The sequence below is a fragment of the Aptenodytes patagonicus genome, chromosome 3 (assembly GCF_965638725.1).
Source record: "Aptenodytes patagonicus chromosome 3, bAptPat1.pri.cur, whole genome shotgun sequence".
Classification (NCBI taxonomy): domain Eukaryota; kingdom Metazoa; phylum Chordata; class Aves; order Sphenisciformes; family Spheniscidae; genus Aptenodytes; species Aptenodytes patagonicus.
Genome location: NC_134951.1, coordinates 84,059,107 through 84,203,285, shown reverse-complemented (window position 1 = coordinate 84,203,285; position 144,179 = coordinate 84,059,107). Strand labels below are relative to the sequence as shown.

Sequence of the window (144,179 nt, the reverse complement as noted above, 5' to 3'; positions counted from 1 at the left end):
GGTCTCTCTTAAGAAGCTCAGCTGTAAAAATAATTCTCATCACACATTACAAAGTTTGCTGTGGTGTCAAATACAGCAGACATGTGGTGAAGTATACTCCTGGACAGGACCAAGTAGTTGTTAAGCACGCTAAGAAACTGTTCTCTCATTCAAACAGAGGCCACCAAAATGGTTTTTGAATAAGAACTCACTGGGTTTTCTTCACCCTTTCATCTTGTCAGGAAATCTCTGTGAACTTCCCTCCTCTCCATTTGCTTTCCTTCCCCTTTCTCTGCTGTCATTTACCAGCCGGGCTATTTTCTTCAAAGTACCCTCTAAATGTCACGACCACCAAACAACCACAGCAAATAATGGAAATGCCCTAGTAACCCTTCTCAAAGCACTTATATACCAATGCTGAATAATTTGACCTGCTCTCATTCTTGGGAGCATATTTCATGGTAGTGGCAGAGGAAAGAGAACGGTTTTAAGATTTTGTTCCTTTTTCTCTTGGTTCTCTTTTGATGTAAGACAGCGCTACAAACACGAACTAGAAAAACCCTACACTTCAAACCAGACGCCCCTCAGAAGGAGTGTGCCAGCTAACAGAGAATGAGGAACATTCCCATTTCGAGTGCTGTTGCACGTGCTTCACTATGTCCCCCTGAGTATAAGAAAATTACTTAAAAGTCCTCAGGGACCTCTAAAACAAATAATCCATAACAAGAAAGGACTTGCGTGTAGCGAAGGTGTGCACGTTTGTCTTTGAACACAGTGTTTCACCTGGGAGACATAGTTTGTAATAGAGGATTTCAGGCAGAAATCCAACTCTTTCTTCGGTTTTAAAAAAACAGGAGTTTTTCAAAGAGCCATGAGAACTGTTCTTTTGCTGATTTTTTCCCAATGTATCAAAAGACACTTGCTCTAAAGGCCCACACTAATAGGCATTTAACCATGTTAAAATATGTTAAGATACCCGACTTGACTAATCTTGGGATTTCTGTATAATTTCTTTCAGTGTTGGTTAAAGTTCTCATCTCCCCAACAGTTTATTTCTCTCTGTCTCTTTGATCATGGACAAATATGAATTTCACAGTATTTTGTATTCAAGATGTGCCTGAAGCAATATCCTCAAACCAGCTCCCACCCAAGATCAGAAAACAAATATTTAAATCAGCTTTGAAGATGATCTTATTGCAGTCCCAACAAGACCTCTGGATCTAATCTAGATCAGGGCTTTGGTCGCTGCCCCCTTTCTCTTTTACAGGGACAGAACAATACTGAATGTGTTGTCTTTCTCACAGTAGTCTTCCCTCCTTCCCTTCAGGCCTTTCACTGTACCTAATTTTCCTTACCCTAAACAAGCAACACTGACCTTATCTGCTGTCACCAGAGAGACACTTCAAACCTAACCGAGTTACTCACTCTGGCTTACAGGTCAGGAGTGAACAGAAGGGTTCAGTTAAGCTCTGAGAGGTGTGGGTTTAGCGATACACTTATCTGTTCACATGTAAGCTTCTTCTGAACTGCTTCGCATCTACGGTAAACGAAACAGTGGCACTGACAGTGCAACCAAACCCAAGTCTAGGTGCTTCCCTGGACATGGCTGGAGTACACAAGCGAAGGAAATTCAAAAGAAAGAAACAAGAAAAATCCCCTCCACAAATTAGGCTACCTATGCAATTAAGTAACGAAGAGAAAAGTTGTTTCTGGATCCCAGCTGTGAAACTTGAGGACTGACATAACCCTCCTGCCTGCAGACCTCTTTCCAGGTCTGCACTGGAAACTTGTCTCAGACCAGCTACAGCAGCCAGGAGTTGGAGAATATTCCTTCTCTTACCACTATCATTTTGCCAGGAAAAGCCCTTGTTTAGGTACAACTAAACCAGCAGAAATGTTCATCACTAATTCTGCTCAGAAAACGAGCAGGATCGATACCAGACAGAGGACGTGACGGCTGGTAGCTGGAGCGCTTGCCAACACGGTTCAGGGAGTAACTACACCAAGATCTCCTCTGAAGCACAGACAAAGCCTTGTTCTACTCGCTGTGCAGTCGCAGGAGTTCTCATCTGCCTCCCTGACACCACGTGGCAGCAAGTTCCTCTGGTTAATTAGAAGCAGCGTAAGCAGGAGATGTTTGTACACCCAGTCAGCCCCCTCTGTGTCTTACACAACTACTAAGGAGACAAGTTGGTCTTGTGGTTGATGGCATTGGCCCGTCTTGCCAGAAATGTGTTGCTGCAATACTCACGCTACTCGTATGCTGTAGCCCTTTGTCTCTCGTCTGTCAAGTTTGTGGCAAGGACAATCTGGGCATGTGTGGTGCCCAGTATGACATGACTGCCCTATCAGCTGTGGTTTCTGAACCCTTACACAAGCAGTTGCTAATGATAAGAGATCCTTTGTCCTCAGTGTATAAAAATAAGCAAACAGTTAAAAGTTTTAAATGCTCAGCTCTGGCTTTGCTGAAACAATGGCAAAATGGTCAGTGGAGTTCAAAGGAAGGAGGCCCAAGCCCTTCAGCTGTGCCCTCACCCACCTACCAACCCTGTCTCCTCCATTTCATTGCAGCCTCTTTGGCTGTGTGGAGCTCCTCCTTCAACCATTAATACTGAAGGTCATAATTTCCTAAGCTGCCCTGTTGGCTTCGCGGTGGGATTTACAAGCCTGCTCCTTCTGGTGATCTGATTTCCATGTGTATGAGATGAGGTGAGAGCATGGCCATTTCAAAGCCTCGGAAATGGACCTCGAGCGCTGGGATGCTGAAGGAGGGCAGAGGAATCAGCATGAGAATGTTATCCTAACACCTTGGCAAGAATGGGAGCCCTCACACAAATGTTTATTCAGAGGCAGAGGGATGGCCTAGCTGGGCAGCATTTTATTTTTTGCTCCTAGGAGTGTGAAAGGAGGACACGTAAAGAAATTTACAACTTGTAACTCCTCTCCTGAGACCTAAAAGCTGCTACAAAGTTGTGGAAAAACAAAAGGCTTTTAAGATGAGAGAGGGAATTTGTTGCCCACAGTGAGCTTAAACCTGCAGCTTGTTCTTCTGTGTTCAGACAAAAATTCAGACAAAAAGTTGATGTCAGTAGGAGATGTATCAGAAAAGAGCAATGGGATTTTACCCAGGCTGTGGCTTTCAAAATCAAACAGGATCCTTCTTGTTTGTGACTGACAACCCTCAGCAGCCTGACACAGTATGGCCGCAGAGCTGTGCAAGGGGTGAGATATCTAACAGGATATCAGCAAATCTGGTCAAGTAATGAAAGTTACCATCTGCCTAGCAAAAGCTGTGAGTACTTATCTGGTGCTCTTGAAAGAGCACATGGCATATTAATTAGCGTCAGACACTAATGAAAGGCTAGCCCAGTGATTACTGCTGAACCAAAGCAGTGTCTGCTCCTGTGGCTGCTCAGCGCGAGGTGCAGGAGAATGCAAAGAAGGGTCTTGTGTTCAGGTCCAGCCTGACATGGTCTCAGCTGTACACTGGGGACCTGCTTTCAGCTTCCAATAGTCCTCTCTCTCTTGTCTTCCCTCTATGACCAGAGCAGGGCACATGGCTTTTCACATTGACATATCACACCTTTCTCCTGGATGAGTAACATATGGGATATTTCTAAACATTTTGTCCAACTTCAGGGGAGTTTTGCAAAAAAGCAAGCCTCTTCGGTCCCCACAACATCCCTTAGGAGACCATCCTATAAGTATATTTGACGTATGTAGAATGACAGCCAAATCTAATCGGAACAAACTGTATCTAGACAGGCATATTTCATACCCAGAAAGCCCATTAGATTTTTCTGAACTGAACACTTGTGTGTCCTAAACGTCCTCAGCCATGGAACTTCAGCCCATTCCTCTGTACTGAGCAGGGCTTTCACTTTGGAAAGATGATAAATTGCTATGCCCTGGTGGAGATTAAAAGCAGGTAAACAGACAGCATGGCCTTGACCTATTTCTCATACATTTCACACAGGTGAGTTCACCCAGTTTCTAAAGTTTACCTAGCTGTCAATGATAAGCAGCTTACATTAGTTTCCTGATTTAACCACCAGCCTCTGGCTACCTTGTGTTACAGGGTCACGCTTCTCTACTCAGATCAGTGAGTCCATCCCACGAGCGTCTGACCAAAGCTGGACCAGCTGAGGAGGAACTGAAGTAACAGGCCTAGCACAGCAGCTTGATCTTATTGCCCAGCCTTTTCGGACAACTGAATGAGATGAACACATCTGTACCTCAGAAGGTGGTGGCACATACTTCTAACTTGTGTTAATGTGACTAGGACTAACATGAGCAAGGCCACTTTTATGGAGCAATGTGTTGGCAAGTGACAATATATTATTATATTTAGTTTTCAAAATAAAAGCAGCCCACTTTGTTAAGTCTACAGGCATGAGTGTCCGTGTTCAGATGTCACAGCAGACTATTTTCTAATCAATGTAGCATATCTCTTCACTTCATGAAGAAAACCAGCTTGGTAAGTCAAAAAGCTTTTTGGTAAGGCATTTGTGTCCCATAGATGGTAACACTTACAGACTTCCTTATTCGGAAGAGCAACAGGTCCCAGAGAGAGATTTCCAGTGAACTGGCAGAGCTCCGTGGCTCTGCAGCAAGTCCTCTCTCCCTCTCCTCCAGAATAAGACTGCAGGAAGACAATCTGGTTTCATCCTAACACTCTCTCTCTGAGCTGCCCATTTTTAATAGTCAAAGGAAAACCGGCACTTCCCAAGGGCAGATTCGGGTCTCAAGTGAACTGAATAACCCTCTGGAAGAGACTGTCTTTCCTCTATCTTGAGCAGAAGCGAAGGGAACAATAAGGCTAACTGGGCTAACACTCACCTCGGGTAACCAAGCCACCAAAAATCAGGCTTCTAGCTCGTCTCAGCACTTCAGGCTCCCTTTCCAGTCAGAGACAAAACAGGCACCTGCGGGAGACAATTTTCCCACCTATTTTAGGAGGGGCTGAACTGCCCTCTGAAAATACCTGTTGTGTCCTGACTGGCAAGCGAAGGAAGACAGACTATCAGTTTGGATCTGCAGCAGCCCAGCTTTCAGACAGCTACTGCTGGGTGAGCGCCCTTAGGCACCATAGGTTAGATGCCTCCAGTTAGTTGACACGAATCTGGGCCAAATACCTTTGTCAGCTTCAGAGAGGAGTTTCGCGTTTTCAGTATCGAAACCCTTCTAAAAAGAATCAGAAAAAAATAGCAGAAGATATTAGATCATATTGCAGGCTATTTATTGGACACTTATATTTTAAAATTGAATCATCTTCAGCTATGTGACGGCAAAACAAGAGTAATCAGAAACAGCTGCAATGATTTTAGTCGAAGGACTAAACCTTCCAGCCTGGGCTAAGATCTTGCATACACGCTGGTCACTCTGGCTAGTGCTATACTCACCAGCATCTTGGAAGATCAGATGATAAACTTGCACATCCACATGGAATTTTCCGCAACAGCCACAGGCAAAACTTGTTTCAGTGATCCAACCTCAAACTTCCTATCAAGGCATTTCAATTCCCGTATTACTGAAGACAGAGCACAGCTGGCTACTACTTTTGGGGGCAGTAAAACTGCATGGAAAATTCAGGTTGTAGATTTAAAATACTCAAATAATTATAATTAGAAGCCCCAAGACCCTCTGAGTTCCATGCCTGACTAGCAAGAATCACGTGCAAACAACTGATAGTGAACCTAAGCAGCATTATACATTCTTTGCAATGTTATAAAGAAGCATTCCTGATTTCTTTATAAATTATCAAGCTCAGCCCGTATCTGAAGATAATGTCAGGCAACCTGAACTGATAGTCTGACCTGGTGCAGCAAATCCCACTTTGTTTTGATTTCAGCCTCTTTTTTTCCACCACCAATAGTTAATGTTTGATGTGCACTGGGATAATTATCACTGCATCTGTTTTCTCTATTACAGGCTGCATTTTTAGCCATATAATAACTTACAATTGGATGGAGGATTCTCAGAGTGTGTTTACCAAAGAAGTGTATTGAGAGGCATCTGTTTCATTTAGTCTGGAATGAAAAAAAAAAAAAGTCAAAATTGAATACTTACCCTGGAGCAATGCTGAAATTATGCCACATACTAAAGTCTAGGCTACTGCTCTATTACATCAATATTTAATGTCTCCTTGTTAAATCTACTAACCTTTCCTGTGCCAGACATGCCCAGATTTCATGAACATCCTTGACAATGCTAGGAAGCAACTGATGCTAACCAAGAATAGAATGCAGCAAAATTTAATTCCCAGAGTAAAACCAGCTTGTATTTTGCACTGTTATAATAAGCAAACTCTAATTAAGTGTACTAAGCAAAGCCCTGGCTTGCAAAAGCTCTGCACAGACTGCAAAAGCTCTGAAGGGCAGGAGATGCTTTATTTGACAGCTTCTGCTAAAGAAAATAAAAATAAATACTTATACGGAACGTTCACATAACCCCTTGCTCATTTCAGAGTCTGTGGTTTGCAGATCATTGCAGACGAACTAAAATTGCAATACTTGGCTAAGTGAATTCCCACATATCTGTCTCAAAGTCTTGTTGTTCTTTGAAGACGGAGGAAGTTTCATGTATTAAAACCATCTTTAAAATCTTTATAAGATAGTGTGACAAGGTACTTTGTGCTTGTAGGGGGATGGAAAACCAAAGATCTGTAATTTTTTCCAGCTTTTCTTATGTTACTAGTAAAACACCCTTGTAGATGGAGATACTCTCCTCTCACCCATCTACTCTCCTCTCACCTCTCATCTCCCTCCCAGTTCCTGGCAGAGTAGCTAGTAGAGTAGGACCTTGGGCTGCAGAGCAGAGACATCCACTGTTTGAGAGATGACACTCTACAGGTCTTGGGCATGTCTCAGCTGTGCTCCACGCTACACCATTTAGCGTGCTTGTAGAGCTGTAGAGGTCCCCAGATCCAAAACCCGAAGGATCAGGTGGACTAAGTTAAAAACATCTCTTCCACTGGGGACACTCAGCCCTTACATACACGCATATGTCTTGTTGCACTTCTTTGATACTGTGATAAACTACTTCTTTCCATAGTGGCCGATGAACTACTTCTTTCCATAGTTGCCTCCCAGAAGCAAACTACCAAACAGGTTTCTGACTGCTCACATTTAATTGTCCAACCCAGAGGTTGCTTTGCATGGGTTCTGCATTTCCATTAAAGCTCTGGGATGGATGGTGACTTCCAACAGGATCTGGAATGAACTATCTATCTATCTATCTATCTATCTATCTATCTATCTATCTATCTATCTATCGACCCAGAGCTACCAGTGTTAACTGGTGTTAATAAGACACTGCATAATATTTCAATATTTAGAAAACCCAACAGCATGAGGTGAGATTTAAATAAAAGCATATGTTTCAAAGTCATAAAAATGACCATCAAAGATTAACTTCTCGTTACTCTCTCAGCTGGCTGCTGTCAGTGCAAAGAACTAAGCAATTCCATTTTTTAATGCCATGTAAATTATACCGCTGTGTTGTGATACATCAATTAAGTTCTTTGAATAAATTAATCAGAAAATTCTGTAAGGATGCCTCTTTCCTTTCTAAAGGGAAAAAATAATAAACCCAAACACAAACCCAGGCTTTGTCTTTATCTGGTGGTTTGTTTTCCTCTGGAGTTAATTCATGGGTTGAAATCTCCATGCATATATTTTCACACATGTAAATAAGGAATGAAAAGCTTCACATTCTGTGTGAAAGGCCTCAAAACACTTCTCATAATTTAACTTAATAGATGTTAGCAACATGCCAACTAAATAAAGTGCCTTACACACATTTAGATGAAGCATCAGTTTTGCAGCTGACTGACTACTGCTCCATTATTTCTACTAATTACATTTTTATCTGCCTTAAGGAGCAGTTTTACTATTGATTCAACTAGAAACAGCTTGCACAAAGCCAAAAATAAAGCAGCATTATGAAGTCAGACTTTTACATGCAAATACAGGACCCAGTTAGCAGGGTATAAAGCAGCAGAGTCATGCAACTTCACTAAGTTACATGCACCACCTCACCACACAACTAAAATTGTTCCATCTCAGGTTTTAACATGAAAGCAGACAAGTTGGTTAAAGTCAGATGAACTTACAAATAATATGGTACATGTGAACGTCCTCTGGCTAGTGTAAACACATCAGTGCTACACAAAAGAACAAGAGTCAGATTCCCAAATGCTGAGTACCATCAAAGCTCTCATCATGGCATGAAGAGCTTGGGTCCTTTGTAAGGGAGTAACGCTGTGTTTTGAACAGAACCTGATTTCTCAAAAACTAATAGACTCTTCTCTCTGCTTTAGTACACACGGAATGAGCTGAGATCAAATCTTGGTTATGCCTGAGTTTTGCTGCAGCATGACCTATGTTAAAACAGTACAAGAGTCAACACCGTTCCCACCTAATCCTTGATTGCTACATCAGACTTAAATCCTGATTTTTAATTTAAATCCTGAATTATATTTAGTTAAATTAAATCATGATTTTTAATGCTTACAGCTTCTCAGGAGTGGCTCTGGCTATCTGAGGAAATGAGCGCAGTGCTCATCTGTTGCACAGAACTCTCAGATGCTGGTTTTGCTCAGCCATCTCCAGGTATAATGTGCTTTCATTAACCAATAAAAGGGGCATCCTGCCCCTTCTCTCCCCTAAGCAACCACACAAAACAAAAAAAAAAAAAAGAAAAAGAAAAAAGGAAGCATCATCAAATGTCATGGATCCAAATCTCACCTGGCATGGGCCAAAACACTGATGCTGAAAGTTGCACTGATTTATGCAAACAAAGAGCTTAGATGCTGAACTGCTGCAATGGCATGCCCATTCTCAAAATTGGTCCCTGTAATGTTCTCCAAAACTCAAAGCCCACAAGGGAACATCACAGCCAGGTCAGGCAGCAAAAGTCGAGGTCTTGCTGGTAACAAGACAGTGGGAGGCTACCTTATAATGTGTTTTTCTTCCCTTCTTTTTTTTTTTTTTTATAATTAATTTATGTGTTTAGGGATTTTGACATCTAGCACGTGAAAGGCATGTATGTGATTACTGTATGCAAAAGGAGAAAGGGTATCTATTTTATATAGGTGGTGAAAGCATATGTATGCATGTGTGAGTAAATGTCCATACATGTTAAATATTTTCAAGGGAACACAGGAGTTTTTCTTTTGGAATAATGAACAGAGTGCTAGTTGATGGGGGGGGGTGGAAAAGTCCCCCCATCCCCTTGCAAAACCAAGCATCGCCTGTAGTGCATTCTGGCAAATAATAAGCATTAATGCCCTTAAACAATGTGTGCTTGAAGAAAAAGGATGGATGGATTGAGGGAGGGGAGGTTTGTAAATATTGCCCACAAATCATTCAGTACTTCTTTCACAGTGCAGTGTTAAAGCCAGACTAAATTAGCAGTCCACTTCCCCCGCTCTCCTTCCCACTCAAGTCATGTCTGTTTACCCTCAGTAATGACAAAACGTAGACAACTGTCTGCTAGGACTGTGGTGACATTGGCACACACATACCAGACAAGCAGAATGTTGTGGGAAACAGAGATTGAAGCATCTTGATATACGAGAAACAATTATCATGGGAATTGTTGTTTCTCAATGCAACAGCTATAATAAATAGTTGCCATATGCTAAGCACAGATGCCTCCTTGAAAAGCAGCCCTGTGATGGCACAGCCCATGTTCTCCAGAGTCTGGGGCTTTGATGAAATGATTGGCTTTTTGCAAGCAGAACTGCTGCCCCAAGGAAAGGTATCTCAGGCCACTGAAGAACTTAGAGGGGAAAAAAAGGCTCAGTAACAGCTTTGTGTTTTGCTGGTGGGTTTTGCAGGGGAATCTGAAGCCGATCGCTTCAATCAGGTGAGAGAAGCTGGGATGCCGCTTGGTAACATGGATTTCACCTCTGCTTGCTTCTCAAAAACCAGATAAATGGAGAGGCACCGGAAAGCTTTTTGGGGAAGAAGTACTAGTTGCCTGCTTTACGCACATATCAGAACTGCAAGAGGATTTGTTGTACTGCAGGGGTCTCGGGCTTTGTTTGACTTCGGGACTTAGGGGTGGAATGCTTCATACACATACACGCACACACACGCGCACATACGCACATATGCATGTATCTTCACCCATATATCACAAGATTGTTCTGTCAATCTAGGCAGGAATAAGTTATTTTTGTAGCAGAGGAAGATAAAGAAGCAAACGAAGACCATGAGGTTCTTCCACCTATTTCACTAACACATCACAGGAGCCTTGTGCTGTGCAACACAGAAAGCAAAACAAAACAAAAAACTAACAGGCCAAAATAAACCAGGCAGACCAATTTACACAGTTTCCTGCTGAGGCTGGCAGGACTGATGCTATTTTATCAGCACTTTTGTTTTTGCATCTGCCTAGATCCCAAGTTCTTTTAAAGCCCTATCTTCCGTGCATTCACAAAACCCTACAGGCACATCTCCAGCCTTTCCCCCTGCACAATGCAAAGGCTAGACTGTGAAAGTTAAGTGCCTAAAAAGGCAGAGAGAGCCCGGACCATTAAATGTCCGAAGGCACCTAACTACCAGATTTCAGTGAGAGAAGGGTAGATTCTTCTGAAAAAAAAAAGGTAAAAAAAAAAATTATAATCTGTATCATTAGGCATCAAAAACATTAAAAAAAATCTGCCTCTGTATTCTTCAAGGTTTTACAGCACTCAGCAGTCTCAACCCTTGCACTATGCTACAAGCAACTATTAATATTTTCTACTTCCTCGCTTGTACTAACATGAGATTACAGTCTCAGTCTGGGCATCTAGGTGTTATTGTAACAGAAACATCTGTTTAACACTCAGGGCTTCACTGTCAGCACACACGAGAACTGACACTCCAGCAGGCTCTGCTAAGCGAGAAAACTGGATGAAAATCTAAACCTGTCAACGATCTGTGTGTGTGTGTCACTTTAAGAACATGGCAGGGCATATATTTGGAAAGCCAGCTGTAAACCCCTTAGATAGGCTTTGGAAAAAGCCAACCCATCATGCACAGCAGATGCTGGCTTCATAAATGTCACAGAAGGCAATGATGTAACCTGCTGTACTCTTTGGCTGACATAATTTATGTGTGCTATCATACAGAATGCTAATAGCTTTTAAAATACATTTTTTAAAAGTGTTAACCAAATTAATAAAACATGTTACAAAAATCTTGGCTAGTTTTTCATTTCTCATATGATTAACATATGACAGTGATTAACAACTAAGAGAAATTTCCAACAACTTTTCAAATTTTTCATTCATACAGTCCCTTTTAATCAGAAACTTTCTTTTATCTGAATTCAGTCGAATGCTTTGTTAAGAACTGTAACATCAACAATACCAGGAACTTCCTTATTATTATCCTATTTATGCCAAGGATTCTGATTGCTACCCCCTACTCCCATCCCAAATTTAAAGGAAAATGGAAAACTGTTAAGGAAAATTAAACCCTGCCGAGTGGTTGCTATGCATTTTGAATAGCCCTTTTGTGCATGTATTATACATACATACATACTACACGAACCTTTTATTGGCTAAATTTGTATCTAGTGTATGTTTATTAAACAGCCCCCCCAAAAAAAGCCACAGTTAAGAGGCTGCCTGTTTTCAGCTCTTGCTGCATTTGCAGCAACACTTACAAGATAGCTGAATAAAGGACAAATGCTCAAGCGTTAAAGATTCTTTTTTTAGCATATGAAGACTTTACAGCTTCACACTTGGAGTTCTCAGAAGTTCCCCTGTTTCCAGGATCTTTTCGGGCTCTCACTGAAACCTTTGAAACTAATTTTTTTAAAGCTGACCTATTCGTCACTAAAAAAAAAACCAACAGGATTTTTCTCCCCAGCCTTGCTATTAGCTATTATTTATCTTTAATAAAGATACTGTACAACGATGGCAACATCAATATACAAGCTATTTTAACTCTGTGAATTCCACAGCACCGTTTTATCTGAGGGACCTATAGACCCAGACCCCACTGCTGCACCTGGCTGCTGACAGAGCAGCCTTTTCAGTCTCTCAGAGCTGAAGAGAAGGAATGAAAGTCAATACCGGCACCAGAGTCTGCTTTAATTTAGACCTAGGATTGCAGGCTTTTTGCAGTCCTTACTTAAACCTTCTCCTCACAGCATTTGTACTGAAATCAAGGGAAGCACCATCTGGAGTAAGGACCCCTTTGGATTCAGCCCGTAGGTAACGCCGTGCGAAACAAACTCGTTGCTGAAATGAAGCTGCCCTTGGCGAGAGTGGCACAAGGAAGCAGTTTAGCCTACCAAGTGCTACCCAACAGTTTAGGTCAATACGTGCAGGAGAGAACTGAAACCATGTGAGGAAGACAGAGAAGTGAAGTCCCGTTACTCCGAACTGGAATTTAGCTGCAATGCGCAAGTTGGCACTTGACAGCTGTGAAAAGTACCAGGAGACATTCAATAAGAAGAAAGAGTCAGGACCCTGGCTTTACAGTTTATTTGAAGGGGAAGTTCAGGCACAACAGTGTCTATGACGGACCTGAACTGTGTTCGCAGAGGGCAGGAAGCTTTCCTCCTCTTTTAGTCCATGCTCATTAAGGAGGGCAATTTCCTTCTGCTTCCTCTGGATGAGAAGGTTTGTTCTGGAGATACTTGCAAGTGAAAAATCTGACACTCAGATGAAGGGAAGGGTTAGAAAACCAGTAGCTGATGGAGTTAATGACAAGAGGTATATGCTCCTGAATGTTAAATCATGGTGTGTCTAAGAGGAGCGACACAAAACACTCTACAGAATAGATCAAGTTGAACAGAATGGCATTAATATCCTGAGTTACACATTTTGCCAACCCCTTCTACCAGGAACCCTGCCCTAGCCTCCCTGTATAGATCCTCCCAGCTGAACACACTGCTGAACTATCAATACATCCGAGTATGCTTCGGGAGCTAAGTTAAAGCTTTTAGAAAAAATGCAGCTCCAAATGATTTCCTCATTTCTTCTTACAAGCTAAGGTTGAAGCGCTTTTACAAGCACTGTTATGATGCACTGCCCACAAGGAGTTCTCCAGGAATCCCATGAGCTTGGGCTCTAAACGTAAGACAGTGTCTCCACCATTCCTCAACACCAGCAATGACAGACATACTTGGAGAACACCCTGCTCCACGTGTCCTCTGAGCTGCAGCAGCAGTGAGGCAAGAGAGCCATCACACCCATGTCTCACCAGCCTTTGGCTGCCATGGAAGGAACAAGTATATGTGGCACCAACATGTCCCGCTATGGTCTGAATGCCACCACAATGGAAATACTGAGGGACTGAAGGGCCAAAAAAAGACAAGTGCAAAATTGCTAGGGATGTTACTCTTCACTGTTGCCATAGTGCTTCTCTACAGCCAAATAATTTGGACATTTATTTCCTCATCTGTGAGCACCTCAGACAATTTATTTCCGGTGTTGCATCTGTATTTTCTTGTGGCAGATAAGCTCTTAAATATTGTTGCACGCCTTATTGGCAGCAGTTGTCTTACAGCACTGCTCTGAATGGGGGTTACCACAGCCATCCACAAGCAACACCTCCCACTCGTGTCACTCACTCGGCTTGCAGGGCCCGAAAAGAGGACAGTGGTTGTTTCTGACTCTCCCTTTCTTTCACCTCTGCTGCCCCAATGACTAATTTCTGATGGACAGTGCAGCCTCCGGGGAGCATGGCTCCGTCTGCTGGGCCCAGCGGCTATTGTTAGCTCTGCTTTCTGACAAGTCTAATTCAGGACAGACTCTTAAGCTTGCGTCTGGAGTGTCAAGAGTTCCTGTAGAGGGATCTTCATCTAATCTCCTCTGGGATAGTCTTAAGTGTCTTGTTTTCCCTTTTCCTCCTGCTTGGGCTTTGTCCCTTTTGGTTTGCATGGCAGATGAATTCTCAAGTTGACAGCAGTTACTGAGAATCTGGAGGTAACTCTTTCACAGGAAGAAATTCCTCCTATTTTCCTCAGCACTACTTTGCATAAAGTGAGTAGTTGCCTTGGCTAATGACCTTAACTGCTCTGCTCAAAGACAGATATGGTGTCTGTGTTTGACTGTCAAGTTTTCCAAGGCATAAAAAAAAAAAGGCAAGAATAACCAATGGTTTCAAGCAAGCAGTGCATGTTTTAAATAGGACAAAACTTCACATTTGAAGAGCTATGTCCCTGTTCCTCTGCAGTAGGCTGGGAATGGACACAGGAACTTTGTACCTCACTACATTTTCAAAGGAGATAAGCCGTTAGAAAAAGTGGCCTTCACATCGGATTCCTAAATGCACACAGAAGCAGGTAAGAAAGTGCCCAAAGCATCAAGGATTCACAGCTGCAATGTAGTCACTAGGAGCTGATGGAATATTACCACACAGAGGTAAGAGCCTGATATTCAACAGCCATTTTAAGCCAAGTTTATTGAAAAAAGAAGGTTTGTTCAATAATTTTCTGCATGTTTGCCTATCTTCATGTATGCTCAGCTCTCTTAATGGCCTTTGAGTTATAGCCCGTTTCCACCAAGTTTGATGGAGGTTGAAATTCTACTCCAAGATATTAAATTCCTGCAAGTCTCATGAAAATGGACACCTGGGTTGAAGAAGGTAGTTCTGTTTGTGCCCTTATCGAGGAAAAGTCTTCAGCAGAAGCAAAAGCTTACTAGGTGCCAGGAATCCCTGTGGGAGACATTATGAATGTCTCAGTCATGGGGAAAACCCTTGACTAGAGCCAACACTTTATTAAACACCAGGGTATACAAGCACAAAGCAGAAATGCCGCAGAGATCATGCTCCTCCAGTTCCTCTGCCCTTGCCATGGAACTTCTCATCTTAAATTTGTAACAAATTTTCTTAGGTGGATGATTCTCAGGTTTCCTTGTCTTGGTCACTATGGGCCATTTAAAACATCGGAATCAAAGGAGAAATACAAAGTATTATACAGGCAGTCAATCCACCTTATTTATAGATTATTTAGTCTGTTACCGCTTGTTTGTCTGCTACTTCCACTTACCATCTAAATGCAGGTAATCAAAGAAAGATGAGTGGGAGAACTGTGCTAACGGTGTTCTGCACGGACAATTACTTTCTGAGGGTAATATTTATTTCATTTATGGCACTACCAAGTACTACTGGCCAGGGCTGATGGGGGCATTTGCAACCACATGAAATTTAGCCAAATACATTTTTTTGCTAAGGATGAAATGCTTCCCAGAAACATATCCATTTCAGCAATTTTCTGGTCCAGATCCCTCTAGTCACTTCTCATTACAGAGAGACTGGAGAATGAACTGAAAGGTTTGAGTTTTCAAGGCTATATATATGAAAACCCAGTAACAAAGGAGTTAACCATCTGATTCTGAAGGGCAGCCAGAAAAATATTAGTAATATCAGAAATTTATGTGAGTTGAATAACACAAAGCATTGAATGAAAGCAATTTGTTCTGAGAGGAACCCATCTTTGCATTATTTTGCTGTTGTATCTTACCCAGCTGTTGAATTCTGCTCTTTTGCTTAAATATCACACCCTCTGCTTGGTTAAGGAAAGTCAGGGATAGCGTAAAGAATACCTATCTTCCTCCTCTTATTTCTGTTCAAGTGCTTGCTGAAGTGGAGATAACAGCACTTTGCCTCTTAATCAATGACTCTGGGTAGTTAAGTGGTATCATCTGAAGGGGAAAATTTTGAGTTAGGTTGGATTTCTCTGTATGAATCAGCAGACTTTTGACTATCTCTATGGTTTGTCTGTTGTTACAGAACTTTTCTATGTGGTTTAGCAGTTTGATGACAAATTACAACTGTCAATCTGGTTAGCTTTTCCAAGATGGTCACCAAATGAACACTTAATGCCACAATATCAGTTTTTGTTATGCATATGCTCATTCTGCTTGTGTTTACATGATGGTGAACTTTGCCGCTGCCTCCAATACATGCATCTTTTATTGCAGATTTGAAATATTAGCATCACATCAATGAAAGTAAGCAGTAAAGAGAGGAGGAGTGAACATCTCCGAAACAGCACAGAAAACACACACACTTCACACAATTTCAGAAGACCAAGATCTAACCTAAAGCCACATCTGAGAATGCATTTGCAAATACTCTTCTGAAAGCTGCCTATATCTGCAACCAGATTCTGTTTCAGGATGTTGCCAAATGCTTGAACAAAAACAAAGCATCACAGACTCAGGATTATGAGAACTATGAATAACCATGGCCAAAAATAGGTCTTTTGGGATGTCATTGGGTCAATGGAGTAAGGCAACAATGGCTGAGAAGGCAGAAACTTCTAGGAAAACAAAGAAACAGGATCCAAGGAGTACAAATGTGTCCTGCAGCAGAAAAAAGGCCAAAACTTAAAAAACTCAGCCCCCCAAACAACTCCCCCCAAATACTTGAAAAGACAAAGGATTAGTAACCGCCTGTAAAAAGTAATACACCACGTGCTGATGTGCAAGGAAGGAATATTGCAAAGAACCAGAAACCTTGCCATTTTCAATAGAGAAACTGTGGCTGCAAGAGTTCATTAATTACTGGTGGTGTTGCTATTTGTACTTTAAAGCAAAGGCAGCCGAAACAACAGCGCTGAAGAATACCAGATGGATAATCCAAATTCCAAATAATTTCTATAATAATTATAGAAATAATATAACAAAAATTATAGAATTATCTATAATAATTTCTGCAGGAAAAAAAACTTTGTATACCAAGTGATCTTTGCATTTATGATGAAGCGTCTTTGTTAATCCAGATATGATAGCAACTTTTATCTCAAAGCAATAGTGGTTCTACCAAAAAAGAAAAAATATAAACCAATAAATAATATTTCAACTGAGAAACAAAACCTTTGGAGCCCGAAAGACCAGGTTTGAAGGAGACACTAGGTATGTGTCAGCCAGGGTGACAAAGGGAAACAGATCACGTATCCAGACAACTTGTTGATGGATATGCTTGCCAAAGATAATTTAGTGCTGAACACAGAGCTGAAAGCAACCAAGTAAAAATCAATAGGCATCCAAGTGGTGCTGTGTAGGGCAGTTTTACAGAGGACAGCAGACATCAAAGTATGTGGTGAGAGTGAGCTGTGGCCTTTTCAGCCCTCAGAACTGAATTAAGTCAAACGCACATGGCTTCTTCATACAATGCTAACAGGATAGAAGGAAGACTTAAGCCCATCAGCAAGAACAGAGCAACGGATAAACCTCTTTGACTAAGACTTAGTTTATTTAGTCAGATGGGGGAAAAAACGATCCACCAAAGCCCCCATCACTATCCCGTCTGTCTGTGTTATTAACAAAGACTTGTCCAAAGGCTGAGTGGTGTTAACAAGGCATCTCTGCTCATTTGAACTATACGAAGGTGCAGAAAGTCATAAAGTTAATACATTGTTAAACATTTACCAGACGACGACAACAAAAGGTGGCGAGAAATCCAAGAGGATCCGCTACCGGCATTTATTTCAAGGATACAACTGCAGGCCATGAAATCCAAATAAGAGACATATTTTTCTCTTGTCCCATCAGCAAGTCAAACCTCATCAAATTCCTGCTTAAAAGATGGTGGGTGCGTGTGTGTAAATCACAAAGGTAAAGCACATCACATCTCTATTCAACCGTGATCCTCTCTTTCTTCCCAACTAGAGACCACCACAAGAAAACAGAACTTCTCAAAGTACCATTAAAAAAGGAAGATGTGTTTTATACTGGATGCTCAAATGATGGGTAAAACCCAGCAGTAATATAGATCTTGGCTAACGCATGATAAAGTCAGAAAACAGACACAAAGCATCACTCACTGACAGTAATATAATAGCATGCTCCCCCGGGACTGACACATGCTGAGTGCTGATTGGCCTGCATGTCTTTTTGGGATGCAATGCTGTTAGTGCTTTTTTTCAGACAAAGGAAAACTGGGAGCCCTAGAACTCATGCAAAGAAAACGCCATTATCAATATAACTTTTTAGTGTTTGGACAACCCTGGGAGCTTTCATCAGGCTTCTTTCAGAAATTACAAGAATTCTCATGCCAACTGTTTGTCCCTAAAAGTGCAACAACTGATGCCATTATCAACCCTTCTCTGCCAAAAGGGATGAAATCGACTCCAGCCAGCTTCCCCCACGCAAAGACTGCTTATTCCAGCATGAACTGCATGCAAACTATTAAGCAGGAATTTGGAGATGATTCCTGCAATGTGAACCCACTCTGCTGGATCCAACAAGTTATGGCTGGACAACTGATGCCAAAGGGAATTTGGACATTCAGTGGATGCCTGAATCATCATCACCCAAAACTGTCTTGAAGCTTATGAATTACAGATGTGTAATGTCCATTCCTGCCAAACTGATGAATGCTTATGCATTAGTAATGGATTCAAATGCACAAAGATATGCGAGTTCCAAGCCATACCAACTAAGTGACTGATGGTGGAAAGGAACAGAGTTTGCAAGATCACTCCAGTGAAGATTCGGCAGAGAAAGATGAAAAAGAGAATAATCATGTTATCTGAAATGCCATGTTCAAGAAGTGTAGTGTTATACAAGACCTGTGAAATAAATATCTGACGTGCTTCCACAGGGGGAAAATGTGTTTACTGATGGTGTATTTAAACTCATCAGTTCCCTACTTGTGTTCAGCGTCTCTTTTTTACCCACAAACTATGTAGTCGGATAAAGTGAGGATCATCATCAAAAACATGCTTAGCAGCACTGAACTACGCCACTGAGAAAGTTATCACATCCAAACAAAGTCTAGAGGTAGAAACACCTGCAAGGAGCTTCATGAGAATTTTGACCACAGGAACCATCAGCAAGAGGAACGCCTGACCTTGGCTCACCAGCTGTTGCCTGGACAAGACACTCACTTGTACTTTGTAGATCTCCTCAAGTGACTTCTTTTGGCAGACGATCCAGCTGCTAAAAATGGGCAAACTGTCCTTACTAAATGGGAAAACAGACTTCAATGGAGACAATAAGCTAGTGCTAACAGAAAAAAAAGTGTTCCTGCTGTCTCTCTGCCCTGGCTGCTCAATTCCTTCCTTGGTGGTACTATGTGCTATCTACTGACACAAGGATTTGTGTAGTCATGCAGTGAACTAGACTGGGGAAAATGGATCCGGCTACCCAGGTCCCCTCCACCCTCCACCCCAAACTCTGAAGTAATCTGAAAAGGTTATTTCCAGCTGAATCTGCTCCAGTTTACCATTAGGCTGCAAAAAGAAAAGCATGGTAAAAGGAAGACAATAGTACAAGGGCGAGAACAAGCAGCCAGAAGCAGAGGAAGTGTGGAACTACTGCTTTTATCAACACAGACAACTTATGCCGGCTTAAAGTATTTGTCTGGCTACAACCCTGGGATCTTCCAAATAGCATCTCATTTTAGCTTATATATTACCACTCCATAATCCTGTCATCACTGCCTGAAGCTGGTCAAAACACTGCAAGTGAAGAGTTTTTTTGAAAAGAGAGCTTCTTTTTCAAAAACTAAACTCAAGCCTTTCTTCAGGTGTGAAAAGGACTGAATACCTGAAGACTACTCCTGCACATTTAGATCCAACATGATCCCTCACCCCAAAATATGTCTTGCCTCATTGCCCTTGACAAGCACTACTTCCCAATTACCAAGCACCAAAAGTCTAAATCAGAGAACATCCTATCGGGAAGACGACTGAAGAGACTGAGAAGGAAAACCCAGAATAAACTTGCGAAAGCCAAAACTAAGTCGATCACGCGTATTCAGAGACCATTTCACCCTCATGGCTGGTGAACGTAGCTTCAGCACTCCTCTCCCAAGCTATGGAAGCGATAACCATTACCCATTCCCCTCTTCTCTTGCATGCCACGCACAGTTTGTTGTCCAGGTCTGATAGTGTGCAAAATCTGTGCAGGTCTCTCACCGCCAGTGGGAAAAGCAAGCAGTCTTCACACAGCTCTAGATCACTCATTTCTGCCCACCAACGGTGTCAGCAGCAAGTGCCAGCTTGAAAGCTTTAGGCCAGGATTTTAAAATAAATGTTTTTCTGTCCATCAGCCCCTATCCCCAGGATGCTTCGATTTTTTACACTGCTATGAAAAAAAACTTCAAACATTTATCTTACCCTTTTCATTTTGTTCATTTTGGCTCAACTTCTTAGTTTCAATTCACTTGTTATTAAAATGAATTGACTTTTGATACTAAAATATTTTAAACACATTATACTAAATAATTTTAAAACTTACCAAAATCTGCCATATTTTATCACCATTTAATACACATTTTAATAGCACATTTTTATGTATTTTAATATAAAAAGCATAAAGAAACTGACATGACTGAAATAAGAATTTCAACCTTACTGAAATAAAAATATTCAATCAATCCGAAGGAATAAAAAGTGGCATGTCTCTTCTATGACCAATACAAACACTTTTGCCTTCCACACTGATTCTGAAAATAAGCATCCATAACATTCATTTCCCGTGTGCTTCCCACCCCTAAAGACACTGACTGTGGAGCAGCTGCGGCGGGTACCCCAGACCTGTGTTTGCTGACTCAGTGGTACGGCTGCTGCTGCTGATCCTTCAGACAAAGCACGCAGCCTGCAGCGCTCTCCCTGAGCTGCAGCTCACTAGTAACGATTTTACTTGTACTTTGTTGTGAAATTGATTGTTGGGCCAAAACTTTTACATTCAGCGCCAGTCCTCTGGCATCTGCATACTCATTTACTTCACCTGAATCCAAAGTTTCTTTGAGATCAGGGATTTTTTACATGTGAAGCAAACTCAGGCCCGTTCAGATGACGATGTTAACCACTTCAGTGTTCAGGTGATGAAAGAGGTCTCACGTCAATCTAATGACTCAAACCCACCTTCGCTGTAAAAGCCTCCTATCTCAGGCAGCCTATAAGACTGTCGGAAAAACTCCTGGAGCTCCGAAAGTCATTCTCTCTCCCTCATACCCCCTTCCAGGCACTTGCATCAGCGCTGAAAATAATACCAGAAACAACAAGAAATTCCTACTCGAGGGAGGGACCGCGCGTCCGGGAGGGAGGCAGGTAAGGCAGTTCCCTCCTTCTCCCCAGCAGATCCTCCCCTCAACGGGAGCACACACGAAAGGTTTTATGAAAGTGACATATGTCTAATTGGCTGAAAGGTAATATTCAAAGGCCCGCCGCTCCTCTCTGAGCTCAGGGACTGCAGCTGGCAGAGTGTTAAATCAGTTAACAGTTGGGCCCATTACTGCGCTGCACCACTGCTGCTGCTGCTGCTGTTACCAGGGCTGCTGCCCAGTTTGGCTCATTGAGCTCCACAGTCAATGGAGAAGGCATCTCTATTGTGCACCTCAAAGCATGCTCACAGCCCCTGAAAGAGAAACAGGCCCCAAACTACTGGGGCAGATCGTATGACAGGATTACTTGCTTGTTGTTCCTCTTTCTTTCTTTTTTTCTTCTTTAAAGGACTTCTATTGGACTACAGGAAGGAATTACGTGAGGGGGAGACCGTATTACACAGTGACAGCTGGAAAACTGGGGATTGCAGACTAGTAACAGAGCTGGGTTCCTTCTGTGCCGGCTGGACACCTACCTAAGGCATCTTTTAATTAATTTGTGTGGAGAGTGATCTCCAGAACCCAGGCAGTGCAGAGCAAATCCTTGCGCAACTGATGTTAGTGGCAGCCTGCCCCTCGCACTGCAGCGAGGACAGGATTTTTTCACAAAAGCGCACACAACGGCCCCGCTTTGCAAACCTTAGAGCACAGCAGTGTAAGCAAGTATTTACTGTCCTTACAGGATACAACCATCCAGATTCAGGAAATGCGTTAAAGCTGTGATTTAGCAGAGCTCTGAATGCCTAACACTCCAGCCACAGCAGAGATCAGGTTCTTGGCTGGTAAAAATCAGTATTTCTCTAATAGCGTCAATAGACACCGGCCGGCTGAGGAACTTCCCTAGCAGCCCAACTAGTTCCGAAACCTCTGTCTGAGCAACGTCAAACAGGTAATTTATATCCACCCCTCCGCTTTTTGCAAGCCAAGGCTATGTGTACACATCTCAGAAGCCTGTATATGTGCCTGCAATAAAACATCTACAGTTTGCCTTCCAGTGCTGAAGACAGGCACAGCACCAGGGACCTCCACCACCACTTGAGATGAGGACAGTAACTGTTACATAGCTACCCATGAAGGTAGCAAGGGCATCGTTATCTGGAATTTCAACATGACCCTTGGCTGCTACACTCTCCTAGAAATGCGCGGGTATTACAGATTTCTGGTAAAGTACCTGCATATGCCTCATCTCACCTTGTTAGTAGCATCTCAAAGCTTTGAAACTCTTTGATTTACCACTCTCACTGTTCAAATACCACTCAGTAAAGCCACACTGTAATCTCTCTTCTCAGCCACATGTAGAAATCAGTGCAACTATTTAATCTGAGTCTAAAAACTGCACAAAACATGCAGTCCTATCCTGCGTAAAAATAGCACTTTCAGTTGGGAACTGCAAATCCTGCTGGAGGCTGGGCAGATGGTGGCTCATGCTACCAGTTTTCCTTCACGTTTTTTGATTGAGGGAAAACCAAGTTGTCAAATCTTAAAGCAAAGTGTTAAATTCTGCATTGTTTTGATTCAAAATGCATAGTAGTCCAGGCCTGTAAAGCCAGCAAAACCTCTATGACATTCTTGGAGGGGAGAAAAGATTGGTCCAATTTTCATCTACGTACTGGCACATTTTCACCATCCTGGCAAAAACAAGGACACCAAAGTGGATATAAAAGCAGAATGGCAACAAATGAGTTGCCACAAGAGAGGGTATACATTTAGAGTGCTCAGGCTCCGTTGTGGTAATTGTGATAAACTGCAGATACATGCTTTTATCATTACCACAATAAAGGCAAGGTAAGAGATCCGGCTTGCCACTCGACAAAGGCACAGCGCCCTACCTCACACACGCCACAGAATAAGACCCAACACTCAGGCACTCACCGCAAAGCAGATGAGGCAATGTAAATCCCCACCCTCACTGGCCTTGTGGTAATTTGTTCATGTACTTGTCCCTGGGGTGAATAAAACCAGCCTGTTATGCCAGAACATCCTGAAATAGCAACATATGCTAAAGTTGTACGTTGTTATTAACACCTAAAGATTATGTCAGTATGTATCATATCTTATCCAGCTCTACCACACACGTCATGTAGTCTCTGAGCACACAGCGTTATTGTACTATTCAGTAATTTAATTAAAACAATAATTGATGTATAGGGTGAAAAATAAATAACCCTTTTTCTGAAAGGCTTACAATTTAGCCTTATGAAAAGATGGTATAGATATCTGACAGGATGCATTAAAAAATGGGAAGAGGGTTTTTGTGCTAGGAACAGAAGAAAAGAGGATTTCAGAAACATGAGAAGCAAGGGGAGCTGGCAGAAAGGCCAGCCAGAGTACAACTGACTGGCCAGGCTACAGGTACGATTGACAGAGGACTGTGGTAGGAGACAGAAAGGATAAGCTGGAGGAGAAAAAGGCTAAAAAGTTTGCTTTTGCTACATAAGGACTGCAAAGGGACAACATATCTGAGAAAAGATTTTGGGAAAACAGGAAAGAGGCAAGGCTGGACAGAAGGGAAGGGAGAGAAATGGGAGGCCGATGGGAGGGTCTTTGGCGCCGAGGCTGGGGCTCAGAGATCATGTAAGTGACTGCTGTCATCCAGGGACCAAAAACCCCAGGGTCAGCAGGGAAAACACCGAGGAATACTGACACAGAAAACGAGAGACCAAGACATTTCACAACTTCAGAGCATTTAACACTACCGAGCATCCAGACTTTCCACATCCTAAAGGCCGTCACTTTTTACCCTAGCTATCGTGGTCAGCTTCACCAACAAAGTTCATGTATCAGTCGCTGCTCTGTTCCCTTCACATCTAAGATGGAAAGAACTACAGGACACAGTCTACTCGGCCCTCATGTCTGGTATGCAGCTCCTGTTGGCACCATGGCTGCGTTGGGGCTCTTGGTGTGTAACGAAGGGCAATATGGTCTAGTGATCTCAGCAGGCGAGGGCTGGGAGGTGGGCATGCCGCGCTTCTCGTGCCAGCTCTCACACTTCGCTTCTCCCTCTTTAAAATGGGAATACCACCTGCCAGCCCCACAGGCTTGTCACGAGGATTGATTAACGTTTGTAGACGTTTTTAAGAGGGGGGAAAGCTCACCAGACAGAGCTGCAAAAAGGCTGCGTGCGGGCAAACTGTTTTATTATCACTGCTACGGCTTAACATCGCTTTCACTCCACAAACTGAGGCCTACACCGTAAAGGAATGGTTACATTTGGATTCAGTTATGTCTGAAAGATTTGTGGCTGTCAGGCACAACTACAACACATGGCAATTACAGAACAAGTGGCTCTGAACCACGGGAAAAGTTGCCCATCTCTTGCCTTTTGCTTGGCTCCAAAAATCCCTCTGTAGCCTTGCACGTCCTCAGGGCTATAGGTGTTTCTGTGCGATGCCAGTCACAGTCTCATCACACAAACTTTCTAACCATCACTAGACGTGCTCCCTCGACCCTGGGCTCCCATCGGAAAGCGTGCCTGCCCCTACGTCCGAGCCTGTAATGCCAGCAGTTTATCGCCGGCACGTTAGCTCTGCTGCAGCCTTTTACATTTGCCCTAAAACTTGTAACTTGAATTTTGACTGCGCTCCCCCCGCAAGTCGAGGGAAAAGGCAGGGATGGGGTAACCCGTACCATGGCGGGGCTGCCATTCCAGAGCACAGATAAAAGTGAAACCTGAGCGGAAAATGTTTGCGGTGCCACTGGCAATCAAGGGCCGGGTTGTCCCAGCAACGGGAACACTTCATCAGCTCAGCTAACAGATGGTCAGTGAGCAACAGGCAGCATATGTTCCAATAAGCACTGACATCAGCACAGATGGAGGGTGGGCAGGAGGCTGGCCCTGAAACATAACCTGACATTTCCTTCTCATTTGGTGCTGCATTGTTATAACTCACACAGGAAGATTAGCAGGGAAAAGTGAATAGCATTAGGGAATCTGCTCAGGAACCGATTACTAACACTTCACTGCAGTTTTAGATTTTTACTTAACCAGAGTGCAACATTGTTAACAACATTCAGGGGCAGAAAAGGAAAATGCAGTGGGTTTTAACGATGGGGCTTTATTTTCATCACAGGCAGGTTTTCCCAAGAACACTAATTAACAGATTGTCACCTTCTAGGACTCTAGATCTCCAGTTCCACTGATTTCTACAGCTTTTTCTTTTACTCCTTCCATCCCTCCCCCAACAGGATTTATGCACCCAAATACCCCACAGGATTAAATAAAGCCCCACAACACATTGTCACAAAGGGTATAACTTTCCTCAGCCCACAAATAAACTTTAATGGTTGCTACAAAAGACAGAAAAACAGCCACAGAAGGAAAAAAAAAAAAAAATCAAGCATATATCCCTGCTGATGAGCATTCAGTAAAAACTAGGAATCAAAGGAGACTATAGTCCTTGGAAATCAACAACAGATTGACCTGGGACACTGGGGATCAGTATGCAAACAGGTTACACACAAGTTGTATATTTATAGACTTGCATTGAGGATAATGCGAAAGCATGCTGGACGGCTCTAAAATGCCTCTTTGTGACAGACAGCAAGATGTCAAGTAGATACATCCAAATGATGTAAGCATACAGCTGTATCACAGGCAAATATTAAAGAAATGCAACATATGCAGCAACAACCTTCTGTTACTTTGTGAAATATCTTTAGAAGTTTTTTCCTCCACTAATGCGTGGGAAAGTTTAGCAGGCACCTCCCTTCAATGCTAATGGGACTTGTATGGACATCCATCTCTTGTGTCAGCAGAACAGACCCTCCAGTGAAGCCAGTCTACAGTCCTGGGGGACTGCCAAGCTGTTTTGGGGATGGCAAACCCTTCCATCTCTGTTCCTCGTGTCTTTCTTTGGAGAGCATGAATTTGATCAGAGATTTGCAGTCTGGATAACCCCCTGTACACCCCCCTATTTATTCACACAGTTTCTTCTCTGAAGCTTTACCCAGATAACATGCAGTCCTATAGCCCATTCACATAAGGATCTCCTGCCCTTCTTTAAGCTATAACCTCTCTGAGACGTGAATATCATCAGCCCTCTTTTAGCAAAAAGCAGCACAGGGAGTCAATTGCTGATATTTTCAAGTGGCTTCTAGTTTTGCACACCTCGGTACCTGGCCTCAGCATTACAGAGTTATTAGGGGTAATATTCCACACATTTAGTGGCCACCCATTACAGCAATCAGTGCCCAATGGATCTAAGCTTCATAGAGACTTCTAAAGATGGCAGGCTGTGCTCCAGCAGATGACAATGGGTGTCACAAGATATTGGTATGTCTTGACCAAGGTCACAGACTTAGTACATGACAGGTCTAGGAAGGTGCAGGGGAATTAAGCAGGTTTCCTAACTCTGTCCCATATCCTACTGATTAGACAGAATCCTCTTACAACAGACCAAATTAGATACTCATCAACTCTGAAAACGTGTTCAATGAGAACTCCCTAACGAACGATGTATGTCAATGAGCACATAGACAATCACACACAAACTGCAGATTCCTGCATAAGTAGCAAGGCGTCCCAAGCACGTGCTCTTGTTGCTAACTTCCAGAGGCAAGCACTGTAACCCTAGTAAAGCCATTTAAGAACACTTTTAACCTGAAAAGACTGAGTAGCTGAACCATTTTTGATTCATTTCAAGCACAAGGACGCCAGACTGCTGAGAGGTGCCCATTTTATGCTCTGGGCTGCTTTATGCCATCAATGACTTCTAGTGGATTAAAAAGGCAATCTGCAAGTCTGGGATTGTGCTGTTGGAAGCCCACCTCTCTCAGTACTGTTTGGGGGATGCTCTTCCAGTCATAGGGGGTGTTTTGCTCCTTTCCTCCACCACATGTAAGCAAAGCTTTTACATACTTACCAGTTTTGTGCAGCCTCACTGTCCTGATTACACCAAAGACTTTGTATTTCAAACATCACCATTTAGTTCTTTGGCAAATCTTCACCGAGGTTAAAGCAGCACAGATGCTTTATGATCAACGATCTTCTTACATGGAAGTTGAAGATGGTCAAAGATACACAAAGTCAAAATGAAAAATTCAAAGCATGTGTTTTAACTACGGCAATAACGCTGACTGTTTACAAAACAACTGCAGGGTGAGCACCTACAGCCAGTATCTGCCAGTTAAGGATATTTGGAATGTCATTTAACAAATGAAGCGTTTCAGGATCCAGAAGGGTTGGTCTGATTTTGTATAATGTGCTCTTTATCAGAAATTAAATATCTTCTGTATCTCTATTTGCCCTACATATGTTCCAAAATATGAGGCAACTAGGGCATTGGGATTAGTTATCCAATAAGACAGGCACCGAGCGTGCCATTTCTCCCCATGTGTATATCTGTATGAGACAGAGTCTGGACAGAGGTAATTTCTGTAGTAAAACCAGCAGCCTAAGGCTGTTAACACTGCCTAGATCTCCAGAAAATTCCTGCCTCCGTGTACATCCATTAAAGAATCAACCTGGCCAAGGGTACCTGAGCACTCCTTTCCGGTGATTCCCTCAGTTCTCTGGAGTAGTACGGATAAGGACTTGGACAGGTGGCTAATCTGAGCAAGGAACAAAAAGAGAGGAGATTGCTTCCACCTCTCCTTCACTCTCCAACTTCTTGATCCTCAGAATGAGCAGGACATTCATGAAATTAAGGTTATATCTCTCTCCTGTTCACTGCCTTCGTTCTGACTCACTGCAGCCACCGTTCATAATGTAAGGCACCCACTTGTCAAAGGTTAATCTGTATTGCTGATGACACTAAACTGGGTGGTGAGGTGGACATGTCAGAAAGGAGAGACGTCTTACAGAAAGACCTGGACAGGCTGGAAGAGCGGGCTAGCAAGTGCAGTATGAAGTTTAACAAAGACAAGAGCAAAGTCCTGCACCTGGGACAACACAAGCAAAGTGCCCAGTACAGGCCAGGATCTGTGTGGCTGGGGAGCACCCTTGCTGAAAGGGACCTAGGGGTCCTGGTGGACAACGAGCTGAACAGGAGTCAGTAGTATGCCGCTGCAGCAACAAAGGCAAATCGGATCCTGGGCTGGATCCGCAGGTACATTGCTAGCAGAGATCAAGACATGATCATCCCACTCTACTCAGCACTCGTCAGGCCACACCTGGAGTACTGTGTCCAGTTCCGGTCCCCATAATTCAAGAAAGAGACTGACAGACTGGAGAGGGTCCAAAGGAGGCCATGAAGATCATCAAAGGGCTGGAGAAACTGCACTATGAGGAAAGAGTGAAGGAGTTAGGTCTTTTCTCCCTGGAGAAGAGAAGGGCCTCATCACAGTATTCTAGTACTTAAAGGGCAGCTACAAAGAGGATGGAAGCTCTTTCTTCACAAGGAGCCACATGGAGAAGACGAGGGGCAATGGGTACAAGTTACACCCACCTCACTGGAGGTTTTCAAGATGTGATTAGACAGGGTGCTAGATAATCTCATCTAGGCTCCCTTTCCCATGAAAGGTTGGGCCAGATGATCTTTTGAAGCCCCTTCCAACCTGGGCTGTGCTATGATTCTGTATCTCCCACTGCTTAAAAAAAAAAGTTTTACAAAATGCTCTTGGGAAGAGGGGCTGGGTTCACCTTAATGGGGAGCAAGTCCTTCCACTAAAGCGAAGGTCCTGTGTTCCCTCACCTGCTCCCAGCTACGAGTTTCTGCCTCTCCTTTGTGCTGGCACTAGCTTTTGTGCAGCCACAGCAGACGGATCGAGTAACCGATCAAAAACTAGTATTTATTTTTTGTTTCTTGAGCAGGTTAGCTTTCAGTCAAGCCAACTCCCTGACTCTGTAAACGAGGCATGAGCAAAGCAAGTCTGCAGACAGTAGTTCTCAATTTGCTATAAAGCGGTCCACTGGAAATTTTCAGGACAGATGACAGTAATATCAGCTGACTTCAACTTCTGTGGGCATGTAGCCACAAAGGTGTCCAAGAATTAAGTGGCAGACACTGGGCAATGTGGGTCTTGTCTTGAATTTTAACCATCAAAGCTGCAAAGTACTAGCACAGGCAGGACCTACAGCAGATGTGCTATACCTACAAGTAAAATCTCTGACAGGGCAGCGAAACGAAACCAGGGCATTAAAAGTCAGTTCACTGGGGGTTTCCTGAACATTTGCCTTTGGGACATGGATAGCAGGGGCCACAAAACACAGAAGAATCCTTACTGAGAGCAGATCCCGGAGCCTATGAAAGAGCACGGCAAATGGTGTAGCTGCTTCGCCTATCGTCCCCGTCAATATGAGGGCTTCAGTGATACGTTAAAGCTTTGCAAATGGAGAGACCCCAGCAAAATTTGCTCTGCGGAAGCATAAACAGAGCAGTTCTAACGAGGCTTATGCAATGTTAGGAGCATATTTGTGCAGGGACTGGCAGTGTTTTACAAGCAATTGCAGGTGCCTGATCTTAATGCTAGCAACCGCTTCTTTTTGTCTGTACTGTAGCCAGGACTTGTGAGCGTGAGAGAGATTGAATGCTTTGTAATGAAGGTATATTGTAACATTTCTCTCCAGGTGGCACTTTGTTAACAACAATTAGATCCTGATTGATCTTTGAAGGGCTAATTCTTATGTGGTTTGCAAGGGTCCTACAAGGAGCAAGTGTTGAGTGGGGGCACTTTAAAAGTATTAGTGAGAAAAAAAAAGAATAGTGCCATAAGAAATTTGCAATACAATGCCCAAGCCTCCTTTGCACCCCATAGTAATTTGTTCTTATTCCTGTTATTATCCCCCTCGGGCACTAATGGTCACTTTATTAATTAGTTGAAAATTGCATTCTAGGTCAAATGGCAGCTTTTTTCCCTCCCATTGTTGCAAATTGCTAGTGGTATGGCCCAGTAAATGGCAGTGTTACTGCAAAATGGGAAAGATCCTTTGCTTTTCAAGATAAAGCCCATGGACCAGCTGCACTTTCCATGACATTTCTAAGCAGAGCATTTCCCCAGGCCTGCTTTTAAGCAGTTAGAAATTAAACAGAACTCACTGTCATTGTTAAGATTTCTAATCATAGGCTGTTACTGTATTTGCTCTCACTCTCCTCACCCTCCCCCCCCCATTTTAATTCTAGCTGAGCCTGTTTTCTAAGGTGCATCTCTGCAGTGCTTAGCCCCATTTTTCAGGAAAGTAGGCAGTGTGTTTAGGTGCCTTCGTTTCTGGTGCTCTAATGGAAATACTTTAGAGACATCTGCTTTAGCAGAAGAGGACAGATGCTTAGCAATTTCTGAGAAATAAGGTCCTGTCTGTGGCATCTGAAGTTAAAGACTCGAAAATTACAAATCGCTCTTGAAAATATTTGCTGGCTACTGAATGTAGAAATAGAGCAAACCACAGTCTCAGAAAACAAAATGGGAAATTACAGATTTTGTGAAAGTTTTTCGTAAAGAAAACTCCTACTGAGGACAATAGATGTTTAGCCTTTAAACCAGAGGATCAGCCCACCAGAAGTGACCATCAAAGCAGCCTATTTTCCATTAACTACTTTCTGCAGCCTACTGTGCTGGATGCAATCTGTCATGCAAGCTTGTAGCCCAGCAGTCAGGAAAGCTACCAGAAGTCGGAAGGCCTGGGCTAATTTCCCAGCACTGTCAGCCTAACATATCTAAAAGGGTGCAGTTAATCTGAAGGCAGTTGCACAAGCCATCTAAGACAAAACATAGCCCTTATTTTCTATTTTTCAAGCAATTCTGGCCTCATATTGTCTTAATCTTCTTCTGTAAAGTTACCTTTAAATGGATTTATCTCCTTTTCTGGTGGGCCCAACTTAAAACCAATGGAATTCAGGGGAAAAAAACCTCCCTCTGGTCCTTCAGAGATTTAACTGAAGTCATAAGAAGAGTGAGGAAACTTTTTGTATGGGAGAAAAACGCTACAGAGTCTCTTACAGAAACTTCACACGTTACCCTCACATACCTAGAAGTACAACTGTTTTGGGGTTGAAACTATTCCCTCTCGAAGGACAGGTCATATCCAGCACACGGAGAGGCAAACGCACCTTATCCTCCAGCAGGCTGGACACTCATCCTCTCAAAATCTAAACGCTGTGGGCTGGCACCAGCAGTAGCCCCTAGTGAGCATTACAGGGGGCAGCTAACAACCCCCTGAACCACTGCACTCCTGGAGCACAAGCAACAGAAGAGAACCTCCCCACCCACCCCTGATCCTAATTCCTAAAACAAGGAGCTATCAGCCTTGCTAGGTTGGGCTCTCTCTACAGACAGATGGGGGTGTTTATCAGGGAGAGGGATGGTGGATTGATTAAGCAATAACACGTTAGTGTAAACAAATGCACAATGACAAATTTGTGATTTCTTTCCTACTCCCAGCAAGTGTTAGGACACACAAACTGGCTCCTATCAGCACTTAGCACTTTCTTCTTTGATGCTATTTTTTAACTTGCTTGGAGCAAAAGTTTCTTACAGCGCTACTTGCTGCCAAGAATATAATAATAATATAATAATAATATAGTAATCAGTAATGCAAAGAAGTAAAAGAATTCCCTCCTCAAAATAAAAGGAGGATGAATTTACAGGTTATTAATTACTTCTTTTGTTCGACCACTTCAGGAAATCATTCAAAATGTAACCTTTATGTAAAGCATAAACCACAGTCACTGTCTAGGCTTGCAGAGGCATCACACACAGTTGCAAAATGAGCCTAGCTATGCAGATAGTCAATAAAAAAAAAACAACTGCATTAAGTGTATTGCAACCATGATGGAAGTACAGTATGCCCTAGGTTTCTGAATTGTTTTTGAAACCTAGAACTTTTGGTCTAGATGCTCTAGCCACCTTCTTAATGCTCTGTGCTGCTGTGCATCAACTGTGTAGCCGCTCTCCCTCTTTTGTCTGGAAATGCAACGTCGCTAGTGGATTTTTTTGAACCTCTCCTATTCGCTCCTTTCTGGAGTCTCCCCTCTGCATAGGGAAGGTAGAGTAGAAATTAAATCACACTTACAAAATGAAGGCTTTGTTAAAGAGAGAAGTATTGCAATTTGCCCAAAGACGGTTAAGATTCTGAGTCAGCCTTATCACCATATTTAAATGCGGTGACCTTTCATATGCGTATTACATAACAAGAGGTCTAGCTTTATCACCAGCATGCCTTAAACCTGGATAAACTTTACTCAAATTGAAAACCCTCCAGCAGAATGCAGATCAGAAGGACTAAAGAATCTGATAGGTAATTAAACCAGAGGGCAAAGACGATTATCAAAAGGCAGCGCATTATACACTTACATCCTTTTACATGAGCTGCATCATTATCACAAATGAAAATTAAAGTATTCTCAGAAAGTAAATACAGAGCCTGCTGGGCCTCTGCCATTAACAAACAAACAAACAAACCCTTGACTAAAATAAAACTGGATCTGATAAAGCTAACTCCTGAATGGTTGTTACCTTGACTTAAATTTTCCAAATGCCATAAACGACATGCAAGTTTCTCATCATTTTTCTAAAAATTATGATTGCTTTCACTGAACAATGACTTTTTGAGCTACCTACAGCATATTTAGAAATCACATTTCAGATCAGAACAGCTCTGACAGTACAGTTTTGCTCTTTAATAAGAGTCCAAAGGCCAGCTGCATACTTGGCTACCTAATTTTTGAGACAGGGGGCACCATTCTCTATTAAAAAGCCTTCCGTTATCAAGCATTTTCAGAGGGCTTATATCCAGGACTGGTTTCTGTGCCTAGTATTTCTTGTGTCTTCTGGCATGAAAAAGAGAAGATTAATACATTTGAAATATCAACGTATTTCATATCAAAATTATGCCTAGATTAAGTATATTAAGATTGAATATATCCCTTTTCATCTATGTGACCACTACTAATAATAGGTCATTCAGTAAGTGATCTAACTGTGGGAGAATAAAAAGAACCAACACAAAGATAAAAGCCTAAAAATATTAAATGTTGTATGCAACCCTCGTATTCTATGTCTCTTCCTTGCTTCCCTAGACTGTGTAATTTTCGGGTTTGCAATTGTATCAGATTAGCAGATCAAGCCCTTCATCTCTGAAGGACTGGTGAGCAGTAGTTGAAAATATAATCAATGAGGAGAGTCTTTTGGTGATGCTTATTGATGAAACGCAATTTTGATATCAAATATGAACACCCAGTGCAGAATGCAACACTCTGTGTGACTGAAATTCTGCAGTAAGAGTGGTTCTTTGGCCCCAATTAAATGTCTACCTCCCTATTTGTAGTATATAGAGATATGGGAGACAGAACTTGAAATTACTACAGCTGAAGTCCTGCCTGCACTCTGATTTCAAGCATGTTAGAGAGTTTTCAGTTGTGCACTACCACAACTCCTACTCGTGCAATGAGCAGCACTCAATACAAGGTCAGGGCCAATACTTGGTTTTGATTCCTTACCTGAACAAACAAATATTCAAGACTGTAGGGTTGGGTTTTTTTAATACAATAAAGATATATTTTCCCAGTTGGCACAAGCAAAAACAAACATTAGTCCTTAATTTGGTAGTAAGATTAAATAACACATTTAGGCTGGCGAGTACTCAGACAGAATACCCTGCCAGCTGCCTCTTTGTCTTTTACAGACAATTCTTCAACTCATCATGTGTTGTCTCAACTACAGAGCCCTAAGAGAACTACCTACTTCCAAGTAAAAAATCCTAGCCAAGACACTGTAGGTTAAACTTAACACCTAATGTCCTACCTAGGACTTCAAAAGCAGTACAAGCCAGCAGAGCTCTAGAAGTATCAGTTGCAAGAACATACTCTTCAACAAATGAGCTTCCATGTTCTGAACCAGCTTCACATTTGTGGTGTGTAACGTTGCAACATGGTGTACTCAGTAGCCTGCTATGGGTAAGTGTCCTGGTTTCGGCAGGGATAGAGTTAATTTCTTTTCTAGTAGCTGGTACAGTGTTTTGGATTTAGGATGAGAACAAAGTTGATAACGCACCGATGTTTTAGTTGTTGCTAGGTAATGCTTACACTAGCCAAGGACTTTTCAGCTTCCCATGTTCTACCGACTGAGAAGGCTGGAGGTGCACAAGAAGCTGGGAGGGGGCACAGCCGAACTGGCCAAAGGGACATTCCATACCATGTGATGTCATGCTCAGTATATGAACTGGGGGAAAGCTGGCCGGGGGGCCGCTGCTCGGGGACTGGCTGGGCATCGGTCAGTGGGTGGTGAGCAATTGTACTGTGCATCACTTGCTTTGTGTATTATTATTATTATTATCATATTATTATTATCATTTTATTTCAATTATTAAACTGTTTTTATCTCAACCCACGAGTTTTTCTAACTTGTGCTCTTCCAATTCTCTCCCCCATCCCACCGGGTGGGGGGGAGTGAGCGAGCGGCTGCGTGGTGCTTAGTTGCCGACTGAAATTAAACCACGACAGTAAGAAAGGTCTGGATGTCAGCTGCAAGGTCTAGGAAAGCAGTGAATGCAAGGTCCTAATTGTATAGAGATACACAAAGACACTTTGCTGGTTGTCGCTGTTTTCAGTTTTTCAAGCTGTTTTCAGCAGCAAGTAATCCCACAGGCCATATCTATTGTTTTGACACTGTCCCATTACTATGGTAGTTACAGCCAAACTTTCTGACTACCTGTGCCGTCAGGGCCTTAAAGCCCACTGTCATGGAGGAGCAAGGGTGGCCTGCTCCACAAGGGAAGGCAAGCCAGCAGGTGAGTGGCAACGCAGGTAGGGCAGTGACCTCACTGGTGGGGGTGCAGTCCCACAGTACCTGAACAAGAGCAGAGCAGGTCTGATGGTGGTAGCCAGGTTCACACAACAGTCCTGTGATCACTGGACAAGTCTATGGTGATGAGGGATATTCCAGGTCAAACCAGAAAGTCAAATCAGCAAGGCAAGGGCAGAACCAGCAAGGTGCCAGTCAGGCTGGACACAGGCATACCTGCAAAGTAGATAAGGCAAGGACCAAGGGCAAGGACCTGGGCTTAAATGCAGCTCTTGAGCCAAGGGGCAGAGGCCTCCCATGAGACTTTTCACAGCTCTCTCACACAGGTCTTTCCCACACACCAGATGGATCCAAGGTCACCCAGCTGCAGGTAGGCAAACCCCTTGGGGGCCAGGAGGAGAGCCTGGTAGAGCATTCAGGGTGCAGACAGCCATGTAGCTGTCAGGCACCTCTGCACCTGGGACACTAGGAAACACTGGAGCTTGTATACTCACCATCACTGAGCCCTGTCCTGAGCAACCTCAGAAAGTCTGAATGACCTACATTCAGGAGCAATCTTACCAGGTCATCAAAATGTATCTAAGAAGGCAGCCTCACCAGACTCACAAAATGTCGTGGTAACCCTATACTCTCAAGCGTTATATGCTTATGTGGCACAAACAAGCCAAGGTTTCTGCTTATTTACTGGGCTGACCATGCTTCTGTATCACCAAAAGATCTAAGAAAGAAGTTCTGCAGAGGAATTCACAGAGGAATCTCCCATCAACCTTCCTAGGGAAGGAGCATATCTAGCCTGCCTCACAGCTTAGCTGACAAGAGGGAGCCAATGTTTAAATGTGAACAAGTAAACTTTTGATCTTCTTCCCCAACACGTAATTAAAGACCACCTTTGCAAAATAATACCATGTGTTTGATTATCCTTATAACTTTGCCCAGACAGCATGGCACAGAAAGATTTGTAGAGCTTTAGCACTGCTGTTCCCCTCCGCCTCAGCGCAGCGCGTGCTAAGGTAGCAAAGCAATTAAAACTGTAGTTTCCTGTTTTATAAAACAGACATAATCTATATGTTCTGATACTGACAGTGCCACAGCATCATAAGATTAACTCAGTGTTTCAGTAGTCCAGATTCAGATTCCCAGTGTGATGGTGTCACAAATGAGCAAAGTAATGTAAGATGAAGGATACATAATAGATAAAAAGAGGAAAGTTGACAAATGTCTTCCTGTCGGTCACTCTTTCTCTCACAATGACCATGTCACGATTTCTGTTGAGTCCCGGCTGACTAAGTTATTGATCATAGAATCATAGAATCATTGAGGTTGGAAGAGACCTCTAAGATCATCGAGTCCAACCGTCAACCCAACACCACCAGGCCCACTAAACCATGTCCCTAAGCGCCTCATCTACACGTCTTTTAAATACCTCCAGGGATGGGGACTCCACCACTTCCCTGGGCAGCCTGTTCCAATGTTTCACCACTCTTTCAGTAAAGAAATTTTTCCTTACATCCAATCTAAACCTCCCCTGCCGCAACTTGAGGCCATTTCCTCTCGTCCTATCGCTTGTTACTTCGGAGAAAAGACCAACACCCACCTCGCTACAACTTCCTTTCAGGTAGTTGTAGAGAGCGATGAGGTCTCCCCTCAGCCTCCTTTTCTCCAGGCTGAACAACCCCAGTTCCCTCAGCCGCTCCTCATAAGACTTGTGCTCCAGACCCCTCACCAGCCTTGTTGCCCTTCTCTGGACACGCTCCAGCACCTCAACGTCCTTCTTGTAGTGAGGGGCCCAGAACTGAACACAGTATTCGAGGTGCGGCCTCACCAGTGCCGAGTACAGGGGCACGATCACTTCCCTACTCCTACTGGCCACACTATTTCTGATACAGGCCAGGATGCCATTGGCCTTCTTGGCCGCCTGGGCACACTGCCGGCTCATGTTCAGCCGGCTGTCGACCAGCACCCCCAGGTCCTTTTCCGACAGGCAGCTTTCCAGCCACTCTTCCCCAAGCCTGTAGCGCTGCATGGGGTTGTTGTGGCCGAAGTGCAGGACCCGGCACTTGGCCTTGTTGAACCTCATACAGTTGGCCTGGGCCCATCCATCCAGCCTGTCCAGGTCCCTCTGCAGAGCCTTCCTACCCTCGAGCAGATCAACACTCCCACCCAACTTGGTGTCGTCTGCAAACTTACTGAGGGTGCACTCAATCCCCTCATCCAGATCATCAATAAAGATATTAAACAAGACCGGCCCCAGTACTGAGCCCTGGGGAACACCGCTTGTGACCGGCCGCCAACTGGATGTAACTCCATTCACCACAACTCTCTGGGCCCGGCCGTCCAGCCAGTTTTTGACCCAGCGCAGAGTCCACCTGTCTAAGCCGTGAGCCGCCAGCTTCTCTAGGAGAATGCTGTGGGAGACAGTGTCAAAGGCCTTGCTGAAGTCCAGGTAGACCACATCCACAGCCTTTCCCTCATCCACTAGGCGGGTCACCTGGTCATAGAAGGAGATCAGGTTGGTCAAGCAGGACCTGCCTCTCATGAACCCGTGCTGGCTAGGCCGGATCCCCTGTTTGTCCCGCTCATGCCTTGTGAGCGCCCTCAAGATGAGCCGCTCCATAATCTTCCCCGGCACCGAGGTCAGGCTGACAGGCCTGTAGTTCCCCGGATCCTCCTTCCGGCCCTTCTTGTGGATGGGCGTCACATTGGCAAGCCTCCAGTCTTCCGGAACCTCCCCCGTTAACCAGGACTGCTGATAAATGATGGAGAGCGGCTTGGCGAGCACCTCCGCCAGCTCCCTCAGCACTCTCGGGTGGATCCCATCCGGCCCCATAGACTTGTGAGTGTCCAGGTGGCATAGCAGGTCATTGACTGCTTCCTCCTGGATTACGGGGGGTTCATCCTGCTCGCCGTCCCCGTCTTCCAGCTCGGGGGGCCGAGTACCCTGAGGATAACTGGTCTGCCTGTTAAAGACTGAGGCAAAGAAGGCATTGAGTACCTCAGCCTTTTCCTCATCCTCAGTGACAATGTTCCCCCTTGCATCCAATAAAGGATGGAGATTCTCCTTGGCTCTCTTCTTGTCATTAATATATCTGTAAAAACTTTTTTTGTTGTCTTTAACGACAGCGGCCAGATTGCGTTCTAGCTGGGCTTTTGCCTTTCTCATTTCCTCTCTGCACGACCTAACGAGATCCCTGTACTCTTCTTGAGTCGCCTGCCCCTTCTTCCACAAGCGGTAAACTCTCCTTTTTTTCCTGAGTCCCAGCAAGAGCTCCCCGTTCAGCCAGGCCGGTCGTCTTCTCCGCCCATTCTTCTTACGGCGTACAGGGACAGCCTGCTCCTGCGCCTTTAAGACTTCCTTCTTGAAGATCGTCCAGCCTTCCTGGACCCCTTTGCCCTTCAGGACCGTCTCCCAGGGGACTCTCTCAACCAGCGTCCTGAACAGGCCAAAGTCCGCCCTCCGGAAGTCCATGGTTGCAGTTTTGCTGCCCCCCCTCCTTACTTCACCAAGAAGCGAGAATTCTATCATTTCATGGTCGCTAAGCCCAAGACGGCCTCCGACCACCACATCTCCCACCAGTCCTTCTCTGTTGGTAAACAGCAGGTCGAGCGAGGCACCTCCCCTGGTAGGCTCACTTACCAGCTGTGTCAGGAAGTTGTCTTCCACACACTCCAGGAACCTCCTAGACTGCTTCCTCTCTGCCGTGTTGTATTTCCAGCAGACATCCGGGAAGTTGAAGTCCCCCACGAGAACAAGGGCTAGCGATTGAGAGACTTGTGCCAGCCGCTTATAGAACGCTTCATCCGCCCCTTCATCCTGGTTGGGTGGTCTATAACAGACTCCCAGCAGGATATCTGCCTCGTTGGCCTTCCCCCTCATCCTTACCCATAGACACTCAACCGTACCATCATCACAATCGTTGAGCTCTATACAATCAAAACACTCCCTAACATACAGGGCCACCCCACCGCCTCTCCTTCCTCGCCTGTCCCTTCTGAAGAGTCTGTAGCCATCCATTGCAGCACTCCAGTCGTGAGAGTCACCCCACCATGTTTCTGTGAGGGCGACTAAGTCATATCTCTCCCGCTGCACAATGGCTTCCAGCTCCTCCTGCTTGCCGCCCATGCTGCGTGCATTGGTGTATATGCACTTGAGCTGGGCTATCGATTTCGCCCCCGGCATCGGCACGCCACCCCTCGGCTCATCTCTAGCGAGCCTGGTTTTATCCCCTTCCCCCTTCGAACCTAGTTTAAAGCCCTCTCAATGAGCCCTGCCAATTCATGAGCCATGATCCTTTTTCCCTTGTGAGACAGCTGGACTCCGTCTGTCACCAGCAGGCCCGGTGCCATGTAAACCTCCCCATGATCAAAAAAGCCAAAATTCCTCCGACGGCACCAGCCCCTGAGCCACGCGTTGATCAGGTGTGTTTTCCTGCTCCTTTCGGTATCCTTCCCTGCCACTGCAGGGATAGAGGAAAACACTACCTGTGCTCCCGATCCTTGAACCAGTCGCCCCAGTGCCCTGAAGTCCCTTTTGATCGCTGCAGGACTTCTCTCCACAACCTCATCACTGCCAGCCTGTATAACCAGCAGCGGGTAGTAATCAGAAGGCCGTACTAAACCAGGGAGCTTCCTAGTGATGTCTCTGACCCGGGCCCCAGGGAGGCAGCAGACTTCCCTGTGGGACGGGTCCGGTCGGCATATCGGGCCCTCTGTTCCCCTCAGAAGGGAATCGCCTATGACAATTACCCTCCTTTTTTTCTTAGCAGCGGCAGTCGTAATGCGTGGGGCTGACTGCCTCACCCTAGGCGACCCCCCGGATGGACCTTCATCTACGTCCTCGCTTGCCTCGCCCTCAAGTTCCAGGGCCCCATATCTGTTGTGTAAAGGCAACCGGGAAGGTGAGGGAGGCCGGGCAGGGGTTCGCCTGGCACGCCGAGCAGGGACCCATTTCCATCCCCCCCCGTCGCTTAGGTCCCCTCTTTCTACCTGGTGGCAAGAAGGCAGGGGGTCCTCTGCTTCTCGCGGAGCCTCCTTCTGCTGCCTCTGCCTCAGGGATGGTAGGGTGTGGCTCCACCAATCTATCTCCCTCTCACACTCCCGGATACTCCTCAACCTTTCCACCTCCTCCTTCAGCTCTGCCACCAGGCCGAGCAGATCATCCACCTGGTCACACCGCACACAGGTGGTGTCTCTGCTGCCCTCCGGCACAGCTGACAGGCTCAGGCACTCCCTGCAGCCAGAGACCTGGACAGCTGCATGCTTGCGTGTGAGCTCCGTCTGGGTCGCCACATTCCTTCTGGCGACGGCTTTCGGCCGAGTGGAAACCATAGCCGGTCCTCTTCTCGGAAGCCGACGATTACCAGTTGAGTTGACCTCTAGAGCCAGGAGCGGGGCTGCGCCTTGCCCGCTCGCCTTCCCTGCACGCCCTGCCTGCGCGAACTGCCGCGCAAACTGCCGCGCCACGCCCTTCTGACGCGCCACGTCCTGTTTGCCCGCCCTGTTCGCCGCGCTCCGGGTCGCTCGCGCTCCCTGGAGCTGCTCTTGTAAGTGAGGGGGTTTGGCCGCCGCCCCTCTTGTCCCCGCCCACGCTGAGTCAGAGCTGCCGCTCGTCAGGAACGCCCTCCTCCGGCTCGGGGAATGGCGGGGCTGGGGCTCCCTCTCGCTCCCTGCGCTTTTCCTTTTCGCGGGTTTGGCCGCGGTTTTTTGCCGCTTCAGGAAGGGTCCCCCGTCGCGATCCTCCGCTCCGGAGCCCTTCGCCTCGGTGGCTTCGCTGAAATGGCGGGTACAGTGGGTTTTTAAACTGCTGCCGCCCCTCTTGTCCCCGCCCACGCTGAGTCAGAGCTGCCGCTCGTCAGGAACGCCCTCCTCCGGCTCGGGGAATGGCGGGGCTGGGGCTCCCTCTCGCTCCCTGCGCTTTTCCTTTTCGCGGGTTTGGCCGCGGTTTTTTGCCGCTTCAGGAAGGGTCCCCCGTCGCGATCCTCCGCTCCGGAGCCCTTCGCCTCGGTGGCTTCGCTGAAATGGCGGGTACAGTGGGTTTTTAAACTGCTGCCGCCCCTCTTGTCCCCGCCCACGCTGAGTCAGAGCTGCCGCTCGTCAGGAACGCCCTCCTCCGGCTCGGGGAATGGCGGGGCTGGGGCTCCCTCTCGCTCCCTGCGCTTTTCCTTTTCGCGGGTTTGGCCGCGGTTTTTTGCCGCTTCAGGAAGGGTCCCCCGTCGCGATCCTCCGCTCCGGAGCCCTTCGCCTCGGTGGCTTCGCTGAAATGGCGGGTACAGTGGGTTTTTAAACTGCTGCCGCCCCTCTTGTCCCCGCCCACGCTGAGTCAGAGCTGCCGCTCGTCAGGAACGCCCTCCTCCGGCTCGGGGAATGGCGGGGCTGGGGCTCCCTCTCGCTCCCTGCGCTTTTCCTTTTCGCGGGTTTGGCCGCGGTTTTTTGCCGCTTCAGGAAGGGTCCCCCGTCGCGATCCTCCGCTCCGGAGCCCTTCGCCTCGGTGGCTTCGCTGAAATGGCGGGTACAGTGGGTTTTTAAACTGCTGCCGCCCCTCTTGTCCCCGCCCACGCTGAGTCAGAGCTGCCGCTCGTCAGGAACGCCCTCCTCCGGCTCGGGGAATGGCGGGGCTGGGGCTCCCTCTCGCTCCCTGCGCTTTTCCTTTTCGCGGGTTTGGCCGCGGTTTTTTGCCGCTTCAGGAAGGGTCCCCCGTCGCGATCCTCCGCTCCGGAGCCCTTCGCCTCGGTGGCTTCGCTGAAATGGCGGGTACAGTGGGTTTTTAAACTGCTGCCGCCCCTCTTGTCCCCGCCCACGCTGAGTCAGAGCTGCCGCTCGTCAGGAACGCCCTCCTCCGGCTCGGGGAATGGCGGGGCTGGGGCTCCCTCTCGCTCCCTGCGCTTTTCCTTTTCGCGGGTTTGGCCGCGGTTTTTTGCCGCTTCAGGAAGGGTCCCCCGTCGCGATCCTCCGCTCCGGAGCCCTTCGCCTCGGTGGCTTCGCTGAAATGGCGGGTACAGTGGGTTTTTAAACTGCTGCCGCCCCTCTTGTCCCCGCCCACGCTGAGTCAGAGCTGCCGCTCGTCAGGAACGCCCTCCTCCGGCTCGGGGAATGGCGGGGCTGGGGCTCCCTCTCGCTCCCTGCGCTTTTCCTTTTCGCGGGTTTGGCCGCGGTTTTTTGCCGCTTCAGGAAGGGTCCCCCGTCGCGATCCTCCGCTCCGGAGCCCTTCGCCTCGGTGGCTTCGCTGAAATGGCGGGTACAGTGGGTTTTTAAACTGCTGCCGCCCCTCTTGTCCCCGCCCACGCTGAGTCAGAGCTGCCGCTCGTCAGGAACGCCCTCCTCCGGCTCGGGGAATGGCGGGGCTGGGGCTCCCTCTCGCTCCCTGCGCTTTTCCTTTTCGCGGGTTTGGCCGCGGTTTTTTGCCGCTTCAGGAAGGGTCCCCCGTCGCGATCCTCCGCTCCGGAGCCCTTCGCCTCGGTGGCTTCGCTGAAATGGCGGGTACAGTGGGTTTTTAAACTGCTGCCGCCCCTCTTGTCCCCGCCCACGCTGAGTCAGAGCTGCCGCTCGTCAGGAACGCCCTCCTCCGGCTCGGGGAATGGCGGGGCTGGGGCTCCCTCTCGCTCCCTGCGCTTTTCCTTTTCGCGGGTTTGGCCGCGGTTTTTTGCCGCTTCAGGAAGGGTCCCCCGTCGCGATCCTCCGCTCCGGAGCCCTTCGCCTCGGTGGCTTCGCTGAAATGGCGGGTACAGTGGGTTTTTAAACTGCTGCCGCCCCTCTTGTCCCCGCCCACGCTGAGTCAGAGCTGCCGCTCGTCAGGAACGCCCTCCTCCGGCTCGGGGAATGGCGGGGCTGGGGCTCCCTCTCGCTCCCTGCGCTTTTCCTTTTCGCGGGTTTGGCCGCGGTTTTTTGCCGCTTCAGGAAGGGTCCCCCGTCGCGATCCTCCGCTCCGGAGCCCTTCGCCTCGGTGGCTTCGCTGAAATGGCGGGTACAGTGGGTTTTTAAACTGCTGCCGCCCCTCTTGTCCCCGCCCACGCTGAGTCAGAGCTGCCGCTCGTCAGGAACGCCCTCCTCCGGCTCGGGGAATGGCGGGGCTGGGGCTCCCTCTCGCTCCCTGCGCTTTTCCTTTTCGCGGGTTTGGCCGCGGTTTTTTGCCGCTTCAGGAAGGGTCCCCCGTCGCGATCCTCCGCTCCGGAGCCCTTCGCCTCGGTGGCTTCGCTGAAATGGCGGGTACAGTGGGTTTTTAAACTGCTGCCGCCCCTCTTGTCCCCGCCCACGCTGAGTCAGAGCTGCCGCTCGTCAGGAACGCCCTCCTCCGGCTCGGGGAATGGCGGGGCTGGGGCTCCCTCTCGCTCCCTGCGCTTTTCCTTTTCGCGGGTTTGGCCGCGGTTTTTTGCCGCTTCAGGAAGGGTCCCCCGTCGCGATCCTCCGCTCCGGAGCCCTTCGCCTCGGTGGCTTCGCTGAAATGGCGGGTACAGTGGGTTTTTAAACTGCTGCCGCCCCTCTTGTCCCCGCCCACGCTGAGTCAGAGCTGCCGCTCGTCAGGAACGCCCTCCTCCGGCTCGGGGAATGGCGGGGCTGGGGCTCCCTCTCGCTCCCTGCGCTTTTCCTTTTCGCGGGTTTGGCCGCGGTTTTTTGCCGCTTCAGGAAGGGTCCCCCGTCGCGATCCTCCGCTCCGGAGCCCTTCGCCTCGGTGGCTTCGCTGAAATGGCGGGTACAGTGGGTTTTTAAACTGCTGCCGCCCCTCTTGTCCCCGCCCACGCTGAGTCAGAGCTGCCGCTCGTCAGGAACGCCCTCCTCCGGCTCGGGGAATGGCGGGGCTGGGGCTCCCTCTCGCTCCCTGCGCTTTTCCTTTTCGCGGGTTTGGCCGCGGTTTTTTGCCGCTTCAGGAAGGGTCCCCCGTCGCGATCCTCCGCTCCGGAGCCCTTCGCCTCGGTGGCTTCGCTGAAATGGCGGGTACAGTGGGTTTTTAAACTGCTGCCGCCCCTCTTGTCCCCGCCCACGCTGAGTCAGAGCTGCCGCTCGTCAGGAACGCCCTCCTCCGGCTCGGGGAATGGCGGGGCTGGGGCTCCCTCTCGCTCCCTGCGCTTTTCCTTTTCGCGGGTTTGGCCGCGGTTTTTTGCCGCTTCAGGAAGGGTCCCCCGTCGCGATCCTCCGCTCCGGAGCCCTTCGCCTCGGTGGCTTCGCTGAAATGGCGGGTACAGTGGGTTTTTAAACTGCTGCCGCCCCTCTTGTCCCCGCCCACGCTGAGTCAGAGCTGCCGCTCGTCAGGAACGCCCTCCTCCGGCTCGGGGAATGGCGGGGCTGGGGCTCCCTCTCGCTCCCTGCGCTTTTCCTTTTCGCGGGTTTGGCCGCGGTTTTTTGCCGCTTCAGGAAGGGTCCCCCGTCGCGATCCTCCGCTCCGGAGCCCTTCGCCTCGGTGGCTTCGCTGAAATGGCGGGTACAGTGGGTTTTTAAACTGCTGCCGCCCCTCTTGTCCCCGCCCACGCTGAGTCAGAGCTGCCGCTCGTCAGGAACGCCCTCCTCCGGCTCGGGGAATGGCGGGGCTGGGGCTCCCTCTCGCTCCCTGCGCTTTTCCTTTTCGCGGGTTTGGCCGCGGTTTTTTGCCGCTTCAGGAAGGGTCCCCCGTCGCGATCCTCCGCTCCGGAGCCCTTCGCCTCGGTGGCTTCGCTGAAATGGCGGGTACAGTGGGTTTTTAAACTGCTGCCGCCCCTCTTGTCCCCGCCCACGCTGAGTCAGAGCTGCCGCTCGTCAGGAACGCCCTCCTCCGGCTCGGGGAATGGCGGGGCTGGGGCTCCCTCTCGCTCCCTGCGCTTTTCCTTTTCGCGGGTTTGGCCGCGGTTTTTTGCCGCTTCAGGAAGGGTCCCCCGTCGCGATCCTCCGCTCCGGAGCCCTTCGCCTCGGTGGCTTCGCTGAAATGGCGGGTACAGTGGGTTTTTAAACTGCTGCCGCCCCTCTTGTCCCCGCCCACGCTGAGTCAGAGCTGCCGCTCGTCAGGAACGCCCTCCTCCGGCTCGGGGAATGGCGGGGCTGGGGCTCCCTCTCGCTCCCTGCGCTTTTCCTTTTCGCGGGTTTGGCCGCGGTTTTTTGCCGCTTCAGGAAGGGTCCCCCGTCGCGATCCTCCGCTCCGGAGCCCTTCGCCTCGGTGGCTTCGCTGAAATGGCGGGTACAGTGGGTTTTTAAACTGCTGCCGCCCCTCTTGTCCCCGCCCACGCTGAGTCAGAGCTGCCGCTCGTCAGGAACGCCCTCCTCCGGCTCGGGGAATGGCGGGGCTGGGGCTCCCTCTCGCTCCCTGCGCTTTTCCTTTTCGCGGGTTTGGCCGCGGTTTTTTGCCGCTTCAGGAAGGGTCCCCCGTCGCGATCCTCCGCTCCGGAGCCCTTCGCCTCGGTGGCTTCGCTGAAATGGCGGGTACAGTGGGTTTTTAAACTGCTGCCGCCCCTCTTGTCCCCGCCCACGCTGAGTCAGAGCTGCCGCTCGTCAGGAACGCCCTCCTCCGGCTCGGGGAATGGCGGGGCTGGGGCTCCCTCTCGCTCCCTGCGCTTTTCCTTTTCGCGGGTTTGGCCGCGGTTTTTTGCCGCTTCAGGAAGGGTCCCCCGTCGCGATCCTCCGCTCCGGAGCCCTTCGCCTCGGTGGCTTCGCTGAAATGGCGGGTACAGTGGGTTTTTAAACTGCTGCCGCCCCTCTTGTCCCCGCCCACGCTGAGTCAGAGCTGCCGCTCGTCAGGAACGCCCTCCTCCGGCTCGGGGAATGGCGGGGCTGGGGCTCCCTCTCGCTCCCTGCGCTTTTCCTTTTCGCGGGTTTGGCCGCGGTTTTTTGCCGCTTCAGGAAGGGTCCCCCGTCGCGATCCTCCGCTCCGGAGCCCTTCGCCTCGGTGGCTTCGATGTTAGTGAATGTTCTCTGAATCCCCTTCCAGAAGGGGAATAAATAAAGCTAATAAATAAATACACAATTTCAGTGAACATTTGATGAAAGGCATCTACCCAGTGCACAGGCTAGAGAAAACAGTAAGCAATATAGCCAAACAAGAAATAAGAATGCTTTTCTTCACAAACATAGGTTCCTTCACTTCAGATCCATGTCTGTTTTTCCTCTTTCCTGTACCCACTCAAAGTAACCCTGTAGTCCACATATCAGTTCCCATCAGACTGGAATCTTTAAGGTCATGTTCTTGTATATGATTTCCTTCTACAGTCCTTTATGGACTTTCAGTGAGACAGGAAAGTAGCACTTCTATGTTTCGACTTCATGCTTCTGCTTTCACTTTATGATTCCTGGTGGGAAAAAAAAATCTTTTGGCTTGGAAATAATAATAAGCAGCTTTTGCTTATGGTCTAACATTAGGAGGAAAAAAAAAACCTCACAGAGAAGCTAACAATTCTTCAGTAGTCAGGGTAATTATTACCAACAATTCATAACATACCACAACTAGCACAGCAAAACTCCCACTCTAACTGTATTTAACTTTGTTTATTGAGGCCAACAGAAATCTTTTCTCATATCAAAGCCTGAAGGGGGAATTACCAACAAATTCTGGCACACAGTTACATTCTTTTCAAATACACTATTATACATCATGAGATTCCTGAAACTAGAGAACTCTCCATAAAACTCAGACCACATTATTCCAAAAGGTTGGGGGGGGGGGGGGGAGAAAAAAGTGGTAGTACAATTACAGTCAGTGACAAATCAATAGAAAAAAGAAGCAGGAATGCCCTTATCATGACAGGATCCCTGAAACACAAATCAGACACTGTGTTGTGTAAAAATTGTGTCTGTTCAGACTTTTAATAGAACTAGAAATCCTGTATTGCTGCCAATTTATTTGTTTAGCTGGACTGTTGCTATAGGCAGAGTATGAAAGAATATATTTATTGGGTTACAAACAGAAAAATACATGCAAGGAAATTAATGTATTGAGTTATGTATGTCTGACAATACTATTCACTTTGACATAACGTATACTAAATAGGAACTAAGTTCCACTGGCAGTCAACTCAAAGGAGTTACCTGCACAAGGCCTAAGAAACAGTATTAACTGAACAATAATGGACTAAAACCAACAGAGTTTGAATCGGTAACCATTGTACCACAAAGATAAGTGCAAGTTGTACAATAGCTATAGTACTTCTGAAAATAGATTTCAAAATTAGAGCTAAATTTTCTCTTTGGAATATAAAAATAATGCTTTTTCCTCATGCTAAACACTTCTAAAGACATCTAATTTCAAGTGTACTTATGCACTATTCTAAAAATACACATATCTCCAAAGTAGTAATAAAGTCTGTGTGATGAATAATAGACCAGTGAAAATTAACACAGGAGATACCTGATTGCCCTACCTGTACTCTGTCCATTTACTTAGGTCTCTTGAGACTACCTTATCAGTATGGAGTGAAATCACAGTGCCACTAATATCTGCAAAAGATGCACCAATGATGTCAACAGGGAAAAAATTTTACCCTGTGTGCTTCAAACAACTGCCATTTAGGAAAAAAAAAAAGAATGCATTCAAAATGGCTGTTAGTTTCCCCTTGATTTAGAATTTCCTTCAAAATTATACTGGCCAGAGGCTCACACTGACACCTTTACTTTAGGCTAAAGACAGATGTAAGGTCTGGCATAAACTTTAAATGTGACATAAATGATTCACTACAGATGGAGAAGAATTCTAGGTATTCCAGAAGAGGACTATGCATTTGACTCAGCTCTGAAAGGCCCCAAAATAATAGGACATTAAAGCTGTAGCAGTTTTGTACATAGAAACTAATTTTATAACTTTCTGGAATGTTTCAGCTACCCTTTTCTTATTCTCTGAGACTGAGGAACTATGAAAGTAAGCCACATGACAGAAAAGTAACATTTTTTAACCATGATATGATTGTAAACACTTTAGAAGTACCCTTTTTTGTCCGAGACTGGGCACTTTCAGCCTCATAGAGCATAAAGGTTTAACAGAAGAGACATAATCGTTTTCACAACAGAACCAGATGAATTCATTAAATTTTTGCAGCTGCCTTCAACACCTAGGACTGGCCTCTACTTTTTAGACATAATTTTTTAATGATCATTTTTCATAACTGTGTCAACAAGGCTTTTGTAAAGTGCTCCAAACAATACTATCTGGAACCTAAATTATATAATAATTGTTTCACAACATTCCATAATTCGTTTCTCTAAGCTATAGGCTAGAAAAAAAAGTATACAAAATAAAATGGAACTGAAAATAAGGCATGATAAATTTCTGATTAGAGCCTTCCCACCACCATTTCTGAAATACTGATTAAGTTTTTATGATCTTCAGCATACAGCATTTCATAAAAACGTATCTTGTTCTCTTATCCATTTTCATCCACTTCCAGTAATGAGTAGGGTCACCTGGGTGATCTAAAAGACAAACAGTTGTGAGGAGCCAAATAAGACACATGAACATCAACACTGAAACAATTTTAGCTGTTACGGCCTGTTGCAGGGTAAGATTTTGTGATCCGTATGACGCAGGTGATTAAACGACCATAATGACGTGTTCTGGGTTTAGTGACATATGTATTAATTATCCAGATCAGCACTTAACGTTTTGAACCTTAAGTTCTGCAAGTCTTAATGCAAGCATTAAGTTTCAGAGCGTCTGCTACTCTCTGTTAGTATGGATCATGAGATAGTTTTCAGATATAAATTTAATTTTCAAATGCTTCTAAAAATAAATAATTCTGGCAGTAATACAATAAGAAGCTTAAGACTGAGACACAGTTTCTGTATCAGTAAAATCTAGAATGATGATTATGAGAACTACACTAACAACATACCAACCAATAGTATTCAAAACAAAAAAGAAAAATAATCCAAAAGAGTGGATTTTCCAACATGATGAACATTAAGGCCACAGTTCTCTGTGTAAATACAAAGTTTTGTCCACGTGCAACACCACTGACTTCACTGTTTGGAACAGTCATCATCCCCAATAACTAAACATGCTCTTACAAAAATCTGCAAACTGTATCAGATTTCAAAACTTGCTGTTAACATTTGGCTCTATCTTTGGATATCCTCTTTTTCTGCTGCTCAATCTTTTTTAAGAGCAGGAACAGGACATCAGGATTTCATTTTTCTTTCATCATACACATCCCGTATGAGAAGGAGAGGTTATTATATAACTTCACGTACTGAAAATGCTGAAGTACAAAACTAAAGATACTGTGATTCCAAAGCACATAAACAGGCGAAACCCCATCAGTTCCATAAACATCCACTTGAGCCAACGCAATTCAAAGATTGCTAGAAACCTAAGAACAGCATGAAATTGTTGAAAATTACATAGATGGAGACAATTTTCAATTAGGTTGAGATGCAGATCAGTAAAGAGATAAACACGGTTCTAAGTGTGTCACCCACTTTCTATGTGACATAAGTGCTGCTGACACTTTTTTCCTCTGGTACAATTTTCACACTTCATGATTTAAAATAGGACTTCTACATAACTGCCTAATTTTTTTTTGCCTGAAGACAGTAATTAAGTAAAGTACCTCTGATTATCTTTAACTGCATTGGTATGCAAATGGAAGACATAAGAAAGTTGTTGTAATCTCTAAAACAGTTTCTTAAAAAACACAAGTGTGTGACTTGAAGAGGGGCTTTTGTGGTACCAATTTACCAATATATGATCCTATGGTGCTGTTAAAAATTGCACGTGCTCTGTTATTTCACATTTCTTTAGTATTATTTATATTAACTCTATTTAAAATGTATTAATTTTATAATTAAATACATACATCACTGAAATTGAATCATAAAGTGAAATACATAATTTTTTAAGAAATAATTCTGAAGATAAGTGTTTAAATTAGAATTCTGGACAGGAAAAATACTTAGTTCTCATAAGTATTATTTATTACAGAAGTAAAGCATGACAGATTCCTTCTCTCCTCAGCAGTGATGTGGTTCACTCTGCACAGTCAGCTGAGATAGACAGAAAAAGTTACTTAACTAGAAGTGCCAAAAGTAATAGCAATTTTTGGCTCTTGTAAGAAAGTGCTGCATTTTACAGAAAGGTAATTTTGTTTCACTGGTAGATGATGTTTACATCAGTGATGTCATGTTTCAAACTTTTCCAGAGGTTTCAGTAACAATGGTATAACCCTTAAGATAAAGATATAATCCACAATTAAGACACAAACCACAATTCAGCATGGTGAGCAAACTCTTGTAATACACACAACTATAATGAAAATATGCAAAACTTACAGTTTAAGTCTTAAAACTTACAGTCAGGAATATCTAATGATGTTGTAAAAACACTTCAGGCTTTCCAGCATCAAATGGACAAAACAATGTAGCTATACTGGGATGCTACTGTGCTTCAGCTGGTACCTTTAAGTTAAGTTTTAGTGATTCCGGTCTCATAGCAAGCTTACACCTAACATGACAAGTGATTAGCAAGCTGAATAGCCTCAGCTTTGAGTGATTTCCTCTGCAGTCACATGGTTCAGTTACTCTGTAAAGTTCTTAAAAAGAGGCTGTCATAGACAAAAATTATCTCAATGGTAACTATCCCATCATCTCAGTTTGCTACCTGTACACACATATTCTTTACCGAGGAGGACGGTGGAATCTTCTCCTCCGGTCTGGATGGCCCAATCCATATTCTCTACCTGGAGGAATTAAATATTTTTAATTACCGTTAAAGCAGGAAAGCAAGACCTTATTCAGATAACCTGCAAGAAAAATTACATTTATACATATTTTGAAAAAAGAATGTCTCTCTCTAGTTAGTGTATAATTATAGCTAGTATTTTGAGATGTTGGAGGATACAGTCCATGGCGGCATTGCTCTTCTTAAAGCTTTTGGGCCACTGTAACTTTTAAATCTAGTCCAATTAATGGTTTGGGACAGTGAATCATACAGGTCATACACTGTGGTTGGTAGATCAGACCGTGTGAATTCAGGAAAGGAAAATACACTGTTTAGAACCAGACGTAAGCTATATTAACAAACATTTTCATACTGGTTTAAGTGTGCCTGTGTACAATACTGCTTTAGTTATAGATTCCTATAAGCAAAGTAGTACTGTAAATGAAATCTTTTTTTCAACACCGAAGCTCTACCACGTCCCAACTACATTACAGTTCTATCAAAATCCTATTAATCAGAAACATGCTTGAACACAGAGTACGCAACACAAGTGTGGAAGCCTTGATTAAATACCTAGCAAATGAAAACTTGCTACAAACTTAGATCCTTCAGTATAGTTGTATTATGTTCAGCTACATGGTTTACAGTGTGCTAAGACTGAAGTGAACGTACTCTTTTGATGCAATTACATTCCATGAAGAAATGGGACTCCGGATAATTCCCTTTTGTCTTGGACAAAAGAGTTTCTCTTGAATGAGACATACCTCCAACAATTCTATTTTTTCCATATCTTTCCTTGACACTCATCTTTCCTCCCCTGAAAAACTTTCAATTTTCCATAAAAGCTTTTCTCCAAGACCTTGTTTTTAAAGAAAAATAATGTGATATTTTCTAAGTTTAATTCTTTAAAAAACAAAAGCTGCCCATTTCCCTTTTTCTCTTCTTTTCCAATAGAGAGATGGAAGAAAAGCAAGGCAAAAGTGGATGTCAACAAAGAAAGCAAAACTATTTTTTTGGAGAGAACATAATTTTCTTAGGCAGAATATAGTTGACCCCCAAATCCAACAACTTCTAAATGCAAGTATGAAATTGTCAAAACGCTTCACTATTTCCCCATCTCCCTGTTTATGATTCTGGTGATAGATGACTGGTAGCTGAAATTATCATCCATTACTCCTAGCTCTCTGGCAGCTCTTACTCATTATATCCTCATCCCTCCCCTGGGTCCATCATACAGAGAGTTCTGATGTTTACCTTATCACTGGCTGAAATTCTATATCCTTGCCAATACCTTTCACTATTTCTAATGTATTAGGGTGTCCTTGATTTCAACCATTCACGTAGCTGTTACAACCAGTCCTATAGACACTCTCTCCCCTATCTCCTTCCCTTATCTTCAGCTCATTTTTCAGAAGGTTTTCAAATACTAGTATGAGAACCATTGTCCAAATCACTGAAATTTTAAAATATGGCTATAAAAGTATATAAGACAATGCATAGATAAGGTTAGACTTACTTTTTTATTTTCTTTTTTTGCTATCTTTTGTATGTTGATTTAGATCTAGGTGGTAATTTGTATGCTATGACAAACAATCTCAGTGTTTATCAGTTGGACTGCTGAAGAGAGTGACAAAGACACATGATACTCAATAGTGATTTCCATAGTTCTTAGTGCTCAGTTTATTTTTAGTTATTTGTAGAATGAGGTAACAATGTGATTCAAAACAATGTATTAGTGGTCTTAACTGCTAATTAATGAAGTTTTGTCTACCAGTAGGCTATATGGCATGTGGTGTGGTGTTTCAGCCATGAACCTAGAATCCGTAAAGTCATGCGTTTAACACGCATCAGAATGGAAAAACACTCAGAATGGGATACACAAAAGTCAGCGTGCTAAATAGGAAGTCTTCTAAATTAACAAACAAGAAACACTAAGGGAAAATCTACCTCCCTATGAGGCTTAGATGTCCTGCTCTGAGTTACATGGATGCACTCTCCATTTGTGACACACAGCCAAGAAATTTATGAAAAGAACTTCAAATAAATAAATAAAATCAAACCAAAACAAAAAATACCCAACCCCCCAAAAAACCCAAAAAACCCACAGCTGAATTCCCTTCTCTCAAAATACAGCTAGAGGATGAGATGTTAATTACAACAGATCAGTGGTTAGTATTCACCAGAAAATGAGGGATGTCTAAGTTCAATTCTTGTTCTGCCTGAGGGGATTCAAACCATCATCTCAGAGAAATACCAGTGCTTCTTAGGTTTATGCTTTCTGGGTGGAGGCACTCTTTCCTCCACTGTTGAAGCTGAGACATTGTCATGGAATTCTTAAACATTAACTGATAAGAGAGAGCAAAGGCTGCCTAATCATTAGGTACACTCCTGACACAGAAGATATGGGTCCCATGGTTACCGTTCCATTACTTTTTAATGTATTTAATCCAATGATTTATATATAATATGCAACAGTGGGAACCATAACAGTATACCACGGGAGGGTATATAAAGGATGGGATAGATAGATATCAGTAATATTACCAGGAAGTTTTATCATGTAAGCTATCATGGAACACAAAATCGCTACTTTTTTGTTCTTTTCTCTCTCTCTTTGGTGAGACATACACATATAGCAGAGACAACAGCTACATAATGAAGCAACCCAAATACCTGTCTTAATATTAGCAAACTTTGGAAAAAGAAACTTTGTCAAAATGAGTCATCTTGGCAGATCAGTTTAAAAGGAGCTCTAAAACATTGCAGGGCTCTTTTGTAGGGACAGATACATTTTTCCAATAAATCTATTTTACTTAGAGGCAATTTAACTGCACTTATGGGATCATGTTTTGAAGAGCGTCCTGAAGGTAGTAAATAAGACTAGTGTAGAAGCAGCCAAGATGTTTTAATAATGCTACTGAAACACATTTATAACACAGTTCAGCACAGTTACTGTGGAACATACTTTGTGGAATACATCTAGTCGTAAGATCTCTGGAGCTGGTCAGAGATGACCTGACCCCTGAATAGCAGGCTTCTTGAGATGGTCACAGTAACAACGACCAGTTTTGGTTCTGCTCACGGTCAGCATACACACTCTACATTTTAACTTTACATTTTACATACACGATCAATCTCATCTGTGATTCAAATGATAGTATCTCCCTCTCAAGCATACAACAGTGGCAGCTGAAACACATTAAAGACTTTATTGTATTTATTTATTATTTATCCTCCCTAATCACATCATCAATCTTCTTTGAAAACCTCACCTGGAAACATAGAAGAAATTTGGGCTCTGCAGACCTAATAAAATAATTGATCTTTCTTAGACACTTCTCTTCCTTTTGCTTATTTTCTTTAATCTACGTGTATATGCTTTAACGCATAATAATGAGGAAGTAAAACTGAATTATGTCAGCTCAACAGTGTTATCCACAGTGATGCTTCATTTAAATGTCTGTTCAGTTCAAGAAGTGAGATTGGCGAATGACTTAAGATTAATGCCAAGACAAAACAGAACTTGCATTTGTATTACTTAGGCAATGATCTGGAAGCTGAGCTCCTGATCTAGAAAACCACTTAGGAATGTGTTTAACTTTATTCATACGCTTAAGTGTTTTGTTGAAGTATGAACTAAGATCTGCAGCTAAAGACTTCAGACAGACATTTCTGTGCAGCTGTGCCAATTTGTTTTAGAACTATTACAATTTTAAACACAGTTCAGCTGAGACCAATCATGGAAAGTTTAAATACCACATGAAAGCTTTTCCCCCAGAACATTGTGAGTAAAAGATGACTCCAGATTACAACGCTACACTCTACCTCACCTTGCAGGGTTAGTTTTTGCTAACAGTAGTACACAACTATAACTGATACAAGTTTTGCTATTGACTGCTGTAGCCACAGGGTAACTGCATACATACAAGTGCAAACTGTATATAGACACAGAGCTGTTATATTGTTGATAGAGACAATTCCAAATACACACGTGTGCACATATTTTTTACCTTGTGGTTGAGGATTTCTCCATAGGAACCCCCTCATCTGGTTATGATATGGAGGAACAAAAGAACTTCTGTGTGTTTGTTGGAACCTGGGATTAAATTCTCTTTGTTGTGTTCCTGAAAAACAGTATTTACTAAGCAACTCTGCCTGTATCTAAGATTAAATGAAGAAAAAGAGAGACAGCGTATTCTTTTTCGGGAAACAGCATTTCTTAGTTTTATGCCAAAATACTTACGCACAATTACGATTTTTCCAAACTAAAGTCAGCCTAATAAGCATGGTTCTTGTTCTCATTTCCATCTATGCACATCATGATTACAAGCTGTTAACAAGTGTATTTAGAAACCAGATCAAAATTTTATGACACAGATTTGGAGACTGCAGTCATTAAAACAAAACAGAAATCTCTGTCCAAATTGGAATCACAAATCATAATTAGAATGGTTAAGTACAGCTCTCAAGCAATAGCAGATGCTAACAAGGTCTGGTATCATAAATCACCAACAGATACCCTTAGTTTTGAATGTCCAGCACCAGTATGGTGTAGTACCACATCAGAAGTATTGCTGTCACATAATGCAAAGTAATGAACTAGCAGAAAATCATTCTGTCTGTTGTAATTTGCTCAAGGGATTTTGAAGGGGTAATTTTTATCCTCATAGACATTATAATTGATCAGGTATTAAGCAGGTAATAAACATAATACCAGCATAAACACTGAGATTCAGTGTGAATTATTTCGAAGCCTCAAAAGCCTCAACATTCAGGCTGATCTGTGAATGATGCTAAAAACCTTTTAGATGTTTTTTTCCCTGAGAGTCAGGCAGATCAGGTGGGGAAAACAAATGTCTTTAGTAAACCGAGCCATAAAGTTTGGGGGAAAAAAAAGCAAGGTCTTAGGCAAAAAAAAGCTGTTCTCCAGGTTGCCCAAAAGCTTTCTTATATTTTGAACTGTATCAGTCAGTCCAAAAAGGAGTATTCTCTCTTCAATGCCTCACTCAGACCTTCAACTATCAACGTTAAAATAGCTCCCCTGAGGGAAAGGAAGAAAAAACTCTGAGTCATCTAATTCCTCCTATAAAAATAACTTTAGTCACTGAGTAAATCGCAGGGATGCTTCTGTCAGTGAATGATATTTTATTTACTGCATATATCTCACTAACTGTGTAGCTAGATTGAAATATTCTATCCAAACCTGGGTAATCAAATTCACATGAATTCCTAAAAACAGGAAATATTTTCTTAGATCTCTCCTTTGGTTTCTTGGAGAAAGACCTTACAATTTACTTAGCTTGATGGGCTGCCTATGTAAATGCTGCTGCCGTTGGAGGATAATTCAGCTCATCCATATATTGACTTTATTGAGAAAATTAACACAATGCCAACCTGTGATAAATCCATTCCCTCTTGGTCTGCTCTGTATTGTTCTCTTCTTTGCTGTGCAAGCCTCGCAAATGAAAGACTTCAGATTCTGGAAGGGTGTATACAAAGACTCCTGCAGACAACAGGGTTAAAAATCAATGACTGTTCTGCTTTTCTCTCTTCAGGTGTAGCACAAATCAATCACATATTTAACAACTAAAAGACTTGTCTTAGCCACACTCATGCATGTATGAAGGTGGTAGGTCTTGTTCGCATTTTTTCAGGAAACGAAGTTCAAACATTTCCTATTAAAAGTGGATCCTTGGAGGGATGAGTAGGGGTGCAGAAGGAATGTTTTCCCCTTTCTCAGTGAAGTTTGTTTTTCTTCTCTGCTCACATCTGTAAATCACTTGCTTTCCTATTCTATTACCTTGCACCTGTAGATAAACTTAACTAGACTTCTATCAGCAATACCTCAGGCAGAGATGGTTAAAGCTTCCAGATAAGGACTGATGAACTCAGGGAAAACACACCAGTGAAAATCAAAGTATCTTAATCTCATACATTAGAAACAAAACTTAACACGATAGTAACACATCAGCCCCAACTCTTGACTGATAAAATATAAACAAGTCTAAAGAGAAATGGGGGAATTAAATAAAAATATTTACCTTGTGGTGTGATGAAAACTTCTACTGTCAAAAGGACAAGCTGAAGCTATTTAAAGATGCAATACTAAGAGATGTGATATAGCCTTAACTTTCACTGATTTCAGTGAGCTTTGAACAAGTGTCAGATCATAGAATCTTTTTCTTTCTTATTGATTTGTATTGAGCATGTGGGCAGTAGTACACATTGAAAAGAATTATGAAAAGACAGATCTTACAGCAATAGCATAATTTGTGATTTTCATAAAACTGAACTGATTTTTACAGGATGACAATTCCTTTTTGTAACAACCAAGGCGGAGGGGGAGCAGGAAGGAGGGGAGAGGATTACAGGATAAGGTAAAAATCCAATAGGTGGCAAGACGGCAGCAACTAGAGAGGTTTCTTAAATTAGAGTCTGAATCCCTGAACTTTCCTAGCACATTTTTTGAGTTAACAAACCTCTTTATAGAGCCTTAAGCAAAACCCACAGATTTTTTTTTTTTCCACACAAACTGAGTACAGTCTGTAAAGAACACCCACTAACGGGAAAAACCTTTCATTTTATTCTTGGGAGAATAAATTCAGAATGTGTTGATGAAGGTTGGATGAAAGGCATGATCAGAAAAGGACAAAACATACCACTTATGCTGACCCTGTTAGGTGATTTGGTTTTAATTTAAAAAAAATGATCATGAACATACTCATTAGTGAGAAGCACAATAAAAAGGCTAATAAAGTGATAATATCATTGCCTCACTGCTTTATGAGACTATTATATCCAATTTTCTGTGTGGATAAACAAACTAATATGATTACTGTTATGAAAAACAGAGAACTAGCATAATATGAGCTTAGCATATTTTTTTAAAAAAGCAAAATGGCTCTATTTTTCATTCTTATCAGAAGCTTTCCATTTTTTATCTTTAACAGCTCCTAGGCTACAAAGAGCTGAGCTACACAAAAATATCAACTGCATTTAATTTATACATTTTCTTCTTTCGGTACAAGAATCTGTGGGAAGCAAACCCTAAAATGTTCAAAATTTCTGGTATACATGTAAATATTTAACCAAGATTGTATTTCTACTGTAATTTTCATAAAGCTATTAACTATATTTAAGCCCATCATAATCAAAACAACACTGATGCTGAGATCTCCTGAACTCCCTGAAGTAATGTAACTGTCCAGATCATAGAGAAGGGACCTTAGGAGTAGGAGACAAGCACCGATCACCAAAAGGAGTAACTTTTTCCTATTACTTATCTTTTCTATAACAAAACATCCCATGTAGAATAACTTTTTTCTGAATACAATGCTGTCACTATCAGATTAGATTTATGGTGCTCAAGGGTAGATTGTTAACAAACAAGTGCTGAAAGTTCTTGGCTTCCAGCGGTACATTAAGCTCTGCCAGGAACTAAGTACCAGTTTTATTTATTAAAGTTGAACTTATAATAATAGGAAAAACCAATCACATATGCTTGTTGCCTTGCCAGTGTCCCCAGCTAAACTGGCATCTCCTGGCAATTCTCCCAAAAACAGATTCTTGCCTCAAACTGATAAGCTGGAAAGCTATTTTATTAGTCTGGGAGCTCTCTCTGCCATATATGTATGATAAAATCATACCTAAAAAAGAAAAAGATATTTAAACTACTCTAAAAATTCACAGGGCTAGACTATTTTTCCTCACAACAGAACAGTTTATCTGGGGTTTGTTTAAACTAGAGTATCAGGCTTTTAAAAACCCTAACCTAGATATTTTAGTTGATCAAGCAAATTTCCAGCTCTGTTCTAGGGATCTAAGCATCTTCCTTCATCCTCCTTCTAAGACAGGTTAAAATATAACTTTAACCTGACCACATCAAGATTTTCAAATGTTAGCTAAGACATACTACCTAACACATTTAAAAATACCTCTCAGACAATATAAATTTTATACAGATTTAGACACGTATTGTAAAAGTTATTCACTAACCTGAATTCTACCCACATGGAACAGAAGTATCGATTTCACATAGAAATGTGAATGTATAGTTTTACATTTTCCCATTTATTCTTTAGACCCTCTATTGTTCTGCAAAAGTCCTACATGAAAAACTGGATGAACCACTGGCCCAGTTCAAAATCTACTGAAATCAACGGACCAATTAATGGGAACCACAGGATTTGGATAGAGGCTATAGTCCTAATCATACGATTGATTCCATATGAAAAGAATTATCCTCCTCCTCCATGCTGAAAACACATACATTCCACCCACCCACACGCATTCCACTCATCACTCCAGATCAGGATGGTATGTAATTGGACACAAAATTAGAAAAGAAAACTAATTATACAACTGGTATTGAATGCATGAGATTAAAATCATTCAAAACTGAAAACTTTTTTCTCTGTAATCACTTTTATTTATTTTAACCTCAAGTGATATATGTAACAACGGGTAAAAACATTTCAAAGGTAAAATTTTCAAAAGTAATTAAATGATACGGGATTTTCAGTTCCACATTGAAAAGAGACGCATTAATCAAAGGTCTTAAGAGCTATCTACACAGATGAGTACAGATCTACCCAAGTATCTCTCCACATATTCTGTGCTGGTGGGGCACGAGTCAGGTCTGGTCCGAGGCTTCGCTAGTGCCTTAATACAGCCTTGCACCCAGTCTAGCAGACCCTATCTCTGAGCCTGGACATGATGCCACCTAATGCACCAGATATGGCCCATACCCAGCAAGACTTTGCTGGTATCTCCCTGTCCTTGCCTGGGCAGACTTGTTTTAAGTCATACTGTTTTTTTAGTAACATAGCCTGCAAATTGTACAGATCCCCAGCTTCTGAAAAGTGGGATTGAAAACTAAATAAGTACTTAGAGGTACAGGAAAGTACTTGGTGAGATTCTTAAAAAACCCCTAGATATATACCTTCCTCTGATTTCCAGTTCCTCTTTGAATTCACCAAACCTTCATCTCAAACTTTAGGTTCCTTAATACCTTTAAAAATATCATTCTCAAACACTTCAAAAATTATACCCAGTATGCTTATTTAAAGACATTCTTAACATGTTGCCTAAAATCTTACAGGAAAAGGATCTCATTAATATCTTAGTACTAGAAAACCATTACAGGCATTTTCAGTTTTTGAAATTGACAATGATTTTGACAATTCCTTATATTATTCTCTGAGTAATGGAAACAAAAATAAAGGTAAAATTACAGCTTCCTTCATAGGGTCAGTATTTCTACCTTCTTAGGTTTTTTTTGGCGGAGAAGATGAAAAAGGAATAAGGAAGAGAGGAAAAACACAAAGAAAGGGGACCAGTGTAAACATGAATATTAAAACAACAAACAAACATGGACAGGTACATTTTTCAAAGAGTACAGAACTGTCTAAGCGGATGCGATTACTCACATTGCCTTCTAAAAGCTCTTCCAAAGAGCAACGTCGGTGCGACTGCTGGTATTTTTCTTGAAAAAGTTTCCCATCAAACACTTCCCAAGGCATCAAATCATCCATTCTGAATGGAAAGCCACAGGCACTATTGGCCATGAGCAAAGTTGTAAGGCCACGAACAAAGACAGCGCCAAGATGTACGCCTCTGGAGTCCACTTGTGCAAGCTGTTAACACACACACACAAAAAACCCCAAAGGTAGGCCTCACAAATCAGGAAATATAAGCAATCTTACCACCACATATAACCATGCGAACAGCAGAGCAAATGGTAAACAGTCTCAAAGTTGTGACAATGCTCTGCTGCACAGTAGAATTCATCAAAGGATTCTGTATCTAGTTTTATTCAATAAAGTGAAAGAAGTGAAGTTTGTTTTAACAAATACAGCATCTCACTCAAGTTTTTAAGACACACACATTCAAAATGAAAATGGAAAGACAAAATAAATGGCTATTCTCCATAGTATTTCTCAAGCATTAGCAGTTCCCCAGGAAGAATTCTGTTAGTGGAATGCAAAACATGAACTGGGAGTATAAAATGATGTGTACAGTGATCCATTGACCTTCCACAGTTTGATCAACCGGGAAATGTTGCAGCACTTAGAGATCATTTAAATTATAAGATTTGTCAGAACAAAGTTTATTGTGCCCAGGCTTTTATTTTAAACGCTCTATAAATTTCCTCTGACTGTAGTCTGAAAGTCAAATTATTTCACTTCAACATGGATGTCTCCAGAAGAAATACTGGAACAGTATGACAACGTCCAGAAAATGCAAAATGAGAAACTCAACAAGACAATTAAAACTCACAGCCAAAATAAACTTGATGGGTGAATTTAACATCCTGCTGTGGCAGAGCATAGCAAACTATAAAAGCCTTGAATCCAATATGGGGAAAACTGTGATTTTAAGTATTGTGTAAACAGTATGAAGCTCTTTAGTGGGGAATGCCTTTTCCACAGTCTGTACCGAAGCAGTCTGTCAGGACCAGGAGGGATTCGTAACAGTGTGGCCATCAATACTGTAATCCGTGGCAGCTGTTGTACCCTTACATTACAGTTTTCCTTATAGTATAAGTTATAGCAGGAATGGAATAGTATCCAAAATACTCCAGAACAGAAAGGACAAAAATGTGGCTCAAATTTGTCTTAGCCCTAGCTCTGGAAGAGCTGTGAATTGTTTGAAATGCAATGGAAAGGGTTGGCCCATTATTGCTAACAATAACAACATCTTACATCTTGAAAGATCCCCAAAAGACTTAAAGGTACGCACATACACTATCAGTGCCCTATTTAAAAAAGATGACAATTAATAGCAGACAACATGAGATGTTGTACTAATGGATCGGAACTTTTTCCTCCCTAAGGTCCACATAACAAAATCAGGAAACCTTTGTTAGCAGCACAGAGCTACAAAGCTTCCTGCAAGAGAGACAAACACAGTAAATCATTTGGAGAATACAGCTAGAACTTGGTCAAGGACTTGGGTTTTCTGTATTATTATGCAATGAGCTAAAGTCTGTTGCATCATTTGACTACATGAAACCGGCTTCTATGATAGGGTTCCCCCTAACCACAGACAAGGGGCAGTAGGGCTCTGTTAAGCCGACTTGAAGATATGAGGTGTACCTCCACTGGCTGGTTTTTCTACAGTGCAAAAGCAAAAGAGGACCTAGAGATGATGATGCAGGCAAAAGATACCAGGCAGGGTGGTCCAGAGCCCTCTGGCAAGAACTTCTTCTGCCTCTAGTGATTCCTGGAAAGGCATGAAGCTGGCCACCAGGGCACTGACCCAACATGACACTCAGTACTTGAAATTCACCCAATACAGACAACTGAAGACAATCACTGACAACCAGACAAATGCAGACAACACAAGCTAATTTGAGCAGTCATTTAGAAAATGAAAGGCCCATCCTTTTCTGACTGTGACACTTCATACTTGAGTAAGGGAGACCACCTTCTCCCCTCCCTTTCAAATAAAAGTAGGTTCAGTATGGGATCAGGCTATTGAGTTTCAGGAAGTTATTGCCTCCAGATGTAAGCTATCATTTTGCCAGCTGAGTCTAGTAACTACATGCACACTCATAACTCTCTTGCTCTGGCAAGTAAAGCAGGTTTTTGCAAACCATTTAACAATGCTGAAAGGTACCTGAAAGAGGAATGTGGTTTAAGTGAACCAGTCTTATTTCTACTTAAAGTAGACTGTAAGAGTGCACACAGCCAGTTATGATGTTGCAGCTGGGAGATTCTTATATTGCACTAACCAGATTGTTTCTGATCATCTGATCAAATCTTAAGACCTGCTAAGGAAATGAGTCCACATCATTACAAGCTTTAAAATGGAATCTGCTTGGTTTGTGATCACAAAGTAAGACTTTATGAGCGGGGAGTAAGAACTGCTGGGAATCCTCAGAACTCCCTGTTTTTGGTAAACTAAATCCAGCTGCGGAATTTCTTCAGAATTTATGCACCCTGGTCTTGTTCTCAACACAACAATAAATTGAACTTTAAATAACTTCAATAAAATACTTTAGAGCACTTTGACAAGTGGCAAAGTTTTGCTCTTAAGCTATAAGGAAAATGGACATGTCAAACTACAACTAGCAGTAGAGGCCAAGAGTGACAGTAGCACACCAACCAGCGGAATCAAACTTGGCCAAATTTATATCAATATGATTTATACCACCAATAGTCTCTTTATTATAGATCAGTACAAAACCAGACTGAAATTCCCTGTCGTACAAATCGGTATCTTCTGTCACTGAATTATCAGTAAGTACTGATAACGTCAAAAGATTTAATTGCTGAAAACAAACTTTCATGAAGAATAATGAAAACAAGTATTTAAGCTGCTGAAAAGAGTAAATGCTGTCATCTGCAGCAAGCGATTTCCCATCTTCGAATTTAACGGCTGTGTACTATATGACTATTAATTCATGCCTTTTTGTCATTTATTAACAAAGATGCTTTTACTGTCCTTTTTAATCCCACTAATACCAAGGATGTAAACCAGCTGTTAGAACAGATTACTAATACTATATGTGGATGCTGGATGCCGTCTGGGCCATAAATTTTAAAATAAAGCTTTTGTTGCTTTATTTTATTCTGAAAACTCTAAGCATAGACCCAACACAAATATGGGTGGGGTCATATGGGAAAGAAACCCAACTTTCTTCAGTGATGTTACTCAAGGTAGTGCAAAACAAACGCATATGTATTTGCAGAACAAGTGTCTAAACGAGAATTTGAAAAATTTTGCTTTTGATGGTGACGCACAAAATAATAAAATATAGAAGAGGACTGAGTGCTGTCTCACGCTGGAGATCAGTGTAGTACTGTCATTGATGCTAATTGTTACTTCTGCCTACGTGAGTATGAAGTCTGAGCCAGCGATACAACCCTAGCTGTGCTCTTTTCAACTACACTTGAGACATACTGGTTAAAAAGATAAAATAATGTTGCTGGTGACAGGTTTCACAGGTAGAAGACTCCACTGTCTAGGGTTATCAATCCAGAATTTTCCTAAAGCACTAAAGTATCGGGGAGGGGGTGGATATCAGGTAAGGCTTGTTTTTTTAATGGAAATCAATATTGGCAAGACCAAGGCAAGAACTATCAACAGTGATTTCTTTATTTTAATAAGACAGGAAATACATTCACTAAAGGGTAGTTTCTATTTTCCATGTCTGGCAATGAAAAACAAAGAAAATGAAAGCACAGTGGGTCTATAACAATAAGCCTGTGCACATGGCAAACCACAGACTTGCTTTGCCATGGGAATGCTCACAACTGCTTGGTGTCTGCAATGCAAAGACGTCACGATGAGGAGAAGTGGAAAATTCCAAAAGAAAAGAAGGCTTGCCTTCCAGGGCATTACACCCTAGAGATTACTTCTTATTGGAAATTGTGTCTGTTCTTTTCACTATTTTTATAAACTCAGGACCCCAGTGAATCATGTGAGATACACCCCTGTGGTCCCGCTGCTGCTACTCCTACCACCAGCTGATGACATTTGTGTGAGAGAGACAAGGAGTGCATGAGAACTGCTCCTCCTGCACCAGCTGCCTGTGCTGTGCCCCTGCTGCTGCTCCTACCAACAGCAGCTCCCCACCCTCTCACCGTTTGGGGAAAAAGATTACTTTTCCCATTTGCCAACATTAACTGAAGACTGAGGAGAGAACTCAAAGTTCACAGTCCTCTAGTATCATTGCAGCAGAGGTTATTGGTATCATGCTTAGGAGGCCGGAGCTGAACTGGGTGAGCCCACTGGAAAAGAGCAAGAGAAGTGCTACAGCACCCATATCACTAATGTATAATGTTTTTTTCCTAACAATTTGAGAAATGTCTTTGCTAGGAGAGCCATCATCATAGACTTATCTCATATCATGCCTTTTTCTCCTCTAGAAACACATGGCTTTAGCCTGTGGACCACAAGTTCAGGCTGGTCTCTGTGCTTGTGTGCATCCTCATTGACCACAGAAAGAGGCTTTGCAAGAAGAAAAGTGTTTGCTCACAGGAGCAGTTTGCAAATCTAGACCCAGAGACTGTATATCCTGCTGAAGAGTTTTTACTTACAGGAAGAAAAATACATGGATCTCGTATATGAAATGCAAATTTCCAGTTCAAATTACATCTAATTAAATAATAATAAAAAAATAATCAGGATGTAAAAATACCTTTATGTTTTAAGGAAATACTACTAGTCCTCTGAGTCTTCTTTGTGGATTCACAAGTGATTTTTTGATAGAGGTGTAAACTTTATCCTATGCACTTTGAAAGCTGCAAAACCTATTTTCAGGAACATACTAAAAAACCCCACAACTCCTTCACCACTCTGCTCTATGGAGTTTAGAGAGTTCAAATTCTGTTGAAAGGATGAACAGGTTCTACTGCACTTGAAATGTGAGGGCAAGTATCTGAACGTGCCAGATGTCAGCAGACACAAATGAAGGCCAGAACTGTACCCACTGGCAAAGCCACCTCACTGTCTTCAATTCTAGAAACCAAGGAGAAATGTAAAGATATGGTAGTAATTTTACAATTCTTTACTTGCGCTACTTTACACGTCATCTGTATTTCAATGCACTAAATATTACATTTCATTTAAGAACTGGTTCCTTTAGTAGGATTTTCAACATCATTCTGCGGACACACTTTTTCAATGAAAAAAATTTGTATTAATAATTGTTACTTATGTTAAAGTCGTTCCTATGCATTTAATTTTTTTCCTAATCTGTTGCCTTCTTCCTGTGGTTGAGCTGAATACAGAAGATGTGACTATGGCTAACATTTTGAAATATAAATTTAAAAAGAAATAACTTAAAAATTACATAAGGCATTTCCTCCCCCCCCCCCTTCCCCACTCCAACCACCCTCAAAAGAACATACCTGTTTCTGTTATAAAAAGGAAAACACAACACTCAAGGACAGGTTAGTATTTGCTAATTTCTAGTTAAAATTAATCAATTGAAGAACAATAATTAAAAATCAATGCAATTTCATCCAAGCAATAAACTGCTGGAATTCAAGTGATGGTGATCAAAATCTGAGTACTTTCCTAGTTTAACTGTTTTTTTTTAGATCCATTTGAACTCAGTCAGTATATTATCAGTATACTACTTCTTACCTTACCTCCCCCAAACCCACCTGTATCTTAAATGATCAAATATTTAACCATAGGCAATTTATGCTTGAGCAATAAAGGCAGCAGGTAGATCCTATCTCAGGAACTTGTCATTAAAACAGTAAGGCTTAGCTTTGCCGGGGAGAGGTAAGGCACATTGTGTTCCAAATATAAAGAGATGAACTGTCAACTGATGATAACTTCACTAAAGTTAAATTCTCTGCAATAGAAAGCATCACTAAAATTCTTTCAACCAAAAGACAAGAGTCCTTTCTTGAATTCCAGATCTTCCTGCCTTCAGCCATTAGTATAAATTCCCAGTGTGAGTTGTCAAAAGATGCTAAAACCCCTGTGCACTGGAGCTATATGCTCCGTTCTTGAGCAAAGATAACCTAAACTGGTGCGAGGGTGGTAAATTTAAGGAGTGTTATCCTACAGAGATGGGCTGCTAAAACAGTACGTTTACTTGGCATCAGTCAGCTTTAAGCAATAGGTTGCTGGGAGTGTAGTACATCGCCTGCTTCCTTGACCTGTCAAATTGAGGGGGGAAAGGAGCACCAGTATTTTGAAAACACGACTAAGGTTTATTCTGATAAAAGATTACGGCTTAAATTAAGCTCTTCCTGCTTAAACAAGGTGTGTGCAAAGGAAAATGGGGATTGAAAAGAGATCCTATGAGGGCATCTGCTGCAACAGAAACTAGAAAAACCAGTTTTTAAACACTTCTAAGGCTTCTCAGTAAATATTTAGCAGTAAACAACCCAATTGTTTAGTGTTTATATGTTGAGGAAAGTTTATTTACTGGGTTTTATCAGGAGTTTGATGTAAAATGATACGTCTCTGTGGAACAACACTGTTATTTGCCAAATAATTAAGCCAAAAACTCCAATGAAGTCAACCTAAAAAAAGCTTAAAAATTGCTTTTACCTTTAAGCAACCTACAAAATAACAACATAAAAGTACTACTGCTAACCAATCTGCAACCAGATAAAAATCTCCTTCAGTTCCAAAAAGATTGCTTCTCATTTCTTGTTTAATTTTCAAAAACATCGGCCTTATCAGAGCTTTTCATCATATCTACAACAAAACCCAGCATAAATGACATTTCTGCGATGATGAATATCACCAGTTAAAAAGGTTAGCCCCTTTTTGTACACAGTTATGTAATGGACAACACACTAGCACCTGCAAAAAGATTAAAATAACATTACTTTTCTTATTTTTGCCACAACTGCTCAACTCTGATCTAAATGATTACTGGGCTAATGACAGCCCATAATACACGTGACATTACAGAACATGCGCGTAAATTTTGAGTTACAGTCATCAGGCTAACCATCTGACTGTAGCCCAGCCAGCAGCCACATCCTTTCTATAAAAGTGAATGGATTCATTAGGATTTTAATTTTTACTGTCTTAAACACGTGCTTGTGTTTTTGGTGACAGACTTATCTTTGAACCTCCTCACCTTTCCCTCATATACATAATATTGGATTTATTTCGTAGCAAAATGTATGTTATTTGTTTGGGACTCTGAGAACTCTTACGATCACATTTTCTTTCCTTTTTCTTTCATACATTAGTTAAAAGTTGTGGAATTATGAGAAGGGGAAGCATCGGTAGCTCCATCTGCCTTGCAACTAATAAAGTTTGTCCCTGATGGGGGGACAAACTGCTGACAGACTCCTGGTACGTCTGCACCAGGAACTGATGGGCTCCTGTATGTGCTATGTCACTGGCATCTGAAATGGTTCAGTAATTACTTGAAATTTTTTCCCATGCCTGTAGCCATGTCTCCCTCTCACATGGATGCTCTAATAATGTGATGTCACATTAAAGCCTCCTCCTGTTGGGCAGTTTAGAGTGCCTTCCCCTTCTCCCCAGCTGTCTGTTCAGAACAATTGGCAGTAACTTATTTTTCTCAGAAACTCCTACATCTCTGTCAAACGTGGCTGAAATTAGCCAACATCTTCAAAAGTTATTAGGGGACACGGAGAAACATTTAAAAAACATACAAAAGGTCACCTCCCTCTCTTAGTTCCAGTAACTTTCCATTGTAAGCCTTCAAAGATCAAACTTTTTCCACTCCCTTACTTTCTGACACTCACTATATATTTCTGTATTATTCTCTACACTGACTAGCTCCTTTACCAAAATCTTTAAAATGAGGGGCTTCATTTGCCACTACCTGCATCTTGACCATACTCCATGATCTAAAGTCCTTATCCACACCTTACCCCAGCCCTTTCCCTTTGTTTAATCATAGGACTGATCCATGGAAGAAAGTTTTAGGAGTAAAAATTCTGCCACCAACGCAATTACTCGGCAGAGTGTGCTTGGCCACCTTTGCTAATGCAGTGTGTCCTTTCACAGCCGCAGACTATACTGGCAAATGATAGCTGGTTAGGCATGCAACTGCTCAGTGTGCTGCTGTCAGGTGGCCTACCTTGTGGACATTTTTTTGCAGTGTACTGTGAAACTGTTGCCGTGGATTAAGATATCATTGTGACTACAAAGAAATTTTGATAGGCGAGAGTTCACTGCTAAAACTGTCCAAGGCTTAATTAGCCAAGCTTAAAAATCAGTTTTGTTTTTTTTCTCCCCAGAGTCTGAGTAGATGTTCAAAATCTATTTAATTGTCCTAATGTATGACCATTCCCTCTCTTAAGCTGTTTTGAGTGTATACTTTTTAAGGGCCTGATCTATTTTCCACTGAAACCAACAGAAAGACCAGTGAACTTCAGCAGAATTAGATTAGGCAAAATTTAGTACGCCTGAAGCTCTGCAGCTTCCAGAAACATTATGACAACTGTTACTAATGTCATGTCTGGTATATAAGCTCTTCAAATATAACTTTCATTGAACCAAGATGGTTAGTATAGAGAATTCCAGGAGAACAAATACTGTTTGCCAGTGCAATATAGGTTTTGTTGTGGTTTTTTTTCCCTCCTAGGGTTTCTTTGTATTGCAAAGCAGCTGCACAATAAGATTGTTGATAGTACGGTTCACCTTTTGAAGTGATATGGTCCAAGGTAAATAGTTCTGGCTAAGGAATTTTCCAGGTGTTAAGTCCACAGGTTGAGGAAGAAAAGAAGAACTGCTCTTCTTTTGTAATGTAATTTTGGATGAAATATTGGCCTATAATTATGATTGACTGAGTTTACCAAAACATACTACAGTTAAAAGACGACATACTTTAGTACAATCCCGAGGTCCAAGACAAATCGAACCGTGAATCAATGCAGCAGTATCTCAGATGACCTATGAAAGGAACTGCCAACCTGCAACCTGTAATCAGGTATGTTCAAGATACTAGGAATTGATTTGTACTTAAGCTGCAATAGAGTATCCACTTTCAGAACACCTATTTCTTTTGGAATGGAAAACTGCCACACACAGCTTGAAAGCTGCTATCTTTTGGCACAAGAACGTCAACCCCATGCTGTAGTTTAGATGAACACATACAGTGAAATTAGAGAATCCTTGTTTGGTGCACACAGCTGTTGCATAAAGGCAGTCTTCTGAGCTATTCAAGAACTGACTACAAATAAAGGTTTTAAAGAAAATAACATTACTTACATGTAATATTCTACATTTCCTTGTATCAGCACTATGTCAGAGCAAATTAAATATAAATAGGGAAACGGTTTATGTGAGAGTAACGTGGCCATTTTTAAAGGTGTACTTAACAGGGAGAAGAATGCTATTTAAAAGAAAATGCATGCTCTGTAATAAGCCAAACTTTGAGATCTCAGCACTTCAGCCAGCATTGGACTCTGCAGGCGCTTTGCTGATGAAATAAGCATTCACTGACATTCTAGCCTCAGGAACTGATCCACAGCCATTTTAAAACAAAAGGTACCTATTTCTTTAGCACAAGGTGCTGTGCCAAAATAAACTTCCTGCAGAACCACTACACTTTCAGCCTCCTATAATTGAAAAATATTACTTGCCATTGTTGCTAGACTGAAGTATGCCTCTGTTGTATTGAAGCCTCAGTGTACAAATACAACATACAACTGTATAATTTTGCTAAAAAGTAAATAACACTGAGCAGACTGAGGGATGGTTTTTCAAAAGTGTATTGGCATAGCTCTGCTTTTATCAAATTCGGTAGTAAAGCTCTCATTGACTTTAGTAGGAACTTACGGAACTTCAGTCCTAGCATAGAAATATTTTCTGCCAAGATGTATTTCTGTATCCTATACACAGAAAGTAAATAGAAAACTATTGCTAAATAGGAAATGATAGTTAGGTATGCATTAACTGCCCTTGCTAAAACCAATACATATGTAATTTCGTATTTGGCAAGGAACTGAATATCTCTTCTTTTAAATCTATCAGGGGAATATATAGCAGCCTAGCTGAATGTAATATACCCTTTTAGTTAATGTGCATATGCTTCCTACTAGTGCTGGCGTGACACTAGACACGCTGATTAGATTCCTAAACAATTAACTAAGTCTCCCCATAAATCACTAATTTTTTTTGGAGGTAACACACAACCACCTTTACACATCTGGTGTTTACTGTCCCTGTGTGTTGTTTCCTCACTTATAACACTGGGATGGAATTGTCTTAACGAGTGATGATGTCTTGAGGTGCTAAGATATAACACTGGTAAGGGATATTAAAATGTACACGTATCACTTCTCTCTTAACACAGCTCCATTTCTTTATAAAAAGCTCCTTTAACTACATTTCAGCTATTGTTCAGTGAATGTCAAATGAAATAATCCCAAAATAAAGGTGAAGGGGAGGAGAATATACGTGCGACATCAATATTAATGTTAAGAATGTATTAAAAATTCACATTTATACAGCACTTCTGGCTAAAGAACTTCTATTACTGAGACTACTGGTGCTACTGTAGTAGTAGCAGCAGCAACACTATTACTGAATGTTACAAGTATAGAATCATAGAATAGTTTGGGTTGGAAGGGACCTCTAAAGGTCATCTAGTCCAACCCCCCTGCCGTGGGCAGGGACACCTTCAACTACATCAGGTTGCTCAGAGCCCCGGCCAACCTGACCTTGAATGTTTCCAGGGATGGGGCATCCACCACCTCTCTGGGCAACCTCTTCCAGTGCTTCACCACCCTCAGCGTAAAAAAAGTCTTCCTTCTATCTAGTCTAAATCTACCCCCCTTTAGTTTAAAGCCATTCCCCCTTGTCCTGTCGCAACAGGCCCTGCTCAAAACTCTGCCGCCATCTTTTTTAGAAGCCCCCTTTAAGTACTGATAGGCTGCAATAAGGTCTCCCCAAAGCCTTCTCTTCTCTAGGCTGAACAACCCCGACTCTCTTGGCCTTTCTTCACAGGAGAGGTGTTCCATCCCCCTGATCATTTTCGTGGCCCTCTTCTGGACCTGCTCCAACAGGTCCGTGTCTTTCTTATGCTGAGGGCTCCAGAGCTGGACGCAGTACTCCAGGTGGGGTCTCACCAGAGCAGAGTAGAGGGGCAGAATCACCTCCCTCGACCTGCTGGCCACGCTTCTTTGGATGCAGCCCAGGATACAATTGGCCTTCTGGGCTGCGAGCGCACATTGCTGGCTCATGTCCAGCTTTTCATCCACCAGTACCCCCAAGTCCTTCTCGGCAGGGCTGCTCTCAATCCCTTCATCCCCCAGCCTGTATTGATACCGGGGGTTGACCCGACCCAGGTGCAAGACCTTGCACTTGGCCTTGTTGAACCTCATGAGGTTCACACGGACCCACTTCTCGAGCTTGTCCAGGTCCCTCTGGATGGCATCCCGTCCCTCTGGCATGTCGACCACGCCACTCAGCTTGGTGTCATCTGCAAACTTGCTGAGGGTGCACTTGATCCCACTGTCTGTGTCATTGATGAAGATATTAAACTGTACCAGTCCCAACTGTACCGACCCCTGTGAGACGCCACTCGTCACCAATCTCCATCTGGACATTGAGCCGTTGACCACCACCCTCTGGATGCGACCATCTAACCAACTCCTCACCCACTGGACAGTCCACCCATCAAATCCATAGCTTTCCAGTTTAGAGGGAAGGATGTTGTGGGGGACCCTGTCAAAGGCCTTACAGAGGTCCAGATAGACAACATCTGTAGCCCTTCCCGTGTCCACTGATGTAGTCACTCCATCATAGAAGGCCACTAGGTTGGTCAGGCAGGACTTGCCCTTGGTGAAGCCATGCTGGCTGTCTCGAATCACCTCCCTGTCCTCCATGTGCCTTAGCACAGCTTCCAGGAGGATCTGCTCCATGATCTTCCCAGGCACAGAGGTGAGACTGACTGGCCTGTAGTTCCCTGGGTCTTCCTTTTTTCCCTTTTTAAAAATGGGGGTTATGTTTCCCCTTTTCCAGTCAGTGGGAACTTCACCGGACTGCCACGACTTCTCAAATACGATGGATAGTGGCTTAGCAACTTCATCCGCCAGTTCCTTCAGGACCCGTGGGTGGATCTCATTGGATCCCATGGACTTGTGCACCTTCAGGTGCCTTAGATGGTCTCGAACCTGATGTTCTCCCATAGTGGGCGGCTCTTCATTCTCCCAGTCCCCGCCTTTGCCTTCTGTGGCTTGGGCGGTGAGGCTCGAGCACTTGCCAGTGAAGACCAAGGCAAAAAAGTCACTGAGTACCTCCGCCTTCTCCATGTCCCGGGTAACCAGGTCTCCCGTTTCATTCCGGAGAGGGCCCACATTTTCCCTCGTCTTCCTTTTATCCCCGATGTACCTATAGAATCTTTTCTTGTTGCCCTTGATGTCCCTGGCCAGATTTAATTCTATCAGGGCTTTAGCTTTCCTAACCTGATCCCTGGCTGCTTGGACAATTTCTCTGTATTCCTCCCAGGCTACCTGTCCTTGCTTCCACCCTCTGTAGGCTTCCTTTTTGTTCCTTGGAACAAAAGGAACTTTGGAGTTCCTTTGGAGTTCCTTGGAGTTTGTTCAGGAGCTCCTTGTTCATCCATGCAGGCCTCCTGGCATTTTTGCCTGACTTCCTCTTTGTTGGGATGCATCGCTCCTGAGCTTGGAGGAGGTGATCCTTGAATATTACCCAGCTTTCTTGGGCCCCTCTTCCCTCCAGGGCTTTGTCCCATGGCACGCTACCAAGCAGATCCCTGAAGAGGCCAAAGTCTGCTCTCCTGAAGTCCAGGGTAGTGAGCTTGCTGTGCGCCCTCCTCGGTGCCCTAAGGATCTTGAACTCCACCATTTCATGGTCACTGCAGCCCAGGCTGCCCTTGAGCTTCACATTCCCCACCAGCCCCTCCTTGTTGGTGAGAACAAGGTCCAGCATAGCACCTCTCCTCGTTGGCTCCTCTAACACTTGGAGAAGGAAGCTATCATCGACACATTCCAGGATTGCTTATGCCCTGCCGTGTTGTCCCTCCAACAGATGTCAGGGTGGTTGAAGTCCCCCATGAGGACCAGGGCTTGTGAGCGTGAGGCTGCTCCTGTCTGTCTGTAGAGGGCCTCATCCGCTTGGTCTTCCTGGTCAGGTGGCCTGTAGCAGACCCCCACCATAATGTCACCTGTCCCTGCCTTGCCTTTAATTCTGACCCATAAGCTCTCGGTCGGCTCCTCATCCATTCCCAGGCAGAGCTCCATGCACTCCAGCTGGTCATTGACATAGAGGGCGACGCCCCCTCCTTGTGTCCCCTGCCTGTCCTTCCTAAAGAGCCTGTATCCCTCCATCCCAACACTCCAATAATAGGAGCCATCCCACCACGTCTCTGTGATGCCAATAAGGTCGTAGCCTTGCAGGCGTGCACATGTCGTGCGCACGTCTCTAACTCCTTTTGTTTATTCCCCATGCTACGTGCATTTGCATAGAGGCATTTAAGTTGGGCCCCCGACGAAGCTGTCTTACTGGCTGGAGTTCCTTTGTGCTGCTCTTCAGGCGCTCTCCTGCTGACCTGTGTTCCTTCTCCAGGCTCTGGGCATCTATTGCTGGCTCTGGCATCAAGCTGGTAGGAGTGGGATGGATTGGGGTTCCGCTCCCGCAGCATCTCTAATTTAAAGCCCTCTTTACCAGCTTGGCAAGCCTATGACCGAAGATGCTCTTCCCCTTCTCTGACAGATGGACCCCATCAGCCCCCAGTAGACCAGGTTTCTCAAAGTGAGTCCTATGGTCTAAGTAGCCGAACCCCTGGCTGTGGCACCAGTCCCGTAACCATTTGTTGACTCGCCAGATTCGACTGGCCCTTTCAAACCTCCTCCCTTTGACTGGCAGGATTGATGAGAAAACTACCTGCGCTTTCTAGTGAAGAACTAAAATACAAGAAAGAACTGAACAATTTGACCAAAGTCATAGAGGAAGCAACAGATAGGAACTGGACACCATCTTGACTTTTAACTGCTGGACAATGATAATGTCAATCAAGAATAGACTTGAAAAGAAAGGGAACAAATCAGTTCTTGGTTAGCTTGGCTGTTTCTGATATCTTCAAGACGAACATTTCTACTACAGTAATTTGAAAAATTCTAGTACATCCTGCAAAGCACTGTAACCATATGCCTAAAGGCTTGTTTTATCTTCTTTCGCCATCCACCTATAAATGACTCATTAGGTCATTTCAGAAAACATTTTTGCTTCTCCAAAGTTACACATAGCCATCTGCTTCTCCAGGGAAAGCCTAGACAGATGTGCAGCTTGCATTCCTGCTGAGGCGTGACAGGGGCACGCAGGCAGATGCAGGCAGCCCTGAGCAGATGATAGGCAGGTGCACGCGTGCCACTGCTTCCTGATGGCACGCTCCCTTCCCTCCCCGGCTCCAGCCCCTGCACATCACCTGCCCTGTGGGGACACAGGTCAGCCCTTAAAGGCAATGGAGAGCAACCCCACCTATGCCATGCAAACACCTCCAACCCTCATGTACTGCTTGTTCTTTCTAACGTACAATATGCAAGGAAGTGAAAACTATTTATCTCATGAGTAAACGTACACTTTGACCAACACAAGCTTGGCAGGAAAATGTCAGTTCGTACCAGAAATCACTGTTTTCCCTCTCTGTAATAAGTTATCTCTGACTTTTTCAAAGCTGTCAGTTTGCTTAATACTTTGGGAGAGGTTTATTACTCTCACTACCAATAACTACATTTCATCTTCTGCAGTATTATTGAGCGTGGATTAAAAATTAACAGTAATTTTGTTATCTGAAATTCCAGTGTCTTTTACCTTAAACATCATGAAAAATTCTTTATGCTGTATGAAGCCTAAAAGCAATTTATAACTGAAACATTGCTCCTATTTCCTTGCTGTTGAAACCTTGCTAATGAGCTGCATGGCAGTAAAGGGGAAAACTCACAGAAAAGCAGAGCAAACTCATACAATTATGGAGAAAAATGCAAGACCATCTTCCACAAAAAGGAATATGAATCCTCTAGTTTAAGGCCCTTGCTCAAAATCTTGCTCAAGATTTTCTCTGTAAGCAAACTGCGTCCAGCTAAATTAATGCATTGTTCTCAGAAGGTAGAAGAGCTGATCTAGTCATGCTGGGGTTTGTATTTGTGCCAGCCACACTTAATAGAATTCACAGAGTTATGTGAATTCTGATACTTGAGCTTATGTCAAATGTAAAAAATGTTCAGGGAAACAGACTCTAATAATACTAATAAATATACCCAATTTGGTAAAGAATAAAATGGGGGAGAGAGGGGCAGAACAGCAGTCTTGTCTGGAAGTTGACTATGTTAGCCTAGGAAATTTTTTTTTACATGTTTATGAACCAACAGCAGCAAAGAAAGGTAGAGCCAGTTGTCCATGCAACAGGACCAAGAAAACTTGAATTTCTTCAGAACTTCAAAAGATGATTATGAAAATAGCAACAGATTTAGAGATGGGACTTTAAAAAAATACTGTGAACAGTGACTAACTTCAGCTCCTGAGATATAATTGTATTTGCACTAATGCTTGATCCATGCAAATGCAATACTTCACTCAGTAACAGAATGGGGGAGCCACACCTATCACTTCAAACTCATTTGAGAAAATAAATAGGTTCTGCGGTACTGAACTAGGCATGCAGGCCTGGGAGGCCAAAACACGGTTATTAAGAGAAAGGCAGAGTATGGAAGCCTGAATACATTCAGCCTCAATATACAGATTTAATATAAGCAGGTTCATTTGATGCAACTTTCTCTTGATTAATCATGTAAATTTTTTTTTAATGTTTTAAACCAAAACTAATGTAGCTGCTGGAAGACTTGAACTGTTTCTATTTGGATTAGTTCATTTATGACTACCTTGAGGAAATAAGAAGAAACTTGTATTTCTGAGGTTGAACAGGGACTAAACCGATCTCAGCTTGCAATCACATCCCATACTGCTGACTTTTGTTCCAGATTAGCCCAGAACACTGAGAAAACCTGAAGACTGAGGTTGAGAGAATGGGCTGGGAAGCAATGCCAAGATCAGTAAACCACCTCAATCCCCCCCGTTCCTCATCCCCTGCCAGTTACAATCTCACCTATCATTTTAAGAACACTTTTGACAGATGCAAATTTTGTGGGAATATAAAGCCCCGATTCAGTAAAGCATTTGGGAATGCACTCAAATTCCACTTTAGTTAATACCAACGTACACCACAGAAGCAGGTCCTAAGTATGTAAGAGAGGTTTATCTTCGAGATCTTTACAATATTCTTACTTGTATTTTATGTTTTCCTCAATCCAATTAGACTTCAAGCAAATATTTATTAGGAAAGAGTCACACAAGCACAATAAACATACACTCCCTGGGGGAGAAAGGACTTTTTTTAAACAATTATATATTGAAAAATACAGATAGCTCATAAAGCCTGTTTGGAGTCTGTCTGAAAAGTATCACATCTAATGGTGTTGACAAATGTAGCCTGGCTTGCCAAATAGGTCAGAAGAAATTCTGGAATGTTCAGAATCTGGGTATTATTTATGCTTTTCTGTCTGCATGGCAAGGGAGAAAGAATACTGAGTTGAAAAATACAGAACAGATTTAGCAACATCCTTCTGAAACTTGCGGGACCCTAACCAAGATACCTACACACTACTCTAAAACATACTGCTTTTTTGCATGCATGTGGCTAAGTACCCCTCAGGAAAATATTCAGAGAAAAATCTCTTGTGTAATATTGGTATAATACTATTACCAGGCTAATTCTGCTTCCATGACACTGTACAATGGAAAATATTCGAAAGTTCCATGCAACTACAATTCTTGCTAAAGCTACTTCTGTCAAACTAGTTAACTAGTTTGTGGAGGTTTTTGTTTTTTATTATTCCAAAGCTAATTAAGTAATATGTGTTTTGTGAAAGTTCATTTGCAATCCAATTGCAAAGACTCTCTGGAGCTTATCATTTAAGATCTAAAATGACTGTGCTCATTTCGTATCAGTAATACTTTTTAAATAACTGAAAGCACTTAAAAATTGAAGGAATGCACTTCAGTGTTTGACTTTCTTATACCTCATACACAGCCAAACTGTTCCTTCTACAGGTGGCACAAAAGTTGTAATTACTCCAAAGCAGATATTCTGGCATAACTGGATATTTCATGGCAAAGCTATAAAGAACTTGCAAATGCCATAAATTCCAGCAGTGATGTTTATGTCCACCCATGCATCTGCTACTAACTTCACATTCATATTTTCTGACATACATTTCACTTTTTAAAAGCATTTAACAAGACCCAAATTTCATCTACTAATTTCCAGGTGTATTTCCCTTTTAACAAAATTCTCCCATCTCATCTTTGGCCACAACTTTCAGAGAAGATGTGATTCACACCTTTACACCTCCAATACAAATTTTTCATATATTCACATATTTAGAGAAATCTTAGAAAAAATGTATTTGTGTTTGTAAGTCATTATGGCCTTTCCTGTTTGGGCAGTATTTTACATGCATTACAGGTGACAGTTGATCTATAATTGCACTTGTAAACAACCAGGGCCAGCACAATATAAGAAACAAGACAGCAAGCATGACTGCTGGTGCCTTTTTCTCCACGATGGCCTCAAAGTTAGACTGATGGCTCTCTGGGCATTTTGCCAAAACCGCACACCAGATTAAAATAGAAAGAAGGGAAATAGGCAACCTGGGGTCCAAAATTTAATTCTGACCTTATGTATAAGCTCTACGGGAGGCTTGGGCAAAGCAGAATGTTAATCTACCATATAAGGGGGGCACAAGGAAACTAGCAAAAAACTTATGAGAAAAAGAATGTATAAAATCTCTTCTCTATCGTGTGCACATTTTGGTATTTTGAAACCATCGATCTTGAAAAATAATCAAATCTTCACGTATAAACATTATGTTATTCTCAGAAAGTAACTATTTAATGTGCATTTTAGTTATATGTCCACAGCCTGCTTTCTTTCAGCATGAGATAAACTATATTTGTTATGGCTTTAACCCACTTTATTCAAACCATGGACATTTCTGTTTCATAAATTTGCAGGTTTATGGATCTCATTAACTATGAAATATGGATAGCATATCAGAAAGCAGATTTGAAAGTGAAAGCTGAAAAGTTCTCTTCATCCTATCAGAACAGGCTCTATTTACATTTTCTCTCATACTTCACAGTGGAAGTTAAGTTTTCTTCTGCTAAAACATATTTGCTAATGGACTCCTTTGCAGAAACAGAGCAATTTTTTTTATCAAATCAGCGTTCTTCACAGAACTGTTTACAGGGAGTAAACATTTTTTCTACATTTAAAATTATAACATAGTGTTAAGTCCAAAATTGCAAATGAGCAAACATTTTCATAAAATTTCGCAGATGCTGACTAAGTTTAACATAACTTCCTTGAAAGCTCTGTTATTAAGTTGTTTCTAGGGATCATGATTAACTTCTCAGTGGAGAAGAAATAGTATGGTAAACAGATTAAACTATTCCTCTGTTTTCCTACTATAAAACCCATATATTAATTAGCTATGTACTAGTGTAATTCATTGCACTTGGATCCTTCGATTTTAAACACAAATACCTAGAAAATTAAGCTGTTAAATACCTATTGATACCCTATTTACTAACTATTAAAATAACAGCATAACTCAATTTTGTAAAACTACTAAATAAACATAGTAATGAGTAAAAACAGTTTAAGCTATTCTGAGATGGAAACTTGAAAATGAGATGCTTGAATTACAATGCTCAGAAAGCTTGCTTTATTGATCATTATTTTTAGAATATTTATGTAAGATATTCTATTAGTTTAGTCTCCTGCCCTTCCAAGAGAAAATTCACAGGACATTATTAAGTTCATCTAGACACCACATTTCAGAAGCACAGAAACAAGAAACAGACCATTTTTTACTCTTCTTGTGAAGTGAGATTAACCTCATACGAATCTTCAAATTGATCCTGGTGCTACCACAAAATTACAGGTGGCTTATACATGAAGAAAAAAAAGTATTTTTATGGCAATTAATACAACATAACATCCTCTCTTGATATAGCTTGACAAGTCAGGGCTACATAACAAGCTAAGAAACAGCAACTATTTTCCACTGGGAGATCCAGGTCATCAAAACACAGGAAGGGAGGTTAATTTGAAGGCAACGGGGGAAAGTTTTGAAACTGTTATTCACCGATTCACAACCTCAGAAGGGAAAGAGGCCAAAATCTTTCCTCACTATTCTCTTCAGAGGGATTTATTCTGGCTCAAACTACTACCAAAGGCACTACCGCGAATTTCAATAGAGTAAGACAAGGAAGTGCTCTACAAAATAGCCTGATACAAAAATTTCAGCTGCATTATATGAATCTTTTGTTGTTTTTTAGCAAAGCAGAAGGCATTATGCATCAGTACATGAAGTGCTGACATAAGCAGCAGAGTGATGTAACTTTGGAAAGTACTTGCCAATAGCACGCAGAAGTCAATTCCAACAACATACTATCCGCTTCATAGAGTGACACACGACACAGTGTAAGACCAGATTCATGTTTCATGTACTTCTATGTCAACAGTGGAAGAGCAGACAATATCTGATCTGCCATAAGCTTTGTGGGAAAGCTACAGAAATTTGTGAACAACTTTGAATTAGTAGAATGACTGCTGATAAGTAGCATACATTAATATTACGTGTTTGGATGCAACACTCAGATTTATAATTCCATAGAACCACAACACAAATGAATCACACAAAGACATCTAATTCAAACAGAATAAACTTCTAAGCACTTTAGAAACTTACATAATAGTACCTATAAGTGCACCTATAAACAAATTGTTTTAACACTTCCTGCTTATGCTTGGCTTCCTTTATGCTTTTACTGAATCACTGCCACAACAGACTTGATAAAATAATGATACTCTCCATGTTAAGTGCAACACTATGTGCAATAATGTCTTCGACAGAAATAAATCGTACATTTCTGCTCTTTTCCATATTGCCTTCATCTCATTGCTTCCTTTTCGTTACACAGATCTAACACTTGATCAGCTGCAGAACAAATTTGTGATTAATTTGGAAAAAATTGATAGGAGGCTGGACTTTATCTGTCATAATGAATCAAATAATGAAACTGGAATCACACCGGTTTTGTTATTTTGGTCCCCGTGCACTAGAAACCAATAGATAGTAACCCAAGTGCCTGATTTACCTTGCTATCAGCAAAAAGTACTTTTAAAACTCTAACATGGACTGTTCAAAGTAACAGAGAATTTATTGGATATATAAGTAAGATTTTCAGAGTGAAGATACATTGAGGTTCCAATCATTTCTAACCCTTTCCACCTTACTTTCAAGTAAATCCACAACTCAAATAGCCATTGACATGTGCAGACTGTGCTGTACACTGCTAATACTTTGAATACTATCTCAAGCTATGAGACTGAAAATAGTCTTGTATAATTAGATATGCAAGAAGAACTATTTAGATGGTTCTACTGCAATAACCATCTAGGAACCTGCTTTTCCACATGTGGATTCAAGAAGATAGGAAAGGAAAAAAACAGATTTGCACAGAGTATATCAAAATTTTAAAAAGAACTCCTGAATAATTACGGAATAGAGAGATCCAAAATGTCTTCACTACAGTGGGCCACATCAGGTAACAAGACATTTTTTCTGGTTAGGTTTTATGTTATGTTTATGTTCTCCCACAAGTAGTAATACCAAACTTTATTTAATGTAGTGATTTTCATACAACTTCTATCCCAAAACACTATCCTCCTCAGGAAAAAAGAATGAAGCAATGTTGCAAGACAGAATTCACCATTACAAATTTTCCATCAGCTGGAAGTCTGGAAGCCAAGTCAGGAAGAAACCTGAGACTAATCCACTCACCCCTAGGACTGCAGCCACTAGAAAATGTCCTTTCTATTTTATTTTATGTTATTAACAAATGTAAGTATTCACATGAACTGTAGCACATTAAAAGCCTATATATTTACCACGGCCCTCAGTTCCTGTATCTGAAAAAACTTAATGCAGAAGAATTTTCCCCAAGAATATTTATCCCAAAGTTACCATGAACATTTTATATTACTCAATTATTCCAGTCCATACCTGCAAACCTGCCAGTTGAGCAGCTGACTTCCCTTTGAGGCAGAGAATGAGTGCCACAAATGCATTTAAGTCCTCCAGAGAGAGGCTACTGACCTAAAACAGATGAAAAAATAACACATTATCTGAAGGCTCTGAAGAGGAACTTTCTGAAAATTGGCTCCTCTTGCTCAAGCACATCAAACTTAAACCAATTACCTCATGAAGTTATAACCACCATGAATGCATCGTCTAAGAAAAGACACTTAAGAGGAACAAAATACTTACTTTCACAACTTGAATGAAGTGCATACCCCAATACCCGTGTATAGTGTATATACGTGGATTTCCACACACCAAACAAAATGCCCACCCTTCATGCATTCCCTTCTCCTCTTCCCTTGGAGTTTCTTAATAACAGGAAATTTCTTCATCTCCATAACACTAAACATAGTAAAAAAATGAGATTCAAAAAAATGTAAATTGCTTTATAATCAAGACCCAGAATAAAAACCACCTCAATGAGCCACAGATGTGATGACCATTAGGATTTCTTTCAAATGCTTACATGGTTATCTGTTGGAAGCTTTAAAAATAATCTAAAATATTTCAGTTACCTATTTTAAGCTAAATTTCAGGATTTAACAAAACGTATTTGGATTCTTTTAGTTTTTTAGGTTACATATTGAAGTGGGAAGAACTCAAATTTATAAGAAGACTAAACCTAAAATGTTCAAGTGGGCAAACATAAAGGAAAATTCTAAATTCATGTAAAAGTTCACTCTAACACTTCTATCAGAAAAGGGAGAATGGGGGCATTTACTGTTGTGAAAAAGGATTCTGAGATTCTATAGAGGCACATGGTCACCTGAGGAGAAAGACAGCACCTCTAGACCAGCTGGGCTGATTCCCTGACAGTACCAGTCCAGTTCTGATCACTTGCTTCCTCTTATAAGAACACTATAGATTATACATGTGCACCAAGACCAAGTATTTGTTACAAATGTTGAGGCTATAAAGAGGGCTCTAAGTGAGATCCATAAAGCATTACAATTCTTTATCAATTGGAACTCAAGGGAAGGTTTCTCTTGCAAAGTGTGGAAAAGTGCATTGTGGGCTTACAGTACAGTTAAAAGGCTGCCTAAAACTCTGCATTGCCTTTCTTTTAACAGCTTGATTTTCAGGGAATGTTGTGTATATCCCATTTCAATCCGTTAAGAGTTTCTATTACGGCTATTAAAAATCAAAAAGTGACAGAAAAAATGGAGAGAAAAATTAACAAAAAAGTATTGATGTACATCAATAGGAAAAAAAAAACAAAACACTAAGAAGCCGTCTACAATTACTTCAGTCATTGACTTGCTTAGGAGGGGTAATCCAGTCTTTCCTCCTCAAGATAAAAATTATTCAATCACTACTGAGAATTTTTTTTTTTTTTTAAATCAGGCCTTGCTGCTTATCCCACTGTAAAATACTTTGCCCTCTATGACTCTGTTAAAACTTGCATAAAGCACAAGAATGTGAGGGGTATGAGAAAAGTTTTAAGCTTTCAAAATGTTCCTTGGTATTCATTAACTCCACCTGGCTGCTAAGATCTGATAACGGCCCTACTTTACCCTGTATTTCAAGTCAGGTGTCACCTTTGTGTAGGTGGCAACAAGCGAGGTTTACTAAACCTGCACATTTCATACATTGCAGTAACAGAAGAAGTGACTTTCATCTACAAAACAATTCTTAATACTTGCACAATTTTGTCCTAGGAAAAGTAAGTCAAAGATTGCTTGCAAGTACAACAGCAAGGAAATGCCCCCAACAGAGCAGATCAGCCAGAATGCTTACGAATGTCAAAACACTTCTTTAGAGAAATATTTTATTCAGTAACCAAACTTGGTGAGTTGTCACACTTCCATTGTCAGATTTCTTCCAAAACTGTAAGAGCTTGAAAGAGAAATTTCCCCTTTCTTTGGAGGCTCCACAGTTTGATATGTGAACTCATTCACTCCTTTCCCTAACTTTAAAGACAGACCTATTATTTTTTTCATCATTTTTGTTCTTAATTTGGAGGATATTTGAAAAGTACCCTCACTGAAAAGATTACTCTTCAAATCGACACTTTCTTTATATAGTTAAGATTTGCTTATTGGAATTTTTTTCTCACTTTAAAAAAATGCATCTGAAGTTTTCATTAAATACTTGCACATAAATTTTGAGGAAGCCAGATGGATTGGTCAGTATGCTGGCTCCTGCAAAAACCTAAGTTTTAGGTTAGATTAAATGATAAGCAATGAAATTTTTAAGAAGTTTATTTCTCCCTCATATAAGCTGAAGGAAATGATGTTAGCCTGCTTGAAGGCAACCTACAGTTGCTCAACTTAAATCACCTTTGGGGTAACAATCCACCTTCCCTCTCTAATACAAATGTAAGACTAAAGTGTAAAGTAAAGACAAGAATTAGGCCACAATTAGACAAGCATTGTTTTCTCAGCTATAAAACAAATGGAAGCAGTATGGCCAGCTCAAAGCATGGTTGCTGACACTCTTGCTCTCATGTTTTCCTCTCAAACACCCCAAGAAAACAAATGGACGATATCAGAGAACTAACCAAAGTTTAAAACAACTCAGCAATGAAAAACATTTCAATCCAAATCAATTCCCTAGCCTGGTTCATAGGGTAGATCGTATCAGTGCTACTCAGAGGGTAGAAGAGAATCAGGAAAACGGGACAGGTGTTGAGAAACTGGCACTGCCATGAAAAACCTTCCATCAAACTAAGCCCTTTGCATGATCTCTCTGCTATTATTCTTGTTGAAAACATGAGCTGCAAAACTGTTTTCAACATTAGCCATTGGACTATAAGTTCTGAAAACCATATCCCTAACAAGCATTTTTTTTTTCATTGTATTAATATGCTGTGATCAAGGCTCAGTAAATCCACATTTCTGTTGGTGTTCTGTCCTGTTACTCCTCTTCTTAATCCCACTAAAGAAACCCTTCTCAAATAATTTAGTAATCATGCTATGAAAGGGTGTAAAGGATAGCAGAATAAGTAAATGAAACAGTGAAAACAGATAAATAAATGAAACGGTGATTTCATATCCGAATATGAAAAACACTTAAAGCATGTTTAAAGCTAAGTACGTGACATGTATCTTGCTGAATTGAAACCGCAAGGCATGAAATGATGTTTAATGAGTTTCATTTTCAAAAAACTTTCCATTTATACTCTGCTCTACAAAAATTAAAGAAAAAAAAGAGCTATATGGATCATTTGTATAATTCCCATTTGTTCTTCCTCAATGCATCATCTAAGTTTGAACAAACAGGTATGAAAGAAAAAAAAAGGAAAAGTCAGGGAGAACTTGTTTTCATGTATCACACACCAGTATAAATCTGTTATTGAGGAAAGTCTGAAAAAGCAAAACAAAAGACAAAATGTAGTTCAGTGTAAGTAAAAGTGCAACAGAGCTTATCAGATAAGATAAAGGCATTATAATTTTCTCATCCTCAGAGAGGAAAACCTGCTTGTGAGTGCAGCATTTGAAAGGTGGCAAGTACAGACAATATATTAAATACCTAAGAGAAATGTAAATAATGAAGCAATATTGTATTTAATCGTGTTCCTTTTTATTACAATTAAGGTAGTCTGCAGGCTGCCAAATGTTTGGAATTATGACAGAACTGCTACCTAATGATCACCTATTTCTCAGAATTTAATGAGAAGAGCCATATCCTCAGTTCTGGCTGGAAACTGAGTAGATTGACAGGATGGTGTGAAAACGTAGTGAGAGCTGACTAAATATTTATATTGTCTGTTTGCACAGCCTGCACAGCCACCTGAGGGAATGTCTTCTTTTGACGACATAAAGGAAACACAAAAAGAGAAGCTTTAACTTGCAAACAGGTCCCAAAAAGTGGGGGAAATCCCTCAGTTTATACTCTCTCTGTTAAACTGCCCAAGGGGCTTTGTCATGGGCATGTGAGAGTTATGATTAACTACTAAAAAACCCCAAGTGTTTCTTGAACAGGATGATGCATGTTAAATGGAGTAATTAAAAATACTGTAATGCAGTACTATTATATTTGATCAACTATGCCTACAGTAAAGATTAAGAGAAAAATCCAGCACAGGCTAGCAAGAAGCAGTTTATTAGTCAATCACATCTATCAGGGTTGACAGCTGAAGAAAAAGCAACTGTCCCAGTTACCTGCATCATAAGATAGGCCAGCAAGCAGCAGAATGCTGCAACAGGTGCTTCTAGAGCTTGGAGCTCTTCCATCCTGTCCTGAAGGTGAAAGCATGCCAGAAATGTACTATACCGTTGCTTTTCCACGTCAGGTCCTTTGGCAAACCACAATGTTTTCAAATTAGGTGTTCCACCTACAATAGAAATCCATTACTTTATCTTGGCAGCAACAAGATAAAACATGCCTACCTCATTACAATCTGAAAGCAAACAACTGATCTGTTCTTGGCACTTGTAAGGATCACAGAGTTAAATATGAAATGTATTTGACAAAACTTGGCATTTGAAAAAAAAAAATTAACGAAAAAAATTAAGGCCTGTAATTTAAAAGAATTGTATTGAATACAGGCATGTTTAAGCAGAGTGGACTGAATTTGATTGTTACAACAATATAGACAACTTTGAGACGTCAGGGTTTTACCCTTTGCAAGAACAAAGTTTGCCTACAAGTGTGTGCTTTCCCTTGGGGATCCACAGCATTAAATGGGGTTAGCTTCATCATAAAATAGTGATTCAGCAGAAAACAACCATATCTGTTTCTTCTCTCTCTCTCCTAGAGCTAGCATATCAGGGGTCTTTGAAGGATCCTTGCATTGCCTCTCTTATAATCACCTATTCTAATGAACAAACTGGTCACCTATGCCATTTGCTGGCAAACACGCATTCTCCACAAAACACTGTGCTGGCATGACTCCTCTGCAGTAGGTTCCAGTTTCGGAACAAAAATCAAGGCTATCTGGTATTTTGCACTCCCTAGGCTACTGTATGAAACGCTGTTGCAAACACGCACAAAAGAACTGTCATCAATTATGTATAATGTTATCTTTCCATACTTTCTGTAGTATCATTCACCTTGGTCTCTAAATCCTTAATATTTACCCCACGTTGCCATCTCCCAACTTGTGACACGTGTGAACTAATGTAAAATTTGCTCCTCATTTAAATTACATTTAATCCATTATCAAAATAAACACTAAGGCACGTGAAATAACAGAACAGCTAACTGGTTATGCCTAAGAATCCCAATTAAAGACAGAATCCTCCCATAAAGTACTGCTGCTTCTGTAGTTAAATAAAACGAGGTGTGAATTTTAAATGTGGACTAATTAAGCTACATTTGGTAACAACTTTTCTTTTTTGTGTGGCATGCAGCAGCTGTAGTCCAGTTAGGAACACTTGGTGATAATAAATGGTTAAAGTGACAAGGTGCTGAAATCTACATAGACGATGTTTATTTAACCAAGAAAGCCCATTAACCAAATGGTACTAATTCTCTGGAGGGGGGGAAACTAGAAAAGAAGTTAGTATTTTCTTTCTTCATCTCCCTGATGGATGTTTCTTTTACTATTTTTAAGACTAACTCTCCCGTCAAAAGTTTTAACCATGTAAAGAACTACCATCATACAATCTGTAAGTTTCTAACTTTATTTTGTAGGGAAATATATATATTAAGAAAAAATACCAGTTGCTTGACTGGAGTTGGAAATGCAACATGGTAATACAAATATTGGCAGTGAGTGGGCCAGTACAGACAGCACAATAAGACTCAGATTACTGCTTTTGATACTGGTAATTGCTGCCTTAAGAAAAAAAAGAACAGCAGAGACTGACTTCCAGGAAGAAAAGTGAAGGTAACGTGCATAAAAACAAAACAAAGCCAACTTTTCCTACCAAGGCTAAGCAACTTTAATGTGTGAGACAATTTTTACATGGGTAAACTCAAATAGTTTTGATGGTTTCTGCTTTCCAGAAGGTTCCCAATCAGCTGCATATGAAGAGATACGCCAAGAATCAGTTAAAGGAAAGTATTCTGCCATCTGTTCAGGTTTTTTTTAAATTAATTGCATCCAGGGGTATACCTAATAATAGAAATCCTTCTTTCTTCAGAGTAAAACCATGAAACTACATCAATAATCAAGATTACATATCTATATTGAGAGAGCTCAACAAAAAATTCAAGACATCTCTTCCATAAACAGTTTCTTATACTTTTAGAAACAACATCTACTTGCGCCTACAAAAAAGAGGTAGTGATGAATTATGAGTTATTTACTCTGGGAAAGAAAACTTGATGCTATCCCCTTTTGGAACATACCAACCAAAAGCGTTATTTTTCTGAAAGGATCTCTTCTACAAGTAATTAAATTCCATGTAGTACCCAAGAGCGATCCATTATATTAACCCTTAAATGAAAGATAAGTAAAACAAAGAAACAAATACACCGAAGTTTAATGACTCTCCCGTCACGTGTACAGTCAACAACAGACCTAAGATTCATATACAGTAGACCCCCAAAACTGTTCTCTATTCTAGTTACATCCTCACTACATACTTTACAGCAATTAGAAAACATTCCTGAAGGAGAGAAATTTACTTGGATAGGGAGAAGTATTTTACTTTCTGAACACATCTAAATATTTACTAAATTAACCTTAAAAAACCCCAAAACTGAGTAACAAAAGGGAAACAGAACAAAACATACTTAGATATATATAATTGATACTTCTTTACTGTAAAAATTAGTCATGAGAAAATTATCTATCCTCCTGGAGTCGTAGGAACCACAAGGTCCTATGAATTACAGAGAGATACTCAAACACTGCATATGCTTATAGTTACTCTCAACATGCACAAAACTGTGTGAAAACTGTATTCAGTACTATGTAAACTGTAGTCCTTGGGAACTCCAAGAAGAACAACATCACAAAGACTTCCATGGAGGTCAAGAGGTACTACCTGCCTAAATGCAAAAATGGACAACCAACAAGGTAAGAGAAAAAGCATTGATTGAATTATTTTTTCCTTTTTCCTTTTCACTCACACATTTAAAGACATTGTCATATAGAAAGCATCATGATAAACAAGAGCACTTCAAGGGAATACAGAAATATTTATTTCATTTGTTTGAACTTCAGTAACTGATTTATGAATATACAATGCATGCAAAAGTTGTGGAATGCATTAATACTATGATATCCTTGAACTCAAGGCTTATACAAAGGTGATCCTCACATTCATACTAACTTAAAACATCATCATTGTCTATATAGATATACATGTATAATACTAACTGTTCATGTATATTTGAAGTAATGACTATTGAAATTTCATTTTATAACACCAGTAATAGAAATTTAACACTTCATCGTTTTACACGATCATGTAAATACTGAGCAATAAAAATAAGTTTATAAAAATGTACTTGCTAGGAACACTCAACATTAACTTGTCAACATCTGTGGCCAATTTTAAAGATGCCATAAACCCAAATGCCAATTAAATCTGACCATTAAAGAAGCATTCCAGAGACAGCATTTTGAACAGGAGGTATTCATGACATATTCCTCTAAGATGCAATGATTAGAATACTGAAAGTACATCCAAACTCCTGTGGTATGATTCTACAATATCCTACACATTTTCAGAAATAAAATGAAAAGCAGAATCCATACATTTCCAGTAAAGACTTTAAAACTTCCCTTGTTCCTTATAAACGGCACACATATCAAATAGATCAGCTATGTTCACAAGATACGGATGTTAAACAGTATTTTCTTGGATCACAGATCTTCTAACAAAATTCATTTCTCAGAGACATTTTTTATCAATTTAACTGCTGCTCTGTCAATGTGTGGGAAACATCATGATCACATTCATTCAACTGAAAGGAAACATTCCAGAAGGGAGAAAGAGAGACAGAGAATGCGAGCAAGCGCAGATGCTAATTCAGAAGACTGTCCCTCAAGAAAAATACATATACATAATACACATTATATTTTAAATATATTTTAAGCTATCATCTTACAGCCTTTAGGAGTTGATATTTGGTTTTAAAAAAAAAAGCTAACATTCAATCTATCACCTGCAAGCTGTTCAGATGCAAGACAGTTCTGCTGTTTTATACACACAAAAAATCAGTGGGAATTCTTTTTTTTTTTTTACGATCAATATGAAATTCAAAGTATTTATGGTTATGTGCATTACAGTTCAAAGTTCATATCAAATATTCTTTCTTCAGACTTTTTAATCTAAATCAAATTCAATACTCAGGATTTCCCATATATTCTCAGTACACTTCTAAAGTAGTTGTGATAATGAGGTTGTAATTTTTTCCAAAAAAGATAATACAAAGAACCTTCCCAGATTAACTGCACCTATGATTTTTCAAATAGTTTCTGGTAAGGTTTTTTCTCTTTTTTGAGTAACCTGATCTTGATTGACAGCTTTGAACTCTAACTTCCTATAACAACTTCTTTAAATTTAGCTCTAAATATGATCCCTGCCTGAAAAATGTGATGCGCTGTTGAGAACCTTATTTGGTGAATTAGAAAGTCATGCTGTGGAAAATAAAAGATGCATGAGCGAATGTAAGGCATACAAATATGGACTGCAAAAATTTTAGGAAAATATTTGTTCGCTGAAGGAATGACAACAGAGCACTAAAAATAAACACTAGAAGTCCTCCTCCCCTTTTTTAATAGTCTGCTTGAACAGCCTTTCATTACTGAGTTAGTAAAGATTATGGCTGAGAAGATGCTGTTTTTATAAACTCCTCTTATGTGGTTGCTATAAACAAACAAACACGGTGATTTTAAATCCTGTTTATTGTCAACATGAAGGTGGGTTCTATGTGTAGCATGTTTGCAGAGCAGTAGAACCAGAGAATATGAGATTAAGTGGATTCCTCTCCAGAAAGGGAGGAAGGTACTCTACCATCTGGGAAGGAAAATTTCACAGCAATAAATACAGTATATTTGCCATGCAAACCGAAATGTAACTACATAGGTATGGTTTATACTTCGTTGACTTTTGTTTGCTTGTTTTACAAATGCATGTTCCCAGACCATTGCATGCCAAAATAAAACAGTTGTACAGGACAGACCGATCAATTTTTACCCTGCATATTCGTATCCATTTGGAAAATTTCACAGCAATTGCATGCTATCATCAAGTCAATTAGATAATCACTCTCCTAATACTGTATCAGGGGTAATGGACAGTGAAACTACTGTATATCAAATGAAACCTTGTTTGTACTTTGTCTATGTAACTAATTTCTTTCCAAACACTTCCTTTCAAAAGGATTTTGAAAAGGCTGATTAATCTAAAGAGCGACTGTTTTTCCTTCATCCTTGAATTTGAAGACTCTCATTAATATATGAGTTTCAAATATGAAGATAAATGTACAATCTTAGGATACCTTAAAAGAAAATCTACTATAACCCCAGCAAATTAAAAACAAGTAGGTTCTAAAGCAATCCCTAACAACAAAACAACAACAACAAAGTGCATGCATTTCAACAACTTCCGAATCTGGATTTAGACCAGATCAGAACAAAGACTGCTACAGAAAGCTCTGGGTACTGAAGGAAGAAGCACTGGTAATTACTCTCAAAAAGTCCAGTAGATAATAATTTTTCTTAACAGCATATCAGTGGTATTGTATATCAATGGAACTAATTCATTTCATATGAAAGACTGAAAAAACTCTGAGCTCCTGATCCACATGATAGCAGATGACTAGACCGAGAGAGAGAGCTGTGAGAGTAAAGATAGAGGGGTTATGACTACAATAGTATGGACAGATGAACAATTAGAACAATTTTTCCTCTGAAATAAAAAAAAATTAGTACAGTACTGTTTACTTCCTATCCTAAACTTGTATTGCATGATACAATTTAGTGATAAAGAGATGAGTGACATATACAGTGCCCAATCTTTTCACTAAAGTATATACTTCCTCATAAATATCACACATTCCTCATAACGCTAATTTCACTAAGAGCGTTCATGAATGTGTCCTTTACCAAAGGAAGGAAGGTAAGAACACACAAAACACTTGATGCTTGACAGTAGAAACAGCTTCACAGAAACAGATAGCCTAATTATTTCTTTATTGAAAGCTGGATTCTCTTTTTGGGTTGTCACAGGTGATCTAAAAATGGCCCTTTTTTATATTGTCCTCCAGTCTCGTTAACACATTCTCTCAAACAGCTTAATAGAAGAATTTTAATACGGCCCTACACACCACTTATCCTGGCCTCAGAGCAATATTTAGAACCTCTACGAAATTGTTTGCATTTTAGAACTGATGTTTGAAAGAGCACTGGGTTTAACAAGACATAGTAATAACACGTAGCTTAAAGCTGAATTCTACTATAATTATACAGGGTAATTAAAAGCAATTACAGGCATGCAGCATTTCTACTTTAGCTCCTTGTTCTCCACAGTCATTTTGAATTCCATATCAAACATGTGGTGATTGATTGTCTAACCTGATTTTAGTGATGTCATTATTTCAGTTCAGATTTAAACACATTTTTATTCTACCTGGCATAGAAGGTTGTACAGGTTGTATCAGCTCTGGCTGCTGGAGGGGATTTCCAAAATAGACAAACCACTCTTTTACCAAAGGATAGGCTCCACCTAAAAAAGACAGAATTGGATGGGTAAGTCAAATGCAAGTACTGACACTAGTGTAAAAGTTGGAAGCAGTGGTGATCGGGATTCTAAAGTAATAGAAGGCACTTCATAATGACTTATTTGCTCAGCTTCTTTAAAAACAAACCAAGAAAAATTAGTTTTAGTATCTTTATGACAAATCATCAGAACAAATGAAGAGAGTTTGAATTATGTACTATAAACATGAGTTTGGAGTTGGGAACTGCAGCCAAAAATGTAAGTACAAGAGTCTGGAAAGCATTCTAAAACGGCTTTCAGCCAATTTTAGGCCTTCCCATTCCAAGGCAGTTCAGGAAGCTGTGGAGGCATCTGGCATAGCTTAGGGAGCTACATGAGCTACCTCAATCTCTTAGGGCTGTCACACTGCCACATATGCAGGCAGTCCTTAATATGATTCTCCTCCCAACTTGCCCTGACATTTCCTGTGTCAGGGTTTGAGACAAAATCTTTATAAGGAGGCCTTGACGGCTATTTGAAAGCTGACAGCAACGGAGTCATCCCACCGTCAGATGCAGAGCTTTTACAGCCCATTGTTCCAGACCTTTCATCTAGTACAAAGGGATTGTTTATGCATAATAGCCTAAGTGGCTTCCTACCCCCTAACCCCAACTCTGTCCCGCCCCCCAGTAAAGAGTAGGGTGCCTCTTACATTAAAAATTTCACTGCTTGAGTTGTGCATCTAACTATTTGGTGCTTTAAAAAAAAACAAACGAAAATACCCTCAGAAAAAACTCAAGCATTTAAGAATTTTTGAAATGCAGTCTATCCAATTTCCAATAGTCAGCTCATAATCATTCCAATGCAAGTCTTCATTAAAAAACCCTAGAATCATTATTGTTGTTATAAATGGTGCTTCTGCATTCTGTCGAGATTTTGCTTATGGCAACCATGTCATAGTGCCCTAAATTTCCACACTCTGTAGTCTGGTAAACAGTATGAAGTAAACAGATTTAGCTAGTCCTGGCACTTGGAATAGTGTTTTCAAATCTTTTCCAGGCAAAACTCAAAGCTTTTTTTTTCCCCTTCCCTTGTCCCTTTCCAGATTCACAGAATTGCATCTCTAATTCCCTCCAGCTCACACCCAGTGCTGAAGCCGCTATCCTCAAAAATCCCTGCCTTTTATCATCAATTCCAATCACCCTGCACTTTACTGCACAAGTATTTCTGATGCCACATTATGAACACTAATCAAAAACTTCACCTAGCTTAAAAAACCCCAAACAAATCTCTCCAACACTCTCCCTCCCTTCCCTCCACCACCCCAAAAAGTTTGGTCACATTAATTTCCTGATCTCATTCATAGCTCAATGCTGCAAATGACTGTTGGCATGAATGAACAAGTAGTGTGCTATGGTGCAAGGGCAGAAATTCCTCAGATGGAGTTCTTGTCAGGGATAAGAGAGAGGGAAAAGAACACGACAAAATCTGTTTTACAGCCCTGTTTCCTCTTCCTTCCTTACCCATGGACCTGCAGCACAAACTCCCAATAAAGGCGAGGGACTGAAAAACCAACAGCTGGACTGTGAGGGACAGCATTACACCTGGCTTGCAATGCTTCACTGTTCAAAAACTGATGACATTAAGAATAAAATGAAAAATGCCTACACTGGGGAAAAAAAGCACCTTAAACTGCACATTCCAGTAGCTGAATAGTCTCACATCTTGATTATAAATCATTGCCTATGATAATGCTATTTCATGAACAAACCCCTCCAGTTTAATATCCCAAAGTCACTTTCAGAAACATTCTGATGTTTTAGCATTCTGTTTTAAGATTTATTACGTAAATTACTCTGCTTTAGTCAATCTATTCAGCTCACTCAGCCTCCCAGATTTTAGCCTGGTTTCTTAAGGAAGCAAGCCTAATACAATTAGGACATCAGTCTTATAATTAATTCATGCATGCACTGCTCTGTTTCAACTAAATCTGACAGAGAAGAAAAGAGTTCAAATGTATTAAATTCCTAAACATTTTGTGAAACTGGTGACTCAGCTGACAGAGGGATCCTATTAGGGCACCAACTGAAAGAAAGGCAGGAAAGTCAAGTTACCTGTTGTATCCAAACGCACTGGATGGCAAATCAATACACAAGTAGCTATGGAAGAGCTAGAGCTGAATAAAAAGGTAGATGGGATTTGGGGAGAGCAGGAGGCAATAGGGAACATACTTGAGAACACCATATATTGCAGGAGGGAGTTGTCAAGGACATGGGGAGAAGTTAAGAGGATGCTAGGAAGGAGCATGGAAATATAAAAGCTTTGCTGAGGGGAAGCTGGCGAGGAGAGTCACTCTTTATGAGTTCCACAACTCACAGAACAACTTATCAAAATGTCTCTTGATTCTAAATGCCAGTGAAATGCTATTTTTATATCACCCATTGAGCTCAAGCACAGTAAAAAGAGAAGTCAATGGGAAACCTCTAGTTTTGTTCTTTTAATGTATGTGAGTGTTGGTACAGAATGTAGCACCACATCAGCTGAGTGCTCTTCACTATTACAGTCCATTAGTAACAAAAGTATATTACTGTTCAAATAAGTAGCCAAATAAATATAGCTGAAAGCAAGGTCCTGCAAACTGACAGCACATTAACATACCAAAACCAAAATGGAGACATGATTACTACATGCCAACCCTCCCTGCATGGAAATATCTCTGGAAAAAAACCAGTAATCTTTCAAACTTTTTTCCCCACAATGCAAATACTGAATATCACCAGTGAAATTAAAAAAACAGCAGTTCCTTTGTTTAAATAGATTCTGAACGACCTGTGGAAGCACTACTTAGGCAGCCTAAGGAAAATGTCAACTATGTGCAAAACACCAGAACACGAGACAGTTGGAAACGCTGTTATGTGTGCTCCTCTACAGCTGCAACAATGCCAGCCCTCCAGAGTGGTCACTGGTGATAACTGGCAAAAATTCTGCTAACGGACTGTTTTTGACACTGTCAAAGTGAGGGTCAGTCTGGCCTGCTAATGTTAGAACTGGGAGTGATGCTAGGACTTCCAGGAGCTGGCCACGGGCTTAGGCTACATTACGTAACCTCCCAATTGGCAACAGTCACGCAGGTGCAGGTACTTCCAAGGACTGCGCTAGTGCCAAAACCCGCCGGCTTTGTTCTGAACTCTTCGCACACAAAAGAAAGAGCTTGGCTGGCCTATCAAGGTGCATTATTTACTGCTATTTTCCCCTCTTCTTGAATTTTTCCAATACTACTGTTTTTCTAGGAAAGACGCTACAAGTTGACAATTTATGTATCACTATATGCACTATTCCACTTAATGATCAGAAATAGCTCAATTAATTATAAAGATACCTTTAAAATACACAGGCAACAAATGCCATGCTATCAGGATCACCATCAACACCCTATTTATTTTAGTAGGGTCAAAAATAAGGCTGTGATTCTAGTAACATTTCTGTGAGTAAATGTACACACATGCTTACCATATACCAAACTATGCCAAAGGCATAGCTTCATGAGCAATTCTTTCAGCAGCACTGCTAACTTTTTCAGGCAACTGCTGATTTGCTCATTCCCACTCCTTGCAATTCCCTCGGGCTCTTTCACCATAGCTGTTTGTGGCTACACAAAGAGTCAGATGGGGAAACACAACCAGGTTAGTTACCTGACTGCAAGAGAGGGAGGGAAGAGAGAGAGGGGCTATTTTCAGTTTCTCAAACTAGGCCACCATGCAGCTGCACAAACAGCTGCACCAGCACAACTGAAAGGTTGCACAGGGACTGAAATAAGCGGCTGTGCAAGAAAATTACTTAAACTGGCACTGACAGCAAAAGAAACCCTTATCACGCTATGGCTTCAGGCAAAGTAGTATGGTCTAGGTGGGTGATTTCTAAGGATATGACCACATCCAGCTCCTACGGATTCTTGGGTCTCTTAGGCACCCTTGGAAATCTCAACCTAGACATTCAAAACTAAGTTTCTTGTTTCAGGGTAGAGGAAACATTTTACATTATTTTTAACCTGTTCTTACCAAAACTGTAACCACTGCTTTTACTAAATGTTGGCTGCTTTGCTATCCCTATTTAACAGTAAGTAAGCAGATTTGCAAACTGCAAAGAGGCCAGTTTCCAACACAGGAATCTTGTAATTGAGGGATCTTAAGGAATAAAAAAGAGGATCACTAACACATACGTCTCCACTGCAAACTGGAACACTGTGTAGAGTTAACCAACTTAGCTTCAAATGAGCTACATCAGCAACTCTATCACAGTAGCGGCAGACTCTACATGGACTAATTTAATTGGTTGACTCCTTCCAATAAGCTCCTTTTTAATGCTAATCCAAAGTAATTCTACATTATACTACAACCTGCAGTTGTTGGTTAGTTCTTCCACTAAGTGTAGTTCTTACACTATACAGTGTAGGTTACTTCTTCCCATCCTACCACTCATCGAATTACAAAAAACAGTCAACTTGACCTCATCTGAGGGAAACTGGCAAAGGATTCTACTTACTTTGTAAAGAACTTCCCTGTAGGTCTAGTAGCAAATTCATAAAAAATAATGCTGACGTTTACTTATGAATTCCCATACAGACTCTGATTAATGATCTACACTCTTGACTCAGAAGCAACTATAGACTGGAATAAAAAACCAACCCATGAACTACTAGGAAATGACATGGTTAAAGCAGTTAGAGGTAGATACATGCACTAAAAATGCAGATTTAATAGGGGTGCCCATGCAGACACACTCCACCTACCTTTCTGGAAGGGTTAAGGATTGAGAGTACACTATGATTTACTTTAGAAAATTATATCTGGAATTTGAAGCATGAACCGAGAATAAATAATACATGTTATCCGTGGTTTTATTCTAAAATCACTTTCTTAAAAGGAGACCTCTTTCATGTTCAAATTTCATTTTCAGTAAGATTCTAAAGTATTGTTTCTGTATTTCAATTCTAATCTTCTTCATCTGAATACTACAAACACTGTAACACAAATGCAAATCTGCCTACTACCCTGCCATCTCACAGCAACGATTGTTAATTAGAAGTTTTGGTCTGGGTGTTTCTGAAAACATCAGTGAATATCCTGCTGTTTAGAGGAATAAACAAAGCCCAACCAAGTTGTAATTGTCTACGAAATTTAGAGGCAGTATGCCGAAAAATGACAAATGACAGATGTGCATGATTACTGCTGAGATTTTTGTTACTCTCTCCAAATGACTACGTAAACTCTGATTTAGTTTTTCCTATTTTTTTTTCCTATTATGGCACAACTTCAACCTCTAGTTGCCGAAGGAAGTCAGGTACTTAAATACCTTTCTGTGCCTTTCTAAGCACACAGTTTGAATATTAGGTTTGATGGCAATGCACTTTCATCAATAAAATGTAAAGTGATTACCAAGGAGAAATCAACGTATTAAGAAGAATAAAAGTTCAGTACATTTTTAATTCTCAACTCATTGCCTAGAAGACTCTGTAAAGATAACATTTAACTAATGGAAGTCTTAAGAACACAAAATTTGTCCAAGGATGTGAATAAAGAATTGTCTGTCTTAAAGCAGAAGAATGGAAGCACAGATATATATACCTGCTACAGAATCTGTTCATACCACTGGATAAAGAAATCATACTTTCTTGCACTTCGATGAAAGAACTAATAATCACTGGCATGACTACTTGCATTTGTATTACTACAGTAACTATGTTTGACTATCCACTGTTCTTAAAATTGCAGACTTAAAATCAACAGAAGGTAAAACTGTAACAGTGCATTACTGTTTTGCAGAAGTGTATTACAACTCACTAATTCATCAGGAGCTACACTTATCAAAGCAACATAAGGTTTCATATTCTCTCAAACTTTTAAAATCTTCTAAATGTCATTGTTTTGCTCAATCTTTTGCTCATTAACAACTTTCACAACTTCCCATTTAACAAGGAAAAAACCCCCAATTTTTAAAAATCTCTTTAAAAGCACTGAAATTGAACAGCATGTAGAAAAACTGCAATTTCATTGTCACATTTTCTCTCGATTCCTTAAGAAGTACACTTCAGCTGCCCACAGTTTTTATCCTAAATGCCATGCTGATGTAGCTACGGAAACAATGAATTCAAGATTTCATATTTCAAAATTGAAAGTATACTTGAATAATGGTGTAAGCAGTTTAATCCTTACCTTTTCCAGATTCCAACAAGACAGAATAAATATGCTGACGAGCAGGGCGGTAGATAAGTGCCTGTCCAGGAATCTCTGTATCACATTCATCTTCCAAAGAGTTGCTGCACTCAATCTCTCCCTTACTCAGGATATTGAAGATCGTATAATTTTCAGATTGGATATGCTGTTCTTTAGCTAACTGTTTGTTCAAAGAAGAAAGAAGGCATTACCTCCAAAATTAAGAAGGATCCAAAAGTAACAAAATGTATTCACTGTTTGAGGAAATAGTACTTTCTCTATCGGTGGAAATGGAGGGAATGGCCAGGGAGGAAACAAGTGCTTTTTCAAATAACACCAGTATAGTACATTTTCAGACATCTATCTTTTGTGGACATGAATCCCCAGGAAACCCATCACTGCCTTTCTTAGCCCCTCCTTGGGGTTTTTAATGACTTTTTTTTTAAAGAGTAATTATTCTTAAAATGAATTCTGAATTCAGACATAGAAAAATGAGCTGCCCTCCTTTAGTCCCCTGAAAACGTATCTTGCCCTTTAAATAGTGAGTGAAGGCATGACAAACCCCAAACTTTTAATTTTATTGCAAGATGAACTACATAAGACAGCTCCATTTCTTTCCTGAGCTGACTTTGTGTAGTTTACATTGTGGCAAAATTAGAATACTTAACTTCACCACACTTTTACTTTGCAATAGCTCTTCCCCAAGAAAAGAAATACAATGTGCTCTAGTGAAGAAAACCAGGTCTGCAGGCTGTTGCTGAAAAGCAGAATCACAGCATCACCCAGGCTGCATATTAACCATGCACTGGATGCAGATACATCTGGCTACAGCAGCTGGCTACAAGCAGCCTCAGCATCAACAGGGACCACTGATCTGGAGCAGCTTAGATGCAGAAGCAACAAAGCTGCTCTCAGGCAGTGCAAAATTTCAACCAGTAACACTTGTAACCTGGACTGGCCAAGTGCAGAGCCAGACAGACTTTCTACTTCACAACCTCAGACCAAAACTATGGGGGTGTTCAAACAGCTGACCGGAGCCAATTACTTCCACGGGGTGCCACCAATAAATTCTCCTGGACCCATGCCGTATGGTGAGCAGGCACTGAAGTTTCTCTGCTCTGCATTCCCTGCATGTGTCACGCTACCTGTATTATTTGGGTTGTGCCATCCACACAGTTATCTCAGCCTCTTTCACTGGGAATTACCAGACCACTGGCCAAAGCCAAATTCACCATTTCTGCAGAATTCCAGTAGCTGCAAACCTGGGAACTCAGCAGGTCAAAGCTGCAGTCAATCACTGGGTCATTACTGATCAAAACTAATTCTACTGAAATGTCATGCTTTCAGAAGAAATTCTCACATGAGCATAAAATCAATTATAGGCTTCTGTGTACAATGCCAATCAACAGAGCATTTTCTTATAGCAATAAATTAACGGTTGCCCTGGAAGAAATACTTCAGTGTTCCTAATACACATAAACAATGTAATCCCCCAAATCTACTTTTGTGTAAAACAAAAACAAAGTTAAGTATTTCTAAGCATGATTTGAATGAAGCATTGAACTATTTCATACAAACCACTGTCACAGATATGAGATAATTTGAAAATACTAGTTTCTTGCAATTTGCCAATAATCTACACATCCTTATGTACTGAAAAAATTACAAGCTGATTTCAAAAGTATTGCTGTATTCAATGCTGTATCTTGAAAAATATTTCTGATTTACACCTACAGTCAGCTAGAAAGTTATGCTCTTCTTTTCTGAGAGAAGCAGCAACATAAGGCTATGTCCTCAAGGTTGGAACTGAGCTGTGTATGTCATTTATGTGCAGTTCAGATTATGTGCAAGGTAAACAGAACTACATATGGGTTTCAAAATATGAAGCAAAGCACACACATGACATATACAAATATTTAAACACCTGTAACAAAAACGAAAGACAAGTTAACATGTCTACAACTTTGACTGTAATTTCCTTGGCCCAGGGACTGGCTTAACATAGGATTTATGCAGCAACAGTGAAGCATTCTTCACTGGAGTTTCTAAACATTGTTATTTTATTACAGCAGTAGCTCAGCATGACGCTAGAGAACTGCAACCCTTCAAATGAAAGATCTAGCCAAGAAATAATGACCACTTGTCATAAAGACCGCATGGTACATTCTCTTAAGGAGCAAGGATATTACTACTATTGTCCTGACCATAATCCAACCTAGATAATAACATTCTGGCTAATTTTTCCTTGCACTTCAAGCATAAACATTATTTTTCAACACTTTATTAGGATGTAGGGTTGTTGGTTTTTTAAATAACATCTTCTATTTAACTGCTACAGTCAAAAGTGACATGTATTGTATCTACGTGTGGTTAATTAAAAAACCCAAATGTATCTGCAGTTTAGCCGAAATGAGCATTGCATAGGTTACAATGTAGTTTCTAAATGTTTTAGAGTCTTTTTAGAAAAGGAAAATGTAAATTACAGAATTACTTTAGAGTAATAAGAGGAAACAGAAAAATAGTTTTAAAGAAAATGCTCAAGAGACAGACCAAAAAAAAAAAGACTCTCTATTTGAAGTCTATACGTATCTAACAAAATAGGGAGTAACAGATGGCTATATAGGGTCTAAAATACACTACCTCGTATAGATTTTTTTTTATTAAATCTCAATATGTTATCTTAATTGCCATGAATTTACAGAATTGTACTCTAGACTTACTACTCTTGCATAAACTCTGATGCCAGGTAGCTCAGTTTTCTATTAGCCGGGTAGGCTACCCTAGCTAATATATCCAGTCTCTCAGAGTGACCCAATCTGACTGTACCGTTTCTCACCCCAGCACCAGCGCATCTCTGCCCATGTGGGAAGCCGTAAGTGAAACTTGCTAGTGCAGCCCTGCCCTTTAAGGATTAACAAGCCACTCGAAGTGCTTTTGGTTCCTTCAGAGACAATGAATCTGAAGGATAATTAACCTGATCAAAAAATCACGAAATACAGGTTTATAGGAAGTTTCCTCAGCTCCTCCACAAGAGCAATTTCAACTTCTGCGTTCTTAGCACAGCTCCCTTTGATACCTTGACTGTATGTGCCAGGCACAGCCAAGCAAACCACTAACCAGCTGTAGCTGATCTGTGGGTTCTCTAAGCAAAAAGCAAGTCATTACATCGTGCAATACATGGGAAGTACAACTCTATGCCCAGCTATAGGCCTATACAGGAGCTGCTCCCCATTATTTGACCTGCCCGACGCTTCAAAAAGAGAGGAACTACTTTTAATTAAATGTGCTGCATCTGCCCTCATCATGATGCATGTAATAGTCATAACCATGGCTGTACTTAACAGACAAAAGATTTTGCTCAAGCAAATTTAAATCAATAGGTTCGATGTACTCATTACCAACTTCCATTAAGTAGTCATAGCAATAAAGTCACCATTAAGCTTTAAAAAACAAGGCACCTGAAAGATTTCCTTATCTTGACACACGGCTGTTTGTTGTTGAAGGGAGAGCGTTTGGCAACTTGTTAGGTTGGGAGGAATCCACGGAGACTGCTGCCCCGGCAAAAGATAGGACTCCACTCCTCTGTGAAGTAATGTCTTGTCTGATCCCAAAGGTAGCATCTCTTCCAAGTGTTTCAGGCTGCTGTAGGAGCATGGAACTTTTGAGATGTAATTTGCTACAGCTAGAAGTATGTTTGTTCTTCTGTTGTAGCTGTTATTCTTGTGGGGACTGGTGACTAAACATTTACGCCAAAAGCCTTCCAACAAGCTTTCTGGAACAACATCATTGCCAAGCAAGCAAGCAAAGAGAGGGAGGTGTGTCAAACTAAGACCCAATGCACGGCAAAGATCTTCTCGAGAGTACATAACAGTGACCAGTCTGTCCAAACTGAGCTTCTCAATGGAAAAGTAGGGGCATGTATTATAGATGAGATAGTCACTATCTTGCCCGAGAATTCCTATGCAGTTATGTTGCAAACCATATGCAGCCACCTCAAAGTCTGCCTCTTGCAATGTGCATACTGTTTTTTGACCAAGCGACTTCAGGGCAAAACGTGTAAAAGTAGGCAAAGCTGAAGGAACAATGAACATTTCTCTCCCTGGTTGTTTCCTGTGAGTCTTGATAAACTGAAATATTCTGGCGATTTCCTTGTTATTCTGCAACCTCCGTTTGATCCATTCATCTCTCTTTTTCTCTTCTACCACTCCGTCAAAGTAAAACACCAACTTGATACCAGCTGCCATAAAAGCTTTAACAAAATCCTCTAAAATGGCAAGGTACTCCCGCCACTGCCCACCGCACACCCAGGATTCTGGTGTGTACCAGTATCTAACACAACTCATGGCATCTACTACGATAACAGGCGGGAAATCAGGATGATCGATGCGATGTTTTTCTGCCACTTCTCTCAGATCTACTGTTTTGCATGCATCAGGGCAAACTCTTGCCACAAATCCCTGCAAACCTTTAATGCCCATGGCCAATCTCTGAAACTCACAGCAGTCTGAAAGAAGAAAAATAAAAACAACATTCTAAAATGCAATACTGAGAAACGTAATGAAATTCTACAATAAAAAGAAAAAGCAGCTTGGAAACTGAACTGTTGTTTTTCTGCTTTTGCTGATAGCTTGTTGTGTTGTCCTGGCCTTTAAACAGTTTGAACAATCAACAAACTGGACATAAGTGCCCATTCACTTTGCCTTCCACTTCTGCTTTTCATATCAGTGAAAACTGTAAATATCAAAAGGTTTTCATAAATATGACTTTAAAAATTTCATATTAATAGCGTAAAATATAGAAAAGTACACATCGCTAGAAAAACAAGTATAGGCGTAATTAAAAGCTTTAAAACATCTTAGCTGACAGTGTACAACACAGGAATTAATGGCTTGATTTTCACAGTAAAAGTATACGAACGTCTTTAATTGAAGTCAGCAGAAAAAAATACTGAATAACTTCAGAAATCAGGCTTGTACTGTGATTGTGCAAATGGCTCAGTTACCATCTGAGTTTATAGACAGGAGTCCATTGATACGTCACCAGTTGCAATACCGCTACTTCTGCAACGGTTTTGGTAGTATCCGTTCTGCTTTGAATCAGAAATTCAATCCATTTTACCATCCTGTCATTTGAAGATATAATTTTCAAGACCTGTTTAAAGATTTAGAGATTTACCTATATTTTGTGAATCTACAAATCTGACTATCATTAATAGTGAAGTTAATACATTAAATGGGATTTCTAACATGCACAGCAATTTTGAACCAATCTATTTTAAAAGACACCCATGCAAACATTAGCTAGACATTAAACAATTAAAAATGGAATAAGCCTATTTTCAGTTTAGGAAATACCAAAAGACTGAAGAAGAGAGTCTCCAAATTCTGTGGCAGAACTTAATAGCATGCCAAATGAACCAATTTACACGTTCCGTAGAGACAGAGAGTTGTGGGATAAAATCAAAACCGTTGATGACCTCCATTTTTATTTCTAGAAATCTCAATGCAAAGAAGTTTCGCACAGCCTTTACGATAGATGTGCTCTTTCCTCTACTACAGCATCAACTTCCTCTACCACAGCACCATTTTATTTTAAAGGACCTTCCAATGAAAAATGGAGCTAACAAGCTCCATCAAGCTTTGTTTTCTTCTTTATTCTCAGAAAATGTTTTGTTTTTATTTTGATTGTACTTGAAAGTTGAATCCCTTCTCAGTTAAATAGTAAAGAAATTCACTATGTCTAATTAAACAAGTACAATTTTTCCTGTTTTTCACACTGCTGATTTCTGACATTTCAATTACAGACTGTCTCAGGAGTGTTACATTACAATACACATGCTTATTGTATACAAAAAGAAAAAAAGGAAGTTGAATTCACAGAAGTATTGTGAATTGACAGCTTTTAAAGGTATTCCTGAGTCCTCAGAGTTTAAATATCTAATACCCTCCAGATACAGTTTTTGAATATCATCCTCTTTAATCATAGAATAGTTTGGGTTGGAGGGGACCTCTAAAGGTCATCTAGTCCAACCCCCCTGCCATGGACAGGGACATCTTCAACTAGATCAGGTTGCTCAGGGCCCCGGCCAACCTGACCTTGAATGTCTCCAGGGATGGGGCATCCACCACCTCTCTGGGCAACCTGTTCCCATGCTTCACCACCCTCAGCGTAAAAAATTTCTTCCTTATATAATGGAATATGAAATACATACGAAATAAAGCTGAGAGCATACAGCAGACCTTGCTGTTATAAAATCAGAAATAAATGTGTATGAATCGGCTTCATTGCTGCACACGGATGCAAGGTAGGGCACTGCTCTTGCTATGATGCTACTTCCAGTGTTACCTGGGTGCCCTTAAGACTCCAGCCATTTGCTTTTCTAGGAAAGCTGCACCTCTGATTCCAAACAGTTTGAGCACTGGTAGGTTATCATTTTTTATTACTTTCCATGGAGACTTAGCAATGGATGTGAAGGTCTTCATCTTTTAATCACTAACACATGCAGTCAGACTAAATGATCGGAGGTCACTATGCAGTACGCCATGGCAGGTCTTGCTTCTGCAAAAATGCATTGCATCCAAGCAAGTTTTAGTTATGATTCAGTACAGATTCTGTCCATAGTGGCTACACTCCTAGAGCAAGAAGTGTGGTAAACAACTTACTAGCTATACTGTGCTGTAATAAATGGAAAGAAACATTTTCCCACCTCCTCACGCCTGTATTTGAAGCACTCCTCTTGCCTAACAATTTAAGCAAGTCTATGATACAGAGATTATCAGAAAAATTTCCATTACCAGTACTAGTTTAGCTTAATCAATAGCAAGTTCACACCCAAACACATAAGCAAGCACTTTGGCTACTAGTAGCATTTTATTATTACTGTCAAACACATTCACTGAAAGCACAAGAAAAAATAAGGAGTTTATATTCTGCCAACCATCCTGTTTCACTACTAAACAGTAACAGTCATGTTAAGGAAATCACTCTCCAATCCACCACAGTAGCAGAAAAGAGAACAAGTAAAACCAACTGACTTGAGAAATACTTTCATTAGAGGCACCTCAATAAAGTTGGCAGAATCAGGACTGAAATGTTTTATGTGGTAATGCTGTTTCCCAAGAGCGGAAAGCATGCACATTCTGTGCAACTGAGGAACAGCTTAAGGCTGGACGCTTATTTCTAATGTTGCCTGAGTGAAAGAGAGATCTCTGGTTACCACAGGATCTCAGCTGCATTACTATCAAGTGCATGAATCTGTGCCGGGGGGGGGGGGGGGGGGGAGAGTTTTCTCCACAAACTTAAGTAATCAAAAATGTTTCCCCCCCGTTTTATACAGACACAAAAAATCAGAGAGGTGATCCCTACAACAGCTGATGATACCATTAAACTTCATCGTCAGCAAGCAACTACCACGATACAAATTTTATTATGCCCATAGTAACGTGCAGCATTGCAAAGGGCTGTTGTCAGAAATATTCACAATAACCGCCCCAGCCCTCACAAGAGCCCTCCAGCCGAGGCCCACAGCACAAGGGACGAGGAGCTCGCCCACTCCTCCACTTCTGACGTGCAGCAGCGCACAGGCAGGCCCGCGGCCCCCCACTGCCTTGAAGGGCCGGAGCCCGTCCCAGAGGCACAGAGGCCGCGGGCAGGCAGGTGAAGGGCCGGCGGCACCCGCCCGCCGCTGAGGGGAGGGCCGAGGCCTGTGAGGTGTGAGGGCCGCTGCATCCAGCCCCGGAAGGGCCGAGCCCCTCCCTCGGGAGGCCGCGCGGCACCCGGACCATGCTGCGAGCGAGAAGCGGGGCTCCAGTCGCTCTCACCCCCGGCAAGCGCCCCCGCCCCCGCGCAGCGTGCCCGTTAAACTGCCGCCCGCCCCCTCCTAACGGCACCCCGGCACTGACCCGAGCCTGCGCTTCCGCTTCCCGCGGGGGCGGGGCCGCGCATGCGCCTGGCGGCCGGGGCGGGCCGGCCGGGCCTGAGGGGACGGGGCTGTCGCTGTCGCCGTCCCTGTCGCTGCCCGCCCCCCGCCCTGCCCGCTGGTAGCGCCGTCCCTGCCCGCCCTGCCGGGGACAGCCGGCTGCAGCGGGCCCCTTCGCGTGACAGCGGCGGGGGGCGAGGGGGGGCCGGGCTGGTTTGAACCGCGGCTGTCCCCGCCCGCGGCCTGGTGTCCCTCGGCTTTGTACGGCCACAATGGGGCCGGAGGGGCCATTGTGCCCCCGAACAAACCCAGCCGGGGCGGGGGGGGGGGGGACGTGGGGAGATGAAAGCGTCGCGCACCGAAATTGCTTGAAAACCCCCGAGTCGTGCGTCGGAGATTTATGTCGCCCCTTGGCTGCGCGGCCTGCTGAGCGGCGCTGGCCGCCGCCGCCGGCCTTGGGTAAACAAAGCGGCCCGCGGCAGCCCGGCGGGCGGCTCTAGCAGGACCCGGCCCGGAGCGGGCGGGGGGCCGAGTTCGCGTTGCTTTGCTCGGCACTTGCCAGCGGAGGGGAGCCCCGCTTTCCCTGGGGCGCACCCCGGCGCGCAGCCCGGGATGGCGGCCTGGCCGCAGGCGTGCCGGGAGCGCGACCCGCCCCACCGGCAACAGGTGGGGACCTGAATAACTTCACATCTTTTCAGGGGGAAAGAGGGACGTGGGGGAGCCGGTGGGAGGATTAGATCACGTGTTACTGCCGGTGAAAAATTAAACAGAGCGGTGCTCTGGGGAGCGCAGATTAATATATTTGGTGAGTCCGCGTGCACAAAGCCTCACCATTGTAGCCGTGTCTGAATGCCTGTGAATAGGATGGAGCATATGTGGCCTGTCACCGCAGGTGCCCACATCTGTTCGTCTCCGGGCAGATGCTCTCAGAAAAGGGGAGAGCGTTTCCAAAAGCTCGGGCCCGCCCCATCCATACCCATCCTCTTTCTCATAATCACCTTCTGCAGAGGAGTTTCTGCCCCCTTCCTCTCCCCCGCTCCCCCCTCCCCCGCTTCCCTGCACATAGAGAGAGGTGGAAAGAAATAAAACTGACGCAAATTGGAAGTGGCTCGGAAAGTCCTGGAAACATACGATCCAACTGCTCCCCCCCCCCCAAAGTTTATTAACAGCAGGTTTTGCGCTGCAGCCAGTGCACGATGCACAAGATGTGCGCACCGTGCAAAGGGGGCTGCAGGCCACAGGGGAACAGAAAAACCCTTCACGCGTGAAATGTAGTACGGTACAGCGGCACGCTGTGCTGGCTGTCGTAGGGGAGGAGTGGTCGGCGCAGCTACTGTCTGGAGTGGTAGTCTGCAGCTACTAGTTAGAGCTGTGGTTTAAGATGATGATTAATAAAACCGGGGAAAAGAGAAGAGGGGTTCCCTATGAGAACTGGTGAACGCAGCAAATATTGCTGCTGAAGTCGGTAGCAGAAGGGAGTATTTGCAGCCATCCAGCGAAATCTCATAGCTGGAATGCAAAACATTTTTTCTGAGAAGTGCTGTCACGTTTTTTATCCCATGTGTATGACCTGAGCCCGATCGCTCCCCCTCCCTGCTCTGTGACACCCCGCCAAGACAAGCCAGCCCTCAGCGCTGCACGGCGTTACGCCGGGCTTGCCCGATGGGGCAGATGGGGTGCTGGGGAGCAGGGTAAATCTCGGGATCACGGGATATTTCGGGTTGGAAGGGACCTCAGGTGGTCATTTAGTACAAACCCGATCCGTGGTGTCTAGCGTGGTGAAGATCGTGAGTGTCCTTGGAATTTAAGGGGGACAAAGAGGCCAGTTCTCCAAATGCGAGGCCGAGCTGCTCCCCAGAGGGGCGCGGGCGATGAGCGCATTTGAATCGCTGTCTCCCAGAGCTGAGACCGGGGAGGCAGCGGGACCCGCCCGGCCCGGGGCGCCCACGGGAAGTTTCGGGGGAAGGTGCTGTCTCGGACCGGGGGGAGCCCGAGGGCCCGGGGGAGAGCAAGGCGGGGGGAAGCCTCCATCCCCCGGGCCCCTCGTGTCCCCTCGTCCCCGGGAGGCCCCGCGGCTCTTACCCGGGGCGGGCGGTGAGCGCCCTCGCAGGGGTACGCAGCCCTTCACCCTTCCCACTTTGGGAGCAACGACAGCTCACGCACGCGAGTGACCAATTTTATTCCTCGTATTTTCCCACAAGCAAAATCCCGTCGGAAGCAAGCCAGGGAGCAAACCCAAACAAACAAGTAGCGCAGGGGGGCGGGGGGGGGGTTCGCTTTCTCCTCGCGTGCAGTCAGTAAAACACATATAGGGGCCAGTTCGGGATTTGCGCAGGGAAGGGTTGGAGAGCAGCTGGCTGCGGTAATCTCCTCGGGAGACAAAGGAATGCCCCGTCGGTCCCAGGATCACAGGTAAACACACAACCATTGTCATGAAAATGAGGGGCTAGGATAGGGCCGGAGCAGATGATTTGCGATTTGAAAAAGGGGACTTGGGGGGGGGGGAGGGAAGGCCCAGAGCTGCTTATCTATCATCTGGCCTCGCTGTGTGCCAGCTGAGCCACGCGACTGCCCTTTCTTATTCTAATCAGCACATGCCTTTGCAACTTTGGGCTAACCTACGCGCTAAACTTCTTAATCCCCCTCCCCGCACACGGCAAGGGCGGCGGAGCGCCCCTCCGACACCGCGGTACCTCCGCGCCCCCCGCGCCCGCCGCCCACCCGCCTCGGGTCGGGGCGCCCTGCGGCCGGGCCCCGGGCAGCGCCAGCACCCCGGTCACGCCGCCGAGCCCGGGGCCGGCGGGGGAGCCAGAGCCCCGGCCCGGCGGCGCCCCGCCTGCCCTGCCCTGCCCTCCCCTCCCACCCCACCCCATCCCATCCCGCCGGGCCCGGCCCGGGGGGACAGGTGAAGGGGGCGTGCAGGAAGGGCTGCGACGGAGGGGCAGCCGCGCACACATACCTCCGTAGGGACTATAGACCTAATTAAAATATTATGCACACTCGGCTACACATAGCTCCACACGTACACGTCCCTCCGCCGACGCACCGTTCGCCATATGCCCGGAGCCCTGGTCCCGGGAAAAATCAGGGTTGCGCGCCAGCGATGGCAGCGCGTCGCCCTAATTAACACACGCCCCCACCCCCGCCCCCCCCGCACCCGAAGTGACTTTTCCCATAATCTGGCTCGCTTAGAAATAAAAGCTGCGGCTGATGGGGAGCTCTCGGCCGCGCTGCTGCGCGGCGGGACCGTAAATCCTCGCCGGGGCAGGAGAGGGGAGCCGGCGTTGCGGGAAGGGTATCAATCAGGGGCAGGGGGGGGAGAGCACAATACTCCACCAGCCCCAGCGAGCCTCTGGCAGGCGGGGCCGGGCCCGCCGCGTCCCGGCCGTGCGGGGTCACCGCGCCCCGGCGTGGCCCTGGGCACCGCGCCCGCCCCCGGCGGGTCCAGCCGCCGGCTCGCCCCGGCGGGGCGGGCGCGGCCGGGCCGGGCGTCGGGCGGGACCGGCCGCCCGTCCCCGGCAGCGGGGGTCGGTGGCGGTGCGCGGGCGCGGTTAACACCGCGGGGGCGGCGCGGGGGGCGGCGGGGGGCGGCGGGCGAGCGCGGTGCGGAGACACGCGGTTGGGAGCGAAAAAGCGCCATTTGGTTGGGAGCAGATGGCTGGCTGGGGGGCTGATCGCGTCTAAAGGCGTGTCATCCCCCTTCAGCGAGAATCCCTAAGGGCTCCCCTTGTCTTCGAAATCAATGAAAATTAAAGTGCAGAGAATGGATGAATAGTTAGACCTCGAGTCCCTCCTTTGTTCGCCTCAGCTACTGGTGGGCAGGAGTTAAACTACAACAGCCTCCTATAGAAACACTTAAGTTAAACAGTCTCCCCGTTAGCCCAGCATCTGAAAGAGAGAGGGAGAGGGGGGAAAAAAGCAGAAAAGGAGCTTTCTGCTTGATTTCCCCAATACAGAATCGCGTGGCATAAATTAAGCTGGAGAAGAATGAGCGCCGTGGGCAGGATCCTGCCGGCTCTCACGGCGCCTTTCAGTCACGCTCAGCAGCGGTAATCGAGAAATCTGTGCCACGTCAATTTAACAAATACCCGGTACCGAAGGGGGGTTGTTAAGGATTTGGGGGCAAGATTTTTCGGTGCCTTTTTTTTTTTTTTTCCCCCTATCGCTAGGTTAAAGCCCTCGCGCGTGTAACTTCTTATTTCCAGTTTTTTAAGCAAGGGGATGCTAATGGACCAACTTTCTGTCTCTCGTAGATGAAAAGATCCGCGGTGATATATCACTTCTCGCCTCCACCGACGGGCTACCCCCAAATTTCAGGACAGATATTGCCCCCCCTCCCCCGCCCCACTCGTTTAGTAAACCCGATACGAAGTGATTCCCCCCCCCGCCCTTTCCCGGGGATCACGCCGCAGCAAAGTTTGCGAAGCAGCGGCAAGCCACTTGAAAAGATGTTGACGCTAGGTGGCAAAAGCAATGTGCAGTTAAATCCGGCGTTGCTGCGGGGTGCGCCCCCCCGCTCCCCGCTGCAGAGGCTGGGCACCGCGGGGGCGGGCGGCCCATCCTCCGGGGACCCGCCGCTCCCCCCCGGGCCGGGCCGCCTTCCCTGCGCCCTCGCACGGTGCCTGCGGGATCGCTGCTCCCCTCTCTGCCCAGATAAAACCCCGGGGTGAAAAAAAACCCCGAACATTCCTGTACATTTAAGCTTTCGCTTAAGCGTCGAGGGGCGGGGAGAGGGGAGAGGAAGAGTACCTGGATGCAGATGACTCGTTCGACCAAAATTAGATGTAAAGGACACACACGTTGAGTGGCGAAACGTTGCAAAAGTCTGGATGCTTGTTTAAGTGGCGAGGGACCTGCCTGGGTTTGGGGTGGGTGCCGCAAACCCCCCGTAAGTGAACGTGGGCAGCTACAGTCCCGGAACAGTCAAGAAGAGCTGGGCTGAATGAACTCATTAGTGATTTTCTTTTAATTGGTATTACCCAATGCTTTTACTTTAAGAAGTCTTTAAGAATTTTTTTCTAGCGCATTGTAAGATAATTTGTGATCAAGACATCTGCTTCAATGAAAGTCACATTTTGCCATGCAAATGCACGTTTCAACCCAATAAAGTCGCCATAATAAGGCTTTTAGCGCGGCATACCTACAGTGAGGTTATTGTAGCCAAATCCTCTCCTTTCGCACACAAGCCTAATCTGTGCTGAAATGATCTGTTACAATTAAAATGACATTTACAGAGACAGTTACACCTTGCATCCTAATGAATCCGCCTGAGCCTACCGAAGGTGTTTAAACAGAGGGCCCGAACAAAGCGGAAAACCCCGCTTCCAGTGACATGCCAGAGTCGCCCTCCAACTTTTATCCCCCGCTTCCATCCATCATTAAGAAACTGCTCAAATGGTAATCATCTCTATCCCTCTTTCACCGCACCACTAAACTCCTTTCCATGTTTTTAAGATCAAAACAAGAGTTCTAGTGTCTGATGGGTATGTAAAAAAATAAGGTGACGGTTGGTGTAAAGTTGGGGGTTTTTTTTCTTTTTTTTTCTTTTTTTTCTTTTTTTTTTTTTTTACGGAGGGGGGAAGTGCTGGAAGGGATTTCTTGAAAAAATGTGCGGACATTGTTGTAGAGGCAGTAGCGTGCGCCGAGGGGAGCTCTTTCTCTCCCTCGCATTGTGCAGGGAGCAGGTGCTGTCTACATTACCATACAGCTGAGAGCACAAAGAGCTAACTGATTCAGCCCTCACACAATAACAAACGGCCTTAATGACAGCCACGCGAACGACACACACCAAACTCACTTTTTACTAAGCTGAAGGAGGAAAAAAGGGAGAGAGAGAGAGAGAGGGAGGGAGAGGTTGCTGGCGATGATGATGATAATCATAGAGGGGTGCGGGACCCGGGCGGAGCGGGTGGCTCTCTCCGGCAGCGGTGGTGGCGGGGACGGGACCCGCGGAGCCCCGCAGACGGGTCCCCTCCGCGAACCCGCCCGCGCCCTCCCCCGCCGCCGGGACCCCCGGGGACCCCCCTTCCCTCCGCCGGCGGGATGAGCGCTGCGAGCGGAGCCAAGGGAAGGGCGAGCCCCGGCTCGGCTCGCGCAAATTCATTCCCCCCCTCCCCAATTATCCCGGTTACGCCAGGGGAAATGCGGTGTGAATTTCAAGGGATCAGATTCCCCTTGTTGTGGCTCGCTGGCTCCCACCTCCCTCGTCCCTTTAAAGCCGAAGATGCCCCTTGGAAGCGGTCGTGATCGCCGAGTTACTTTTTGGGGGCACGGCGGTTGCTTTGCACGTTTCAAGAGGTAATTACAGCCCGCCGTCCCCGGGGTTGTTTTCTCGCCGGAGCGTGTTGCGCTGCCTCTCTCCGGTGCAGAGGGGGTGTTACCCTCTCCCCGGAGCAGAAGGGGGATTCTTGCGGTTACCAAATTTGCAGGAATGTAAATGAGCACGTTTTGTGAGCGCGGAGGGGAGGGGGAGGAGGGTTGCACATTTTACAGCTCACTGACCATTTGGCGATCCATTGAGAGGAGGGTTTGGAAAAGTGGCTCCTTTGTGACAGCTCTAGCCAGATTGGGGGGCTGCTCATTTGCATCTCATTAGGCATGCAGGCGACCGGCGGGATATAAGGGAGGCAGGCGCCCAAGGAGAGGCAGATCCTTAGCGCTTCACCCTCGGAGAGAGCCGCCGAGCCGAGCCGAGCCGAGCCGAGCCGCGGCGCAGAGCAGGCACCCCCCTCCCCCGTAGGAGCACACCCGGACACGCTCAGTGCGCCGCTATTGAGACACGAGCTTATTTTTGTTGGCTGGGATTCCTCTGAAAACAAAAGTAAGCCCACAACAAGGAAAGAGAGCTTCGCTTCTTTTGCAGAAAAAAAAAAAAAAAAAAAAAAAAAAAAAAGGAAAGAAGGGGATCAAGGCTCCGACGTGACCTGCCCGCCGCCGCTGCCGTTTGACACCCACCAGCCCCGCCGTGCGCAGGGCGAGCGCAGCCGCGCAGAGCCGCGCAGAGCCGCTCCCGCATCTCACCGCACCGGGAATTATCGCCGCGTCCGCCGCTGCCTCTGCAGGGATTTCCAGATCGCCGATTTTTAATCTTCCTTGGGAAGCCTTTTCTCTGCCTCTGTTGGGAATTAAGTTGCTTTTATTTTTCTTATTTTTATTTCCATTTTTTCTTCCTGGAGAAAAGGAGGAGCACCGTGGATTGGGAAAGAAAGAGAGTTTAGCAGATTAATCTTAACCTTTTTTTTTCCTCCTTTTTTTTCCTTTCCTTTTCCTTTGCCATCCGAAAGAGCTGTCAGTCGCCGACAGGCTACACCTAGAGGTGTCGACAGAGGGGGAAAAAAAGTCAGAGACACTCCTGAAAGGAGACCGTGACACTAACTCTTCCAGCTCTGCTGGGGCGAGCGGCTTTGGCCGCTGTGTTTTTCCCTTCCCCCGAGAGACACTTTCCCCTTTCCCCTCTGACGAGAAGACAAGGGGGAGGAAAGCGAGGGCACCAGAGCTGCCCCTCCAAAATGGGAGGTCGGTTCCTGCTGACGCTCGCCCTCCTCTCGGTGCTGCTGAGCCGCTGCCAGGTAAGTGCCCGCGGGGTGGGGGGCAGAAATACCTGCGGCGGTCCCTGCACCGGGGGGTCCCGCGGGGGTGCCGAGGGCTGTTGCTGCCTGTTGCAGCCGGGAGAAGCGGGGAGAGGGGTCGGGGAGGGGGCCGTCAGTCCCGCTGATGCCCGGCGGGGCTGGGGTCGGGCCAGGGGAGCGGGCTGCTCGGCGGGCTGACGGCCGCTGTCCCCGCCCCGCAGGTCGGCTGCTCCGGGGTCTTCGAGCTGAAGCTGCAGGAGTTTGTCAATAAGAAGGGGCTGCTCAGCAACCGCAACTGCTGCCGCGGGGGCGGCCCCGGCGGCGGCGGGCTGCAGCAGTGCGACTGCAAGACCTTCTTCCGCGTCTGCCTCAAGCACTACCAGGCCAGCGTCTCCCCCGAGCCGCCCTGCACCTACGGCAGCGCCATCACCCCCGTCCTCGGCGCCAACTCCTTCAGCGTCCCCGACGGCGCGGGCGGCGCCGACCCCGCCTTCAGCAACCCCATCCGCTTCCCCTTCGGCTTCACCTGGCCCGTAAGTGGGGGGGGCGGCCCACATTCCGTCCCGTCCCGTCCCATCCCATCCCATCCCATCCCATCCCATCCCATCCCATCCCATCCCATCCCACACACCCGGGCCACCCCAGCTGGGCGAGCACCTTTCCAAGGGGCCACCGATCCCCCAGGGGTGTCTGGGGGGGACTGATAACTCCTGGGGGGCTGGGGGTGCTGCCCCCTGGCCCTGCCTGCTCTCACGCTCTCCTGGTGGGTTGTCTCTGCTCCTTCTTTCCCTAGGGCACCTTCTCGCTCATCATTGAGGCTCTGCATACAGACTCTCCTGACGACCTCACCACAGGTAACTGTCCCGAAACAGACTCTTCCCTGGAATAATCCCAGTCCTGCGGCCCCACTGGGCCCCTCTCTCTGCAGTGTGCAGTGCATTCCCCCCATCCCATCCCTGCTCCTCTTCAGGAGACCACGGGAAGAGAGGCCAACCTGTTGGCATGCAGCCCTATCATCCTGGTTCTGCGGTTCCCCTCCCACCAGAGACCCCCAGCTGAGCATCTTCCTATGCCCCTGCCTGCTTCAAGCTCCTTAATCACACCTTTCCTCTCCACTTTCACACAGAAAACCCTGAGCGCCTCATCAGCCGCCTGGCCACCCAGAGGCACTTGGCAGTGGGTGAAGAGTGGTCTCAGGACCTGCACAGCAGTGGCCGCACTGACCTCAAGTACTCCTATCGCTTCGTGTGCGACGAGCACTACTATGGAGAAGGCTGCTCTGTCTTCTGCCGCCCCCGGGATGATGCCTTTGGTCACTTCACTTGTGGAGAGCGTGGCGAGAAAGTCTGCAACCCGGGCTGGAAAGGGCAGTACTGTACTGAGCGTGAGTGTCCACCTTGTTGTCTCCCTGGGCGCCGGTTGCAGCAGTGTCCCCTGAGCCCTTGGGGGGGCGTTTCTCTGACATCAGGCCCCACGGGAGAGGGGGAACCAAGCTACAGTGGGTGGAGGTCTGGTGCTGTGTACAGGCTTTACTGGTGCAGGGGACGGGAGGTCCTCAGCATTGCCACAGAAAGTTAACGCAGACAGCCCCTTCTCAAGCTAATAAAATGTCAGTGCCAACATTACACTCTTGCTCATTTGCTGTAGACATCAAATCTGGCAGCAAAACGTTCAGCAGTTGCTTGAGGACTGATGACAATATATCAGGACTACTTTTTATACCTAGCCACCCCTTCAACCATGGTACATTGATATCATCATCTACAGGGTACATGGTTTCAGGAGAGGGAGCTAGGCCTTGGCAACATCCATGCGGCAGGCCTACTGGTAGGCTTGTTACGGTCCGATGTCTTGCCACCTTGTATTGAGAAAAGTATTGGGAGGTCCAAGATATTCTCTGTGGCCTCTAGACCGTACATTTCTCATTTGGGGTACTCATAAACTGCCACTAACAGAGGTTGTTGCACCTGGAGCCACAAGAACATTCAACTTCTTCCCCATCTCTCTTCTGTGCCATTGCCATGATCTTTACTACTAATATAGTAGTGAGGGACGAGTTTTAAAGTACGCCTGAGCTTGAAGTTGTTGAGGAATGTGGTGTGTTGATACAGCAGGAAAAGCTGGGACAGTAAGCAGATCACTGAGAGGATAGTCAGGGATGTCAGATACCTGCAGCTTTGTACAAGATTACGGCCCTTTGTAGATACATAGCGGTGTACACCCAAACACGCACACAGAGCTCCTGCTGCAGGATGTGATGGCATTCTCTGTTTGTGTGTATACATGGATCTGAAGTATGCTGGCAGATGACGTGCTGGGCGAGTGCTCCTCTCCAGTCATCAAAGGGCCAGGCAGGCAGGGAGAAAACAGTTAGACGCTGTAAAAGCAGCCTCTCGGTTTTCTTCTTGTTGCGTTTTTCTTTTTCTTAAGGCCCACCTACACTGTGGTCTCAGCTGAGCTGCTATCGACTGAGACCAGACTGATTATTCACACTCTCAGTGACTGCTAGGATGCTTTCAGCAGTTCATGGTACAATGTTGCACAATAAACAGCAGGCAGAGGGGCTCGCATTTCCTTTGATAGTGTTTTAAATAGGAACTACAACCTTTCCCATGATCAAAAGTGCCTAGCCCAGTTGTCTCAAGGGGTGGGGGAAAAGGAAGCATTTTGATAATGAGCTCTTCTGGGGCTGTCAGCACTTTCGGATGCCTGTACATCACTGCTCTTCCCATAGCAAAGTAGAAGGCTGTCTGTCTTTCTTGACTCGTTACATATGCTCTTTGCTCTGCTTTCCCTCTCAGAAAAAAACAGGTTATAACAGCAATGCAAACCTACTAGGCAGGGGAGATGCATTTATGTGTGCATGCAAAAGGAATGTTTTGCCGTTAGTGAGTGGAGCTGCCAGTCGCAGATTGCATCCCGTCGCCTTGCCCCCAGCTCCATTCTTTCCAACTTGGAGGCGATCTGATTATCAGCGCCGATTCTTTCTTTCTTTTTCTCCCCCCCCCCCCTTCCCCTCGCATGCCATTGTCTCCGGCTGGCTTTGTTGAATTAAAACTTTGCAGTGCCTGCTTAATGAGTTCCATAACCAGGCGAAGTAATGAGCAGAAGTCCCTTTTTTTCCCTTCCCTCATCCTCCCTCCCGCTGGCCTGCTTACCTCTTTTACCAGGGCTGCACCCACCCGCCCGCCCCTTTTCAGAGCGGGGCGGAGGGGGGGAAGGAGGGAGGAAGAACTTTAGACTTATTTATTTGAATAAGAAAAAAAAAAGTTTTTTTGCAGCGAAATCACGCGCGTGCCATAGATTAGCTGTGGGCAGGGATAGGCTGCCCGGCCGCCGGCCGCCGGCCCCATTGGCTCCGGGGCCGGGGTATTGTTGCAGTGGGGCAGCTGCTGGGAGAGAATAGACAATAGAGCAGCTGTCTTGCACTGGCACCCTGCACACCAGCTGTCCACTCTTATCTGCACACACACTTTCGGGGGATATTAAGAGGTGGAGCTGTGTGCATAGAATTGGAAAAAAGGACTTCTGACCCTCACTGGGAAGGGAAGGGGGGTGAGGGGCTGTGGGGAAGGGAGCAATTGTGAGCCCTCTTTTGTCTGTGTGCAACTGTATTAAGAAGAATGCTCATCCCCGGCGATAAGTAAAGTGCCCAGTTACCGGGTGAGATCAATACTTCTGCAGACTCCAGAGATTAACTCAGCTGCGCTTAACTGCCCCGACCTAGTAAAAGGGGCTTGCTCCCCACCCGCAAGGTGCTCTCGGGATCGGACTTGTAAAAGGGAGGCGTTCGGCCCCAGTGCTGATGTCTCTCCCTGCTTGGTTTGTTTACAGCGATTTGTTTGCCTGGATGCGATGAGCAACACGGCTTTTGCGACAAACCTGGGGAATGCAAGTAAGTTTTCCACTCCCCTCCTGCTCCCCTTTGTCTTTAAAGTTGATGCTCTGGTGTTAAGTAAGCCATTGGTCATTTGAAGCATCGGTTTAAATGCCTTTCTTCATATTAGATGGTAATTTGAGGAATCCAGGTGATGCCAGATCAAAGTATTAATCTACAAGTCAAACATCAGTGCCATTGATATTAACCTAACGAGTTTACAGTGCTGTGTGTAAGGTTTAGCTGTTTCTTATCAGACTAAACAAATTAACTACCATGGCTCTGTCTAAGGAAGTGGAAGGAATAGCTGGGGCTGATGAAAGCTGATGCTACGGTTGGATTTGGTGACTTTCTCACATGAAGGACCACTGAGAGCTTTTAGGAAACTTGATCCCTGGCATCAGTGTGTTTGCAGAGTTTGCGGTAGGGTTTCCAACTGCGAGAAGTCTAAATCTGACGAGACTTTGTTGTTGGTTTTTTTTTTTCAGATGCAGAGTGGGTTGGCAGGGGCGATATTGTGATGAGTGCATCCGATACCCAGGCTGCCTTCATGGTACCTGTCAGCAGCCGTGGCAGTGCAACTGCCAGGAAGGCTGGGGTGGCCTTTTCTGCAACCAGGGTGAGTTCTCAGTCCTTGCCTGAGTGTCTGTTTTAAAACGCAGAAAGCAAGCGGCTATTTCCAGCTCACCCACCCTGTGCTAGCCTTGCAAAGTAGCAAGTATCTTGACTGCCCTCTTCTTAAAAAAAAAAAAAAATCTTTTACAGACCTGAACTACTGCACCCACCACAAGCCCTGCAAGAATGGTGCCACATGCACCAACACTGGTCAGGGGAGCTACACTTGTTCTTGCCGACCTGGATACACAGGCTCCAACTGTGAGATTGAAATCAATGAATGTGATGCCAACCCTTGCAAGAATGGTGGAAGCTGCACTGTAAGTTTGAGTTGCTTGTGCCATCTGAAACCCCAAGGGAGGAGTTAATGTCAGTTTTACTGATTTTCAAAATCCCTGTTTGGATTTCAAAGCAACTTCAGATAAATATTTTGACCGTTTCTCATTTCTTCCCCCCAGGATCTCGAGAACAGCTATTCCTGTACCTGCCCCCCGGGCTTCTACGGTAAAAACTGTGAGCTGAGCGCAATGACTTGTGCTGACGGACCATGCTTCAATGGTGGGCGATGCACCGACAACCCCGATGGGGGATACAACTGCCGCTGCCCACTGGGTTATTCTGGGTTCAACTGTGAAAAGAAAATCGATTACTGCAGTTCCAGCCCTTGTGCTAATGGTAAGGCCAAACATGCTACAGTGACCTTCTAAAAGGAGACCATCCAGTTACTTGGCTTCTGGTCCAGAGTTCATAACAAGGCCCACTGATCAATCATGGTCCATGTCATGTCAATAGTTGACTTGGTGGAGGAACTGTGCTTAGAAAGTAAGGGTGTGGTTTGGGCCACTGCTGCAGATCACATTTTCTCAAGGGGCGACTGTGGCCAGGTAACTTGGCCTGAAGCTTCATGCATAAAAATATGGAGGATTATACTTGCAAAAGTTTTGCAAAGACTCTTTGAGGTCTGTGAATGCAAAATGCCATACAAGTGCTAAATATTAATACTTGTAATCTGGTAACAGTAATCTTCCTGTTTTTATTAAACTAGTGAAGACTTTCTTTACTGCAGTCCTCCTCATTCACTGCCACTCAAACTCTGTAACACGAGATTGTGGTGTTAACCTGATCTGGACTAGCTTTGTTGTCCAAGCTGAGTGAAATGTTAAAAAGGGAATAGGAAGGAGAATGAAATATAGATCTGATTAACAAATATTGTCCTTAAAAAAACCCCATACTTTTTATGGTGGACCAGGCTTGGCAAAGGTTGAGCTGACCTCTCAAAAAGCAAGCTTTCCTCAGCTGCCGGTTGTGACGGTTGCCCCGAGAGCAGCAGGTGGGAGGCTGTCGGGTCTGTCTGCCCACCACTCAGCGCTCATCCCCCCTGATGTCTTGCAGGAGCCCAGTGCGTCGATCTGGGGAACTCCTACATATGCCAGTGCCAGGCTGGCTTCACTGGGAGACACTGTGATGATAACGTGGACGACTGCGCCTCCTTTCCCTGCGTCAATGGAGGGACCTGCCAGGATGGCATCAATGACTATTCCTGCACCTGCCCCCCGGGATACAACGGGAAGAACTGCAGCACCCCGGTGAGCAGATGTGAACACAACCCCTGCCACAACGGGGCCACCTGCCACGAAAGAAACAACCGCTATGTCTGTGAGTGCGCCCGGGGGTACGGCGGGCTCAACTGCCAATTTTTGCTCCCCGAGCCGCCTCAGGGGCCGGTCATCGTTGACTTCACCGAGAAGTACACGGAAGGCCAGAACGCCCAGTTCCCCTGGATCGCCGTCTGCGCCGGGATTATTCTGGTCCTCATGCTGTTGCTGGGGTGCGCTGCTGTGGTCGTCTGCGTCAGGCTCAGGGTGCAGAAGAGGCACCACCAGCCTGATGCCTGCAGGAGTGAGACTGAGACCATGAACAACCTGGCGAACTGCCAGCGCGAGAAGGACATTTCCATAAGTGTCATTGGTGCCACTCAGATTAAAAACACGAATAAGAAAGTAGACTTTCACAGCGATAACTCCGATAAAAATGGCTACAAAGTCAGATACCCATCAGTGGATTACAATTTGGTGCATGAACTCAAGAACGAGGACTCTGTTAAAGAGGAGCACAACAAATGTGAAGCCAAGTGTGAAACGTATGATTCAGAGGCAGAGGAGAAAAGTGCAGTACAACTAAAGAGGTATCTCTCACATCTGAGCGCGGGGGGCAGCTTGACTCTGAAGGGGGGGTGTGTGTCTCATAGGTAGCGTTAAGCGACAGCCATCTGACCTGTGTTGTCTCTTTTTGTCTTCAATAGTGATACTTCTGAAAGAAAACGACCAGATTCAGTATATTCCACTTCAAAGGACACAAAGTACCAGTCGGTGTATGTCATATCAGAAGAGAAAGATGAGTGCATCATAGCAACTGAGGTTAGTATACTGCCTGGCAGTTGGAACAGCAGAGAAAATTCTCTGTGCGCAACCCTCATCTAACACACGTCAGGGCAGCTAAACTCTTTTCCATGGTGCCACAACGATTCGTACCTGATAAAATCCAGCCAGCTCGAGTTTGTCGTGCTGTGGATGTTGTAAAGACAAGCTCAGTGACTTGCTGCTGGGGATGTTATGGGTACGACAACTTTTGCAGACAAGGGTACAATAACAGTGTGGTTGTGGTCTGCTGACCTACCCCTTAGTGTGCTTCATGCAGAGTCCATTCTTGCCCAGCGCAAAGACAGAGTCCCGACCTTCTGCAGCCTTACAGCCCTCTTCTTACTTTGCATTAACCTCTCCTGATCTCTGCTCATGTTTTCTCTCACCAGGTGTAAACTAGAGGCGATATGGCAAGGTGGTTGTTCAGAACAATTTCAGAGGAGACGTGCCCCGATGAATGCTGCTGAAAGAGGAATGGGAGATAGATTCCTTCACTGACTGCTGCTGAGAAACTAAATTCAGGCTTGAGCTGGTTCTCTACTGAAGTTAGCAAAGTGACTGCAAAATAAAGAAACAAGATGGACACCAGGCAAGGGTCTGTGTTCAAGGATTACTGTTGCACTGCCTTTTATGAATTTTATCATTGCACTATGGTCAGTTGCTTTTCTATATATATTTAAATGAATGGACTTAATTACTACATAAGAAGCATGCACTGCCTGAAGTGTATATTTTGGATTCTTATGAGCCAGTCTTTTCTTGAATTAGAGACACAAACACTGCCTTTATTGTCTTTTTTTGATACTAAAATGTGTTTTTACTAGGTGAGAAAAAGTGTGTTATTTTTTTGAATCTGTAAAAATATTTTCATGATAATTGTAAAGCTTGAGTATTTTGTGATGTTCATTTTTTTATAATTTAAATTTTTTGGTAAATATGTACAAAGGCACTTCGGGTCTATGTGACTATATTTTTTTGTATATAAATGTATTTATGGAATATTGTGCAAATGTTATTTGAGGTTTTTTTTACTGTTTTGTTAATGAAGAAATTCATTTTTAAAATATTTTTCCAAAATAAATATTATTAATGATAAACAGAGTGCTATGTTTATTCCATAACCGATGACGAACTGACTGAACCTTGCAACTGGGCATCTGACAGGCTTCTGTGGTCTCATGGGTAGATGGGGTAAGACCGAGACCGATCACAAAGACTGGGAAACAACTTGTTCTGTGTAGTTCTCTTTCCCCTCCTAACCTTCTGAACTGTTGACCCCAGGGTTGTGCTCATTCTTACCCCAAAGGCGAATGTCTGTCAAAACGTTGAGTAACGTTTGCTCAGTCATGTTGGGCTGTGTATATATAAACACATAGAGCATCACTTCCCGAGGAAAAGCAATGCAAGTGCACTCGTCGCAATCCAGATGTGGGGCTCGTCATGACTCAGCTCTTAATTTCTCGTAACCTCAAACACTTGCCTGGAGTCCAGGGGAGTTTGGGACACCCAGGGCACGCCGGTGAGGGCCCCCAGCTCAGGTCCTTGATGTGCACCCATGGGATGTGAACTCCCCCAGTCACACCTGCCGGGGGGTGGCAATTCCCTCTCCAGGAAAGGGTGATGCTGAGTTGACTGGTGGCCACAACTCTCCTGGCTATGATATCTGTCTGAAGTATTAGTTGCATCTTTGGTTTCCACTCTGCCCCTGGTGCCTGCTGCCTTCATATTGGGGCAGGGCGTGATCCCATCCCCTGGCTTGGCCCCAAATTCTCAGGCAATTTCCCCAATTTAGTTTGCCCTAACTAGCTCTACTTCAGGTTGTGCTGCGCGTTAATTAGCAGAGGCCCTTCAGAAACAGGCAAAGTGTTCTTCCACTTCAGGAAAAAAAGGAAATCTAGGAAATAATTTCCTTTTTGCTCCATTGAAGCTGCACCTGAATCATCGTGGGCCACCTCTCGCAGCTTCGGGGAGCCAATGAAAATCCTCTGTTCCCATTCACTTCAGGGGAGGGGGATGCTATCCTAAACACAAAGAGTGGGATAGCAGATATAATCAAGCAATTATCGCAGCTGGTGATCTATAACTGTAAAGTATATATGTGGTCCCCTTGTTTTAGTGTACATAAGTACATGAACCACTGGAACTGTACTTTGGTGTGAGGTCAATGAAAAACTCACACTGACTGCAGGGGCTTGTCCGTCTACAAGGTCTTCTCGCTAAGCCAAATCTTAGGCAAGATCTACTGACTCACTTCTCATGAAGTGAACTGACAGGATCATCCTCTTCATTTATCCCAAAGTGTCTTTTCAGGGAAAGTTTTCATGAGAAGAGTGATGTGAGGTATTAAAAACCAGCCTGAAAGTGATGGTCTGAACAGCATTTTCAATCTGAGCAGTAACATACCAACCTGCCAATAACCAGTCAATGCATCATATATTAAATGAGGCATGACGGTGTGTATGTCAGCAGGTGTTCAGAACAACATAATCTCACAGATTGGACAAACAAGTGAGCCTTGGTAGGTTTTATTACCATCTCTGTTGCTGATTTGCTCTTCAGCCTTGGGCAAATCACTTTATTTCTCTCTGTTTCCTCTTCTTCCCAAGCTTTTTGGAGCAGGCTTGTCTTTTATGATGTACTGCACTTTGCACAGTCAATGCCATAGTCTCAGCTGGGCCCTTTTAATGCTGCTTCTGTAGAAATAGCAGTAACGAACGGAAGGTCATTGATGGCTGAGTGCCTCTATAATGGCAGGTCTTTAGTGCTACAGCAAGTACTGCTTTGATATGGTGTCAGGTAAAGGTCTGGAAAAGCACATAGCTCCTTGCTCTTGTAAAGAGGCACAGCATCAGCATCTACCTAACTTCGCTTAAAAATAAAACAGCTTTGGAAATCTCAGTTTGTTCAAGTGTGCTAATTACCAGAAGTGCTGAGCCTGGTGAGTGAAGGAAAACGCACTGTGGGCAAAGAGAAGGGCACGGTCTTGTCCTTCTGAAGCACCTTCTGAAATGATGGCTACACAGATGAGCCCAATGGCTTCTTCGGCTTCTTCCATTTCTGTCTTGAGCAGGGCTGGGGCTACTGCCACATGCAGGATTTATTTCTTGTACAGGATTACTAAGTCCCCCAAACCTGAGTGTGTGCGTATACAGGGGCTCTCAGTGACCAGAGCAGGTTGAGGCGTGCAGTGTGGAGCACTGGATCCACGCTCCTCACCTTTACTACCTGGGCCTTTCTGGGGAAAAAAATGGATGATCTGGGCAGGGGGTTGAAGTCGCGCGTGTGTTTGCTTGAGAGAGAGAGGGCGGCACATGCAGGTACCGAGCCGTGTGTGCAGGTGGTGCACACCACGGGCAAGGGGCAGTGGAGGTGCCCGCCTGCCTTGGCCCTGCCAGGGCAGTGCTTGCCCGAGGACGGGAGCTCTGCTGCCAAAAAGCAGCAGGAACCTCCCTGTCAGCAGGGTCTCTGAAAGGCCTCCTCGTTCTAAAACGAGAGGAGAGCCTGTCTGGGGAGGCCGTTTAGCCAGGACAGCTGAGAATTCAGGGCCTGATCCAAAGCCCATTAAAATTAATGGAAGGGCTCCAATGAGCTGCAGGGACACATGGCACCGTGCCCCTCCTGACACAGCACATCTCCGGCTCTCCCCAGGGAAGCGGCATGTACCAATGCAGCGCGTGTCCCCGCGAGTGGGGGACACGAAAGCCCATGGCCAGTCTAGCCAGGTCTGCCCCCTGGGTGGCTCGTCCCCCTGGTGCTAGCCTGTGCACTGTGCCAGGACCTTGGGGGCCTGGGGTCCCTCCTCAGGGCATCGCTACGGCACTGTCCCTTCATGCCCCCACCTCAACCTGCAACATCTCCTCCCCTCCGCCCTGCAGTGGCCAGGGAGGGCTTGGCCTCGTTCGGTGCCAGGTCTCAACAGGGTGGCCGGAGAGGGCACCCCTCAGCCCACACCTCTGCCTGCAAACCTGATTCTCTGTGGCAAGCGGCATTTGCAGGGTTGGCATGGACAGGACATGTCAGGAACTTAGAGGCACTAGAACAGCAGGAGAGGTTAGCTGCAGGGAGGTATTAGCTGCCCTGTTTGTGGAAGCTTTCAAAACGTAGGAAGCTTTGGGTTCAGACAGCATGTCTTAGGTTTAATTGCAAGACATGGGTTTATAAATTGCTTTAAATTGATATTTGTGCTTACTTTGTACACAGTGCAGGAGGACAGCTTGGGTGTCAGGAAACTTGGGTACTATTCCTGGCTCCACCACAGACCTGATGTGTAACCTTGGGAGAGGAAGGATGGTCTTGTGGTCAAGGCGCTGCGGAGGGACTCAGAAGGGCCCCCTTCTATTTCCAGTGCTCCCTCCAGACTTCCTGTGCAACCTTGGACCTGTGTCACTTAATCTTTCCAGGACCTTAGGAAAATGGGGGCCTCCTGGTTGTGCTAACAGGGAGAAGGCAATTTGTGCTTGCGAGAGGATACTGCGGTGGTGGGGAATGTTAAAATACCCTCCAAGGCGAGTAAGGCCATTTCCTATCTCTGCATGTCAGATTGCTCGTCTGCGAGGTGGCGAGCTATTTTTGCAAAGCTCTTTCAGATGCTTGCATGGAATAAAGACCCCTATCACAATTGAAACATCCATCATCTCAGAGAGGATACGCAAACCCTGCACTGGCAGCAAGGAGACAAACTGGCGGGGGGAGGGAGGCAGCTGCGGTGGTATAAGTGTGTGCACAGTGTGTGCGGGGGGGGCGTGATGCAGCTGTGTGCCCACAGCCCAGAAAGGATGCCACACGAGGCAGTGTTAATGTGGGGGGCCACAGTGCCAGCGGCCTCCTCTCACAGATCAGCAACTGCAATCAAGGTCTGTAGCCGGCTCTCTGCTGTAGCGGGCTCTCTTCCAGCAAAACCATTTTGCAGGTAGAGATACAAATTAAACTCAGCTCGGGACTATGAGAGACAAGGAGGAAAGCTGCAGAAATGATACAGATGAGAATCCTCCACTGACAGACCCTGGGAAACCTCCCTATTGTAATGGCCTAACATCTGAAGTCATATATTTCAAAGAAAATGACCTGAGAACTACTTCTAGACCAAATCCCAACCTGAGCAGCAATCTCTCATGATGCCTGACATCTACTTGTGTCAGATGAATGGGGACCCTCTCCGTTCCCTTCCCTCCTCCGGAGCCACTTTTTTCACCTGGCTGTTAAGACCTGGCCTTCTGCCTGCGTGTCTGCTACCTACTATGCAAGTCAGAGAAATCAAGAGCCTGGCTGGAAAAGCCCCAATGCGCACTATGAGGCAGATTTTCAGATGAAACATGGGGCCTACTGTTGTGAAGACGTGACGGCTGATCCTGCTGCTCGCAGTGAGGCAGAGGCAGACGACAGACCCAGTGCTGTGCAGGGGCTGCTGCCTGGTCAGCGGGGCAGGGATGCGGGGGAGATGGGGCTGGAGGTCACAGCATCCTCATCACAGCTTGGCTTTATTTTCTTAGGAAGAAACATCCCTGGTCTTTTCTTCTGCTGCTGCGGCCTCATCTCCTGCACCAATAAATTCAACACTGCTGGGCTGTTCTCTGGCCCTGCAGCCAGTTGGTATGGATCAGTCTGCATCCATAGTGTTAAACTGCCTTACTCTCCCAAACCGACTGCTACATCCACGCCGCCTGTGGGGGACGGCTCCTGCTTTGTGCCTAGGAACAGCCTGGGACACCGCTAACTATGGGGGAAAAAACATGGCAGGGACGGCTGTAGGAATGCAACGATACAGATGATTGCACTCCAGAGACCATGAGCCGCTTAATTTCTCAGCACAGGTGTATCCAGAGCATCTTAGTCAGTGCCGTGTTCAGGAATGCCTTACTCCTTGGCATAGATGAGGAACACTGTGTGTCAGCTGTGGGGGTAACTGTGAGGGTTAGTGCAGACTCATGTCACCTGCTAGGGGCAACCATATGAACTGGCATTGCTTACTTTAAAGCCTGGTCTATGCATGGGTTATATATGACCAGGGTGATTTTTTTAATGGTATAAAACTATACCAGCTGAACGGCCAGTGTGGATGCAGCTACGTTGAAAGAAAGGTCACGTACATCAGTGCAGAGACCTTCCCTTCCCTTGTTTTATTTATCTAAACCACGCTAGTAAAAGCAACTTTATACCACTGTGTTCTCTAGAGCATGGCTGTGCAGCTATAAAGACGCAGGTATAATTCAGAAAATACATGGCTGTTTGGACAAGGCTCAAGTGCTTACAGCTGCGTGGGCTCAGGACTGCTAGTCAGTGTGTGTATCTCCACGGGGTAATTTCCCAGTGTGCTGAAGGCTGAGCAGGAGAAAGGATCAGGACGGGGGTGTCCTGTGTTCTCTTTCATAACATGAAACTGGAACTTTGTGAGGACAGCACTTTCTGTGGGAAAGGACAAAGCAGATAGATGGACAACTCTGACCAGCCCGTAGTGCAAGGAGGACACGTGCTGCAGAGCCATTTCTGCACCCAGCTCCCACCACTGCCAGGATGTTCATGCTGGAGGCAGTTGATGATCATTTCTAATCAGAATTTTTACCTAGCAGAAAATTATGTTTTTCCACAACACTTCAAAGTCAATATTTTTACAAAGGAGATTTTCAGTGGGGAAACTGTTTTTCAGCTATGGTAAACTGAAATACCCTCTTGAAAAGCTCTTATGAGTTTCACTTTCTTCGTGAAGCAAGATAGCAAAATGACAAGTAAGTGCTTCCCGGCAGGCAGCAAATTAGCTGAAAACTTCCTTTCTTCTTCTTTTTTTTTTTTTTTCCTTTCCCAAAATAAGATTGATCCGGGAATTTTATCTCATTAAAAAGTTGTATATTTTACTTTTGATTTTGCTTTAGAATATGAACGTCTTTAAAGATAAGTTCTCCCTCCCATCCCATTTTCTGGCCCTAAGTAGCACTGTAATGGCCTGAGGAAGGTTGTGTTTAACACAAGCAAACTGCAGGATGTGGCCATATGTCAGAAAATACTTTTAATGGTAACCTGCAGAAGGAAAAACTGGTATCCTCAAGAACAACTAATTACATGAGGTACAAAGCATTATGAGGTATGAACTCCTAGCATAAAAGGCTAATACTTTACCATTAATATAAATAAATTAAGCCTCTTCAGAACATTTTCAATAGGCATAGAGTCAAAATACCTCACCTACATTTAAAATAAAAATTGTAGGGAGGAGAATCAGGCCTCCAACACTTGGATCCAAGTTCCGCATCCAAGATAATTTGGCTATTACTTGTGTGCTTTCCTTTTCAAGGCACTAAGAGATTTTCCTTTACAAGGTTTTCCATATATGCAAACGCGGGTGTTTACAAAGGCCACCTGTCTGAAAAATGTAAGCCCCTCGCTTCGGTCTGGTTTTACCTTGGTTTGAATCAAAGGGCCTGTGGAATTCTCCATTGCCCCGCAGTGGTGATGGTTTGGCACAGCTGCTGCCGCTGCGATTGCGGGTGTCTTTGGAAAAGTCAGATGCCCGGCGCTCTCGCTCAAAGCGAGCGGGATTGTTCAGAACAAAAAACTAACGTGGAACAACTACATATTGTGCTTGTCATAGCCTGTATCTTAATTTTCTTTCTTTCTTTCTGTATCAGTTTAAAGAAAGGAACCGTGAAAAATGTATGATGTTGTGTAAGTTCTTCTAATTGACTTCAGGAAGTGTTATCTGGAATGGCAGTTGTGAGCACACAAACTCAGCAGACTTATCTGCGTTATCTAATTACCAGACTATAAAGTTCTGCTGACATTTCCTTTTGATAAATACAATACACTGCTTTCTTTATCTATCTGTATTAAAGAAACAATGTTCTCCTAAATCCAACCCCACACATGCTTTTTACTAAAACAACGTTATAAACCCCAAGACTAACAGAAATGTTGCCACAACTTCAACAGTGCTAAATGAAAACGGTGGCTTTCAGATGAAAAACATTATCTAATGGTGATAGGAAACCACTACAAATCTCAATGTTTAAGCTGTTAATAAGCATGAAACAGATTTGACAGATATTAAGCAGAAAGAGGGTGCTGGAAAAAGGGAAAGGAAACAAAAGGCAGCAATATTACAGGTATGCTTGCATTTCTTCACTGCTGCTGATGTGTTTAACTATGTGCAGAAATATAGAATCACAGAATCATAGAATCATTTAGGTTGGAAAAGACCCTTAAGATCATCGAGTCCAACTGTTAACCTAACACTACCAAGTCCACCACTAAACCATGTCCCTAAGCGCCACATCTACACGACTTTTATATTATATATTATTTTATATTATATATTAGTGTTTACCATAAAGTTTTCAAACCAGGATTGCCAGAGCCGGCTGGAATTTCAGAGCTCACTTCTGCTTGTGCACAGGAGGGTTTTGGATGACCATGGAAAGCAGGACTTCCCACACCAAGCTTTGGTGCTGGAAGCCTGCAGGTGATGGATATAAAGGACAGATGCCTCTGTCACATGACAACATGCATGTTGGTATTTGATCTCCTCTGTTTTCTTCCGCTACACGAGAAGAGGTTTGGATGCCTCCTACACTGGGAAGGGAAAGGGCAAGAGGCAGCCAGGGGCTGTTGCAGGAAGAGGTAAGGCAGGGCTTCGTTTTTCCCGGGTAGCCCTGCTCCTCCGGACAGCGGTATGGAGCTGGGGGAGTCACAGAGCCGTGCTGGCAGGGGAAGGCGGGCAAGGAACCGCCTCGCCAGCTCCGTGGGAGACCCTGGCTGGGCTTGATCTGAGCGGGGAGATGGAGGCTCTGACACAAGACAAAACTGACCCAGAAACATTACAACACCTGTAGCACTGAAATCCCAGCTTGTAAGCCCTCTGAGTTTCCATTTGCCTCGGTGAGAATTAGGTGTAGGGGCGCCGTGGCGGTTGGGAATCCTTTGGCACCTGTACACACTCCACAGTCACTGTGTGCCCCTGCCCCTATGACCAATTGACCAGGGCATACCGAAGATTAGAGGCCGCACAAGTATTCAGCAAAAGATATGGGTTGTTCAGTGCTTTTTAAATCTACATTTAGAATAAAGAAAGAACCTACAAGTGAAAAAGAAAAGCTGCAATACCACGCTGGGGTAAGCTGTAAACACACGTTGTAGATCAAATGTAGCCACCAAGTTCTGGGGATGTGCCAAAGAGCACTTTTCTATCAGATAGATAGAAAAGATACCCATTTCTGTCAGAAATGCTAAAGGAAGTGTTAATGACGGGAATAAATAACAGGTGCTGGGAGCAGCTGTTACTGATTAATGACTTGTCTTTTTTTAAATAGGTTTTCTGTTGGGGGAATCAGAAGTTTTCAGTAATGCTCCATTGTCAGACATTCGAGGAATCTTTTTTCCTTTTTCTAATAAAGCGCTCCCCCATTATTTCTAAGGCAAAACAGATTCAAGAATCAAGCTAAATTAATATTTGAGTTTCAGGCCATCAATAGTTGAGGGAAATCCAAACTATAATGCTTCTCAATTGCACAAATGACTTGCTTTTTTTCCTTTCTTTCTTTCTGCTCATTTCCATCTTGTGTTCTCTCACTCTTTCTGTTTTTTTTTTGTCTCTCTACTTCTCCATCTCCCTCTTGATGTTTACCTGATATATCTGGAGATGGTGGTTCCAATGCCGTGTATATTTGGCCCTGAAGTTGTCTTTTTATAAACATATGGGGAATGATGAGATTGAATGTTACAAGAAAGACTGGCACTGTTGCCATTTTTCAATGATGAAGTAATTTAAAAGTCATTGAGGACAGCTCAGTGAAAACATCTGCTCTGTGCCTTGGGACCATCAGAGGAGCAAACAAAATAGTGTGATGGAAAACAATATGGAAAATACAGCAATAATTATAATTAATTTTTATTTAATAATTTAATTTTTATATGCATCTAAAACCACTTCAGAAACAATGGCAAGTACCATAAGATCCCATTTTTCAGCACAAAAATGAAGGCAGAGGGGCAGCTATCCTGGCCCCTTTGAAGTCAATGGCAATGCTGCTATTGACTCAGATGGAGCTAGGATTTCTTACAGAAATCTAGGTCACTCAAGACTGCCTTTCCAGTAGTCTAGAGCCCCATCTCCCTGCACCCTAAAATGGACAGAAAGCCACAGTCAGTTCCCATCTCTGCATTTCGAAACAGGTAGGCTCAAAACTGAATGGACTGAAGACTGACAGTGGTGGTGACGAGGCATACGGAAAGGCTTCCATGTCATGATAAAATGCTAGGGTTTCCTTACTAGGTAAAGATGGAACATGACAATACACTGAACAGTGAATTGGCTTCTCCTACTTGCTTGCTGGAAAAGGCCAAAATCAGAGGACTTGAAACTACAACGTGTGGTTCACCAGTGGAATTTAGTGCCTATGAACAACTCTGATGCCATTTCAAGAGCTTAGCATGCTTTAGAAAAGTATTGTTGTTCATATCAATAGTGAGGCTCTCTACAGCTACATTAGAGACGATAAGTAATGGAATACAAGCCTTATTATGCTGAAGCATAACATTACCATACCTGGGACATGTCATGTGTTACATACTCTTCCACGGCTAGTTGCTGTCCTTACTGTTCATTAAAAATCTCTGCCTCTTTCTTTTAAAGTGACTGTTTAAAACCATCACCAAAGACAAGATGGAGTATTAAATAAACACAGTGATTTGTTCTGGTTTAGAGACAGAGCTGAAGAGGAGAGTTGAGATTTGCTTCCCCGCTGTCTGGGAGTTTGCAGAAACTCTGAGTTATCTTCATCTGATCTTGGTTTTTTATTCATCTGATGATAATGTTAAAAATAATGCTATCATGCTATGACTTTCATGTACGGAGCTCCTTAATTATCTTTGCTCATATAAGGAAAACACTTATTTTGCAACAGAGCCATAACTGGGGAAGAACACAGCACTATTCTGTACAACACCTGTTGCCTATGGCAGTTTTGAAGAGAAAAGCAGATATAACTGTAAATATGAGGGGAAGAGGAGAAGGTTATGGTTAGGCAGAAGGTAATGGTCGTCACTGACATGGGTGGCAAGGGCCATTAGCTTATGGTCTATGAGGATAAATCATCCCCTGTTCTGCGCCGTGCACAGCGGTACCCGCCGAGTGTGGTTCCAGGTGGAGCAGTGCCACTCGCTGCATCACCACTGCCGCCTCCTGAGCCCTGCGACACCAGGGCTGTGTGTGGAGCAGTCCCACTGCAAACCTACTGCTGTCTTGTGCCCTCAGCCCATTTGCAAGTTGTAGAGATTGTAGCTCAAGGTAGCACAGACACATGGCAATGGTCCCAAGCAATTCTAGAGCATCCATGCACAGCAGTCTCTTTTTATCACACACCCACTGTATTTCTCATCTGTAACCACATCTAAGATTTTTTTTTCAGCTGACATGACCGAAACAAAAAGTGTCTCTACATTTAGATTTGCTGATTGTTATGAGCAGGCCACTTCACAGTGGTTCCAAGAAAACATCCTGAGCTAAAACAGTTTCTGAGAACATGAAGTGTCAACCCTAATGGATCTGTTTGGTTTTGCATGCTAGTCACGACCACCCCTGACTGGTTTAAAGATCTTCAAGAAGTATTCCCTCTGCCCAGAGAAATCCATTCCACAGTTTTCAGCATCCCTCTCTGACAACCAGGATTTCAAATCCCTTTATCTGGAGACAAACAGAAAGAGTGTGCTTGTGGTGAATAATTTGAGCTGATATTCTTGCCAGCTGTTAAGAGACACATGCAAAAAAAAAAAAAAGTCAGTGACATCTGGTCAGCACTGATATTTCCTAACAGAAGTATTTGTTTCGGGGTGGGGAAGGGGCGGTGGGGGCAAAGAGAAATACCATCTCCATGCACCCCTTTGCCCCCTTTTGAAAAGTGAAAACGATAACATTGACCACAGCAACTGGAACAAAAATTGCAACTTACATCATGGGGAAACAGTGACATTACATTAGCCCGTATTACACAATGGTTGAGCAGTTGCTTTCACACACTAAGCTTTCAACTTTAACTTTTTTTTCCCCTTAAGCTACACAATGGATTTTTTTGCTGAGTTGGAAAATATCAGGAGACAGGCAGAAAGCCTTCCTTTTGTTCCTTCATCCTGCCGAGCACCTCATCATAAAGATTTTTTCCCTTCTGTTCTGTTTTGCTTTCCCAACTTCCGTTCCCCTTTTCACCCTCCCCCACTTTTTTGTCAAATAAACGTGACTAATTAACAGCATGACTTCTTTCCACTAAATTGTAAAACCACCTCCTTTAACTTCATGAAGGTGATAACACTGCATCCTGGTTTGTTCTTGGGAAATAGACAGTAAACTACCTTCTAAGTGCTTTGCTTCAAGTGATGGTTTTCTTGGGTCTCAGGCTGGAAGACAAGTTGACTTTAGTTCAAGAGTAACTTCAGCTCTCTCCTTCTCTTTTGGGCCTTTTCACGGAAGTACACCCAGCTCAAGTCAGTAGATAATAGAAATCCCAGAATGGAAACATATAAAAAAAGTTGTTTCCTGGGGTCAACAAAGGACAGGAAAAGAGCCAACAATTACTTAAATAAACAGTATTCAGAGAAACAACAAAAAAAAAAAAACCCATGCCTGTACGAACTGAGTTGCATATGAGGGAAGCAATGGTTTAAAGCAACCCAATGCTTATTCTGCTGAAGTTCAAGACTGTTAGGAAAAGGAAATCAAAACTGAATAAAATTCAGAGGGCATGTACCTTCAGAAAAATACATACATACATACATACATACATACATACATACATACATACATACATACATACCCACACACCCCCACCCTTTCTCACCTCATAATAATACTCTGCTCTTATATAACACTCTTCATCCTAAGAGCAGTAATGACTGCAGGGTGGACATTTCCTGGGGATTAATGACTAGCTGAAGGTTAACGATTTTCTGCTGCACCTCAAACCAACAGCTCCTCCTGATTTGTCAGTAACTCTTCAACAATAATCCCTACATCTCAGCCGTTACTGCTTATTAAGATTAGGAATAGAAGAGTGGTAGAATAATTGTGTGTTTTGTACCGTATAGTTATCTTAGAAGAAGCATGGCAGGAAAGAAAGTAGAGAGATGAATAATGTCTTTAAGCTGCAAGAGAAAGATGCAACATGGGGAATTCAGTATTTGCTTACTACTACTTACTGTCAACATGGCAAAAATCAACCATACTAGCAATCGCTCTAGGCACTTCTGGCTTCTCAGAGAAACCATAGGGCAACTGCAGGGGAGAACAGGCAAGCAAATTTGCCCTGCTGGGGGAAAATGCTTTGCCTTCATATCCAGAATGCTCAAGGAAAAATCCAGGCTCGACCATAGGCAGATGATCTATGAATTCGAAGTGTGGGAAGCCATTTGCTCCCCAGCACTGGCTCAGCTGGCAGAAGAAGTTGTCCTCTGAGAGTTTCCTGGCTGGTAAAATTTAATGTTCTTTTGCAGAAATCAGTGTGAAGGCAGGAGATGGGAGTCGGGACTCTGAGAAATCTGTGAGAACGGCGGGTCTGGTCCTTCTCGAGTCCCTGCATAAGGAAGGACATGTGAGGACACGCTATTTATTTTCTTCATTCTTTTGGGCTGTGCCTCCTACATTTCCCTCTGTGCTTTGGTGTTAGAGACTGGCTCTCTGCCCACAAGGTGGGTGAGGTGCTCTGAGCCAACCCATCTGATACGATAGACCTAGAGTCTCCATTAAAGGAAGGAGCCCTAACTCTCTTGAATAGCTACTTCCAGAAACACAAAACCTATCAGAATACATGTCAGGATTAGCTGAGCCACTCAATTCTATCTAATCTGCTTCTTCCTAATTGTAATCTCTTCTCGGAAATGTGAGTTCAAATGAGTAAGATGTTTAAGGCCAAGCAACAAGAGGTATACTTGTGCCTCCAGTTTGCTATGGTGCCACTTTTTACCTTGTGAAGCCTTGTGGATGAAATTCATGTCTTGCAGAAGATCAGTAAAAAGCCATAGGTCCTTAGCATTTAAGTTCTCAAAACAAGACTTCACTGGCACACTGGTTTGTTCTGGCTGTATGTGCAGAGGCTGTCCTTGCTGTATTAGAAAAACCCAGTGCACTCTGAATCAACATCAAAAGGTCCAAGAAAAAGTCCTCCTTGACTCTAGTATTTGGAATGACCTCTTATTTTTAAATTTATTTATTAAAACACCTAGAAATAAAGAAATGAAGCAATAAAACTAATGAGAATACTTCAGTTAGGGAGAGACAATATATATATATTTATCTACATCTATATCTGTACCTATATCCGTATCTATATCTATCTCCAGACATGCACACATGCACCACACACATAGCCATATTCTGTTTCTTTCTATTAACTCCTCTAAGATTTTTTTTTTATTTAATGAAACTGAATTGTTCCTTCAAATATTTTTGAGACTGTCTTATCTCTAACAAATTAATTCCTGAGGCAGCTAGCAGCAGCTATTATCTTCCTCAGGGCTCCCCTGCCTAGCATTTATTTTTGGACAAGGGTGCTCTCACAGTCAGGAGAGGGGTCTGGCACTCCTGGATCATAGTTCTCACACTGCCCAGAAATGAGGACGAGATTTTGGGCTAACTGCTTTGCTCCAACGTCCCCATCTCCAAAAAGGGAATTGTTGCACTTCTACTTCTTGCGGTGTTGTGGATGCATCCCTGAACATTGGCACTTCAATTATTGCCTCCAAAACAAAGTAGAAATAGCAATGGGATCACTTCTATCAGGAACAAAGTGGCACCCTCACAGAGACCACAACCAGCACTTCAGAGAGCACACAGCACTCCAAGTACAGTATAATCAGCACTTCAGGTGCAATGGCTTAGGAAGAAAAGTGTTGCATAATTAGGTGAGCATAAGTGGTGAGGTTCAGTGGTGAGTGGCAGTGAAAGCCTTTTGGGTTATGAGTTCTTTGAGAGCAGTCAGAACTATTTATTTAAATTGTTGATCTTGTGTGGTTGAATTTCCATGTTATTGTCACTGAAGCAGCACTGAATTATAGAGTGTCACAGGTCGACTGAACATCAGAGCAGAGTTAGCAGGTGATCTGAAGGACAAGAAACACTTCTGCAGTAAAGTAATGAAAATGAAGCTAGTCACATCAGGAAGGTTGCTCAGAACTGAACTTAACTTTATAAGGGTCAGCCTGAGAGGTGTGCTAACAACTAACCAAATATTAATCTTATTTACATGACTCATTCAACTATAGCACCTTGAGTCACCAGTGAAGGATCAGGTACTAACACACAATAAAGCCATAGGGTGGGATTGAAATGACCTCTTCCAGAACCTTATACAAGAGCTAAACAAGGCTGAGGCACAAAGAGGTTAATTCAGAAACCCAGTTCCCCATTGCTGGGGAGGCACCTAGCACCATTCAACTTCTGAGCTTTGGATCACAAAGTTCCCTGGAATTCCCCCCTTGCCATAGGAGTTTTATGATCCTGGGGGCAGGCACTTGCCTCCAGGCCAAGCTCATTGAACTCTGGAGTCAAAGCATACAAAGGATGCTAGGTGTGGTGGAGCAGGTGGCTACTTACCTCACTAAGCGCACAAAGACGAACAAAAAAAGTGAGCATAGAAGGATGAAGCGTATGATTTGCAGCCATAATAGTTTGCTGATCAACTGGCAGTGGCAAAAGTGATGTAAATGATCCTCTCAGCTGGGGAGTTAGAAATTTGTGGGGGGAGGAAGGTAAACGTATTCCTACATTGTTCCCCCAGAATAGAGTGCAGTTGAAGATGATGGCACTCATGCAAGCAGTACAGCACTCATAATCTGCGATGGTCAAGCTGATGATAGCCAAAATTAAGTTGAAAAACATTCTAGTTTAAGGAGCGAGAAAGCAAACCCTACTTTGATGGAAGTAAAGCCTGGCCTATCCAAACCAGAAACAGAAACAAACTCAGATGACTTCTGTGAAGTTCAGATGGCAAATTCTGAAGAATGAGAATGTGCTGAAAAAAAACCTGCTGGGGAAAGTTTGCCAGTAATCTGTGACTATACAGTTGCCGTGAAAGCTCAGGGATGAAACAGTTTTGCATAAGGAGCAAATTAGGCCTGACCTTGGAGAACCTCACAAGCAATTGAGGATTAGCACTAACAGAGGCTATTTTGGGTCACGGAGGGTCTTCAGCTGTGAGGTATTTCCCATTTTTCTATTCCTCTTTTCCTCTTGATGCTTTCTGATCCTCAGCTGCAATGCAGAGAGCCTGACATGGCAGTGAGGTCAGCTTCAGCAGGTAAGATCAAAGTCTAAAGGCAGACGCAGCCCCACACTGTGCTCTCTGGCCAACCCTTTTTCATTAATGGAGGCACAATCCAATGATTGCTGCAATTCTTGGCACATACGCAGTCGTGGGACTAAATCCCTCCACATCAGTTTTTGCAGAAACACAATGGGGATCTCTGCTCCTTGCTCTGGCCTGTCATCTTTTCGGTGGTTGCAAGTAACAAAAAAGAAAAGTGTGTGTGTGGGGAGAGAATACCGTATTTTACAGTAGGTGGATGGGGTCACAGCGCGTGTGCACGGCCCGAGTGGCAGTGTGCAGTGTATGCCTGGAGCAATGTGCACTTACAATTAGTTGAATTTCACTGTGTTGGAGATGGAAGCTGACAAGCCACCACACAAAATTTCCCTGCAGCCAGACTCATGCTGAGATCCAGAGCGGAAAAGGATTTTAACTGAAGGGCTTTGAAGGCTTTAAATATGGAGGCAGTGAATTCATGCACTGTTTACCTTTGCAGGCCTGGCTTTGACTCTGTCTTTCATTTTGTTTTAATGAACTAGGTGGTCTCATGTAATCCCCAGTTACTGCAAAACTCCAATCCCCTAAACACCATAGCTTAAAAGTTATGAATGTTGACTGAGGCTCACCCAAATTCTGAGGAGGTGACAATATTGCAGTATTTAGACAGAAACAGCTCAAAACAGGTATATCCTCACAGAACTCTCTATTACAGGGGCGTAACAGCTTCTGAACAAGCATGTGCTGGTGGCTCCACTGGGGTACTGAATTAAATGGACTGGAGGTCTGAGCCACTGTGGAAATTTCTCTGTTTCCAACTGAAACGACATTCTTCCATTTGCAGCCTATTTATTCCAATACTGATCTAATCTCTGAAAAAACCAAATTATTCAGAGGAAGGTCAGAGACCTTGCAGGTGCGATTCACCTCTGGATGATGTTTCTACCTGTCCCTGAACATGTTGTTCTGGTTTGTATTCTAAGAGATGAGGACTGTATATGTATCATATAACATACATGTACATTTTAGTTCACCAATGGATGCTATATGAATGACATTCCTCTTAATATAATTCCTCACCCTTCTGTGAATCACAAACCTTAGATCCCACAGCATACTGTGGAAATGGGCTTATCCCACAAACTCTCCATCCCAGCTCTACCCTTTCTCCTCCTTGCCCACGGCAGGACATTCACCCCAGATCCTTATCCATGGCAGCAAAACTCACCTTGCACCTACCCTACTGGCAAACCTCTGAGCAAAGTGAGCTTAACTTGGATTAAACAGAGAAAGGATCCTAGGGAGTACAAGACTCCAGCCAAAGCCCAGCTAGCTCAGTTGTCACAACACGCATCTCTCACTTGCAGACCGCTAAGTGCTTGCTCTTCATCCTCCTGCCTAAGGACTGACTCAGGCTGAGGTGGGGTCAGTGTCTGTTAGACCATTACCTCTTCCTACAGCCTTTCAAATAATTTCAGCTTAGTGGGAAGGCAACAGCTCCCTTTTAGATTTTGGAGACACCCTGAGTATTCCCACTCTTCAGACTCTGAGCTACAAGGGAATTCAGCGTGCACAGTTTCGCTAGCGGTCAATGTTCATTGGTGTCCAGACTGAAGTTGCTAAAAGTTTCCAGGTGCTTTCTTTTCTTGACAGTAATATGGGGGATCACCAATGAAAACTGAAAAGGAATTTCTTCCATGCAGAGACATCACTTATTTCTCTCCAACTCTAGAGAAATTGAGTAGAGGGTACATGTGCTGGTGAGGACCACTGCCAGCCTTCCACACAGATTGCCTCTAGCCACTGTCTATCTGATGACGGAAAAGGAATGGTGGGAGCTCAGAAGGGCACCACATGAGAGCATCATGTCTTTTTCTTGCCCCTACTTTGAGAATTGAGGTGCTGCTTTCCCTAGCACCTAGTCTGCCAAGAAGCAGTGATGCTTGATGTGGGTGCTGAAAAGGACATTTGTATATATGTGAAAAAGGAGCATCTATGGCAAAGACTTAGTTGCACAAGGCATGACGTGCAAAACCCAGGTTCCTCCTAATCTTTTCAGGCTTCTTTTCTTCCTTGTCCCTATCCCATACACCTATGTCTCATAGCTGTAATATCACACAATCTGCTTGTGAAGTGCAATACAGCTCATTCAGATGTCAGGAAATCCATTTGCAACATGGATCCTTCCACCTGGAGAGTGCCTGATGGGACCTCACCCTCTTATACTTCTGTATGTATCCTTGAAAGGGGAAACAGATACTCACAAGGTGGATTTCCCACTTTGCGAGGCTTTGTTTCACAGCTTTTCCAGCAGTTCTGACACCCTTCACCGCTTTCCCTCTTGTCTGCAGTGGCAGGCACAGATTCCTCGTAGAAAAATCACTGGCCAGCACCATCTGGGCAGACTTTGGAGCACCTGTTGGTGCCCCAGTTAGTCAGACCATCCTGGCACCTCTGATGTCCCAAGGCAAAATCACTGTTCCCAGAAGGCATCTGAGGGAGACAAGGTGGCCGTGGCTTAAAGTTAAATTGAAAGTCCCCCTCATAATACCCTCTTCATAATTTATTATTATCTCCTCACAATAGGGGAGGTATCAGCTGCTCAGAGAAACACTGATAAAATTCACGATTAAAACTGTCTTCTCCAGGGCATTAGTTTTTATTAACCTCTTGAAGTTAATCTTTTATTTCTTCCTTTATTATTTTAAGATCTGAGATTCAGCTCACTTTGTCAGGTTCCCCCTCACATGAGCTTGTTTCATTAAAAACTGAAATTCTCTGAAAATATTATTAAAGTCCTTTGGACATACCCGCATGTGAATGAGCCCAGATGTCCTTCCACTGACATCAGTGGAAGTTGGACTTAGGCCTCCTTGCTCCAGTTTTGCGGGTGGAATTGTAACTATAGACCCCCAGGCCCCGGGGACTGGGCTCGGTAGCCTGACGAGTCCTTTCAGCCTCCCATGCTTGCACAAACACCCTGCCACGGGGCCACCGACAAACAATGGTATCCACCTGCAATGTACTGCAGCTCTGGGGCCTTACTACCCCACATCCTCCCCAAGAAATCTGTGTTCACAAGAGGTCTTTACCACTTCAGAGGACTCCCCTTTGCCCCGAAGTCTTTTGTTGGCTCAAAGAGCAGATGTGGTGCAGGCAACAGCAGTGCCAGCTTCCCCCAGCATCCCCCAGCACTCACCTGGAGGGAGCAGCTGAACAAGAGGAGGAGGTGGTTCAGCCCTACTGCTTTTTCCATTCTTCAGCCTTTTAGCTGAGCTGGCCTCAAAAAAGTACCAATTACTGCCACTTGTAGCAATGGCCTTGATGATGGGGAGAGCTGTCAGCTGGGAAGTGGACTGACACAACCAGTTCATTTCACATAGGTCAGCAAACAGCCATCAGATTAAAATGATTTTTGTTCGCTATCGACCTGGGCTCGATTGGAACCAGTGACCCGGAGATGAAAGGCTCAGAAAGAAGGGTTTCTATTTTGTGTATGGTCACACATCACTTCTGTCTCCACCTCACTCATTTTCTTGTCCAAAACTCTTTCTTTTCTTTTTCTTTTCTCCACCCCAAAAATTATAAATCCATCCTCTACTCTTTTAATTGCAATGCACCATATGGGGATCTGTTGAGGTTTTGTTAAGGCTTCAGTAATCTATTAGTCATTCTCTCCTTTGTGTTACAAAAGATCTGTCCTTCAAGAGGCATGTATTGATTTCAGCATTTCTGCAGCTTGTTTGCGTTTGGAGGGCACTTTGTGAAGTAAAGCAGAGCCTGGTTTGAAATCAACAATGATAGCAAAATAACATTAACAGTATCAGGAACGATCTTACAGAGAGTTCAACATGCGAACTATACAAGGAAAAGTTAAATGAATGGGAAAGGAGATACACTGGTAGCCCAGGTCTGCTTCTTTTGGGGAATAAAGTAATGTTCTCTTGGGTCTGAAATTTCTCTATCCATTTTTAAAACATGGGCAGCTCTTTAATTCTGTCTTATCACACCCTTCTCTCTCATTTTTTGTTCCCTAGCCTCTCCCTACAACATATAAATGAAGTTTCTAACCTTTTTTTTTGTTAGAAAAAAGGACACGTTCCGGGAAATGAATATGCTTAACAGTTTTTTAGTGCTAATATATTGTTTCAGACCTTCTCCATTTATCCTTTGTTTGAGAGAGCTTCCCCCTCATCTATGCTTGCGTTTAAGTCCCACTGTAATAACAGAAGTCTCAACATTCTCCTGAATTAGGATCTTTGTTGCTTATGAACTTCACAAGATGCTCACAAATCTCAGTTTCTTTTTAGCACATGGATAGTTTTTTCTTTCTATGCCAGGGACAAAACAAAGATGATATAAATGGGACTGGAGTAAAATTTTAGAGCTTATAAAAGCGATACCAATAAACATATGGGGCTCCGTAATGGCTCTCCTTACCATGATCATGACATTAACACCCATTTTTTAAGGATGGCAAAGAATATCTACATAAAAATGCTACATTCTCTCTTCTCCTAAATGAATAGTGCAAATACGGTAGCCCACTACTTAAATCAATGTAATTTTCAGGCATTCAGAACAAGGCATTTTCCTAGGACCATATTCCCCTGTAAAATTCATTATCTGTGATAAACTATTCATTTTGATTAAACCTGTAATCCGTCCCCTAAAACACTGGTTATTATCATCCTTGCTATAGTTGAGCAGTATCATCATCATCATCCTCACCACCATCATTACCATATGAATTGCTGGTAATAACTGATTTTGTTGGGGTAATTGCTTCTTTGTCATGTCTGCTGTTGCATTTCCAGCACATGGGTGATGGTTGAAGACCAGGAATGGGCAGTAGTTAATTCTTCCAGACACTTGCACTTAACCCACAGAAGTCTGCAAGCACCAGCCCTTATTCTGAAGCTTTTACCACTGACAAGCTGGAGCTGGCTAGCACTGGTCTTTGGGTCTTTACAGGGAGAATTCTTGCTCTTTTTTGAGTGAGTCCTTTTCATTCAGGTGGTGACACTGAAAACATGGACCCCAGAAAAATAGTCCTGGAAGGCACCTTTGGAGGTCATCAAGTCCATAGCACTGCATCAAGGCATGATCAGCTCTACCTATGTGATACAACTCCCTTCCTGAGACATATTTTCTAACTGCTTCTTTAAGACCTTCAGTGACACAGATCCTGCAATCACTCCCAGCGACCCAACCGGCTGCTTCACTGTTACAACTGTCAGAAAGTTTTCCTAATGTCTGAATGAGCTCCTGACTTGTGGATAAGGAGAGCAGGTTATTCCCTTCTTCTTTACTGGCAGCCTTTCACGTATTTGAAGAGTCTCATCCTGGTGTCCCTCAGACTTTTCTGAATGTGGCCAACCCAAGCTGTTCAGCCTTCTCTCATCTTCTTTGGGCTTCCTCCAATTTCCACGCATCTTGCTTCTACAGTGATCCTCAAATTTGCACAGAGCACCAATGGTGAGCTAAGTACAGGACTGTCATACACTGACAATACCTGCTGTAAAGTCAATATATTTTTATAACATATAAGATATATCATAATATTACATGTATTTATGAAAATAGATATATTATATTCCTATGTTTATACAAGCCAAATTAATATAGCAGTGGCATCATTCATTAAAAGCATACGATAACTGCAGTCTGGCACAGTCCCGGCATGGGGCTGGCACCTGTGGCTTTACCAGTTGTTTTTCTTAGGAAGAACGTTATTCTGTCCTTGAAAAACTGCTAGGCTAAATCATGTTGCCTCTTTCCCTGGAGAATTCACTTGCAGCATTAGAAGATTTTGAGCCCTGTTTTTGTCTAACTAGAATGAATTCTAGAAACAGGATTGTTTCTGATGAATTGTACAGCAATATTTTTTGCTGAGAGGTCTCAGGCAATGGACTTTTGAGTATTTGCCCATCTCTCATGCACACAGATTATACAGAACACATTATTGTATGGTGTGATGGCTGTGTGATACTCTGCTTGTTGAGTGAGGTAGCTGGACCCATGACAGCTCCGAACTGGAAGCTGTGGCTAGAGGGATGCTGAGCCTTTGCTAAGAAGTCTTGCTGAGAGATGCAGGAGAAACCACCTTGGATCCATGCAGCACTAATACAGCTGCATGGCCACTAGAACAAAGTTTTCTTGGTTCTGACTAGGGTGGAAAGAGTTTGTGCTTGCCTGGAGTGTGGGCAGAGTGAGCTTGTGTCAGCCTACAAAGCTTTTTGCAGCCAAACCCTAAGACAGTGATGCAGAGTCTAGGTATTTCTTTAATATGTTCTGATTAATTCAAAAAACTCTGGCCCCTGGAGCTTTTCTGAAACACTGTCTAACCAGTTGTTTCCCAGCCTCAGCACAGTACACCATCGGCTGTCCAAGGAGCTGGTTTATGGAACAATTTTCCCTTTAGAGTGCATTCAGCAAAAAGGTGAATGTTTAAAGTACCTCGTGACTGACAGAAATGTGGATGGCTGTCACAAGTCTCTGATCCAGAAAGCTTGATAACTCCCACACTGAGAAAATCTCCAGACTCTGTATCACTTCTTCTCCAACCAGTAGCTGGTTTGCAAGACCACAAGATCTGGTACTGTTGTACTGATGCCTAAATAGAATGGGTCCACAAATAGGACTCTCTAATGCTACAGAAATATGAACAACGACAGAAGAGGCAGTGCACAACACAACTAATGATGGAATAGTTAAAGCTTGGAAAAGTGTTTATTGCTAGATGTTGTGCAATTCTCTGAAAATGTTACACATATCAACAAAGTCTCCTTATTACTGTGTTTAGTTCCTTTGCTGGCTTATTTTTAGGCACAACTTCTGTCTACAAGATATTTCTGGGTAAACCAGGGATTGCATGGTATGTGGACCAAAGCAAATTGTGTGAATGCTTGTAAATAGAAATTGCAGAGTTTTGTTCAGCTTTCTTGACTATCTGCTGCGAAAAGAAGTTCACTGTCTCTGGCTGCAGTATTAGGAATAGAAAATTATGCAATAATAATAGTAATAATAATAAAGCAATTATACCACCTTTGCTCTTTCCTCATTGATTTGCAGAACAGTTGGCTTCAATCTTTTGTATAATACTATGTTGGGTTGCAGTTATTGGCTATGAGGCATTAGTGCTGGACAATGTGGTGACTCTTCTTAAAATCTAATAGTTTCCTCTCTAAGGGCAGTAGTTTTATTTAAAATTTGGCAATGAGTTCCTGTACAGCATCTTGGCTCCTATATCGCCTAATCCGTATTTTGGCGTTGTTTCCATGAAGCTCAGACTCAGGGATTTGGCATCAGAGCCCAACATGTTTCTCCTCTCACTTTTCTCCCACTGCTCCCCACCAGCTAAACTGCAACAAGAAATAATGACATCTTACATGTTCCAAGTGAGGGGGGAAAAAGTGGCCTATGGTAGGAATGACAGGCCTTGTGCTGTGTAGAGATGAATTCTCACTGAGGGAAATATTTGACTTGCAAGTAGATATTGAAATTCTGTTTAAAAAACTTGTGACTTTAAGGTATATGGGTGAAAATCAGAAATATTTATTCTGTTTTCTTTTTGTTGTTGAGTTCTTACTTGAGTGTAGGGGAGAATATTTCTCCCAGGAACACTGTCTCTTCAGTGCAGAGTAAGAACTTCTTTTACCTAGTAGGTGGCTCAAAATGCCTGGATTTCTCTCTCTGTTTAAGAAACTCTAACCACCACGTGCACTCCGATGCCCGTCTCACACAGAATTATCCAGGGAAGCCAAGCCTACCTGCAGATTTCTTGGGGGTGAGAAGAAGGAGTGA

At 43.6% G+C, this 144,179-nt stretch overlaps 2 protein-coding genes across 3 annotated transcripts; one reads left to right on the top strand and one right to left on the bottom strand.

The window, feature by feature from the left end:
• Positions 1 to 46,086: 46,086 nt before the first annotated feature.
• FAM120B (family with sequence similarity 120 member B) lies at positions 46,087 to 105,656 on the bottom strand. 2 transcript variants are annotated; one of them, XM_076334045.1, is made up of 11 exons: positions 105,603 to 105,656; positions 101,160 to 102,205; positions 97,702 to 97,882; positions 91,421 to 91,516; positions 85,052 to 85,224; positions 80,871 to 80,963; positions 59,742 to 59,948; positions 55,708 to 55,816; positions 54,324 to 54,437; positions 50,275 to 50,332; positions 46,087 to 48,071 (listed from the first exon to the last, which is right to left on the bottom strand). In XM_076334045.1, exons 1-11 carry the CDS (start codon positions 105,643 to 105,645, stop codon positions 48,059 to 48,061), a joined length of 2,133 nt encoding a protein of 710 aa, XP_076190160.1. In that variant the 5' UTR covers positions 105,646 to 105,656; the 3' UTR covers positions 46,087 to 48,058. The 2 variants fall into 2 exon arrangements, with proteins under 2 accessions (XP_076190160.1, XP_076190161.1); XM_076334046.1 differs by lacking the exon at positions 59,742 to 59,948 and having other exon boundaries at positions 105,603 to 105,633.
• A 6,963-nt stretch (positions 105,657 to 112,619) lies between these two features.
• DLL1 (delta like canonical Notch ligand 1) lies at positions 112,620 to 120,878 on the top strand. Its single transcript, XM_076335538.1, has 11 exons — positions 112,620 to 113,187; positions 113,409 to 113,720; positions 113,981 to 114,041; positions 114,314 to 114,571; positions 117,022 to 117,082; positions 117,553 to 117,683; positions 117,830 to 117,999; positions 118,138 to 118,354; positions 119,072 to 119,864; positions 119,982 to 120,096; positions 120,489 to 120,878. The coding sequence occupies exons 1-11, from the start codon at positions 113,128 to 113,130 to the stop codon at positions 120,492 to 120,494; spliced, it is 2,184 nt and encodes a 727-aa protein (XP_076191653.1). The 5' UTR covers positions 112,620 to 113,127; the 3' UTR covers positions 120,495 to 120,878.
• Positions 120,879 to 144,179: the final 23,301 nt, after the last annotated feature.

Bases quoted from the DNA above. Each gene is read 5' to 3' on its own strand.
- FAM120B (XM_076334045.1), bottom strand. From the start codon at position 105,645: ATGCGCGGCCCCGCCCCCGCGGGAAGCGGAAGCGCAGGCTCGG. The intron at 102,206-105,602 runs GTCAGTGCCGGG...TTCTTCTTTCAG, and splicing joins AAGCGGAAGCGCAGGCTCGG to ACTGCTGTGAGTTTCAGAGA. The intron at 55,817-59,741 runs GTGAGTAATCGC...TGTTGTCTGCAG, and splicing joins AAGAGCTTTTAGAAGGCAAT to GAGTCTTTGTATACACCCTT.
- DLL1 (XM_076335538.1), top strand. From the start codon at position 113,128: ATGGGAGGTCGGTTCCTGCTGACGCTCGCCCTCCTCTCGGTGCTGCTG. The intron at 117,684-117,829 runs GTGAGTTCTCAG...AATCTTTTACAG, and splicing joins TGGCCTTTTCTGCAACCAGG to ACCTGAACTACTGCACCCAC. The intron at 118,355-119,071 runs GTAAGGCCAAAC...GATGTCTTGCAG, and splicing joins TTCCAGCCCTTGTGCTAATG to GAGCCCAGTGCGTCGATCTG.